The sequence below is a fragment of the Ochotona curzoniae genome, unplaced genomic scaffold (genome assembly GCF_017591425.1).
Source record: "Ochotona curzoniae isolate NIBS_2020 unplaced genomic scaffold, NIBS_Ocur_1.0 contig_605, whole genome shotgun sequence".
In the NCBI taxonomy this organism is placed as follows: domain Eukaryota; kingdom Metazoa; phylum Chordata; class Mammalia; order Lagomorpha; family Ochotonidae; genus Ochotona; species Ochotona curzoniae.
Genome location: NW_024466491.1, coordinates 5,711,697 through 5,843,394, shown reverse-complemented (window position 1 = coordinate 5,843,394; position 131,698 = coordinate 5,711,697). Strand labels below are relative to the sequence as shown.

Here is a 131,698-nt window from a genome sequence, read left to right as displayed (position 1 = left end):
CCTGTGTCCTGACTAGTAAGGTGTGTGTGAGTCCATTAGTAAGGTGTGTGTGAGTCTGATTCCAATTTGTGAGTGTGTGTGAGGGGGCTGGGGGACACATGGACTTTTATTTATTTTTAATAAGGCGTATATACGGAGAGGAACTTCCGATGTCTCCCAGAAGGCAGGTAGGGAGATGGAAGGGAAGCGGATGGGATCCCGGGCGCGCGAGGACCACGCAACCGCGCCGGGCCCAAGTTTTATTTTTTATTGCAAAGGCAGATACACAGAGGAGTGGGAGCTGAGCTGGCCAGGAGCCTCTTCCGGGTCTTCCACGCAGGTGCAGGGTCCCAAGGACCTGGTCCGTCCTCCACTGCTTTCCCAGGCCACAGGAAGGGAGCTTGTTGGGAAGTGGAGCAGCCAGGATACGAACCGGCACCCTTTGGGATCCCGGCGCAGGCTTTAGCCGCTAGACCACGCCGCCGGGCCTTGCAGTCATGGAGGATCTTAACCCCTACGTAGATCTGCCTGCATGGTCTCCACCTGCGCCCAGGAAGGCTGCGGCCGCCCAGCCAAGGCAACCGCTCCCATCCCTGAGGGGTCAGAGGACTGTGTCTGCAAATGGACCCCTGTGGGTCAGAGGCCACCCCTGGAGCACTCGGGGTACAGTCCCCCCTCCACACCCCAGGGCTGAGGTGGGGCTGGCTTGCCCTCCTGGGATGAAAGGAAAGACAGACACAGGAGTAACGGGTGCACTTCACCCCCAGAGCTGTTGAGCCAGGAGCCTCTTCTGGGTCTCCCACGCGGGTGCAGGTCCCAAGGCTCTGGGCCGTCCTCCACTGCTTTCCCAGGCCACAAACTGGCACCCACGTGGGATCTCGGCGCTTGCAGGGGAGGACTCTCCAATGGAGCCCTTTCAGCAGGCCTGAGTTTGGGGCAGGCAGAATAACACAACTCCAGACCCAGCACACAGCTGAGGGAACAACGCAAGGGCCACCCAGACCCGACCTCTCTCTGCCACCCCACACCCTGGCCAACCCCGAGGCGCGGGGGGCCGTGTTCATGTTTTATTGGGGAGGTGCAGAGATCTGCTGTCAGCTGGTCCACTCCGCTGAGCGCCCATCATGCCAGCCTGGGAGCCAGGGCCTCCATCCAGGTCTCCCGAATCCCTGGACCTGCAGACACGGAGTGCCAGCATGTTCATTGCTGTGCCCAGCGGGGGCTTGGGCAGCTTGTATGTGAAGGGCGGGAGACAGAAATGAGCCACCTGCTGCCCCTGGCACCCCTTAACAGGTCGCCTGTCCCGGCTGCCCCTACTGACCTACCTGGAAGGTGGCAGGAGAGAAAGAGAGAGAGACAGGGAGGAAGGGAGAAAGATAGATCAGACCAGGCTGTGGTCCCACTGGCCACTGGGCGGCGCCTGGAGCCCTGAGCCTGGTGCCTGCTCAGTGCCAGCCTTTCCCAGGGGCAGCCAGAGGCCAGGAAAGGCTTTGCGGGGGTCTCCTTCACCCACATCCCCATGACCTTCCAAGGACGAGCCCCTCATCACCCTGCCCCCAGACCCAGCCACCCCAGGCAGCCCGTGCCAGCCTTCCCTGGCCTCATCTGCTAACTGACCACAGACCCTCAGCACGGTAAAGGCCAGAGGCACTCAGCTGCCCCCGCCCCAAACCGTAGCAGGACAGGACACCCCAGGAGGGAAGGATGGTGACCCCACCCCAGCACGCATAGCTGTGCGCACGCGCACACACACACACACACACACACTTGGCGGCAGCGTTTCCCACAGGGCTGGGGGGTCAGAAGCCCACAAATTCCCAGACGTTGAGCTCACCATAGAGGCCCTGTGACTCAGTGGGGGAGGGAGCTGGCAGGGCCCCACCCCCTGCCCTGCCCCCAGAGGGAGTGGGAGGCCTGCCTTGCGGCCAGGCCACTAGGGCCTCATCTCCAAGGCACTGGGAGAAGGTTCCCCACACACAGGCACGCCCCTTTCGCTCTGTGGTCCCAGGACACCACCTGCCTCACTTTCCCCAACTGTGAGATGGGCGTGATGACAGCAGCTGTGAAAAGCCAGTCCCAGGGCTCTCCCCACCACTGGCCCTGGGGACCCCAGCCCCTCCCTCTGGCAGGAGGCACAGGACACCCAGCACCCAGTCCTGTCCATTCTGCCTACTGGGCGGCCTGGGCCTCTCCAGACCTCCACTTCCATGTCTGAGAAATGGGGGTGACACTGTCCCCGAGGCTCACACAGCACCCTGCACCAGCCCGAGCCATGGGTGCACATTGTCATATCTTCCATCTGCATCCTTGCGACGGGTGGGGACAGAGCCAGCGGGCGGGCAGAAGGGGGGCTCCACCCGAATCTCCTGTCATTTACTTATTTGTAAGGTGGAATAACACAAAGACTTTCCATCTGCTGGTTCACTCCCCAAGCCGGAGCTGAGCCAATCTGAAGCCAGGAGCCTCTTCTGGGTCTCCCACGTGGGTGCAGGGTCCCAAAGCTTTGGGCCGTCCTTGACTGCTTTCCCAGGGAGCTGGGGGGTGGGCTGTGAGCATGGGGGGCTCACCGGGCCAGTGTACAGGTCAGGGGAGCCATGACAATAACTTAGAGGTCATGGAAGCAAAAGCCTGGGGCTGCCCTGCTGCGCCCCACCCTGGGTCACCGGCCTGGGGCTGCCCTGCTGCGCCCCACCCTGGGTCACCGGCCTGGGGCTGCCCTGCTGCGCCCCACCCTGGGTCACCGGCCTGGGGCTGCCCTGCTGCGCCCCACCCTGGGTCACTGGTCTAGGGCTGCCCTGCTGCTCCCCACCCTGGGTCACCGGCCTGGGGCTGCCCTGCTGCACCCCGGGTCATGGGGATGGAAGTGAACAGGACATGAGCCAGCCCGTCCCTCTGAGGAACCGACTGGGCACCTGCTGTATACCCCGTCCTGGCGCCTGCTGTATACCCCCGTCCTGGCCAGACATGGTCCCCAGGGAGAGAGAGACAGAAATTAAACATCCGCCATAGCCGGCAAAATAAATAGAAAAAAAAAGGCAGACGGGCAGGCAGGCGGCGCGGGGTTTCCTGAGGACACGGGGTGGGTGGTCCAGCCCGGGCTGAGTCAGAGGAGAAGTGGGGGAGCCGGCGTGTGGGGCTGAGGCAGCGGGGCACTGGCCGCTGAACCCCTACATGCAGAACCACCTCCGGAGAGGCAGGTGTCAGGGTGTGGAAGGTGTCGGGGTGCGGCAGGTGGTGGGGTGCAGCACGTGGTGAGGTGCAGCAGGTCTCGGGGTGCAGCACGTGATGAGGTGCAGGTCCCCGGGTGCAGCACGTGGTGAGGTGCAGCAGGTCTCAGGGTGCAGCACGTGATGAGGTGCAGGTCTCGGGGTGCAGCACGTGGTGAGGTGCAGGTCTCGGGGTGCAGCACGTGGTGAGGTGCAGCAGGTCTCGGGGTGCAGCAGGTCTCGGGGTCATCACGTGATGAGGTGCAGCAGGTCTGGGGTGCAGCAGGTCTCGGGGTGCAGCACGTGGTGAGGTGCAGCAGGTCTCAGGGTGCAGCACGTGATGAGGTGCAGGTCTCGGGGTGCAGCACGTGATGAGGTGCAGCAGGTCTGGGGTGCAGCAGGTCTCAGGGTGCGCAGGCCGCAGGGTGCGGCGACAGCAGGAATGTTCTGAATGAACCTAGGGCCCGCCCCGGATGCGGAGCTCTCCCGCTCTGATTGGCCACACAGCGTCTCTCGCTCAGCCTTTCGACTGGGTGAGCTCGGGAAGACTGACTTCAAAGTCAGCGAATGAGTGAGCAGGACGCTGACCGCGACGGGGAGGGCTGGAGGCGCAGCCAATAGCAGGAGGAGGTTGCAGAAGTCGCCAATGGGGACGGGCGACGGGGGCGGGATGACCCAAGCGGCTTCATTGTTGTGAAGAGTCTTAAAGGGGCCGCATCACCCGGCCGGCCGAGGATGGAGTTGGGGTGCGGCGGGGGTCCCGGGGCGACGGAGCGACCATCCAGGATCCCGGGCGCGGGCGGAGGCAGAGCGGCCACCTGACGGGCTCGAGGCGCTGCTGGGCCTTGGAGCAGATGCCCGGGTGGAGACGGAGGCGACGAACGGAGGAGGCCGACCCCAAACACGCCCTCCTCGCCTCACCCCTGTCCCGCGAGCCCTGGGGTGCAGCCCCACGACCCCCTGCAACCCCGTGACCTCCCAACGCCGTGCTCCCGCCGCCCCCGCGGGGCGCACCCCATCTCCCAGGCCTCGCGCAGCCCATTCCCGCCCCTGGGGCCCCTGCCTTACACCCTACAAACAGTCCGCCCCCCAGGACACCCCATGTCCGCCTGGCCCCTTCAGCCATCGCACGCCTGGCCCTGGGTGCCCACACAGACGCGCCTGCTGCTTTTAGGGGCCCTGCCAGGACACCCCGGGACTAACTTATCATTATTATTATTATTTGTAATACTGTTTACATCGTCGGGAGGGATACACAGCCATGTGGGGCTCTGATCACGGTGAGCTGATCAGGAGTGGAGGAAGGCGGGGGGGACCCACGTTTCAGTCTTATTCTCCTGGAGGGAGAGGGGACCACTCGTTGCTGTCAAAACCACATCCACACCCAGGGATGGGGGACGGGCGTGTGAGGACGCCTTAGAGACCCCGACGTGGGGGAGAGTGTCCCCAGGGTGCTACCTGAGTGGTTGGGGCAGTCGTTTTGGTAGCTCCGGAGTTGAGATCTGTGTGAGGTCTGTGTGTTGACCAAGTCCACCTCCGTGCATCCACAGACCCGGCGCGTGCTGCAAAGCTTGGCCTCCAGGAGAGCGAGCCAACCTGCTCTGCTCGCCCTCCTCCTGTTGTAGCCACTTGGGGAATGAACCAGCAGGTGGAAGATCTTTGTCTCTCCTCTCTGTAACATCTGCCTTTCCAATAAAATTAGCAGCCCTGGAAACACCATGTGGTAGTGCACGTGGGAGGCCAGAGCCCAAGCCATCACCTGCTACCCCCCAGGGCGTGCAGGAGCAGGGCCCCAGGGCCAGGACTCAACCAGGCACGCTGATGCGGCTGGGATGTGGGCATCTTAGGCAGGTAGACCAATTGGCACACACTAGTTGGATATTCTTTAAAACAAAAACATGAGCCTGGCGCGATAGCGTAGTGGTTAAATTCCTCGCCCTGCATGTGCCAGGATCCCATATGGGCGCTGGTTCTATTCCCGGCTGCTCCACTTCCCATCCAGCTCCCTGCCTGTGGCCTGGGAAAGCAGTGGAGGATGGCCCAAAGCCTTGGGACCCTGCATCCGCATGGGAGACCCAGAGGAGGTTCCTGGCTGCTGGCTTTGGACTGGCTCAGCTCTGGTCATTGCAGCTGCTTGGGGGAGTGAACCAGCAGATCTTAAAAAAAAAAAAAAAAAAAACAGAAGCATAAGAGGATTGCCAGGCTGCCCAGCGTGTGTAAGGAGCTCAGACGTGGGACCCTGACGTAGCCATGACCCACGATGTAGCCAGGAGTCAGGGGCGTGTTCTGGGTCTCTCGTGTGCGTGCAGAGGGGCAAGCACTTGGACCATCCTCCACAGCTTTTGCAGGTTCATTAGCAGGGAGCTGGATGGGATGCGATGCAGCCGGGACTTGAACCTGCGCTGGGTAGGGAATGCAGGTGCTCCATGACCCTGCTGTGCCACACCCCTTCACCTCTCTCCCTCCAAAATTCATCCATTTAATTTCCATCCCCATCCGGATAGAACAGGTGATTGGTGGGTGGGGGTCCCTGCCAGGCGCCCCAGCTGGGCCTTGCTGGAGGGGATACAGCCTCATCCCGTGCCCACCAGCCTGCAGACTTGAGCTGAGCAGCCTGGGTCCTGAGGTGGCCAGTCTGTGGAGGTGCAGCACCTCTCCCGTGCGGCCCTCGGCGGCGGCTGCATCCGTGCGTCCTCTGCTGCTGCGCCCACGGGGTGGCGCCGTCTCCGCACCGCAAGCGCCCCGCCGCCCCGTTGAAGCCGGAGCCGCGAGCTGCTGCTGCGGAAGTCGGTGCAGGACCCCGGGGGCGCAGCGCCTAGCAGACTACACCCACCTGGTGCACCGGGAGCAGGGGACCCTTCCACCCACCCGCTCGCCTGGCCACAGACTCCATCAGCACGTGGCCGTGCTGGGCTCACAGGCCAGGCCCTGTGACTGGCTCACGCTATCAGACACCAGTAGGGTTGGAGAAAGGGGCTCTCCAGAGTGGGCCGAGCAGGGAGTGAAGGGTGCACGGCTGAGAAGCAGGTGTAGGCATGATCCACACTCAAGAGGAGGGCTTGAGCAAAGGGTGGTTGCCAGTGTAGATGAGGTTAGGGGGAAGGACCCATGGGCAGGATCGGGGCTTGGGTGTGGAAGGGTGTTGATGGCCTGTGGGAAGCACAAGTGTGTGTGTGTGTGGTCAAGTGGCATGGGGAAGAGGAGCTAAGGGGCTGGGAGCGTTTTGAGAGGGACAAACAGATGAGGGACAGGTGCATGGTGTGAGATGGTGAGAGGATTCAGTGAAATAAACAGATGGGGTGACCGAGTGAGTGGATCATGATGGAGCTGGTGGCATGGGGGCTGAGCGGAGGGAGGGGGGAGAAAGGACAGGGAAATGGACAGATGAGTAGGTGGGAGGGATGGGAAGAAGGAGGAAGGGAGAAGGACAGAGGACAGGATGGATGGGTGGGTGGATGGGTGGGTGGATGGATGGGTGGGTGGATGGGTGAGTGGAGACAGCCTCTCTCCCAGGTCCAGCCTCAGCTTCAGTTTTCCCTCCCTTCTCCGGTGCAGGCACTCTGGACCCACAACTGGCCTGGGGTGCATCGAGGACACCAACAGTTGGCACCTGGCCGAGCAGCAGGTGAAGCAGTTGCTATCAGTCTGGTGCGATGGCTTAGTGGCTGAATCCTTGACTTGCAAGCATCATGATCCCATATGGACACAGGTTCAAGTCCCGACTGTTCCATTTCCCATCCCAGGCTTGTGGCCTGGGAAAGCAGTGAAGGACGGCCCAAATCCCTGGGACCCTGCACCCACGTAGGAGACCTGGAAGGAGCTCCTGGCTCCTGGCCTCAGATCAGCTCAGCTCAGGTTGTTGCAGCCCCTTGGGCTCTGCAAATCGGCTTTTCCAATAAAAATAAATGAAGGAAGGAAAGAAGACAGGAAGGTGTGCATATTGCAGTTCCGGGGCACGTGCGCCCAGCCCTGTGCTGGCAGCTGTGAGGGGAACAGGGTGAGCCTGGCATGCCGGCCCCGCATGTCTTGGCTGTACCCTCAGTGGGCGCCTGCCGGAGTCCAGCTCCAGCTGAGTTCGGAACTCGCGAAGGGTGCATGGATGAGGCGCAAAGAAAGAAAGAGACGGACCACTAGAAACTCTTCATCATCATAATGGACCACGCACAAAAGCTGTCCGCTTTATTTATACAAAATCAGTCAAACTCTGGCTCAGACTTTTTACGTCATGGTCAAGTGGGTGTTTCCAAAGATGACTCTGCCATTTGTTTCATCTAAGGCTAGAATGTTAACCAACTGGTGCCTGGCTAGGAAAAGGTTTTCAACAGATGATGCATATCAGTCAGTAGCACATTCCTACCACAATTGGTCTTGAGATAGTCAAGGGAGGAAGGGGCCTAAAAGATCAAAGAAGAAGGAAAGAATAGATTCCACTACACCTGAAGGCAGAACTCCCTTGATTAGCATAGGATCAAAAGGGGGGTTAGCACCCTTGGTTAGCATATCGCCACAGGATGCAGCCCTAACAGCGATAATAGCTCTTTGGCTAAAAACGGCACTAGCAACATTAGCTTCTAAGTTCCTATTGACGTTTAACAGTAACTCCGCAGAGGCAGGCAATGCCTAAATAGATTACAGAATTCTCAGTGGGGTTGTCTGGTGTCCATGCAAAGGGAGGCAGAGCCGCATTCAGGTGTTGTAGAGACATCCGCCAGGCCTTGCCACACAGCGGGAAGTTCCCTGCAACCTTGCCTGCGAAGGAACTATACTCTTCACACCCTCCTGTCTTCCACACCCATCACGCGGACCCCAACAGGCGCCTTCTGTATACCAGGGCACTGTGGTCTTCAGGGACCCGATGGGTGTGTGCTGTGCTGAGCTCCCCCGTTGCAAAGTCCAGGTGCAGGGCTGCTGGCTGCGGCTGGAGCACCTGGGACAAGCCAGACGTGCGCCCACTGTAATAAGGCAACTCCCTCCAGCGGCCGCAGCCTGCAGCACTCCACCGCAGGCCCCATCACCTGCACCCCCACACACTGACTGTGTATGACCCGTGACATGCCCAGGGGAGGACAGTGCGGCCTGCTTACCGTCTCCTTGCCTCACGGGCCCTCCCTTGACCTTGAATCTCCTGTGTTGCCCGAATCCTCCTGCCTTGTCACCCCCACCCAGCTCAACCCTCACTGACTTCTCCTGTGCCCCCGCCCCCTTGTACATGAGGGGAAAAGACTAAAGTGTTTTATAACTTTTTAAAAATTATTGAAACATATATTGCCTTCTGTCTTCTTTTTCCTCTTTAAAAAAAAAGATTTATTTATTTTTATTGCAAAGTCAAATATAGAGAGAGGAAGAGACAGAGAGGAAGATCTTCTGTCTGATGATTCACTCCCCAAGCGAGCGCAACGGCCGGAGCTGAGTCGATCTGAAACTAGGAGCCAGGAGCTCTTCCGGGTCTCCCATGCAGGTGCAGGGTCCCAAGGCTTTGGGCCGTCCTCCACTGCTTTCCCAGGCCACAGGCAGGGAGCTGGATGGGAAGTGGAGCTGCAAGGATTAGAACTGGTGCCCATATGGGATCCCGGTGCGTTCAAGGCGAGGACTTCAGCTGCTAGGCCACTGCGCTAGGCCCGGAACCCAGCATCTTTCAACATTACACACAGAAGGTGGAGTTCCATGTGACTGGAGGGGGTGCCCGGACTCCCAGGGGCGTGTCCCCCCAGCAGGTGTGTGGAACGGAGGTGGCTGGGTGGAGACTAGCATCTCGGGCTCGGGGTTCAAGGTCAGCTGCCACAGGGCTGGGGCAGACCCAGGCAGGTTAACCGGGTGATGCCCCCCACCCCACACACAGTCACAGGTCACCATGGCAACACAAGCGGGCACCTGCAGAGCACCCAGCTTCGACCTGCCCCCCCACACTAGGGGGGCTCCGTGCTATCTCCCCAATGCTGCAGCTGCAGCCCAGTCCCCACCGACGGCCAGGAAAGGACTTGAGACGGCGCGTGGGGGAGCGCGGACAGGGTAGTGTTTATTCCGAAGGGCCACCCGGGGTTTCGGACACCGATGGCTTCCAGGCACTGGTCTCCCCCGCGGGGTTCCCCACGCAGCCTCGTCCAGCCCACACCCCCTCCTCCAGGGCTAGGAGACGCTGGGGGGCAGGCGCGCGGCCGCTGTCTTCTCCACCACGAAGCCATAGTTGTACTGGTGAGGTGGGAAGGAAGATGGAGAGTCAGCTGTTGGGGGAAGGGTTGGCCCAGGAACTTGGGGCACCAAGGGACTCCCAGCTTTGGAGGAGAACGGGGGTGGCCTGACGGGGGTGGCGGGGAACAGCGTGTCCTCATGTAGGCCCATTCCCCCCCACCCCAGCACCCACCTCCTCTTCGATGTCGGCCAGCGACTTGATGGTCAGGTCTGCAAAGGCCGACAGCACCTGGCGGAGAGCATGGGGCTCAGCCCGGGCCCTCCCAGCCTCCTCATCCCCGGGGTGGAGGGCCTGTACCCCACCCAAGTCTTGGTCCCACCTGCCGGCCAGCCCATCCCCCTGCTCCAGGAGACGCCCCCTTCTCCCTCAGGCGCACCACAGCCCCCAGCTCCCCCCTGCCCACCTCGCTGCTCGCCCCCCATCCCATCGCCTTGGTTCCCACCCCAGGCTCCCTCTCGCCACGTGAGACTCACCAGGGGGCCACAGCCCTTGCCTTCAAACCGGGGGTGCAGGGTGAAAGGCACCCCATCCATAGCTGGGGAGAAAAAAAAAGGTGGGGAGGCAGGGGTTGGGCGATCTGAGTCCCGCACACAAGCTTTCAGTGGCCGCACCCGGTGCACCCGCCTGCGGCACCTGGATGGGGCTCCCGGCTCTGCCGCTTGGGAAAGCGCACCCCCTTCTCAGAGCCGGGGGCCACCTGAGCCCCTCGCCCACGCCACTCCTCACCGGAGATGCCGTACAGGCTGGAGGCCTCGTAGATGGAGTCGTTCCTGCGCAGGGTGGACGCGCGCGAGCCCAGCCGCGACAGGGCGCGCTCAGGGCCCTTGCTGGAGGAGTGGAAGTGGGGGGACAGGTCACCCCGGTGAAGCGCAGCCCACTCCCCTCGGGCCACGCCCCCTCGCAGCCCCCCAGGACTCACCTGGGCTGGCTGGGTGCGTCCAGCGACAGGCCCTGCAGGTCCCGGCTGAGACCCCGGGGCTTGGGCACCGGCTTGGGCACCTTGACTTTCCGGCACCAAATAGCAAAGCCGCCCATATCCCTGCAGCGGGAGTGAGGAAGGACTGAGACGTGGCCGGCCAGGGGCAGGGAGGGACTGAGGGGCACTGGGCCTGGGGGGCTGCAAGCCGGTGCTGGCCCCCCTCCCCTGCCCCCAGGGAGGACGCGGGGCGGGCTGGGGAGAGGTCACCCTACCCGACCCGCAGGTAGCCAGGCACCGTCTTGGTCTTCCCACTCAGCCGCACGTCCACCACGGCCGTGTCCGCGGCCCCCAGTGGCACCAGCTTCATGCACATGCGCTTCTTCTTGGAAACGGAGGCCTCTGGGGGTGCGGGGCAGCACGGGAAGGGGGCAGGGGGTAAGAGAGGGAAGTGGGGCGGGCAGATGGGCAGGTGGGCACGCGGAGCAGCGGTCACAGCACAGAAGGGACGGGCAGAGGAGGGGATCACAGCAGGTAGGGTCACGAAGCAGCCCCCTCCCACACCATGGGGACAGGGCTGACTGTGGGCACACACACTTCCTGCCCCCAGGAAGGGTACATGCCGTGGAAACGCCCACCCCCACCCCCATCCCCAGCCTTGAATCGCAGCTAAGTCAGGCCCGGGCATGATTTCAACAAACTTTAAATACGTTGACACCATCTGGCAGGCAAAGCCAAAACTATGCCGTGGCCAGCTCCTAGCCCTGCACCCTCAGCCACTCGGGAGAGCCACACGGTGGAATGACGGGCGGGGAGCGATGGAGGGGAGCAAGGGCAGGGAGGATGGCACCCGGAGCGGGGAGTGGACGCCTGGGAGAAGACGTGAGACACAAAGGAGCTGCGACAGGGAAGGCAGAGATGGAAAAAAAAAAAGGCGGGCGCTCCAGGCGGAAGATGCAGCGAGGGCAGAGGCCTGGAAACGGAAGAGAGAACTGGGACGGGGTGCTGCTGGGGGCCCCCCACCTCAGCCGCCAGAGGGACCAGGAAGGGGGGCTCTGGGGCTACCGTGACCCAGTGTCCCGGAGAGGGGCAGGGGAGCGCAGGGCAGGCGCAGAGGAAGGGGAGGGTTGCACAGGGCAGGGCATTAGAGGGGAGGGTTGGGGCAGGGAAGGAGAGGGGAGAGCAGAGCAGGGAGGGGAGGGCAGAGCAGGGCAGGGAAGGGGAGGGGAGGGTTGGGGCAGGGCCTGGCAGGTGCAGGACAGATGAGAGTGTAGGGCAGCGCAGGTGCAGGGGAGGGGCAGATGTAGGGCGGAGCAGGTGAAGGGGCCTGGCTGAACAGATGAGGGCCGGGCAGGTGAAGGGGGACAGGCAGGTGCAGGGCCGGGCAGGTGGAGGGCCCGGCAGGTGGAGGGCCGGGCAGGTGCAGGGGAATGACGGGCAGGTGGAGGGCCGGGCAGGTGCAGGGGGACAGGCAGGTGCAGGGCCGGGCAGGTGGAGGGCCCGGCAGGTGCAGGGCAGGGCAGGTGCAGGGGGACAGGCAGGTGGAGGGCCGGGCAGGTGCAGGGCAGGGCAGGTGCAGGGGGATGACGGGCAGGTGCAGGGCAGGGCAGGTGCAGGGCCGGGCAGGTGGAAGGCCGGGCAGGTGGAAGGCCGGGCAGGTGCAGGGGGAGCTCCCGGGCCCAGCCCCGCCCCACCCCGCCCCCCAAGGCTCACTAGAATCCTGGGGGTCGCTGACCGGGGAGAAGCCCGGGGGCACGGAGCTCTTGTCCACCACGATCTGAATGTCCACCACCACGTTGTCCTGTGGGTTCTGCGGAGAGACGGGACACCCCGGCGAGGCTCGGCGGCCGCACCCCCACACGGCCCAGACCCGCGGTGACCCCCCAACGCCGAGCGCCGCTCACCTCCAAGCTGCCCAGGGCGCAGAGGCACAGGAAGTAGCCCGACTTCTGCGCGAAGCTCTTGCCGAAGCTGGCGGGGGTGCCCTCCACGGTGCAGGAGATCTGGGGGCAGCAGACGGGTCAGCCGGGCCGCGGGCCCCCCAGCCCCGAGCGCCCCGACACCGCGTGCAGCCCCCCGACACCGCGTGCAGCCCCCCGCGCACGCCCCGCTCACCGCGCTGAAGCCCCGCGGCGGCGGCGCCGAGGCCGACGACCAGGCCAGGCCGGCCAGCGGCGCCGCGTCGGGCGCAGGCCCCGGCTCCATCCTCCCGGCCCTCGGAGGAAGGCGGGACGCCGCCTCCCCCGCAGCCGGACTACAACTCCCAGAAGGCGCCGCGACGACGACGGACGCCTCCCCGCGTCGCTCCAGAGCGCATGCCCGGAGCGACGACTGACCAATCGCGTGCAGACGTTGAGCCACGTCAGCTTCAGTCGCTCACTGAGCGACGTTTGCGGAAGAAGGTCTGGCAATGTATCACCACCGAGCCACTTCCGCCAGTAAGGGAAGCATCCGGACTACACGGGGGGACTACATTACCCAGAACCCCTTGCAGCACCAGAGCCGGTACCTGGGGAACTAACTCCCCATTCTTGTTATGGAAGTGACCCCCAAAGAAAGCCAGGGCCCGGTGACCCCCAAAGAAAGCCAGGGCCCAGTGACCCCCAAAGAAAGCCAGGGCCCGGCGCGACGGTTCGGCGGGGAAATCCTCGTCCTGCAAGCGCCGGATTCCCATGTCGGTGAAGGTTCAAGTCCCGGCTGCCCCACTTTCCATCCAGCTCCCTGCTGGAAGATCCTTCTCTCCTTCTCTCTGTAAATTTGCCTTTCCATAAGTAAATAAATCTTAAAAAAAAAAAAAAAGACGAGCACTGCAATATTCCACCAGTGGCTTTCTCTTGTTTTAATATTTGTTTATTTTTTATTGCAAAGTCACTTGAGGAGGACAGATAGAGAGGAAGATCTAGCAACTGGTTCATTCCCCAAGTGAGCGCAACAGCCACGGCTGAGCCGATCCAAAGCCAGGAGCCAGGAGCCTCTTCCAGGTTTCCCACACCACTGCAGGGTCCCCAGGCTTTGGGCTGTTCTCCACTGCTTTCCCAGGCCACAGGCAGGGAGCTGGATGGGAAGTGGAACAGCCGGGATTAGAACCTGTGCCCCTATGGGATCCTGGCATGTGCAAGGCGAGGAATTAGCCACTAGGCTACAGCGCTGGGCCCAAGATCCATGCTTAATCCAGCGTGAGGGAAAGGAGTCAAGTGCATACAATGTCGGCCCCTTTCTCAAAATCTATTCTGAGAAAAACAGCTGTCTGGCGGATGTGGCGCGTGTGAGTTCAGGCGCAGGTCGCTGCAGCGAGGCCCACGGGTTCATGGTCAGGAAACAGCTGTGGTGAGAATCTGCGCCGGGGAGCCGTGGGGTGGCACATGGCCCGACCACAGCGTCTGCTGCTCTGCAGTGACGTGCCAGCTCCGCTCTCACACCCTGCCCGCAGAACCTCGCTGATCCTGCCTCGTTTTTAAAGATTTATTTGCTTTTCCTGATCAACTATGTAAACATCATAAAAAAGTAAAGTTAAAAAAAGATTTATTTGTTTTTATTGGAAAGGCAGATTAGATTTACATGGAGAAGGAAAGACAAAGATTTGCACTCCCCAAGTGACCGCAACGGCCAGAGCTGAGCCGATTCCCAAGCCAGGAGCCAGGAGCCTCTTCGTCTGGGTCTCCCGTGCCGGTGCAGGGTCCCCAGGCTGTGGGCCGTCCTCGGCTGCTTTCCCAGGCCACAGGCAGGGAGCTGGATGGGAAGTGGAGCAGCCGGGATTAGAACCAGCGCTGTATGGGATCCTAGCGCCTTTAAGGCGAGTATTTGAGTCGCTATACCACCACGCCAGGCCTGCCTTGCCTCTCATTTGTAATAATACTTTGTGGTGAATGTAACATTGTTTTAGCAGTCAAGTGGATATAACAAAAGACACACGCAGACATACAGAGACACACACCATGCTGGGTCCCTCCCTTAGCCCGGGGCCTCTGGGCGCGTGAGAACCGGACCAAATGCCAGAAAGGTCACGATGGGGCAGGAAGCTGGACGTTAGCGCACGTGTGTCTGAGGGGTCCAGGAATCCCCACCAGAGACCCTCACACCCCCAAGTCCTGCCGTACCCCCACTAACAGCGGCTGCTCCCAGCCTCCGATTGCAGGAATATTGTCTGGCTACCCACGCGGCGACTTCCACGGCCCGCGTCCGCGGGTGTCCTGAGGCCCGATCCTGCCCTCCCTGCCACTGAACTTGGTTCCCACAGGGCATGCTCCCCTCAATTCTTTGTTCATGTACCAAGCCCGCCATTCTCACCTGTCTGGCGCCTCATTCTGAGCTTTGCCATCCGTTCCTACTCAACCCGCTGGGACTCACCTTGCTGGGGTCCATGCAGGGGGTGTGGCGGGCAAGGTGTGAGCAGAGCCCCTCCCCTGCAGGCAAGGCCCACGTCTCTGTGACCAGCTCAAGGCAGTTCCACCCCTCTGCGTGGGCACCCGGCCCACCCCGCTCAGAGTTCCGGAATTCTTTGAGGCACTGTTTGCCCTTGCGGAGTTGGCTTTGATTAGCAATGGGAGCTCGGAAGTTGATGTTGCCCTTAACCGTCTTGCACAGTCCATGGAATCTGTCACGTTTAGGGTTTTCTTTCCTTGATCTTTGGGTTCCTTCTTTGACTCCTTTCTTCCCTTAGCTGATTGAAGTTGTAGAATGAGGCCTGTAGCAGGCATGCTTCCGATTGATACGCACTGTTAATATCCTGCCTGAAAGTGAAGCAGGTGGCAGTCTCGTTAGGGAAGCCCCCTTGGCCATGGTGTGAAGAGTCTGTGCGAATGTTTGTGGCTGCTTCTGTATAAATAGAGGACAGCCTTGGTGCATTGTCTATGATGATTATGAAATTGTAGGGGTCCGTTTCCTCACGCCTATTTCATGCACCCTTCTTTGAGCTCTGAACTCGGCTGCAGCTGGCCTCCGGCACCCTCTACCAGCCCAGGCGCCCACCTCTGACCCAGCTTTGCAGGGACTCAGGCAGTGGATACTGGCCTGAGCCTCGGCCTTCCAGAAACTTCTGCAAGTCCCCAGAGGAGTGCAGTGAAAATTTTTTTTTTTCCTTTTTGGCAGGGGATGTGGGCAGTTTGCAGGAAAGCCTCTTTGGTTGGACACCAGGCAGCACCTGGCTGTCCCTGGACTGTGTTGGCAAGGCCACACTGCCCCCACTTCCTGGCTGTCAGTTAGATCTCAAGGGGACGCAGGGGTGGGAGGTGAGCCGGGGGAGGGAGGGGGAAAAGGCCTGGAACAGGTGCCCCGGGAGGCTTTGCCCCCACTGCCCTCTGGCCCAGTTAGACAAACATTGGAATTGACGGACTCAGGGGCTTCCCAAGAATCACAGGAAAGAAACACGCAACATCCTTCCGGCTGCCTCGCGCAGGAACCCACCCACTTCCCAAAGGAAGCCCCTCCACCAGGGCTCTCCCAGCCCCCCACGGCCCAGGGCACAGCCCTCTCCTAGGAGTGATTGCCCCCTGGACATCCTGGCAAGGCACTTGGGGGGACCCCCATGTCCCCCAAATCAATCCTGGTTGCGGTGAGCCTGTGTCCCCTGTGCCCTGGCAAGTGGCCCGCCTGTCCCATGCGCCCTGGCCGTGGGGGCCCCTGGCAGGTGCTCCCTGCTGTCCTGTGCGCCCTGGCCGTGGGGGCCCCTGGCAGGCGCTCCCTGCTGTCCTGTGCGCCCTGGCACACACGTTGAGCACCTACTGGATACCCTCGCCCTGACCTACAGCTTCTCTCCCTCTTGGAGCCGCTGGTCTGCTCAGCTCCTCCCGCGTTCAACTGGAGGACCAACAGGCTTGAGGAGCGAAGTCCACTCCTTGGTGGCTTTCATGCCCTGCAGGCCACCTAGGGAACTGCAGTCTGGGTCACCAGCGGAGTCCATGCAAATGACCCTCGGTCCCCTTCTTGCAGTCTTCGGGGTGGAGGGGTAGTCGCTAGATGAACCTCTGTGGCTTTGCCATGGTACCCCTGAGCACCGCCCCCCACCCCCATCCCCCCCAAAATAATAAGATCCCGGCTTCTGGAGTCAGATCCAGGTCTGCCCCACCCCCCAGCCAAGCGGGCAGCCTGTTCCCCCAGCGAGGGGCTGGACCCGGGGCAGTGGCCTCTGCCTCTTCAGTTGTAATCCAGCAGAGCTGCAGGGCGCAGGGCGGGCAGCAGGCATTCAGACATGAGAGCAGAGAAGCAGGGGCAGGAGCGTGGGAGGGCCCCGGGGCCCAGGCAGACAAGTCCCACCTCCCACCCCCCAAGGACAGCTGCCTGGAAGACCCAACTCCACTCTGGCCCGGGAAATCGAAACTACAGGACCAGTGCTGGCTGATGGCCACGACGGAGTGTTTCTCCTGCCAGTCAGGAACTTCCTGCAGGTTCTGATTGGTCAGAAAGTCTGTGTATGCATGTGGTGAAGGCGGCCCCCAGGAGAGTCCAGCAGCCTGACCTCACCTGGTGCATCTGAGAGGTGCGTCCTGCATGGCACCCACGTTTTACCACTCGTGGCCTGAGTTCGTGGACATGAAGGAGGAGGAGGAGGAGGAGGCGTGCTGGGGCCGGCGGGTGCTGCTGCTGTTAGTGCTGGCCTTGCTGCTGGTGGCCATCTCTCTGGCCGTGGCTGTGGGCATCTTCGCCAACAAGGCCAACAGCAAGGCCTGTCTGGAAGGGCTGAAAGCAGAGCAGCAGTGTCGCAATGCCACCAGCCTCCTGGAGCACCAGCTCAACGGGATCCAGCACAGGCTGCTGTCCTCGGAGAACCAGGCCAGCACCTGTAACCACACTGTGGTGAGCCACCCGCCATGATGTCTGGGGGCAGGGGACTTGAAACTGTTCCCGCCAAGGGGAGGACTTGAACCCGCCCCTCCGCGGGCCCGGACTTTCCCCCACTGTCCCCCTGGCCAGTTTGGGGAACTTCTGTTGACTGCCCTGTTGAGTCAGCAGGTGCGGGGCTTGAAGCGCTCAAGGGTGGGGTTCACGGGGCGGGGGGCTGGGGATCCCCAATAGGACTGGGAGGAGACACACTCCAGCTCTCGGTGCAGGGACCTTAATGCTCCACCGACACCTGTCTGGGGGGTGAGGTGGTGTGGTGATGGGGGATCCCTAGGAGGAGTTAGATGGGGACTGGAACAGGTCCTGGGTTGAGGGGGCGGACCTAGAAACTTCCATGGCATTACTAACATGGACGGGAGGAAGTCCCACCCCCACACCCCACCCCAAGTCTGGGACGCCTCTTCAGATCTTCAGCGGGTTGCAAAAGTCCTTTTTCTTTTCAGATTTATTTAAAAGATTAGAATCACAGAGAGAGAAGGGGGGACAGAAAGATTTGCATCCACTGGTTCACTCCCCAAGGGGCAGCAACGGCCAGAGCTGAGCCGGCTGATCCAAAGCCAGGAGCCAGGAGCTTCTTTCAGGTCTCCCACGCGGGTGCAGGGTCCCCAGGCCACAAGCAGGGAGCTGGAAGGGAAGTAGGGCTGCCAGGACACAAGCCAGCGCCCATATGGGATGCAGGTGGAGGATTAGCGTGCTACGCCATAAGGCTGGCTCCAATCTGGAAGTTTCTACCAGGATTTGGGCATAGAGAGCCTCTGGATCCCCCACATGGAGGCAGTGGGGGCCCCGAAGCTCCTCTTTTGGGAATTTCACATTGGTCGGTGGCCTTTCTCCTGGGCTGGACGCCGAGGGACGAGAGCTTTCATGAGGACGTGGTGCGGGGTGTTGGGAATAAGTCCCAGCTCTGGCTCCTGGCCCCAGCCCTCTGGATGTGCACCCCGGAAGTGCCTGTAAGGGACCAGGGCGGGGACCGTGATGTCTGACTGTGCTCACTGCCAGGTGAAGTTGACCAAATCCTTGGAAATGGCGAAGGCCGAAACCCTGAGCCAGCAAACGCGGATACAGGAGCTTCAAAGTAAGAAACGGGGAGGGGGCACCCCAGGACTGCAGGGAGGAGGAGGCAGGGTGGGAAGGGGCTGCTGTGGGGGCAGGGCATGGCCCCCCCAAAGTGCGGTCTGAGAAAAGAGGTGGCCACGTGAAGACACACACGCCCCGCTCTGTCCCCCCAACCTCCAGGAGAGAATGAGGCATTGAAGAAGAAGCTACAAGATGCTCGGATGGAGGTGGAGCAACTAAGGTAGGGAACCCCACACTAACCCCAAGATCCCTAGCCCCCAAACCCTTACCTGCCCTGGTGCCCCTTACCCTGGTGCCAGCGATGGAAGGCCTGGTCCCACAGTCAACCGTTCTGTGGGCAGAGGGGGCCTGGCTGCTGCCTTGTTTTCAGCAGGATTGGGGTGGGGTATGCAGGGGGTTGGGGTGCAGAGGGGCCCAGGAGCCGGCACCCCGCTGTCCCCCACAGCTGGCCCCCTCTCTGCTGCAGGGGACAGGCTAGCGCCCACTCGACCGGGTCCAGAGTGTCGGACCAAGTCGTGGAGAAGTTTGCGCTGCTGGGTCTGTGCTGGGCGGCAATGACACTGTACTTCTGAGACCCGGGGGCTGCAGGTGAGCAGGGGGTCCCCAAGGTGACGGAAGGAGGGGGCGTGGTCTGGTGGGAGGCGGGGGGTTGGGAGGAGCTTGTGGGGGTGGGGCCGTTCCGTACACCTGCTTTCTTCAAGTCCGTCTTACTTTTTTCAGCCTTAACACCTGGCCGGCTCCAACGTTGCCTGGAAGTGACACGGCTGGAGGCGACCTCAGGGGCAGAAAGGGCACAAGCGGCAGGGAGGGAGGGTAAAGGGAGAAGCGGGGGGGGGGGGTCTGCGGAGGAGTCATGAAGTAGTCTGGGATGGGCGACGTGGGAGCCAGAGGGGACAGGATACTGCCTCCCCACCCCCACCCCAGAGCTGGAGTGAGTTCCGGGCTTGGACGGGGTAGGGGGCCGGGCACCCACTCTCTACCATCATGGTGTTTGAGGGGGTCACTTTGCTCTGGAATCTTCCAGCTTTAACAAATAAAGGCCTTACTCTCAAGTTCCCAGGCTGTTTTTTTTTCACTGTAAAAGATTTATTGGGGCCAGTGCATTGGCTCAATTGGCTAATCCTGCACCTGTAAATGCTGGCAAGCCATAAAGGACGCTGGTTCATGTCCCAGCAACCCCACTTCCCATCCAGTGCCCTGCTTGTGGCCTAGGACAGCCCACAGCCTTGGGACCCTGCACCCGCGTGGGAGACCTGGAAGAAGCTCTTGGCTCCTGGCTTCAGATTGGCTCAGCTCTGGCTGTTGTGGCCACTTGGGGAGTGAACCAGTGGATGGAAGATCTTTCTGTTTCTCCTTCTCTCTGTAAATCTGCATTAGCAGGGAGCTGGATTGGAAGTGGAGCAGCTGGGACTCAAACCCGTGCCCATACAGGATGCCAGTGTGGCAGATGGAGTCTTAGCCCCTCTGAGGGTCTTTGTGTGGCCCTGGCCCCTTGGGGCTCCCCTGTGCACCCAGGATGGACCACTCTGCACTGTTCCTAGCCATGTAGGCTCCTCCCCACCCCTAGCCCCTTGGAGAGTCCCTCCTTCTGGCACCTCCCCCGCCAGGATCCCCTAGAAAGCTGAGGCTGGGGTGCAGGTGGGGGGCCCAGTAGCCTGGTATCCTGTGAGGTTTTGTCTCCTGCAGTCCAGCTGAGTTAGGGCTCAGCTCAAACCCGGGACCTGCAGACACACGCCAGCCGGCCTGACCCTCACAGTCCGTCCTTGTTCCCCTGCGCCACCCACGCCCAGGAGCCCCTTCTCCAACGGCACCCCCTCCCTGCGCACTTTCCCCCACTGGAATGTCCTCCTCCCAGGCTTGTTGGAATCCAACTATTATTGTCCAGTTTCCTGACCCCGGGGCTAGTGCAAACACAGGGGACCTGGGGCCCATAAAAGGAGGGGAGCGATAAGACCCCTCCTTCCACAGGGGGCTGCACACGTGAGCCCTTCCTGCCACAGCCTGCTCCCTCCTCACCCACCCCCGCTCAGCCCTCTGCACACCCACCTCGCTGCCCAAGGCCTTTTGTCCACGCTCAGCCCACCTGCCACCACGAGCAGCGTTCCTCCAGTGCAGCCCCCGCCCTTGGGCTCAGGGTAGGAACCCCCGTGCACCTCGGAATATTGGAATATCAAGCACACAGACGTTGCGTTGTGACCACGCACCAACCAGTGCCTGGGGACGTCTCTGCGAGTCCCCTCCCTTGGAGCTGTTGAGGATGTCCCCTCCTCAGGGCAGGCTTGCCTCGGTCCTCCTGGCTTCTTGGGGTGCCCATCTGGCTGGAAACGGATGTTGGTCATCTTCAGCTCTGCCTAGACCAAGGTCAAGGGTCCTCCAGGCACCTACACTGCCCCTGGCGGCGGGCACACCATGGCCCCGTTCCACTGCCAGGCAAGCTCCCAGTATCCAGTTAAGAGAGCGACCTCTGGTGGCTGGAAGTGGCACCCCACACTCAGCCGCCTGAAGCCCCCCCCCACACACACACACCCACAACCCCCAACCCTCCGACTATAAACCTCTTGCTGAGGCAGAGCTGCCCAGTGGGTGACCCTGACCTGCAAACTCCCTTGTCGAAGCCCCAGGATAAACTCGTCCCCGCATTCTCCTCTTCCCTCCTTCCAAGGGTCCTTTCAGTGGACTTGGATGCAAAGATGTGTCCCACCCAGGGTTTGGGGGCTCAGTTGTTCTCCAGAGGGCCAGGCCAGCTCTGCGTCCACCCAGCCCCCTCTCTGCCACACCTCAGGGATCAAACCTTGACTGTGTGAGGCAGCAGGTGAACACCCTCCTGGTAAACCATCATCCTATTCAGGAGAGAGCACCCAGTTCAAGTCCCGGCTGCCCCGCTTCCCATCCAGCTCCCTGCCTGTGGCCTGGGAAAGCAGTGGAGGACGGCCCAGAGTCTGGGGACCCTGCACCCGCGTGGGAGACCCGGAAGAGGCCTCTGAAAGAATGAGCCAGCAGGTAGAAAATCTTTCATTTCCCTTTCTCTGTAACTCTCTTTCCAATACATAAAAATGTTTTTAGAAATATTATTTTATTTATTTTAGAGAGAGAGAGCAGAGAAAGCTGTCCCATCTGCTAGTTCATTCCCCAAATGTCCACAACTGACATGGTTGGACCAAACGCAGCCAGAAGCTCCATCCGGGTCTCCCATGCGGGTGCAGGGCCCCAAAACTTAGGCCGTCCTCTGCTGCTTTCCCAGGTGTATAAGCAGGGAGCCGGATCCGAAGAGGAGCAGCCAGGACATGAACCGGTGCCCATATGGGATGCTGGTGCTTGAAGGTGGAGGATGAGCCTGTTGAGCCATGGCTAGCCCTCCTTACTGCCTTTGCCACCGTTCAATTGCCCAAGAGAACGCAGTATCACTCACCCATCAGGGTGTTGGGGGTCTTCTCCCACTGGAGTTCCAGTTGCCCAAGACCCAGAGTTAACTATTACACCTGCCGGCAACCGCCAGGACAATAGGCTTGGGTGTGCTAGCCGCGGTCCAGCCGGGCGAGACGCACTGCATGCCAGCTGCCTGAACTGGTTTTCGCCTTCCTGGAAAGCCATGTCGCAAGGTCATTGTCTTAGTGGGGTCGTGACGTGGGGTCTAGACAGCCCGGCCCCTGTGGCTTTGGGTGGAAGTGTAGGGCAGTGGCCGAAAAGCACAACCGTAAGTCATTCGTCTGGACGTTCCACATCGTTGCTGCCAAGCCCGCGGATAGCTCTGATGCCTTCGCCTAGTGCCGCACGGTCCCCCAGCACCCACAGTCCCTAATCCTTAACCTGGCTTACAGGGAGCAGATCACCACACACCGGACGCTGGGGTCGCTCTTGGCTCCCGCGTCTCGCTGTGCGACAGTCGTAGTTTTGTTGTGAGCTGGTGTGTGCAGCTGGTGGGCAGTACAGACCAATCAGGGGTCTGCTGACCGTGCCCCTCCCAGCTTCCCCCTGTGAAGGACATTCACCAGGGCAAGACCACAGCTGACAGGCACAATGAGATCCCATGGGGGCACTGGTTCAAGTCCCGGCTGCTCCACTTCCCATCCAGCTCCCTGCCTGTGGCCTGGGAAAGCAGTGGAGGACGGCCCAAAGCCTTAGGACCCTGCACCTGCGTGGGAGACCCGGAGGAGGCTCCGGGCTCCTGGCTTTGGATCAGCTCAGCTCCGGCCGTTGCGGCTGCTTGGGGAGTGAATCATCGGATGGAGGGTCTTTCTTGCTGTCTCTCCTGTTTGTGTATCTAACATATATACATAGAAAGGAATGCAATTCAACTCACAGGCGACCTCTCACAGGAATCTCCACAGGCCGGAAGAGAATGAGCGACATTCCAGATTCCAAAAGCAAAACATTGTCGGTCCAGGATAACGTACCCAGGAAACTCTCCTTTGTCTTTGAAAAAGAAATAGAATTCTTCTACAGCAAAGGAAAGTTCAAAGAATATGCCTCTTCCAAACCTGCCCTCCCAATGATCCTTAAAGATGCTCTCTTGCCGGAGAAGCGGAATAGCACCAGCGAGGCAAATGTGAAGAGCATCCCAGTGGAATAACAAGAAGATTAAATCAATGAAGCATGCATTGCTGGAATGGCGGGACAACTTACCACCCGATCGTATTAACCCTGAATGTAAATGACTTCAACTAATCAAACACAATAGATTAGTAGACTGGATTTTAAAAAAAACAAGACATTTATTTTTTGCTTACAGGAGACACATCTCACCAACAAAGATCAGCGGAAACTGCATCTCAAGGGTTTTGATTTTTTTTTTGTTAGTTTCATCTCTTTAAAACACTTTCTCATTAAATTCTTCACTGACTCATAGATCATACAGTAGCATCATTTTCTTCAAGAAGGTTCTTGATTTTCTTTTTCATTTCTTCAGCGACACGTTAGTCACTCAGTAGCATGTTATTTAACTTCACGGCATTGTAAATTTCTATTTTTCTTTCTGTTGTTGATTTTGCATTGTGGCTTTTCATTTAAGGGGATGTGTAGTAACTGTGTCATGGAGACTGTCATATCCAGATGTGAGGATACAATGCAGAGTGCAGCTCTACGTCCAGACAGAGATGGACTTACAATGAAACTGCTTACTATATCTTGACAACAGGATGCTGGACCCTCTGCCATTGTGCATGCCCGCAGTGATGGACATATGACTGTGTATAAAGAACTATAGTATAGTAACAATATAGTGGACCTCAGTGTGGGGGGGGAGAGGGGGTTGGGGAGGGGGGAGGGGAAATCTAGGGTCTATGGAACTATATGATAAATTGATAATAATACTATGTAAAATTTTACAGAGAACAGCGCACGGGTAGGAAGTATTAAGGAAGGGGTGGCTGGAGAGTGGGGACTTGGGAAACAATGGGGCGAGGAGGGAGGGGTGGGTTCTGAATGTGCCCAGTGTCCAGAGCGGGTGTGGAGCGGCTCGCTAAGCCCTTCGCGTGGTGTGGTCGCCCTCTGGTGGCCCCGGGGACAAACGGACCAGGATGCGCGGGCTTGTCCTACCGCCCCTTGGCTGGCTGAGTGGCCAAGGTCTCTGCGTCCACTAAATGGGTCCAATCAAACCCAGCTCCTCCGCGGCTGCAGCGACGCCTCCCACTCAGCCCTGAGGCCACCGCTGTCCCCTACACAGAATGGGGAAACTGAGGCAGGCAGGGCTAGAACCCAGGACCCACACATCCTGCTCTCTCCCCAGTGCCCCTGGAGCGGACCCAACCCCCCTAAACACCACACGCACACACACACACACCCTCTTCTCCACCAGCCACAGCCCCAAGGGGCGGGACCGTGGGTGTCCCTGGAGTCCCCAAGGTGCCAATTAAAGGCTGGTGGCCCGTCTGGGGGCCCAGAGCTGCGGGCGGACGGCGGGCCAAGGCCGAGCCGGGGCCGGAGCCCGGGCGCGCGTGGCGGCTGCTCGCCCTGTGCGGGGCGGCCGTGTTCCTGGCGGCGGCCGCGGCCGGGGGAGCGCTGGTGGCCTGGAACCTGGCCGCCTCGGCCGCCCGGGGGGCTCCTTGCCCCGAAGCAGAGGTGCACAACGCCACGGTACCACCGCCAACTCCACCCAGGGTGCCCGAGGCCGAGGTGCGGGAGCTGCAGCGCAGGCTGGCCGAGGCGGCCGAGCGCGCAGAGAGCCTGAGCGCACAGCTGGTGCGCGCGGAGCGCGGCCGTCGGGGGCTGCAGCAGGCGCTGAAGACCTGCGAGAACCAGCAGGTAGGGGGCCACGGCGGGGGTCGGGGGGGGGAACAGGCGTGGCACCTGCCCATGTCGCAGGATTCCCAGCTCTCCAACTGAGAGCCGCCAGCAGCATCCTGACTCTCATCCCGTGCTAGGCCAGTTCACCTTGCAGTCTGCCTCCTGATCAGAGGGGGTCCCTGAGGGGGGAGAAGCTACCCGCCACATCAACCCGGGGGAGCCCCAAGGGTAACCTGGACCCTGTGCCCGCTCCGGCCCCTCCCCCAGCCGCCTTCGCCCCGGCCAGCAGCCCTGTGCGGACAAGGGACAGTCCTGTCACCTGTAATTAGAAAGCTAAAGTTGGCCTGGGGAGACAGGCAGCGAGCGGAGGGAGGTGCCAGCTAGGCCTGCCCTCTTCCTCCGGATTCTCTTAACCTCTTCTAGTCCCCAACCTCAAAGAGCGGCCACCCTCAGATCCCAACCACCTGCATGTGCTGAGTGACTGCTGTATACTTCTCCCTGCCCAGGAGAGCTTTTTTCTGAAAAACATTCTGTTGGGAAACGGCTGTTTCTTTCCTTTGGAAGGGAGAGAGAGAACTACTCAAATGCAGCTCCCCGAAGGCCATCACACCCAGGCCCAGGCCCAGGAGCATGAGCTGGGAGTGGGATGGGAAGTGGGGCGACCAGGACTTGAACCGGGCACCCTGCTGTGAGGATAGCGCTGGCATCCTGAGCTGCACCACAGCAGCTGCCCAGGGACTCCTGTGACCTCCCAGGGGCCTGGGACAAGCCGGGTGACACGCACCCGCTCTGGGTTCAAGCTCTGCCTCTTCCCCTTGAGGCCCTGCCACATTCTGAGAGAGTCGGACCTGCTTTCTCATAGAATCCTAGGCAGAGCTCAGCCCCACCCACCCCAGAAACCCAGGTGGCTCCTGTGGGTTTGAACCCCCTGCGGTGAGGGATTTTGCCCCTGCTAGTGCTGGCTTGAAGTGGTGCTGGGAGTGTCGAATAGTTGGTCGAGGGCAAGAGACCTCCTCCTGCAGGTGTGGGGGTCAGAGCCTCCAGTTCCCCAAAGGCTGGTGGAAAGCTGGCACGAGCTTCGGAGCACTCAAGGCCGAATTTGCCCACCCCGCAGGGCGGGATCCATTCACACCGTCCTTTGGCCTCCTTCACTGCAGGACCGGCTCCAGACCCAACTCACCACCCTCAAGCTGGAGATGGATGAGGCTAAGGCGCAAGGCACCCAGATGGGGGTCGAGAACGGAGCGCTGGCAGGTGTGTTGTTGCAGTGGGTAGGGAGGGAGGAGGCAAGACGGTGGCTAGATATGCAAATAGCACAGGTGCACCTGCCGAGGAAGCCAGGTACATCCTCGCGCGGCTTGGACGCAGGCATGCATTGAAACAAGCTAACAGTCCATGGGGGTAGGTGAACTTGGGGTCTCCTTCCCGACCTCACTCCCACCCCACGCCTGCGCCCACAGAAGCCCTGGCGCGCTGGGAGGCGGCGGCCACTGAGTCCGCTCGGCTGCTGGAGGAGGCGCAGCGGCAAGTGGGCAGCGCTGTGGCCCAGAGCGAAGCCTGCGCGGCCCGGGAGGTGACGCTGCGGGAACGCGTGTGAGTGAGGGGCGCACCCGGCGGGGTGAGCCAAGGGGCAGAGGTACTGGGAGGTGGGGTGACCTGGAGGGTGAGGACTGAGGCGGGGCCGCGTGGGCTGCACGCCTGCGTCCCTGGGGTTGGACGCAGGTGCGAATTCCCAGGAAGGGTGGGGAGCTGGAGTGAAGGCTATGCAGGGGAGGATGGGTGGGGGTTTCTAGAAGAAGGGGTCCTGGGAATGGCTATGGCTGAAGCTGGGGCACTCCAAGGAGTGGGAGGCCCTGGGCATGAGAGGACGCTCAGACGTGAGGAACCTTCGGGAATGGAAGCCTTAGAAGGGCGCCCAGGTGCTGACCGCGACCCCTCTCCTTTTCCTCCCTGCCCCGCCCCCAGCCACTTCCTGGAGGTCCAGCTCGGTGGTCCCCAGCGCAAAGGCCCGCGCCCCGGAACGCGCTCCAGCACCCGGGTCCGTCCCGGCTCACGCCCTCGCTCTAGGACTCGACCCTGCCGACGCCCCTTGCACCTGGTCAGCGCCAGTGAGCCCCCCGCAGCATGGTAGCTTGGGGACGCACGGCGGGAACCGCCCAGGACGCACGGATCCTGAACGGGAGCTGCACAGGAAGACGCCTGGGCGTGATCGGCTCTCCATCCACTCACCCTCAAACACACACACACACACACACACACACACACACACACACACACAAGGACTGCGGACTCGGGAGGGGTCAGGGGGCCTTTTCGAGCCTCAGTTTACCCGGTCTATACAGTGGGTGCCTGGGATGCTATTTTGGAAGAATTGGTGTTTTTTTAACAGCAGACAGGGAGGAAGATGAGGCCAGAGGGAAACTTGAGACTCAGGGAGTTCGGGGTGCAGGGCGGATGTTCACAAAAAGAACCCCAAGAGATACGTCTGTAATCCAGCCCGACCAGGAGGGCTCCGTCCCCGGTGCTGGGGTTATTTCCAAGGCGGTGAATGTCGTGCTCCCATCCTGAGGGATGCAACGAAACAACGCGTGCGCTCCTTGAACAGCAGCCAGCCCAGCAGAGTCCCCGCGAGGCAGTTAAGATGTCTGAGGAGCAGCAGCCCGCACGGCGCGGCAAGAAAAAGATGTTAAGAGGCACGGATAGAATGCGGGCGAGCGCCTCAAGCGGACGAAAGTGCACGTCCCTGACAAATCAGCCTTTCTTAGTGTTCAGTACGCGTTATTTTCAGTTGCCTGTTACTTTTTTTTTTTTTTTTTGGATAATACTAGTATGTTTTCCATATTGTTACCTTCATGTTTAAAGGGGGTATTAAGGGAGAAGGCCCACCCAATTTCCCACCCTCCCAAGTCCCGGGTGTAGGGCATGCTCTGAGGTTCTTGCTCGAGTGGTTTTGATATTGCAACAGTTATGAATCGCTGTCAATCTTGCCACTCCAAGCACTATGAGGTCTTTGAAAAATCCACTGATTGACATAGTCCATCATAGCTGAGATGGTTGGTTGACCTGTTCTGTCTTCTCTTTTTTCTTCGTTAGGGTTCTGAGTCCAGCATTTAGATTAGGAAGATCTCCAAAGAAACTTCTTGTATGTGCTAACAAGTACAGGGCCAGGCACCGTCCATCGCTCCAATCAGCTGGTGGTTGTAATTGCTGGGTTGGTTCTGTTTTCACTCCCGACTTCCACTGGAACCAATGGGTGTTGCGGTCCAGCCTGGTTCTGCCCCACACATATTTGGTCCTCACCTAAACCAGTAGGAGCTGCAGCCTAGTTGGAGCGACCCACAATAACCCCCACCAGGACCGCCCCTACCCTGGTTTGCCAGTAAGTGTAGCAGTAATCCAGTCTGTCCCACACCCCATTCCACCCCAGCCACTGTTTAGTTTTATGTCCTCCCGTGGAAGTGGTAACCCAAGAGGGATGAGCCCACTATTGCCCTCCCAGGCCTCTCCCACTCCCAGATTCCAGTTACTGCTGCCCAACCAAACCTCGCCCACTTTAATTCTGTTTGCACCAGTAGGAATACTCAGCCCAGCCCAGCTTTTCCCTGATCTAGTCCACATGAGGCACGCAGGTGTGGTAGCTCTGCCTAGTCTGGTCTGCCCCCATCCCAGCCCATGCCCTCCTGCGGAAGTAGCTATCCTGCAAAGGAACCCTCCCTTATTCCCCTGCTGGCTCTGCCTACTTCCTTTCTTGTTCTCAGGCTGGTTGGACGCTGCGGTCCCCCCTGGTACAGGCAACCTCACCTCGGCATTCCATATTGTGCACTAGTCTTTGTTGCGACCGAACCTGGGTCAACCCACACTGGTGCCTGGATTTGCCAGTGGATGACGTGGACAGATTAAGCCTGGTCTTGCCCCCACGTCTGCCAAGTGTATGCCAGTGGGTAGCTTTCCATGGCCTTTTCTGGGCTGTTTCCTATCATGTTTCTTGCGCTGACCTGTCGGGTCTGTGTCCTGCCAGAGGAGTTGCCCAGGCTCCTCCATCAGAACCTCTCCCAATGCCAGGTTACACGCTTACCAGTGGGTCCATGAGCCAACCCTACTCAGTCCACCTCCTGTCATAGCAGGAACTGTGGCTTTTCCTGACTGGCCTTCCACCCAATCTGGTTGTTGCTGTTGGATGTTCCAGCCCAGCCATGGTTTGTCCATACCTACGTATGGCTCACACATGGCTCAGTAGGGGTTTGAGACCTTGCCTAGTCTATCACACATCTGCCCTGGTCCTCCAGAACACCAGGGGGAGTCGGGGTCCAGCCCGGTTCGGTGCATCCAATCCCAGTCCACACTTGTGCCAAGGGAGACTACAACTGTATCCAGATCAGAACGCAGCCCCCCTTCCAGGCCACGCGCCTCTTTGTGGGAACCTCAGCCCAGCTAGGGTTGTCCCCTTTGCTCCCCAACCGAGTCTGTTCCCAGCCATAGATCACTCGCATGCCAGTGGTTGCTCTGACTCAGCTTGGCACAGCTCCTCACCTGTCCCGACCTCTGCTTTAGACGCTGTGGCTTAGCGTCCCTGGCTCATGCAGACCAGTAGGTGCAAGAGCCTAGCTCGCCATGACCTGTGCCCCAGCCTGATTCTGTTCTTGCTGGTGAGCTAAGGTTTGCTCGACCCTGCCCGGTCCACCCCCTTCCCAAACCAACCCGCACATCAGCCAGCCACTGGAGCTACCTTGTCCAGCTTGCCCGACCCCGGGCCTGGACCATGCTACCTTGTCCAGCTTGCCCGACCCCGGGCCTGGACCATGTGGTCATCAGTGAGTGTTGTGACCCACCGGGGAGTTTCCCAAGTTCCCCCACTTGACCCACTCCCGACTCAGATCTCATACATGCGGCGGGTGTTAGGCCAGTGCCCGGCAGTCTGCCCTTGCCTTTGGCCTTATATGAGCTGGCGAACGGTGCAGCCGGCCCACCCCACACCCTGTTTTAGGATGCACATTCGGGTGCTGCTGCCTTGACCAGCCCAGGCTGTTGTTGGTTCCTTTACCTGTGAGTGATGGCAGGCTCCTTGGTCACTGCTAGCTCAGCCCATCAGCACCCCAACTCTTGAGCTAACCAGCGGGACTTGTATTTCCACGGGGTTTGGCCCACACTTCCCCCACAGAATCTACCCAGCCGTAGCTTCCGCATGGACTGGCGTGAGCTGGTCAGCGTTGCTTGGCGGTAGCAAGTTCTGCACAGGACTCGCCAGTGGGCTGGGGTATCCGTCTGTCCCGTGCAGGTCACCCGGTTTGCATGTCCCAACCACCAGGTCCCAGCACCCTCGCTTACCTGCGAGGAAGTGACCTGTCGTAGGGAGTCCCTCCGGATTCATTCCTCACACAGTGGCCTCGACATGGAAGTCCCTAGGCAGGAATTCCACAGCCCAGAGACCCCAGAGCTCGCGGCCGGCAGCCCGCAGGCAGAGCTTGGCACCCGATGGCACACGGGCCGCCTGAGCCCAGCTCACCGTGTGGTCGCGGTGGCTGGAGCCAGGGCCCCAAGCGTGGAGCTGGACCCGGCCTTTCCGCTCGGGTAGAGGGCAGTGGTGTCACCCGCTGCCACTCCCCCTGCTTGGCGATTCCAACGCTTAATCCCGGAGCGACTCTATACCTCCACCTTGTGGGCGGAGGCTGGCAGTGCTACGCAACACTCCACCGGGCAGAGGCAATCACAGTATTTCATATTTGAGAATGAGTTACCTTTTTTTTAAAGATTTATTTATTTTTATTAGAAAGACAGATACACAGAGAGGAGGAGAGACAGAGAGGAAGATCTTCTGTCCACTGGTTCACTCCCTAGCGGCCAAGATGGCCAGAGCTGAGCCAATCCAAAGCCAGGAGCCAGGAGCCTCTTCCAGGTCTCCCACACAGGTGCAGGGTCCCCAGGCTGTGGGCCGTCCTCCACTGCTTTCCCAGGCCACAGGCAGGAAGCTGGGTGGGAAGCAGGGCCACTGGGATTAGAACTGGCGCCCATATGGGATCCCGGTGCGTGCAAGGCAAGGACTTTAGCTGCTGAGCTTTTGCGCTAGGCCCAAACTTTTTTTTTTTTTAAAGCTTTGTTTATTTATGTGAAAGTCGCTTTGGCAAAGCGGGGGTGGGGAGGGCGTTGCACCTGCTGGCTCGCACACCCTCTGCTCCTGCCTAGAACTGGGCCAGGCCTCAGCCAGGAGCCAGGCACTCCATCTGGGTCTCTTCCACGTGGGCTGCAGGGACCCGGGGACCCCAGCCATCCCTGCTGCCTCCCAGCTGACACAACAGCAGGTCGCTGGGCTCACGGTGCGGCCGGGACTTGCAGCCCAGGCACCGGGGCGTGGGATGCGTGTAGGTCCCAGGAGATGCCTTCACTGTGTGCCCCGGCCCCAAAGAACCTTCCAGACCCCACAGAGCGTACTCCCGACACAGTTCAAGCTTTAGCCCCCTGGCCCCGGGCTGGGCTCTCGGGAGAATGAAGTCGTACACCAGCTGTCCCCACTGAGGCCACCTAACCCTCCTGGCCACCTCCCCCGTCCGCTCACCTATCCTGTGGCTTGCCCTTGCACAAGTCCTTTGGAGAGTACGGGCCAGGAGGGGAGGTGACCAAGAAAATGGGCTTCTTCTCATGCCCGGAGGGTAGGCAGCCGCCTGGCTGTCCCAGGGTGCTTGCATGACTTCCAAGGGGAAAAAAGAAGAAAGAGACATTCAACAGATAGAAGTTGTATGTCCCTGCCTTGGGCCCCATTTCCCGCGGTGGGGAAGCCCCGGACGACCCTCCCTCCAACCGCCCCCGTCGGCGATCGGGGAGGAGGAACAGTGGGTGTCTGTGGAATTCCCGGTCCACACCGCCTCTTCAAAGCGCCCCTTGTGGAAGCTGGATGTGCGGCCAAGTTCTCGGGCGCACCCACCTGGGCTCGCCAGCGGCTGAGGGAACAGGGCGAGGTGTGTGCGCGCGCGCGTGTGCGCCCCGCGCGCTGAACGGGCCCATTGATGCCCGTGAGGCCTCGGGAGGCGCAAGGCGGGGCGCCAGGCGGCGGCCACCTAGATTCTTAGAATCACAGGTTGCTTTTTTGGGATGTCCTGGTGGCTGCGGTGGCGGCGGTGGGAGGGGTGTGTGGCGGGGGGAGGCGGCACTTGCAGGACTGCAGGAGGTGCTGAGGAATGTCTGGGGAGACCCTGTGTCCCCCAAGCTGGTATCTCACTGTGGCGTATGTGTTGGGGACTGTGGGGTCAGACGCTGGACGGCCCTGTGGCCGTTCATCTCCCCCGGGTGCACGCCCCAGCGATGTGTGGGTGCCCCACATGGACGAAGTCAGCAGAGGTGAGCAAGGGGCTGCCGCCGGCGGCACAGCGCGTTGAGCCACAGACAGAAAGGCAGCATTCTGTCTCCCGGTGCTGGTTCCCAGTTCTGACCCAGCTCCCTGCCCAGGCACTTGGGACGGCACAAGTGTGTGCCGCCCTGCACCCGCGTGGGAGACCTGGAAGAGGCTCCTGGCTCCTGGCTGTGGATCGGCTCAGCTCTGGGTGTTGCGACCACTTGGGGAGTGAACCAGCAGATGGAAGATCTTACCTACTTCCTTCTCTCTGTGTATCTGACGTTCCAATCAAAATAATTAAATCTTAAAAATAAATAAATAAATCAGAATGGGCCCGGGTGCCCTAGTTATGCCACCGCCTGGGACACCTCACTCCCGGGAGTGGGGACTGTGGACGGGCAGCCCCATCCCGGGGAGTGGGGAGCCACAGCAGGTGGGTGACGATGCTGGTGGGGCGCGGGGACCGGCTAGCTTGCTCCTGGGGGGCAAAGGGGGACGCCTGCCGCCACGTGACGCTCCGTGGGTCTGCGCTGGGTGACGGAGGACACTTTCACATGCGTTCCTGGGTGGGGACGCCCCGTAGCAAAGTGGCCAGGCCACCCGCCGTCATGCCCGCCGCAGGCCTTCGGGTGGCGCGGGGTGGGGGACCGTCCTTCTGCCTGCCGTGGCCTCCCACACTCCTACACAGTGCACCCACGGTGGCAGGCCCCCTTCCGCCCCCTGACTCCCCAGGCCTGCCCCATCTGTGCCCTTCGTGCCCACCCCCCACCCCATGGGTGCTGGAGTCTGCCCTACGCTGCTGAGATTTCCCTGTTGTCCCTGCCAACGCCTTCAGGAATGTATTAAAGGGAGAGAGGGGGAAAAAAAAGTTTCCAATGCAAGCAGGCCTGTTTTATGGCGTTTCGGCCCGGGAATCCGACCACAGAGTGGAAAGGCCACCTCACTGTTGCCGAGCGGCCCTGACGGCCCTGGCCGCCCTCCTGTGTCCTCCACACAGGCGCATGTTCGACGGGATTTTTCCAGCCAAGCCCTCCATCACCACCACTGCGGCTAAGGAGCAGCAATCCGCTGGAAAAACAGATTCAGGAATCGAGCTCGGAGCTGGTGCGTTTTCAGCAGCTTATTCACTCAACAAACTCTGCTTAGGGGCCATCTGCGTGTCCACTTGAGGGCCGCGGGCTGAGGGGGACACAGCATGGGCCCTGGTCCTGCGAGGGTCTGGCTGGGTCACGGGATGCGAGTTAGAGGCCTGGGGTTGGAAGCCACTGGCCAGTCTGGGCAGGAGTGGGGACACGGAGTGAGGGGATTAAGACCCCACGCACAGAGTCCCCGGTGAGAGTGGACGCGGGAACTGTGGACGCATCTGCAGGAGGGGTGAGGTCGTGGTGCAGTGGGTGAGGCTGCACAGGCCCCATCCCACAGCACCGCTGGTTCGAGTCCCGGCTGCTCCACTTCCCAGCCGGCTCTGCGCATGCGCTCAGGTGCCTGGTGTCCCCGCCACGCACGGAGGAGGCCGACGCAGCCTGAGGCCGCTGGCTCCCGCTCGGCCCAGCCCTGCCCGGTTGTTGGGAATATTGGGGAATCAGTCGGGAAGTTCTCTTTGTCTCTCGGTCACTCTGCCTTTCAAGTAAGTTTAAAAAGAGACCCCAGACCCAAAGCAAACCAACAAAACCACATGAAAACTATGCATGCACCTCGGTATTTTGTTTAGATTTCTTTATTTTTATCGAAAAGGCAGATATAGAGAGAGGAGAGACAGAGAGAAGATCTTCCACCCAATGGTTCACTCCCCAAGTGGCCGCAATAGCTGGAGCTGAGCCACGGCAGCCGGGCAGCCGGGACTTGAGCCATGACTTGGGACTTGAACCACGACTGGGGTAAGAGAATTAGCCCATTGAGCTTTTGTGCCGGGGCCCAGGGGAGCCCTCTTAAAGTGACAGCATTTAGAGGGAAGGAGCCCCAGGTTTGCAGCAGGGGAGGTGGAGGCACAGCAGGGCCTAACGGAGCCAGAGGAAGAATTTGAGCTGATTTCTGATGTTGAAACATCCCCTGTGTGGTGCAGAGAGGAGAAAGCTCGACCAGGCAGGGCCGGGGTGGGGGGCCGCAGGAAGGAGCAGCGTGGTCCCCAAAGCTGCTGGGGCCTCAGGTGGGGAGGCTGGGAGCTTTAAGGGCCCTGGAGTGGTGGGGAAGGGGGAGAGGTCGGAGAGGGAGGGGTTGCCGCCAAGGCAGGGGGTGGAGCCAAACCATCACCTCCTCTCTTGCCCCCATCCTTGCCAAGCTTGGGGCAAAGAGATGGGGTGGGGGTGAGCAGGCGGGGGGTCCTGCGTTGGCTCTGTCCTAGACCCTCGGGGTTGAACCAAGTGGAGACACCCCACGTGCCACTGGCCGCAGTCCTGGCAGCATGCGAGGCGTGCAGAGGCCCAGGGGGCCCTTGTGGCTGCCCTGGCTGTGGCCCTGGGTGGAGGGGTGCGGCAGGATGGTTTTAAAGGTTAACATAACAAGCCACCAGCCCCACAGCCAGCCAGGGACCAACAGGCCCCATCAATCCCTCCACTCCAGGCAAGCCAGGACAGAGGCAAAATGCTGGGACCCCATAACTGCCACAGAGGTAGGCGTGTCACTGCCCTTCCGGAAGGGTGCGAGTGGGTGGGGAGCCCCTGCAGCTGCCCCAGGGAGCTCAGTGTCACTCCTTGGGGCTCCAGACTAACAGTGGTCCCCGGGGCGTTGGCTGCTCATCTCTGAATCGGGCATGGCAGGGCCAGGGCTATGCAGCCCACCCCAGGGAGTCCCTGCGACTGTCATGGCAACCCTTCCACCTTCACCCCGTGTCCGACACAGCTCACCATTGCTTTACAGACGTACGGACCAGACACCTTTTAAAATTCTAATTTCTGGGCTCAGTGCGATGGCTCACCTGGCCCACACTGGGGTCTCATACGGGCACCAGTTCGTGTCCTGGCTTATCTCCACTGCCCATCCAGTTCCCTGCGCTTCACCAGGGGATGGCCCGAGAGCTTGGGGCCCTGTCACTCATGTGGGAGACCTGGGCGAAGCTCCTGAGTCCTGGCGTGGGCTGCTGCAGCCGTCCGGGGAGTGAGCCAGCAGACGGAAGTTCTCTTGCAAATAAACTGCGAGAATTGCCAAGCAAGGAGATGGGCCGCGAGTGTGGCCCCCGCAGAAGGGCCTCCCTTCACTGGCTTTTGGCTGCCTCCCAGGCTCCACTGGACCATCACGGTCGGCTGCCCCGTGGTGGCCGGGGGACAAGACACGGTGGACGTCATTTGGTCATCGCACTGGCCTCCAAGCCGGCGGCGGCAGTGACGGAGAAAGGAAACTGCCCCCCGCCAGCGGGCTTGGAAAGAACAGGCTGGCGGCGCTGTCCCCTGCCCAGCCTGCGCGTCAGGAGGCCAGCTACGGGCCACTCGCTCAAAAGTCTGAGCGCCGCTGTGGGAAGAGGGGACCCGCTGACAATGGCTGCGGGAGAAAGGGGCTGGTGCGGCTGGGGGCGGCCTGGGGGGTACGCGACCTGCACCCCTCCACCAGTCCAGGTTTGACCTGGCATGCTTGGCTCCAGCCCCAGCCCTGCCCACAGGCGGGCTCTGTGATTGGCTCAAGGAAGATGATGGGACCTGAGCTGGGCCAATGAGAATGAGCCCTGAGACTAGGGGACTGTTCTTTTTTTTTTTTTTCTTTTGAAGTGGAGATGAGAGGGGCGGTCTTGTCACACCTGTAAGGGGCCACCTGGGCGAGGCTGTGTAGGAGGGGTTGGGCCCTGGTGGGGACCCAGCAGAGTGAAACCGGTTCAGCACAGTAGGCCAATTCTGTTTTTAAAGATTTATTTATTCTTATTGGAAAGTCATGTGTATATATATATATATCTGGAGAGAGAGAGAGAGGAGGTGAGACAGAGAGGAAGATGGCACGCCCCCCAGGTGGCCCCAATGGCTGGAGCTGAGCCAATCTGAAGCCAGGAGCCAGGAGTTTCCTCCTGGTCTCCCACACGGGTGCAGCGTCCCAAGGCTTTGGGCCGTCCTCCACTGCTTTCCCAGGCCGCAGGCAGGGAGCTGGGTGGGAAGTGGAGCTGCCAGGATTCGAACCAGCATTCACATAGGATCCCCGTGTGTTCAAGGCGAGGACTTTGGTCACTAGGCTACCGTGTCGGACTCACAGAAGGCCAGTTCTGAGGGTGCACTGATGCCAGAGGGGGGAGGCATCCCTGGGGGCCATCGGGCAAGGGGCGGGAGTGGCTGCCTAGGAAAGCAGCTGTGGACGGCCCAAAGCCTTGGGACCCTGCACCCACCTGTAGTCTCCTGCACACGCCATGGTCCAGGCACAGCGGAGGCCAGTACACCCCACTCTGATCCAGCTGTCCACTGTCTCTCAGGTGTGCACGACCGGGGTTCAGCGTGGTGGAGGAGGCTGCCACAGAACCCGTGTGACCCAGCTGTATTCAGTCAGCACGCTCAGGGCACCGTGGCTCAGCTGCAATGACGAGAGAGAGAGAGAGAGAGAGCCGGTGAGAGGACAAGTACCCCAGCCCCAGGCCCCGTCCCTGCTCTGCCCGTGGCCCTGTCCTCCCTCCCCTCGGCTCCGGCTTCACCTGCCCTGTCCCTGGTCCTCCCCCGAGGCTTTGGCTGGTGGCAGCCTCCACCTGCTCTCAGCTGTCCTTCTGTGCCCACGCTCAACGCCCCGACCCAACCCCTGCCCTGCAGCTCAGCTGCCCCCTCTCAGAGGCCGTCCACAGCGGGGCTGGAAGCCGTGGGCTCGGTCAAGTTGCCTCAGCCTCCCTGGACGCCGTGCTGGCCCCCCGCAGCCTTCGCCTCTGCGCTGGCCCGTGTCGGGGCCTGGATCCCTGCCCGCCCGCAGCCGGCAGGGTAAACACAGCTCCCTCTGCCTTCCTCACGCCGTCCATCACACGGAACAAGGGCCTCCTGTGATGGAGTCGGGGCCGGGATGGGGCAGCCGGGGCCCCAGGCCATCCCAGCTCCCTTCTGCTTACCACCTTCCCCCTAGGGAGTTTGGGGACCCATGGGGGGGCACCCCGCTTCTTGTGGATGGGCCATGGGCTCTTGAAGGGAGAGGGGAGTGACTGCTCTTTGAGCACTAAGACTTCAACCCGAGGAGAAGCGATACACCTGGCCGGGCCTCAGTCTAGCCACCTGTAAAGTGGAGCTTTCCATGGCTAACACCGGGGGAGGGTGCTGCTCTTTCTTAGGAAAAAAAAAAATTATTTTATTGCAAAGGCAGATTTACAGACAGAAAGGGGGGGGCACAGAAAGGAAGATCTTCTGTCTGCTAGTTCACTCCCCAAGTGGCTGCAACAGCCGGTACTGAGCCGATCCACAGCCAGGAGCCAGGAACCTCCTCCAGGTCTCCCACGCGCAGGTGCAGGGTCCCAAGGCTGTGTGCCGTACTGCTTTCCCAGGCCACAGGGAGGGAGCTGGGTGAGAAGTGGGGCTGCCGGGATTAGAACTGGAGCCTGTATGGGATCCAGGCACCGGCAGAGAGAGTGCTAGCCACCCTTTCTTACTTGTTAGGGCTGTTGTCACACTAACAACACGTGATGCCAGTTCCCAGAGAGACGAGAGACAGGAAGCAAATTAAATAAAACTGAAAACTCGGAGCTGATCCCAGCGGCCTCCGGTCCGGGTCGCCCGGCACCAGGGCGTTTTCCCCTGTGCCTTGCATGGCACTGGTGCTGGGGATGGGCTGGCGGAGCTCAGCGGGTTAATCCTCCACCTGAGTGCCGGTCCCCCCAGGGAGGGGAGGGGAGCAGAGGGCAGGGGTCCCCCCAGGGAGGGGAGGGGAGCAGAGGGCAGGGGTCCCCCTAGGGAGAGAAGCTCAAACTGCTTGACAAGGCAGCTTGCTCTGCAAGTCTCCCCCATGGCTGCCAGAGACAGGCAGTGTACCACTCTGCTGCCCGCCCGCCTGCCTGTGGAGCGTGTACACGTTACCAGGCAGCCCTGCTCGGGGAGGCCCTGATGAATTCCCCAGACCCGGGGCCTGCAGCTGGGCCCTGCCCAGACTCCCTGGGGCGGTGGCAGGGGTGGCTGCTGCCGCTGCTGGAGTTTTTCCCTTCTGGATTCGGCGGGGGTTGGGGAGGAGGGGGCGGGAGGCGGAGGGAGGCAGCAAGCCGGGGGCGCCCACATGTCTCCTGGCCCAGCAGGCGTCTGCCAGGAAGGGTCCCAGGGGCCGCATCACGCAGGCTCCAACATACCACCACCTCCTCCTTCCCTTCTCCAGGCCCTGCTCTGGCCTTGGCCGAGCTCCTGGAACCACTGGGCCTGGCACGGCGGGAAGAGGGGGGGGTGGGTGGCGGTGCTGGCTGGGGCACTAGCCAGAGACAGGGGCCAGGAGATGCTGGGCAAGGGACCCCCATCCCAGGACAGGAGGGTCTCGGGCCAGCAACAGCAGGCTTCCCCTGGACCTGGGGGCGCAGGCAGTAGGGGGTGCAGCCGATCCTGGCAGGCTGTGTGACCTCAGGCTATCTCGTCACCCTCTCTGAGTGAGCAGTACTTCATGTCGCCCTCGGACACCTAGGCTGCACCAGGGCTCAGAGGGGTTTGGCCATTTTGTCAGGCTAACACAGTGGGGGTCCTGGTCAGCTCTGGGACTCCGCGCCCCCCCATCCTTCCCCTGCCCCCCCCAGGCTGACTTGCCTGCAGGGCCCGGGGCTCACAGCAGCAGCATGATGGCAATTCCATGGCTAATCGCACCCCTCTGCAAGGTCCCCTGGGGTCTCCCAGGCCGGGAGTGGGGGATCCAGGAGGCGGGCGGGATGACCCCAGCTGGCCCTCCTCGCTCCACTCACCGCCCCTCCCGCCTCTCTCCAGGCCCTCGGGGACTCAAAACGGGGACACAGCTAACTCCGCCTGTCTGTGCGGTTCCCGACATGTGCCCAGGCGCCCCGCCACGTGGCCCCAGCCCCAGCCCCAGCCCCGTGCCTGGGCTGTGGCTCAGGGACCTGGCGGCCATGTGCGCCCAGCCTGGTTGCGGAAGGGCAGACGCAAGCCCCACACACAGGCCTCGCCTGCCGGGGATGCATGGATTTCCTGAGGATTGCAGCCCGGGAATTTTTTTTGGGGGGGTGGGGTGGGAGGAGAGGATGGCCCACAGGTGTGTGCCAGAGGCCAAGGCAAACAGGAGGTGAGCTCATGGTCCCCCAGACGCCCGGGCAGGGAGGGTGCCCGCCCGCCGGCCCGCCTGCCCAGCTTTGCTGGAAATGGCTGGGCCGGGCCAGCTTTTCTCACCCCTCCCCCAGCCCACCTCACCTTCTGTGCCTCTCTGGTGCCCTTCGGGAGAACTGGCCAGCTGGCAGGGCCAGGACTGCCCCCCTTGCCCCAGCCTCCCCCCACCCCCGCTTCTACCTGAGCCCCCTGGGGTCTCAATTCCTGGACAGAGCCCTGGCCCTCCGGGGTTGGCTGTCCCCTCGTTCGCCCAAAGTCCACCTGCCCCCTGCCCCCCTGCCTGGCACGGGGACCTCACAGACCCCCCACAGGTCCCCACTACCACTCTGATTTTTTTTTTCTTCCTTTGCTTCATGGCCCTCCCCACCTTGCCACCACCTCCAGGAAGCCCTCAGAGGAACGCCCTGCTTTTATAAGTCTTGGGTGGGTAGTGGCCCTCGGCCAGTTGTGCCTCAGTTTCCCTGTGTAGTGACAGGACCTGGGCGGAGAAGGCTGTGTGGCCCACTGTGGCTGGGCTGGGGGGGTCATCTGTGTGTGTGCGACTGGCAGCTCACTGGGCAGTGGCCTGGCATGACGGGACAGGTCGGCCCTGCACACGGGACACCTGATGGGGGAGGGATGCTGTCTACCCCACCCACACCCCGGGGCAGACCGCCACGCCCATTTTTTGATTAGGGAATCTCGGGGACCACAGGGGGTCTCTTTGCACCTGAACAGGTACGCTGGAGGTCCCCACCTCGACCCCGGCATTCCTCAGTCCAAGCGGGGAGGTGGGAATGTTGCGTTTGTGGGGGGCGCGCTCCGCTTGCCCCCCAGCTCCCCTGCGCCTCCCGGGACTCCATCCCCCCACCGCCTCCTAGTTCAGCCCCTCTGGGTGGGACCTTGCACCCGAGCCCAGCGCCGTCTGTTTACTTGCGGCTGGACGCTGGGCAGGGCCCCGTGGGGTGGGCCGGCCCGGCTCTCCCCGCACTCCCGCCCCATCCCCGCCCGCCGGCCCCGCCAACCGGGATAAATAGCACCGGGGCCTCGTGGGCGGCAGAGGAGGGGAACCAACGCCGTCCAGCGCGCCCCCCCGCCTCCGCCATGGCCCCCAACTCCGCCGCCTGCCTTCTCCTGCTCACCCTGGCCGCCCTGCGAGCGTCCGGCCAGGCCCAGATGCCGCTGGGTAAGACCCGGGTGGCCGAGCGCACAGGAGGCCGGCGGCGGGACCCAGCTCGGCGGGACCCAGCTCGTCGGGACCCAGCTCGGCGGGACTCAGCTCGGCCAGCCCGCTGGGGTCCAGGGCGCTCTGCCCTGGCGGCAGCCGCGAGGGGAAGGGGCGTGGGTGGTTGTGGTTGAGAGGAGAGGGGCGTCCCCAGCCCTGCCGCACCGTCAGGGTCTCCTGTGGCCGCAGGTGGAGATCTGGCTCCGCAAATGCTGCGGGAGCTACAAGAGACCAACGCTGCGCTGCAGGAAGTGCGGGAGCTCCTACGGCAGCAGGTGCGGGGCTGAAGCGAGCCAGGCAGGGGCTGCGGGGAGGGGGAGAAACCTGGGGGCTCCCCAGAACCTGCCGACCACTCTACCCTAACGCCCCCCACTCCCCTACCCGCACATGCACACACCAGGTCAAAGAAATCACCTTCCTGAAGAACACGGTGATGGAGTGCGACGCGTGCGGTGAGCGTGCGCCCTGGGGTCCCGGGGTGTGGGTGGGAGGGTCGGGGGATGGAACGGGCTCCGGGGGAGCAGAGAGGCGGAGAGGGCGTGGAGAGGCCGTGGAGCGATGATGTGGGGACGGTGGCCCCGCGCGCCCCTGGCAGGCGGCGTGTCCAGTCCAGCCCGGGCGCAGAGCGCGCGTCCCGCGTGGCATCTCCCCGCCGTGTGTGTGTGCGTGTGGCCCCGCTCCGACCCCCGGGGTCGCCCCCACAGGGATGCAGCCCGTGCACACCCCCGGTCTCGTCGTGCGCCCCCTGCCTCAGTGCGCGCCCGGCTTCTGCTTCCCCGGCGTGGAGTGCACCGAGACGCCCGGCGGCGCGCGCTGCGGACCCTGCCCCGCGGGCTTCACCGGCAACGGCTCGCACTGCACCGACGTCAACGAGGTGAGCCGGCCGCTCCCCCACCCCACCTCCACCCGGAACCCCGACCTCCCCGGCCCGGCCTCCTCCACCGGCCCCACGACCCCGTCCGACCCCGTGGGTGCTCGCCCGCCAGCACACGCCGGGGCGCACGGCCCTGGCACAGCAGCCCCGACCCCGCTGGGGACGCCCGCCCCTAGGACCCTGCCTCTTGCTGCCGCCGTCCACCCCGACGAGTCCCTGGCGCCGCCAGCGGCAGTGGCCACCCCTGCTCAGGACCCTGGGGCGGCTGGGGGGCGTCCGCCCCAAAGACCCTCCCAGCGCCGGGCACGGCCGCCTCGCCGGCCACTGCCCCCTTCCTCCGGGGACGCCCGCGCCCTAAATCGCCTCCCTCGCCCTTGAGGGAGCCTGCACCCCATGGTGGCCCGGGAGCTTCCAGACCCTGACCCGCCTCGGCGACCCCTTCCCCTTCCCCCACAGTGTAACGCCCACCCCTGCTTCCCTCGCGTGCGCTGCATCAACACCAGCCCCGGCTTCCGCTGCGAGGCCTGCCCGCCCGGCTACAGCGGCCCCGGCCACCAGGGCGTGGGGCTGGCCTTCGCCAAGACCAACAAGCAGGTGAGGGTCACCACCAGAATGCGGGGGGTGGGGGGACACGGGGAGCAGGGACGCGGGAGGGTGCGGGATCCCCCAGACCCTGGGGAAGGACACGGGGAGCAGGGACGCGGGAGGGTGCGGGATCCCCCAGACCCCCGGGAAGGACAGACAGGGAGCAGGGACGCGGGAGGGTGAGCTGTGCTGGGACCGGCTGGGTGCTGACCAGTGCTGGCCAGTGCTGACCTCGCCCCGCCCCTAGGTGTGCACCGACATTAACGAATGTGAGACGGGGGAACACAACTGTGTCCCCAACTCCGTGTGCGTCAACACCCGGGTAAGGCCTGGGGCCTGGGGCCTGGGGCCGGGAGTGCGGCCAGGTGAGCCCCCCGCGCGCTGACCACCGCACGGCCCGGCTCCCAGGGCTCCTTCCAGTGCGGGGCCTGCCTGCCCGGCTTCGTGGGCGACCAGGCGTCCGGCTGCCGGCCCCGCGCCCAGCGCTTCTGCCCGGACGGCTCGCCCAGCCCGTGCCACGAGAAGGCCGACTGCGTGCGGGAGCGCGACGGCTCCCACTCCTGCGTGGTGAGCGGGGCCTGAGAAGGGGCCGGGTCGGGGTCGGGGGTGGTGGTCAGGGGGTCGGGGGCGGGGGTCAGGGGGTCGGGGGCGGGGGTCAGGGGGTCGGGAGTCGGGGGTCGGGGGTCAGGGACGGCCACACCGCCTGGCCGGGTCAGGGTCGGGGGCCGGGTCGGGGACGGGGGTCGGGGTCGGGGGCCGGGGTCGGGGGCCGGGTCAGGGGCCGGGGGCCGGGGTCGGGGGCCGGGTCGGAGGCCGGGGCCGGGGTCGGCCGCGGGGAGGGACCCCCACTCACCCTGCGTCCCCCCAAGTGCGCCGTCGGCTGGGCGGGCAACGGGCTCCTGTGCGGCCGCGACACCGACCTGGACGGCTTCCCCGACGAGAAACTTCGCTGCCCGGAGCGCCAGTGCCGCAAGGTGGGCGGGGCGAGGGCGGGGCTGCGGCGATGGGCGGGGCCTGCCGAGGGCGGGGCGTCCCCGTGACCACGCCCCTCGTGCCCACCTGCAGGATAACTGCGTGACGGTGCCCAACTCAGGCCAGGAGGACGTGGACCGGGATGGCATCGGGGACGCCTGCGACCCGGATGCTGACGGCGACGGGGTCCCCAACGAGGGGGTGAGGGGTGAGGGGCCTGGGCGGGAGTGCTGACCCCATGACGGACAGCTCCAGGAGTGCCCTCCGCCCACCCCTCCGCCCACCCCTCTGCCCACCCAGGACAACTGCCCACTGGTGCGGAACCTGGACCAGCGTAACACAGACAGTGACAAGTGGGGCGACGCGTGTGACAACTGCAAGTCCCAGAAGAACGATGACCAAAAGGACACGGACCGGGACGGTCGGGGGGACGCCTGTGACGATGACATGGACGGGGACCGTGAGTGTGGCCGTGGAGGGGCAGGCGGCGGGGCGTGGCCAGCTGGGGGGACGGGCACCTGGGGCTGGGCACCGCGCGTGCTCCACGGGGGGACGGGCACCCGGGGCTGATGTCACCCCCTCCTTGGGGAGGATGCCTCACTCCCCCCCCCCTCCATTGCCACAGGGATCCGCAACACGGCCGACAACTGCCCCAAGGTGCCCAACTCGGACCAGAAGGACAGCGACGGGGACGGCGTAGGGGACGCTTGTGACAACTGCCCGCAGAAGAGCAACTCGGACCAGGTGAGGGCCCCCCGCTGGCTGAGACCCCCACCTCACCCCAGCCCAGCTCCTGGCATGCGTCGGGTGCTCTTGGGGGTCCCCAGAGGTGGCGAATCCCCTTGCCCTCTCTCCCCACCCCCAGAGGGACGTAGATCATGACTTCGTGGGCGACGCCTGTGACAGCGACCAAGACCAGTAAGGGGGCTGCCGGGTGCGTGCGGGGGGACATCTGGACGGCCACCTCCCCCCGTGGGGCCCCATCTCATTGGCCGCCCCATGTGTCCACCACTACAGGGACGGGGACGGCCACCAGGACTCACGGGACAACTGCCCCACGGTGCCCAACAGCGCACAGCAGGACTCCGACCGCGACAGCCAGGGCGACGCCTGTGATGAGGACGATGACAATGACGGGGTCCCCGACAGCCGGGACAACTGCAGGCTGGTGGCCAACCCGGGCCAGGAGGACTCGGACAGTAAGAGGGCATGGCCACTGCAGGCGGGGCTGGCCTGGGCGTGGCAGCAGCTTGAGTGGCAGGGATGGGACCCTGGTGGGAAGTGGCCATAGCTGGGTGCTGTCTGCAGTGGGCGTGGCCTGGCTGGGGTGGTCATCTGTCCCCTCCTCCTCTCAGGGGACGGCGTGGGCGACGCGTGCCAGGATGACTTCGACGCCGACAAGGTGGTGGACAAGATTGACGTGTGCCCCGAGAACGCCGAGGTCACGCTCACCGACTTCCGAGCCTTCCAGACGGTCGTCCTGGACCCCGAGGGCGACGCGCAGATAGACCCCAACTGGGTGGTGCTCAACCAGGTGTGAGTCGGACCCAGGCTGGCCAGGACAAGGTCAGCCCAGGAACCCCGCGGCAGGACCTCACCCTGCTAAAGCCCCTCTCCCTGCGACCCCACAGGGCATGGAGATCGTGCAGACGATGAACAGTGACCCTGGCCTGGCAGTGGGTGAGCCCCCGTGGGCATGGCCTGCTGGAGCGGGGCTGGACAGCGGTGTGACCAGCAGGGGTGGCTGGACAGGGGCGTGTCCAGCAGGGGTGGCTGGACAGGGGCGTGGCCAGCAGGGGTGGCTGGACAGGGGCGTGGCCAGCAGGGGTGGCTGGACAGGGGTGTGGCCTGACACACTGGGCCTGTACCAGGGAAGAGGCTCGGCCTGTACCGGCAGGGCTGAGTCAGGTGTAGGCCTGGGCTCATTGGGGGTGGACACGTCTCGGGGATCTGGTCCACTGGGTGAGCGGGCAGGGGGCTCAGGGCTGTCGGCGGGATGTGGCGGGATGTGGCTGGGTGGGTTCACACCTCTGTCCCCCCCACTGCCCAGGTTACACGGCCTTCAACGGTGTGGACTTTGAGGGCACGTTCCACGTGAACACAGCCACGGATGACGACTATGCCGGCTTCATCTTCGGCTACCAGGACAGCTCGAGCTTCTACGTGGTCATGTGGAAGCAGATGGAGCAGACGTACTGGCAGGCCAACCCCTTCCGGGCCGTGGCCCAGCCGGGCATCCAGCTCAAGGTGCAGGGTCGCCCCAGCCGGGGCCAGCGTTCCTGGGGCGAGCGGGGCAGAGCCGGGCAGGCCAACCCCTTCCGGGCCGTGGCCCAGCCGGGCATGGAAATGAGATGACGTGGGTGCAAAACAAAGGGTTTGGACTAGGAGGGTGTGTCCGCTGGCCCGCTCCCCAGATGGCCACATGGCTGAACCAGGAGCCCTGGGACTCCATCTGGGTCTCCCCCTTGAGGGGTCACAGGGCCCCAAGGGTTCGCGCCATCACCTCGGGGTCCCCAGCCAGGAAGCAGCAGCCGCCCCGTTGCAAACCATGGTTTAACCCGCTGCGCCCCAGCCTACACGGTCCTCCCACATCCTGTGCTCAGCCCCATTTCCCGGAAGCTCTTGGAAGTGCCCCTTTGGGGTGCCCCGGGCAGGAGGGGGACCTGCCGGGTCTCTGGTGCCCCTCCCAGCCCCCTTCTCTGGGTGACCGCAGGCGGTGAAGTCCTCCACGGGCCCCGGGGAGCAGCTTCGAAACGCGCTGTGGCACACCGGGGACACGGGGTCGCAGGTGCGGCTGCTGTGGAAAGACCCCCGCAACGTGGGCTGGAAGGACAAGACATCCTACCGCTGGTTCCTGCAACACCGGCCCCAAGTCGGCTACATCAGGTGGGGGCCCGCTGTGCTGTGTGCCGCCAGCACCCCTGGGTGCAGGGTCACAGGAGAGGGAGGGATGCCAGGGGCCAGGGGCCAGGGGCTGCACCGGGGTCTCCCGTCCTCCACCCTGGGCGCTCCAGCAGGGAGCTGGGTGGCACACCCCGACATGGGCACCCTGGACAGGCGCCCGCCGACCCCCGCTGACCGCCTCCCGCCCGCAGGGTGCGCTTCTACGAGGGCCCCGAGCTGGTGGCCGACAGCAACGTGGTGCTGGACACGACCATGCGCGGCGGCCGGCTGGGCGTCTTCTGCTTCTCGCAGGAAAACATCATCTGGGCCAACCTGCGTTACCGCTGCAACGGTGAGCGGGGCGGGGCCTCGGTGGGCGGGGCCTCCGCGATGGGCGGGGTCACCCCTGTGGGAGGTGGTGCTTGCGTGGGGGCGTGGTCACTGGGTGGGTGGGCGTGGCCTCAACAGGCCCCATCCCATCTCTCTCCCCCTCCATCTCCCTCCTTCCCTCTCCCCCTCCATCTCTCCATCTCTCTCCCCCTCCCTCCTCACTCTCCCTCTCCCCCTCCTCACTCTCCCTCTCCCCTCCCTCTCCCCCTCCTCACTCCCCCTCTTCTCTCTCTCCCCCTCCCCCTCCTCTCCCTCTCCCCCTCCTCACTCTCCCTCTCCCCCTCCTCACTCCCCATCTCCCACAGACACCATTCCCGAAGACTACGAGGTGCAGGCCCAGCGGCTGCGGCTGGCCTAGGCGGGGGCAGGACCCCACCTGTCCTGACCGGGGCTGGCGTGGGGCGGGAGACAAAGGGGGGGCTCGGAGCGGACAAAATAAAGTGTGTGCGTGGTTGGGGAAGTCTGGCCGCGGTCTGTGCTGCAGGGAGAGGGTGGGAAGCGGCCAGGAGACCCCCCCCAGGCACCTGCTGGGGCTGCCCTGCCCATCGGCGCCCCCGCCCCCTTCATCCGAGGCATGCCAGGGGGGAGAGAGGGAGAGGCAGAGACGAAAACCTCGGATTTTTATTTGTATGTTTCATTACAAAGAGTGCAAAGTACAAAGACAAAAGCGTCCCCGCCGGAGGGCAGCCCGGAGCCCCCCGCCCGCCGCCCTGCGCCTGCCCCCTCCCCACGGCGTCCGCAGCAGACCGAGCATGCTGGGGGAGGTGGGGGCGGCGGGCAGAGCTGGCCTGGGACAGCAGGGACGGAACGGGCTGGCAGATTTGCATATATCAGTGGGGCAACCCAGCCCCGAGGGGGGCAGTCTCCTGGGGAGGGTGGGGTGGGGGGCCCGGGCTGCTGAAGCCCCCTACCCCTGCTGTGGACAAGAAGTGCTTGACCCGGTGGGCTCAGTGGGCTCCCCGGAAGCCTGGCAGCTGGGGGCGGCTGCCTCGCCCTGGCACATGCTTGTGCCCCCGCCCCTCTTGGCTCTGGGGGAGGGGACGGGCAGAGGCCCCAAGGCAGGGGTGCCGGAAGCCTGGGCCACCCCGTCTGGCCGCTGCCCTTCTTCCCCCAACGCCAGGGGGAGCCCTGAAGCCTGGGGTGTGGGGAGCAGGCGCCCCCCGCTGCCCCGCCCGAGGAGCCCCAGCATGCAGGCCTTGTGTGGCGGTTGGCAGGGGATGGCACGGGCAGGTAGCCATAGCAGGGGCTGAGCCAGGAATGTTCCGGCCCCCCACTCCTCACTCTGCAGGGACCCCAGAGGCTGTGCGCTTAGAAGACAGAGGACAAGATGGGGGCCTGTGGGGTGGGGTGGGGGAGTCAAGGTGCCAGGACATGCCCTCCAGGAAAGGGGACCCCTCCATCTGCCCACGCCAGGCTCAGCAGCGGCTCCCATCAAAAACAAATGAGAGGGGTTTCTGCTCTGGGGAAGGGGGTGCTGCAGAGGGACCCCTAATACTGCCAGTCCCCCCAACTGAGCCCATCCTTGGAAAGTAGCTCGGGATGGAAGCTGGCCCGCGTGGGCACTGGGCGGAACAGTTGAAGCTGTGTTCTGCCTGCCACCCGACAGGGAGACCTCGGGGGCGCAGGGAAGTGACCCCGGGGCCTGCGCCTGCTCTGCTCCCACCTGCCCGGCATGCACAGCCCCCCCACTCTGACCCTCAAGAGCCCTGAAAGGGAGAAAGCATGAGAGACCCCATGAGACGGGGCAGGGGTTGGGGGCGAGTGGGTGGGCGTGCATCGCACGCCCGGCCTGCTATCCACAGTCAGGCCTGCCCGGGTCCCACAGCTCTGCTCTCCCAGGAACCGGGCTGTCCTCGCTAGAGGGTAAACTGAGGCAGGGCGGGCAGGCGGGGGGCCTGGGGAGAGGTGTGGGGAGTGGAGTGGGGCTTGGCGGCAGCTGGGAGCCCATGGGCAGAGCCGCGGTGGGGTGGGGGCGGTCACAGTACCCCGCGCCCTTCAGCTAGCCTGACTCAGAAATGAATTGGCAAATTCAAGAATATTCAGATGTTCAAAAACAACAACAGAAAAAAACAAAACCAAAATTGGACGATGACGACAACAACGACAGACCGACAAAACAATCCAAAGCCTGTGTGGGAACAGCCGGGGGGCCAGCCCAGGGTCGGGGGTGGGGGGCGCGAGCCCTGCTAGCTGGGGGGACACCCTGGGCTCACAGGGTCCTCCCCCCCCTGCCGCCCTGTCCCCGGAGAGGAGCCGCCCGTGAGGGCCCAGTGCACACCGCGGCACCTGTCACAGCCTCCCCAGGCACAGACGGGAAGTTCCCCAGCTCACATGTGGGCAGGTGGCATCTGTGATAAACTACACACAAGCCTAATGGTGGCCAAACTCTTCTATGTACACAAGGCTTTCTTTAAATAACAACAGTAATAATAATAACAATAATAATAATTAATAAAAAAAAACAAGTTTGTCCCCTTTCTCTGGCCTCTTCCTCTGCCATGCTAACGGGCCCTGCACAGATGGCCACTGCCCCGGGGACCGAGGCCGGTGAGCGAACGGCGTGGCTGGACAGGCCACGGGGGAGAGGATGAGACCAGGCCCACCTGCCCCCGTGACCCCTGCATTTTGGGGGACAGCTTGGGGTGGGGGTGGAGGGGAGCTGAGACCAAGAGGGCCGGGTGCCCGCAGCCACGAGGGGGTCTACCTGCCCACATTTCCACTTAGGGGCAACGTGGGGTTTCTGGACTAGAAAAAAAACAAAGCATGCTCCAGGCAAGCGCTGGCATGAGAGGGCTCAGCGGACACGCGTGTGCGTGGAAACGCAAAGTGGGAGAAATGGAACCCAAGGCAACAGGAGTTGGGGTGGGGGTGGGGAACGAAGGAGCGCCACCTCCATCCCCGGCCACCTGCCAGGCTCCCGCACCCGAGTCACGTGTGTGTCTAAGGATTGCGATCGCGGGAGGGAAAGGCCAAAACCACGACCGGATCCTTCCCTGGCCCCTGGCCGGGAGCGGGCGCAGTGCGTGTGCTGCCAGGATGCGTGCACCTGCGGGTCCCAGCGCCCCGGGGGGTGGGGAGACGGGGCACAGAGACGTGTGTATATAAGACAGCCGCCAAAATAGTGTTGCTTCGCCTCGGCGCCCGCCCGCTCGCTCTCTGGCTCTCCAGCTGACCACGCGTGGGGGGCACGGCCGGCGGCAGACAAAGAAGGCAGTGTGAGCTGAGCAAAAACAGTCGAAGACGCACCTCGGCCTGCGAGCGCCCCCCGCCCGGAGCCCACGCCCTCGGTGCCATCACGCGTGGGTCCCCCTGCGTCGGTGCACAGACGCACGCTTGCACGGATGGCTCGGCACGCGGGGTCGCGCTGCTGGGCTGCACGACCCGTGGGTAGGGACGGGGGCAGGTGGGGGGCGGGGAGGCGCGCTTGGTGGCACTGTAAGCTTGGCCGTCGGCGAGGGGTGGGGACGGAGCGCAGCCGTCCCGGGGTGGGGAAGCCCACTGACCGGCGGTGGTGGCATCGGCGACAGCGGCGCCCGCTCACAGGCGGTCCATCCGGAAGGTGTCCTCTGTGGCCGGGTCGGCCAGGACCATGTCCGGGTCATTGAGCATGTGCAGTCCGTCCAGGGTCAGGGGGTCGATCTTGAGTTCTTCCAAGGGGAACTGGCTGTCGGAGTCGAAGCTCACGTCGCCCACTCCGGCCAGGGAGCTGGTCAGTTCTTTAGAGAGGCTGGGGGGGGACTCTCCCGTCACTGGGGGGGGGACAAAGGCAGAGCTGATTGGGCGGACCCCTCCCCGCCGCTGACCCTGGCCACAAGCCCAGAGTCTGCACGGCACCCCCGGTGGCGGGGCAGAACAGCCCGGCTTACAAGGACCTGGCTCTCTCCTGGGTGGGGCGAGAGGAACCGAGCCGAGGTCAACCGTGCCCAGGGCAGGCTCCAGGTCGCCTGGGTGCTGGGCACTAGGTCCACAACGGCAGGGTGTTCTCATGCCAGCAGCCGCTGGGCACCCTGGCACGGGTGTGGCTACGGCCGGCAGCATCGGCTGGGCCGTGGCGGCGACGGAGGTGGCTGGGGAGGTGTTAGGGCCCCCTGGCAGGTGCGACCCCAGCCCCGGCCTCACCTGTGAGGATGATGTTGGGGATGCCGCTGTGGCTGGAGTAGCCGAGCTGCTGGGGGTCCGGCAGGCTCCCGTGGCTGCCCGTGAGCCCCATCATGGCGGCCTGCGAGTAGTTGAGCGTGGAGCCCGGGCTATAGAGGCCGCTTCTGCTCTCCAGCATGTTGAACTGCTCCAGCTGCAGGGGGACACGGGGGAGCCCACGCCTTGGAACTCTCCCCAGGCCCCCCACACAGCCCAGCCCCCCGCTGGCGCTCGCTGCTGCCACGTCCACGGCCAAGGAGATGCGCGGTCCACAGGGGTTGGGGGGGGAAAGACAGGCAGGACGACAAGGGAGGAGGGGTGTCCCTGGGGTGCCAGGGGACTGGGGGGGCCGAGTGAGGGCCACCTGCTCACCTGGTGGGACAGCGCATTAGCCTGCCTGGCCGCCAGCTGCTGCTCGTAGAAGGCGTCCCCAAACACGCTGCCCAGCGTGGAGGAGTGCTGCGGACGGGAAACAGGGCTGCTGGGCTCCCGCGGCTGCTGGGCTCCCGCGGCTGCTGGGCTCCCGCAGCTCGTCTTCCCCCCACCCCAAAGGCCCTGGGATAACAATTCCTGCCCACTGCCTGCTCCGGTGTGTGTACACGGGGGTGGGGGTCCCTGCACGCTGGCCTGGAGGCTGGTCCCCGTCCTCAACCTCACAGAGCCGGGTGGACCACGGACCGCCAGATGGCGCCGTTGAGCTGAGCGCGGAGCGGTGCGTGCCCTGGCATCCTGGCACCGCGTGTCCGCGGCCACCCGTGGCATCCCACACCAGCCCTGCGTCCACGCTGCAGACCCGGCTGGCGTGCCTGGCTCCCGGCATTAGCTCGGTCCACTTTCTGACACTCTGGCCGTTGCACGGAGAGAATCAGATAGAACATCTGTGTCTCTCCCTTTTGTCTCCAACTCTGCCTTTCCAATAAACACACTTTTTAACGCTCTGCTTGGGCCCTAAAACCCAACAGCTCTCAGCCTGTTCCCTGGCGGAGGAGGAGGAGGCGGGCGAGGCTGGCCGCAAGGCGGGGCTCCTTGTCCCTGTGGCCTTGGACCCACAGAGGCCCAGCATGCACCTGCTTGACTCAGATGGAAGGAGGGCTGTCCCTGGGCCCGGCTGGGATGGACAAGAGGCCAGAGTGGGTATAACGCAGGGACCTGCCTTGCACGGGGCACCCTGGCTGGAACTCAGCGTGGCCACGTGACAAAACCAGGGCTTGCAGGACACAGAGCAGGTGAGTGCTGCCCCCGACCTGCCGCCCAGCACAGCTGTCCACTGGCCCACAGAGCTGGGGGCTGCAGGTGTCCCGGCTCGGGCCTCCTGGGTGGGTGGGGGAAGATGGGATAGGCCAGGGGGCTGGCTTCAGGGCTGGGTGGCTCCAGGGTGCCCTGACGGAGGTGCCCCTTCCCGCCCACGCTGGTGCAGCCTGGGGCCCAGCTCCAGCACCATGGGGAGGCTGTGGGGGATGGCCAGGGCAGGGGGGAAGGCAGGGGGCCCTCACTTACTTGTGGGGAGCTCCCCGGGGAGAAGCCTTGATTGGAAACAGGCGAGGTGGGGGACTGATTGGCCGGGGAGCCGGCACTCGTGCGGTACTGCTGCAGAGCTGGTGCCTGTGGGACAGACAGACGGGTCGGACCCCCACCCTGCAGCGCCTGTCCCCCCAGGTCTACGGCGAGGGGAGCCAGTCTCAGCTCTAGCTCCTGCGCTCCCGGGGTGGCCAGCAGGTGGTGGCTCCAGCATATGGGTGTCCACTGTCCACGTTCCTGGCTCTCCTCAAGTTCTTGTTGTATTTAGGGGTGTGTGGGGGGGCAATTAGAGGCAGCGAATGTCCGTATTCACGTTCACACACACGTTTGTTCATTCTAATCCATCAAGTGGGGCAGCCTGGGGCTGGCGTGATGGCTAGTCCTCCACCTGCAAGCACCACATCCCATGTGGGCGCCGGTTCTAATCCCGGCAGCTCCACTTCCCACTCAGCTCCCTGCCTGTGGCCTGGGAAAGCAGTGGAGGACGGCCCAAAGCCTGGGGACCCTGCACTCGTGTGGGAGATCCAGAAGAGGCTCCTGGCTCCTGGCTTTGGATCGGCTAAGCTCCGACTGTTGCAGTCACTTGGGGAGTGAACCAGTGGACGGAGGATCTTTCTCTCCGTCTCTCCTTTTCTCCGTAAACCTGCCTTTCTAACATGTTTTTAAAACAACATACAGGAGTGCGGGCTGTCTGGATTCAGGCGATTTCGGATGCAGCCAGCACCGCACACGCGTGCCCGCAGCCACAGCCCCGAGCCCGCTGGCTGGCAGGGTGGTGGTCCCGGCCAGGGGCCTGGACATGTGCCTGGCTCCCGGGGTCCGCGCACTCCTAGCAGCGGCACCCCAAGGGTGACTTCTTACGGCCTACTCCCCGGGCCCGGCGCCCTCCCTGCGCTGCGTGCCTGCCGACGGGCCACCCGGGCTGCCTGGCCTGCCCGTTAGGAGGGTCAGAGCCCCCTTCTCAGCCGGCTCAGACACTCGGGGTGGCCGAGACCCCTGTTCTCTGCCCCTGGGTGTTGGGCACTCCCTTTGTAGGGGACCCCTGGGGTGGTCTCCATCTATGTGGCCAGCTGCCCGGGACAAGGCTGACCAGACCCACCGAGGTGAACCCCGCCTTAGGTGCAGTCCATGCCTCAGTTTCCCCCATCTCTCCATGGGGAATGTTGTGGCCTGACCCCGTACCTGCAGACCCCGGGCTCCCCCTGCCCGCGTACAGGCAGACCCCAGGCTCCCGCCCGCCACCTCCCCAGCCCTGCCCCAGCTCGGGCTTACCGACGCCATATCACTCCCCATGGACGGCTGGCCGGGGTTCTCCGGGGGGGACTGGGGAAGAGAGGACGGCACGGTGACCGCGAGCGGGGGAAGCTGCGGCCCCCTGGTTAGGCTGGCGCTGGGCACCAGGGGGCCGCCCGGGGGGAGGCCGACGGGCACCTGTGGGGGTGGTGCGGACGGCTGCTGCGGCTGGGACGCGGGCGGTGGCGGGGGCGGTGGCTGGGGCTGCGGCGGCGGCGGCTGGGAGCCGCCCTGGGTGAAGAAGGCGTAGGGGAGCTGCTGCTCCAGGGCCAGGGCATCCATGGCCACGGCCTGGGGGGGAGAGGGACGGGCGTCAGAGGGTGGGTCGACCCCTCAAGGTCTGACCCGCATGGGGAGAGGACCAGAGAGGCGACAGGCGCGTCTGGGCAGCCAAGCCGGCTGGCTGCACCCTGAGACCCCTGATCTGGTGGGCAGAGGGGGGTGTGGGCGGCAGGTATACACTTGGGAGCGAGGCAGAGGCAGTGGACGGTGTCCAGGTTGGCAATGCCATGTCGCTATGGTAACGGCAAACAGCAAGAACACTTTTCTATCAGCAATAATAATAAGAATTCAAAAAACCCAACAGGCGAAATGGGCAAACTGTTAGAGCAGGAGCGACAGGCACAGCGGACTTCTGATGACACGGGAAGGCAGCTGCGTGGCGGCACAGTGGGTTAAGATGCTGCCCGCGGCACCAGCATCCCACAGGGATGACGGTTCCAGCCCCGGCTGCTCCACTTCCCACCCAGCTCCCTGCCTGTGGCCTGGGAAAGCAGTGGAGGACGGCCCAAGTGGTTGGGTCTCTGCACCCGCGGGGGAGACCCAGCTGGAGCTCCCAACTCCTGGCTGCAGCCGTTTGGGGAGTGTGCCAGCACGTGGCAGAGTCTCACGTGCTCTCCCTGCATTGCAAATGAAGCAGCGGTCCTTCCCGTACTGCGCCAGCAAGCCTGACGTGGCGTGAGGTGAGTGAGGGGGGTGCCTGTGGCGCAAGGCGCAATAAAACCCCAACTCACTGGGTGCTTCATTAGGGAAGACCCCAGAAGATGCTGACGTGGGCGTGACGTGAGTCCGTGGGGTGGCAGCCAAAGGGGGTCAGATCTGCCTCCCTGCGCTCCCAAGGGGTGCGGGTGAAAGCATTGTGGGGGCCCTGGAAGGACCTCCCCACCCCCTGCGCCCTTCCCCACCCACACACCTGAGACAGTGGCGACAGACTGGGCGACATCTGCTGGGGTTGTGGCCGCCTGGACTCGGAGCTCAGGGACAGCGAGCTGACGCCGGCTGGCCTGTGCTGCGGGGAGGAGCCGGGGGTGCCCAGGCCTGCAGGGAGCGGGAGGCGGTGTGAGGGTGCCCCCAGTCCTGCTCCAGGAGTGGGGTGTGTCCTGTGCACCCAGCCGATCCACGCTCGCCCCACCGCTGCAGCGTACAGGTGCCTGGCGCTGCTGGGCACGGCACGTGACCGGGCCGGTCCAGTGAGAGCCTGCCCCGAGAGCTGGGTGGGAAGGGCTGTCCGCAGCGGGGGCTGATGGCCACGCCGGCCCAGCCACTTCCTCTCTCCTTGCAGCCCCCGCACCGGAGGGCCCCTGCTCGGGCGGCCCGAGCCCAGCTCTGGCTTCTTCTAGCTTCTTGCAGTGCCCGCTTCGGCTGCAGCCCCACTGGGCGCGGCACAGAGCAACACGGGCTCTGTGTGCTGTCTCAGGGAGGCAGCCTGTCTCCCCCCCCAGTTTCCTCGAGGGGGAGGGAAGCTGCCCTGGCGGGATCACGGCGAGGCCCTGGGAGGTCACGGGCAGGTTCGGGGCTGCAGTCAAGGCCGGGAGAAGCCGTCTGACTCACCCGGGGAGATCCGGGCCCCTCCCGCCAGGGGCCCCGGGGCAACCTGGTTCTGGCAGATGGCTTGGCAAATGCACGGGCCCACAAGGGCACACCCAGAGCGCGCGTGCGCAGGGCAACGACCGCTGGCCAGTGTGCCCGGGCCGGCCGCTGCAGGGGCGAGCTGGGTCATGCCTGCAGCTCCCCTCAGATGCCCTGGTGGCTCCATGTGGGGTGTGTGTGGGGGGGGGCTGGTCCAGTGCAGTTTCTGGGGCACAGGCACTGGCGTGACCCCCTCCAACAGTGACACTGACAGGAACCCAGGCGGAGCCAGGGGAGCAGTGTGGGAGGCAACAGGGGTGGGTGAGGCTTGAGGCAAAATGCTGGGCTCTGGCCTGTCCCCAAGGGCAGGAGGTCAGCCTGCTGCTGGGCCATCTAATCCTTCCAGAAGGTTCTACCCAGGTCTCCTGCTCTTGAGGCAGTAATTCAGAGAACCACAGGCCACAGGCAGCGCGCCCCTGGGCTGGTGTTGGGTGCTTCCCAACACAAGAGGCTTTAGACTCCTCGGGGTGCGCCGAGGTCACCCGTGGGAGGCGCCTCGCCCGTGAATTCCTTTCAGCCGACTGGCTCACCTGCGGGCACAGGAGTGGGGCCAGCAGGGAGGGGGTGTCTGGGGCAGGCGAGCGCCAGGACGATGGATGGACGGACGGGCCAGGAGCCTGTGCCAGGAGAGGAAGAGGCCCGCCCTGCGTGCTGCCAGGGCCAGGCTCAGGGAGCGTGGGGGGAGTGCCGAGGGCTGGGCACGGATGTCCACCTCCCTCCCCGGGCTGGGGGCTGGCGGCTCTGCCCCGACGGAAGCCACGGGGGCCGCGTTCAGACGCCCCAGCAGCACATGCCAGCAGCCGCCGCTGGCCAGTGCGGGATGGCGTCTGTGCGTGCTGTGCGTTTCCGTTTGTTTAGACGGGGCGCCAGCGGGAGGTGTGTGGCTCCCTCAGTGGGCTGGCGCTGGGGGGCTGCCAAGGAGTCCCCAGGCAGAGGGGCTGCTGGTCTGCTGACTGCAGGGAGGTGGCGGGGGACGGAGTGGTCCCCGGCGGAGGGCCCCACCCATCTGAGGCTCCCCTCAGTCTGGCTTTCGGGGCTTCTGCCTGGCTGTGGAGACCTGGCGGCTCTCGGCCAGGGGCCTGCTCCTTCCCTGCTGCTCTGGTCTGTAAACCGACCCTCTGCAGCCTGGCCATGCCAGCGCCAAAGCCAAGGGCGTCACCGGGCCCTCGTGCTCCTTCTGCCCCCAGGCCGACAATCTGTGGGTCTTCCAAGGGCCGGCCCTGCTCCCGGCCACTCCGTGCCGGGGCTGACCAGAGGGGCTTGGGCCAGGTGGCGCAATGCAGAGGGCAATGCAGAGGGCGGTGCCCGGCTGAAGGCCTGGGGACTTGGCCCAGGGAGGGATGGAGGGTGGAGCTGGGGTTCAGGCAGACAGCCAATCAGGGGAAGCAGTCAGGCCTGACCTTGCCCCTGAGGGAGGGCTGGGGTGGGGCGGGGCAGGGGAGGGAGGAAGTGGGGTGCCCCTGCCTCTCACGTGCCCCCCAAGCCACAGCCCAGGCTGAGCTCAGTGCCGGTCAGCCCTGCAGGCGGAGGGCGGGGCTGGGAGGGGATGCTCCTGGCACGTTCCCACACACGCGTGTGCCCCTGTCGCCTTACCCTGGCCGGCGCCACCGATGCCCAGGTGAGTCAGGTTGGCTGCTAGGTTGCCAGTGCTGCCGGAGCTGCTGAGCGCGGGGAAGGTGGGCTCCTCGGGGTCCAGCGGGGTCGGCAGCGGGGAGGGGAAGTGGATGTTGGTGAGGTCGGGCAGAGAGCCCCCCGTGTTGTGCGTGGCGGGGATCAGCGTGGTGGTGTTCTCCTGGTCGGTGGATGGGAAGATGCTGGGAGCGGGGAGGACAGACAGGGTGGTAAGCACTGGGGCTGCCGGGTGGCTAGTGTCCCCGCCGGGGTGGGTAGCGTACAGCCCCTGGGGTTGCTGGAGGGCGCAGGGCCTGCTGTGGGGAGCCCGGGTGTCCGGGGAGACTTACTTGATGCCGGGGACATCACAGGACTTGGGCCTGGACCCCGTCTGCAAGAGAGGATGTGAGAGCCTGAGCTGGGGCCTCTGCCTGGCAGTGACCGAGGGGCGCCGTGCACCCCGCCTCCCCCGGGGAATGCCAGCCCACCAGCGTTTCCACTCGGCCAGAGCCACCTTCCCGCCCAGGGGTGCAGGCCCGCCTCCTTCACGGACATGGCCACGCTGGGGTCGTGGCTTGGAGCAGCGACCGTGCACGGACCATCTCGCTGACACGGATGGAGTGCCCGCACAGCGCTGGTGGCCAGCCAGGGGCGGTGCCTTCCGCAGCCACCTGCCTTGCCCCGACGTGCTCGGGGTCTCCCCTTTCTTGAGCCACACCCAGCTGAGCTCGGGGAACGCAGTGACCCCACCCCCCCGCTGCTGGACGCTGCAGCGGAGCGGCTCCCGTGGGTCGGGGGCGTCAGAGTCCTGTTCCCGTGGCACGTGTCCGCTCGCGTGGGGCCTCCTGGATATGGAAGTCAGAAGGAGGCACCTTTCCTGCTGAGCTGGGACCCACAAGGGGACGTGAGAGTGGACAACAGAACCAGAGGCCAAGCCTCAGCTGATGGGCAAGATTTCAGAATCAGCAATCCTGAGGGATTTCTCCAAGATCAGGGGAAATGTGTGACGGGGACCTACGTTAGGACCTCAACACTTTCCCAAAAAAATGAACTCATGGGCCTGGAGCAGTAGCCTAGCAGCTAAAGTCCTCACCTTGCACGTGCCAGGATCCTGTATGGGCACCGGTTCGTATCCCAGCTGCCCCACTTCCCACCCAGCTCCCTGCCTGTGGCCTGGGAAGGCAGTGGAGGACGGCCCACAGCCTGGGGACCCTGCACCCACGTGGGATGGGAAGTGGAACAGCCAGGGCGGGCACGGACTGGCGCCCAGAGGGGGTGGCGGCCCCTCAGCTTCTCTTTCTCTTCCACTTTTTCAGACTTTTGGCAGCCCTCTGTTGGGGGGGGGGCAGAGACCACGGGCACACGAGGTGGCGCCGCAGTGCCTGTGTGAGGAGGCAAGGCGGGGATGCCAGCTGTCCGTTCCCACGGGGCCTCTCATGCCTTCCCTCGCCACGCACTAACGCCACCAGGGACCCCAAAGACAAACCCCTAAGGACCCTCTCCTGCAAACACGGGGAGGGCGGGACGGAGCGGGAGGGGCACTTCTGATTCATTCTGGAAGCTCTCCCATCGCCCGGCGGTGCCCGGCGGTGCCCGGCGGTGCCCGGCGACACGGGCAGCGTGGCGGTGTGCGGGACGGTGGCGGGGTGAGGGGGGGCGTTGACGCTGCCCGCTGTGCCAGTTCACCTCTCTTTCCCGGGAAGAGAAGCAGCCGGAAGGACCGGAGGCGCTTCCCGACAGCCCGCACGGGGGTCCTCACCTTCCTGGCGTCCCACCCTTGCTTGGAGAGGCTTTTGTCCGATTCCGATGTGTCCTCCTCCATGCCTGGGACTGTTAACAGCAGGACTGGGGGTGCGGGGAGCGGGGCAGGGAGGAGGAAGGGGTGAGGTTGCAGGGCCCGACGTGGTCGCAGGGGCGGACGGTGTCGGGGCGAACGCTGTCCTGATCCCACCTCCAGAATCAGGACGCTGGTCCTAACAGGGACTTTTAGGGGCACCAAAAACAGGCACCACCCACCACTGTCTTCACACAAGTCAGGCACTTTTGACATGAGCCCTGGGCCAGGCCCATCCAATGGAAGTCGGGGGGCGGGGGGACCAGGCCTCCCGCAGGGCTGCCCTGCACCCGCTTCCGTCCTGGCACAGGGCATGGCATGGGCAGGGGGAGCAGGGGCCGCTGCTCAGCACTGGCCCCAGGCAGGACAGCAGGGAAGGTCTGCTGGGCCCTGTTAGAGAGCCTGGAGCCAGCCGTGCCTGCAGGCCTCGGTCCATGGCAGCAGAGCAGGCGTGCGGCCCGCTGTCTTCCGCCTGCTGGGCCGGGGGAGCACACACTCTCATTTGAACGTGAGCAACTCCCAAAGTACTTTCAGTCAAATTCTCCCATGAAACCAGGCTGGGGGCGGGGTGGGGATGAGAGGCGGTGTGGCCGGGCCAACCCTCGCCCCTGCCCTCCCCAGGGCCGCTCGGAGGGGTGTGGGCACAGGTGGCACAGCCCCTTCCTCCACGTCCCTCCCAGACCGGCTGCACTCTGAGCTGCCAGAGGTCCGGGGACACCGCCTGCCTGCTGTCCGCCCAGGCGGGGAGCTCTGAGCCCCTGCCCGGCCTCGTCTGCCCTGGGCTGGGCCCTGCCCGGCCTCGTCTGCCCTGGGCTGGGGGTGGGGGGTGGCCAGAGGCTTCATGACCATGACCGGGCCACCCCCTTCCGTGTCTCCTAGAGGGCAGGGGCTTGACCATGAGCCAGGGACAGCTGTGTCCTGGCCACAGCGGAAGAGCAGGGCCTGGTGGCAGGGGGTGGGGGGAGGGCTCCTGGACCCAACTGCCCCCTCGCCCATCCCGCCCAGGACCCTGTCACTCACCTCTCTTCTGGTGTGCATCCTGGGAGCCCCCGGTGAAGGAGTCGGGCTGGGTGGGTGCTATCGTGCTCTGGTGCAGGGCGGAGTCTGAATTGGTCCTGTGTGGGCGCGGGAGGGAGAGAGAGACCCAGGACACACCCGCTGGGACAGCTTGGCAGCGCTGGGTGGGCCGTGCTGCCATGCTCCGGGACCCAGGACACGCCCGCCGGGACCCGCCGGCAGCGCTGGGTGGGCCGTGCTGCCATGCTCCGGGACCTAGCAGCCTCTTCACCAAGCTCGTTCCCACCCCTGTCAGGAGCAGGGCACAGGGCTGGGATGCCCCACCAGAGGGCCTGGGTGCCAGTTCCCACTCTGCCCATCCCCACCCTGCATGGGCCGCACTGCTGCTGTCTCCTTCACATCAGCCCCAGAAGCTACGGGGGCCCCGACCCTAGGAGCCCCAGGCCCTCGCGGGGCCCCAGTGTGGACATGGCCTGTACCACCCCCTCCCCACTGGAGTGCACAGCTGAGGGCAGGTAGGGGAAGTCTCCAGGACGGAAAACCAACAACCCAAAGCCAGCTGCCTGAGCTGGGCTGTCAGCCAGGAAATGCGGGGGCTCCGCCTCCTGCCCCGGGGATTGACAACGGGGGAAGGACAGAGTGGCCGCATCCCCGGCTGCCAGCAGCTAGCCGTAGCCAGGACCATGTGCACCCATGGGGGGATGTCCCAGCCACCAAGTGACCTTGGAAGAAAGTTGGTTCCAGGTGGGCCCGGTGTGACAGCTCTACTAGCTAATCTGTCTTCAAGTGCTAGGATCCCATATGGACGCCAGTTCTAATCCCAGCAGCTCTGCTTCCCATCCAGCTCCCTGCCTGTGGCCTGGGAAAGCAGTGGAGGACGGCCCACAGCCTTGGGACCCTGCACCCGCGTGGGAGACCCGGAAGAGGCTTCTGGCTCCTGGCTTTGGATCGGCTCAGCTCTGGCCGTTGCGGCCACTTGGAGAAAATTTTCCTGTCTCTCCTTCTTCTCTGTAAATCTGCCTTTCCAATAAAAATAAATCTAAAGATTCGTTTGCTCAAAGTGCAGAGAGCATGTGCGTGAATTGCTGAGTGTGTTGTTCAGCGCACTGATGCGAGCTGAGCAGGAGGGCCAGGTCCGGGCTGGGCCCGCGGAGGCCAGGAGCCGCAGGTGGGTTTAAGTTCAGCAGCTGGGGCTTGAACCGGCACTCCGACACAGGGTGGTTTAGCTCGCTGTACACGCCGCTTCCTGCCCCCACTTCTCCTCCAACTCCTTGGTGACACCCCGGGAGGCAGCAGGGGGCAGTGCCGGGGTCCCAGCCACCCCCGGGAGACCCCCGATGGAGCGATGGCTCGTCATGGCCTTGGCTGGCCCAGCTGGGCTGCCGTGGGTCCCTGGGCGAGTGGACTCCCCCAGGGAACGCTCTGTCTTCCTGTCGGTCCCACTCTCATCTTTCTAACGGGTAAAGCTTGAGAAACCACAGAGCCAAGTTACCCTGCCCAGCAGGAAGGATTCTGCTTAAAGAAACTTCTGAAACCTGCCAAAGCTGGGGTTCCCTGGCAGGGTGGGGAGCGAGCCAGCTTCCAGAAGCTTCCGGAAGCTTCCCGGCTGTGTCATTTCTAAGCTACTGAGCGTAACCACGAGGAAAGCTGCTGTGTTTCCTTGCAAGGGGAACTGACCTCCTCCAGTTGGTGTCCGCAGGCGGCGACAGGTACACCGTGCCGTAGGGGCAGCTGTCAGCGTGGCGCGGGAGTTAAGGGGACCGTGGGGCAGGCTCAGACCCCACCTGTGCCTCTGGGGGGGGGGGGCAGGAAGCCCCTGCTGCTGGGAGCCTCAGTTCGGGCAGTCCTGGAGGAGCCGCCCCGGCCCCCACCCAGGCCTGCACACAGCTGGGGCACAGGCGGTTTCCTGCGGGCCTCGGGAAAGGCAGGGGCTCCCGAGGGACACTCCTCCTGCAAGGGCACGTGTGGCTGGCGTCCCTTCCGAGAGAGGGCTAGCTCGGGGGTGCGGTGGGGGCAGAGGGCCGAGTTCAGCTGACCCCGGCTCCTGGTGACCCCTCCCCTCCCCCTGCAAACACCGGGCTGGGCTGGGGGCCCCGTTGGCTGAGCTGCTCGGGCCTGCGGAGATGAGACCCAGAGAAGTCCTGAATCGGTACAGCGGGGGGGGGGGGGCGCTCCCCCGGCACCACTTGCAGGTGCCGGGACCAGGGCTGAACACCACGGAGGGGCCAGGGCGGTGGGGAGGGGGAGGGGAAGAGACCTTATGTCCCTGTAATCACCGCCCCAGCCAAGTTCCCTCTCTGTCCACCACCTCCTGCGCCCCCCACTCAGGGGAGTTGCTTCCCCTGCCCTGGTAGCCCCCAAGCCTGGCCCGAGGATCTTCAGCTTATGGGGCCACCTCCTCCAGGCTGTCTCCATGGACTATCCCAGGCTCCCTTTGGGTATAGCTTGGCTCCGCCCCACCAACTTCAAGCTCTACCAAAGCCCCCCCTTGGGTGAGTATTGGGGTGGGGTGCCCAAAGCAGCTGCCAAGCCCCCCACCCACACCATGTCCTCCGGCCTGAAGGATATCTGACGTCCGTGTTTGTCCACCGATAGGGGTCGGCGGTGGGGGGAGCCGAGCCGGCCGCGTTCCCGGTACACTCTGTCCACTAGCCCATGGTGCCGGGTGGTCCGGCTTGTGTCCAGGCCCGAAGACTGGAAGGGCGTCTGGGTGGGAAGAGAGAGAGGTGGGCGGGCAGACACTGGTTACCAGCTGTGGCCCTGCCACGTCACCGCAAGTGCCCCAGGCTGTCACCCTGTGACCAGGACAGGCTCTCCTCCTGCGGCCCCAGCCCCCCAGCCTCTGAGCACAGGGCGGAGTGTGGGGAGGGGGTTGCACGAGCCGGGATGGGGGCGGCGAGGTGTCAGTGCCCAGGAGCCGGGTGGCGACGCACTCTGCTGCTGACATGCACGGGCCAGGCAGGGCGGCACAAGCTTGGGGCCCAGCGCCGGCCGGGGTGCCAGGGGTCGCAGACGGCCGAGCAGCCTTCCTCCGCAGCCTCGCCAGGTGGACAGGCCTCCGCCCACCCTGCCGGGGCCTGGCCGGTCTGCCCTCCCCACCTACGTCATTCCCGGAGGGCCCTGCCAAGAGCCGGCTGGGGGAGGCGGAGAGTGCTTCCAGCCCAGCCCGGGCTGGAAGGGCCCACCTGGCCGAGCCCTCGGCCCCCCACTCCCTGCTCCTGATGGCCTCCCGTGCCCACCCCGACAGACGCCCCGGGAAGCCCAGCCCACAGCTCGGCTGGATTGGACCTCTTTCCAGCACCTTCTGTGGGCTGGCTGGCACAGGTCCTGCTCTCAACCGGGCTCTGTGCCCCGGGGGCTGCTGGGAGCCGTGCTCTGTTCACCCAGGCTCCATGGTGCCTGTCCCTCACTTGACTGGTGCGGGAGCAGCCGCCCTCCCCTCCCTGGCCATCTGGCCCCGTAGTCCCTCTCCCTTCCTCGTGGGCAGTGGGGCACAAGAGCTCCTGGCATGAAACTACAATTCCCCGATTTCAGAGGACAAATGAGCGGCGAGAAGGGCTATGCTTCCCCATGCGCCCCGACGGGGGACTTCCGAGTTGCGAGCTCGGGTACCCAGCAGTCCATCCGTCCGTCTGGGGCACGGGACCCGGACAGGCGGGTTTTATGCATCTATTTCCTCCCAAAGATGGCCCTGGGGCCCAGGGCTGGACCTGAGGTGGCTGAAGCAAGAGCCAGAGGCGGAAGGAAGCTGGGGGCCGCCTGCCGCGCTGGTGCAGGGCGCGTGTTCCGAGGGCTGGCCCATGCAGCATAGGGGGGGCACATGCTGGGGGGACCCCGGCCTAGGAGGTGCAGCAATGATGGCTGCCCCCTCCCCCAGCTAGACCCCAAGTCCCAGGGTGGGCTGCAGGGGGTGGACGGAGGCGCCGATCAACGTGACCGTATGCCCGACCCTAGGGTGGGTACGGGCGGCTCCGTCTCCCCACCCAGAGCTGCCCAGGGTCTGCACACATGGCGGGGTCTGGGGGGGGGGGAGGCTGGCGCTGGGATGCTGTCGCCCCAAGCCTGGGGGCTCATTTACCATAGACACAGGAGCCGCTGCCAGGGCCTCCCCCACAAATCCGCCGGGCTGGAAATGCAAAGAATCGAGACACTGAGCAGTGCGGCTGGGGGGCTTTGGCCAGAGGGGGGCTCCAGGGGACCCCCGCTGCGGGGCTGAGCTAGGGAGGCAGCTCAGAGGGACCGGGACAAGCAGGGACAAGAGTGCCTAAGGACGGCTGTGGCCATGGCACAGCTGCTTTGCCAATGGCTGGGCACATGGCATGTGGAGCCTGGGGGGCACCCAGCAGGGTGGCCGCCTCCAAGGGCCAGCCCGGAGTGGGGACCCTGCCGCGTCCAAGTGTGGTGGGGTGCAGCTGGGGTGACCTGGGTCGTTCTTCCCTGCTGGTGGGGGTGTGCAGGGCGGGTGCCCCCCCAGGCTGGCACGCCCACCCCGCTCCTTCCACCTGCAGACGGGGAGGGCTGGAGGGGACTTATTTATCTCTCGGTGCTTATTCACAATAAGGACGCGTAGTGCGGGCTGTGCGGCCTGCGGGAGCCGCGCTGTGTGGGCGCCTGCCAAGAAACGCGTGTAGACAAGTGGGGTCAGGCGGCCCGGCCTCCTTCTGAGAATTGCTGGCCTCGAGGATTAGCGAGGCAGGCCGGAGCCAAGCCCCCGGGCCCCCCAGCGCATCCTGCGGCCGGCCGCACAGCAGTGGCTGCTGAGCGCGACAGTGGACGGTCACACGCCCCTCAGGGGACACGGGCTGAGTGGGGGCGGGTGGGGGTTGGGGGCCTCCCCGCCGCCTCCTCCTCCGGTCCCCCAGGAGAGAAAAAGGAGCAGGTGATATGCAGTGACAGCACGGGTGGTAGGGAGGACAGGAGGGCTCCAACAACTGCCTGCATCACGCACGCACGCACACGCGCGCACACACGCAAGGCCTGGAGGTGGGCGGCGTGTCCCGGGGGCACAGGGGAGGGCAGGGGGAGGGCAGGGGGAGGGCACGGGGAGGGCAGGGGCTCACCTGGAAGGACAGGTCCATGGAGCCGCTGCCGATCTGGTTCACATTGGGCAGGGAGCCCCCGTAGAACTGGCCGCGGCTTGGGCCCAGCTGCAGGTACTGAGACTTCTGGAGCTGAAGCTGCCGAGAGAGGGGGTGCGGGGGGCGCTGTCTGAACAGGAAGACACACAGCTGGGGGTGGCGGGGCAGGCGCAGCCTGGCTCAGGGAAAGCCGGTGACCGTGACCGTGAACTTGGGCGCCCGGTTGCTGCTGGGTGTATGAATGAGCCAGCGGGCATCGGGCAATCCCAGGGCCTCCGAGGGGGCTCCTGGGAAGTGGGGAGCAGGGGAGGGTTATTCCTCCTCGGGGTACCAGATGAGGGGGCACCCTGTGCCATGCAGGAATCCCCCAGGGAACCCAGCTTCCTGAGCAGGGCATGCACCTGCTGCTTCAAGTGTCTGCTGGGATGTGCTGGCACTGACAGATGTCCCCACCCGGCTCACGACCTCTGACCCTTGGGGACACCCATCCTGCTGCCAGCGAGGGGAAGCGGTGGGCGTGAGGGTGATGTGGCCAAGCTGGGTGTGCACCCAGCGGGGTGGCTGCCGGGGTAGGACGCTGTGTGTGCTTGCCGGGGCCGGCTCGCGTTCCTTCACACGCGGCTCCTGGCAGTGCTGTGCAGGCTGACTGCCTGGCTCGCCTACACTGTCCCCGGTTTCCTAGGGGGTGTCGGGGGGTGGTGGCGAGGGGGAGCGGAGGGGCATGGACACCATGGGGAATTGGAGAACCACCCGGCGCACAGCACCTCGCCCAGAAAACAGCTGTCAGCTGCAAGGAGTGCCCAGCTCATCCTGGAGGGACCCCAGTGCCACCCTCCCAGCTGGGACCACCACGAGTGGTGGGTGCAGGGGACAGCTAACAGGCTGTCACCAGGCGGCCTATGCCCCCCCACACCCTCCTTCTGTGGGAGCTGTGACGGGGGCTGCTGTCTCGTCCGCTTCTCAAGGGGCCCCAGAAGCCACGATGCCCACTGCACCCTGTTACCTCCTTCCCCGGGACATGAGGACAAGGCTGCCTGGTCCAAGTCCGGGGGTGACCCTGGTCAGCAGGACGCTGGTGGCACCCGGCCCCCCCATGCCTCCGAGGAGACTCCCAAAGCTTTGTGGGGAGATAAATAAGTGGAATTGAAACAGGCTACGGGGCCCCGCACTGTAATGCAGCAGGTGAACCACTCGCTGCCTGCGGCACAGGTTCAAGTCCCAGCCGCTCCACTTGCCACCGAGCCCTCTGCCAGTGCCTGGGCCCCCACACCCCCGGGGGAGACGTAAAGGAAGCCCCAGGTCTTGCCCTCGGCCTGGCCCAGCCTGGTGCTGGCAGCCATCTGTGGAGCAGCTGAGTGGCTGGAATACCTCAAGTCCCATCTCCCACTCTCTGTATAACCCTGACTTTCAAATAAATAAATAAGCCCTTAAAAAAAAAGTTTATTCTGGTGAAGTTTATTTTGAAACCCAGACTTAGTTTTTTTTTTTTTCCATAATACACATTTTCTATTATTTATCTGACCGTCCAAGACAGACAGAGCCCCCACCCACTGGCTCACTCCCCGGCGCCTGGGCCAGGCTGCAGCCGGGGCTTCCACCCGGGGCCTCCCACATGGGTGGCAGGGGGGGCCCAGGCCTGGCAGCCGTCACCTGCTGCCTCCTGGGGCGTGCGCCTGCGCAGGGAGACGCCGGGCAGGGAACCCAGGTCTCCTGGCCCACGCGCCCCGTCCGCCTTCTGACTGCTTCCAGCATCTGCATAGAACTTCCCGCACACACACCGAAACCCTTTGAAGCCTGCTTTCCGGGAACTCCGCAGAGCCCTGCGTTTGGCTGCCTCGGCCCCCTCAGCCTCTGGAACCCCCCCGGGATGCCTGGCCAGTTCTGGGTGACACTGCCCGCCTGGCGGGCAGGAGGGGGAACGGTTTCTGTGCTTGCACGCTTGACGGGGGTGAGGACCTCGGCCCACGGGGAGCTCTTCCTCGGGAGGGGGCTGACCGCTGCACTCACCCTCCTGGGCAGCTCGACCCCAGCAGAAGCCGTGGCCAACGCCCGGCAGCACCTCACCCCAGCTGTCCCCATGCTCGCTGCTGCCCCCGGGCCTTCCCTCGCCCCACCTGACCCGTGCCTAGGTCCTCTCTCATTACCCTCGGCTGGTGGCTGTGAGTGTAGTGGCTCTGGGGGGTGAGGGTGGAGGCCCGGGGTCAAGGACAGGTGCCCTCACCCGTAGGTCTGAGGCCAGGGGCTGGGCCCCCAGCGTGCACAGGAGACAGCCTGTGGGCAGCACTGGCATGGTCTCTCAAGTCCCCAATATGGGACGTGGAGCTAACCCCAGGCCTGGGCACGTCAAGATGTCGCCGGATTCTAGAGGCTCAAGCCCAAACCCTCGGTGCCTTGGCCACTGAGCATCCCATAAGAGGCACTGGTTCGAGTCCTGACAGCTCCACTTCCCATCCAGCTCCCTAAAGCAGTGGAGGACGGCCCAAAGCCTTGGGACCCTGCACCTGCGTGGGAGACCTGGAGGAGGCTCCCGGCTCCTGGCTTCTGGCTGGCCCAGCAGCGGCCACTGCGGCCTCTTCGGGGAATGAACCAGGAGAGGAAGCCACGTCTTTCCCTCTCTGCATGTCAGGTCAAGACATCTTATGGGAAAATAAAAAACTAAAAACAAGAAAACCAAGAACTGGCTGCACTGACCAAGGTCAGACAGACTCCTTGTCTTGCTCTGCCCGCTCAACAACGCAGCTGAACCACTGTGCACGCTGCTCCGACACTGCCCCCGTCCGTCGTACCCCGAGGGTCACTCAGCGTCCACAGGAGATGGGGTGCAGCACCCCACGGCACGCTATGCCAGCGGCAGGAGTGCCTGGGGAACATGGAGGGGTGGTGGCAGCCATCACTGGACTCAGAGCCCAACCTAACCTGGGACCCTTGACCGTATATAACCCTTGTGGGATCCCGGGAGGGCGGGGGTGGTCCGTGCACCTCCAACCGGCCCCAAGCCACCCAGTGAGGAAGTGGCCAGCTGTGGTGTGGCCCCCTCACCCTAGAGGACAGCCTCGGTCCTGCCACCCCGTGGAGGTACTAAGCAAGCAGACCCCACAGCATCTACACCCAGCAAGCACCTCACTGTGAGACGCTGCCCCGGCCCTGCACGCCATCCACACATCTGCCGGCTCTGACTCCCTCCGGAGATGGCGGTGGCCTTGGCCAGGCTGGGCAACCCGCGTCCTAAGCACCAACACCCAGACACCCGCACTGGCCGGGGCTGGGTCATCAGATCGGTGGCCCTCCCCCGGCACGGGGCCCCGGTCCAGCCCTGCCCTCGGAGCGGCTCCTTCCACGCGTGTCCGCCTTATGCACACGGGAGGGCACCGCGAGCCAGCGTGGCGAGGGAATGAATGAAAGCTGGCCTGACTCAGCCGGGCCCCGGCCTCCCGGGCCTGCGAAGCGTAAATACAGAGCTGAGTACACAAACAGAGCCGCGCCTCCCTCGGAATGCCTTTAATCACGCTCTCGGGCCGCTGCCAAGTTCCCAGCACCGGCTGAATCAGAGGGGCCGCCAAGCACCACGGGCCCTCGGGCCGCCGCCATGCAGCTGGGCTCCTGGGGGTCTCCGAGGAGGCACCCCGGCCTCGCGGCCTGGCAGGGCGCCCGAGGCAGGGGGAGCCACAGCTGCACCCCCGCCCCCGTTTTCCAAGCGAGGGAATCAAGGCACTGGGGGACTGCTGAGGGTCCCTGCCTGAGGCTGCCTGGCCTCCTCACCCACATCCCACTACGGCTGGCCGGCAGAGCTGGCTCCGGTGCTCCTTGTAGAATGTTCCAAAAGGGGTCCTTCCCCACCCCCACTCCCCTTTCAAAGTCCTGGGGTTTTCCAACCTCACGGCCAAACAGGACCCCTGAATCTACTGCCCTTTCATCTGGAACCTTCCCTGGGGGGGTTCCTGCCAGCCCCACCTCAGGCTCCCATCTCTGTACCTTAGCCTGCTGGGTCGGGGGTGGGCACAGCAAGGAAACCTTCCTGCAGAACTTGGCGGGACAAACACAGATTTCAGAAAGAAGCAGTTTTGGGTGCCAACAAAATTGAAATCCAAGTCCCCTCGCCCCGAATCCGTGTTTGCCACAGACGTTTCTGGAGGCCCCTCCCTGTGTGTGTCTCGGGGGCGGGGCAGTGATCACAAACCTGGAACTTCTTCCCAACGGACTGGGGCCGGCCGACACGGTTCCTGGCCTGTGAGGTCCAGGCGGCTGGCGTGGCGAGGGGTCCCGGAGCTGGGCCGTGGGCACGCGGCAGTGACCGTGGCCGTAGGGCAGGAGCCGGGCTCCCACAGGCGTGGGGAGACATGGTGAGCTGGCAGGAACCCAGGGGACCCATGCGGGCTACACCCCTCTGCTCAGGACCCACATACACTGTCAGCTGGAAGACAGCGAGTTTAGGCGGCAGAATCTTGACATGAGCCAAGGTCCTAAACCCAATGACTGGAACCTTCCTAAGGCGCCACATACCAGGACGAAGCCATGAACACCCAGGCTAGGCAAAGCCAGGAGACAGGCTGAGGCCACCTCCACCTTACTTCAAGTCCCGGCAGCTCCACTACTCACCCAGCTCCCTGCCTGTGGCCTGGGAAAGCAGTGGAGGACGGCCCGAAGCCTTGGGACCCTGCACCCGCGGGGGAGACCTGGAAGAGGCTCCTGGCTCCTGGCTGTGGATCGGCTCAGCTCTGGCCGTTGCGCTCACTTGGGGAGTGAACCAGCAGATGGACGATCTCTCTGTCCTTCGTAAATACAAACACATCTTTAACCACTGCGCCACCGCGCCGGGCCCAATACAAACACATCTTTAAACAACAGCAGCAAGAGTGGACCCTCTGCCCCACCCTCCGGCCGCAGGAGGTGCCCAACGCTCACAGGCCCAGGCTGCAGGCAGGACCCAGCACAGCCCCATCCAGGTCTCCCCCGGGGTGCTCCCCGAAGCTGGAAGGGCCCTTGGGTGCTGTGGCTTGAAGCTGCAGCCCCAGGGTCTGGACACACGGCCTCCCGGGTCCAGGGCGGGTTCTGCCGGCCCCACGGCCCGGGGCTGGCTGCAGGATCCCAGCCACTGCGGGCACATCATGGGATCCCCACGACGCTCAGCTTCCCCCTCCCCCGCATAGATTTTTTTTTTTTAAAGTCTGGAATAAAAAAGAAGAAGAACCTCCCAGTGAACAGAGAGGAGGAGGAGGCTCCCACGCAATTCAGGCTGTAAAATGAAGAGCTGCTGCTTCGGGCTCGGCGAGGGCTGGGTGCAGAGGGAGAGCCCTGCGGTGCCCCCAGCACCCCTCACCCCCAGCCAGTGCTCACCCCAAAACATGTGCCCAGAGGCTTTGGGCAGGCAGTCTTGTCTGGCCGTGCGACCAGGCACAAGGGTAGAAAGTTCACAGACCCAGGCAGGGGGCAGTGTTTGGCTCAGTGGGGCCCGTACCCCCGTCAGAGGGCCTGGGGCCCAGCTCCGGCTGTCCCAGCTAGCTCCCTGCGCGCGCATACAGCCTGTGAGGCAGCAGGTGTTGGCTCAAGTCCTTGGGTCCCGGCCACCCACAAAGGGGAAGACCCAGATGGAGCTCCCGGCTCCCACCTTGGGCCCCGGCTGAGCTCGGCTCGCTGTGGAAACCAGGCAACGGAGTGCCTCTTCCCGCCCCTGCACTTCTCATCAAGTCACAAATGGGCCCAGCACGGTGGCCTAGAATATGCCAGGATCCCATATGGACGGCAGCCCCACTTCCCATCCAGCTCCCTGCCTGTGGCCTGGGAAAGCAGTGGAGGACGGCCCAAAGCCTGGGGACCCTGCACCCGTGTGGGAGACCTGGAGGAGGCTCCTGGCTCCTGGCTTTGGATTGGCTCAACTCCGGCCATTGCGGCTGCTTGAGAAGTGAATCATCAGATGGAAGATCTTCCTCTCTGTCTCTCCTCCTCTCTGTATATCTGACTTTGCAATAAAAAAATAAATAAATCTTAAAAAGAAGAGAAGTCACGCATACACAGAAACCATGGTCCATTTAACCGAGCGACTGCGGAGTGCACAGGGACCCTGACCCAGGGAGGGACTGCATGTGGGCACGGGCCACCGCAGGAAGGGCCAGGAACGGTGTGCTTGCTGGAGGGGGGGGGGGAGTCCTGGGTGCTCTGTGTGAACATGACCTTGGAGGCAGCCAGGGAGGGAAGGGGGTGGCTGCTGTCCAAGGAGCCCCCAGAAGGGGTCCAGGCCGCCAGCACCTGGCTGGCCACGCATGGCCACCCCAGCATGTAGGGTACTTGGGACGGGCAGGCCTGATGTGTGTGTGTTTGTGGACTCCCTGACACTCTGCGCCCGCTAGGCTCCTGACCCAGCCTCGGGACAGACTCAACAAGCAAGCCTGCCTCTTCAGGGGCAAGACCACGAGGAGCTACACAACCCACCAGCCGGGGACGCTGCTGCCACTCCCAACGGGGTTGGGGCGGGGAAGCGGGGGCTGCCTCCCTCCCTCCGGCCAAGTCCACCTCTGCACCAGCGGCCCCTGGGCCCGGGCAGGGAGCCGGAGGCTGGGCGCCGCCCACACTCACGCAGCCGCCCAGGGCCTCCCCGTGCCCGTCTTGAAAATATCAGACCTGGTTTTTGACAGGTGTCTGACCTGGACTCCAGGAAACAAGGCAGATCCCAAATACGGCGGCCACAAGGAGGAGGAGGAGGAAGGGGGGAGGTGCGGCCCTCCTCTGAGCCTCGGGTCAGCCACCCACCCGCCTGCCTGCAGCAACAGCGGTGTTTGCAAACCAGGCCTGGGAGCAACTTGACGGCTGCCCGCCTGCCCGCCTGCCGCCTGCCCGCCTGCCCGCCTGCCCGCCCAGGACGGCAGGGGCTGTGGGAAGATAAGACAGAAGCACCATGCCCTCATTACCAAGGTCCCGATATAGCAGGCATGCTCCATTTTTTTTTTTTTTAAGACCGAGTGTGGCGGTGGTAGTTACGTAAGCTCGCGCAAAGGCGTTCCGTGACCTGGGGTCCCGGGCCAGCCCGGAAAGCTTTTCGTTTTTTTGGAAATAAACTGCAACATCGGAATTCCTGGCTTTCCCAGAAACATGGAGAGTGTCGGCCTGGACTCCAGGTCTACCAGCTGCTCCTGCACCTCCCACCAAGTTCTTCACACCCTAATCCCACCCTCACCCTTCCAAGGACACCCGGTGGGCTACGGGGCCTGGCTTCCACCCTGCCCCTCCTTCCAGGTCGGCAGCTACACATCCCTGACCAAGCCTCTCCCATCCTCCCGCCCTGGGGACCCCAGCCCCCGGCAGCAGGACATCAGGCACAGAGCTGGGACAGTGTGGGGAGCCCATGGAGAGTGTGGGCCTAAGCCTCCCCTGGCCCGACACGCCGCTGCCTGCTGCCACCCCACAGAGGGGAGCCAGCCAGTGCTGCCCAGGCCTGGGGAGAAGGGGGGCAGTGTGGACAGCCCCTGAGCCCCAGCCCCGGCCCGCTCGTGTGAGAAGGACTGGCAGGCCCAGGATCCTGGCACTCCCACACTGCAGCAGCGCCCGGCCCGCGGGCTGGCAGGCTGCAGGGGAGCAGCAGCGAGGCCAAGCCGCCCACGAGGCAGCCTGGAGCCCACAGCAGTCTGACCCCGTGCTGTGCCAGTCTGAGTGCAGTGCTGCAAAGCCACCAGAAGGACCTGAGCCACTGTCCCCTCGGCAGGGTCCCCAGTGGCCATTCCGGGCTGAGGGGCCCAGTGGCATGGGGATGGGCAGCTGAGCCGGGCGCCTGCACATTTGGGACCGGACAGCTAACCTGTGAGTGGAATCACGCTGGCTGGTCCTGCCTGGCCACCCCCTCTGTGTCCTCTGGCACCTGTAGACAGATGACACCTAAAAAGGCATCAAAGCGACCATAGCCTCATCACCCTAGGCATTCACTGGGTCGCTGGCCACACTCCCCACCTGACGGGCTTCCAGCTGCCCCGGGGTTACATTCCGCGCCACTGCTTGCTTCACTGGCACGGGCATGCTACCCCCTGCTTCAAGGTCAAGTCCAGCTCGGGGGCACGGCTGGGCTCCTCGCAGCTCCTTCCACGAAGATGGGGGCCAAGAGGATGGGGGTGCAGGGGGAACAGCGCCTGCAAAGGGAAGCCTTGGTGCTGGGAGCGTGGGAGTGTGCCACCAGGCAGAGGACGAGGGCCAGGTGCCCACGGAGGAGCCCGGATGCCAGCAGGAAAGGAGAAGGCCGGCCCATGCGCTCGGCCCAGGGCCACGGCCTCACCCTGCCATCTTCCCAGGCTCCAGCTCGAGCCACCCGCCCCTCAGACGGGCCGCTGTGCCCTGCTCACCTGTCATTCCTCGTCACCCTCCCTGCCAGCGGGGACCGCCCCGGCCTGCTCTCGTCCTTGTTCCCTCTACCCGCACTGTCCTAGGCCCGGAGACCACCACCTGACGCCCCTTCCTCCCCTGGGCACCCTGCGCGGTCCAGGCTGGCAGCTGCCTCGGCTGGGCAGGTCCTGAGGGCTCCCAGTCCCTGCTCACTCACCTCTGTGTTCAGAATCTTAACCTGGCTCCCCCCACCTGCCCCCCCCCGCTCCTTCCTCCTCCAGGCAGCCCTCCTGGGAGCATCACCTGGGGGTGGTGGCCAGCCTGTCCCATGCCACAGTACAGAGGGGCAATCACAGTTAACAACGGTGGCCTGTTCTCCCTGCGTGGCTGGCAGACGGGCAGGCATGCAGTGCAACGGGGCAAGACGGCATTCAGGCCCCAGCATGTCGCATCAGGGTATGGGTGGGAGTCCCAGCTGCTCCACTTCCCATCCTGCTCCCTGCACATGCTCCTGGGGAAGCAGTGGAGGACGGCTCAAGTTCCTGGGCCGCCCTCTGCTGCCCCCCCAGGCCACAGGCAGGGAGCTGGCTGGGAAGTGGAGCAGCTGGGACTTGAACCGGCACCCCTGTGGGATGCCCACATGGCAAGTGGTGGTTTCATCCACTGCATCATAGCGCTGGCCCTCTGCCTTTCAAATACAGTGAAAATGTCTTAAAAAAAGATACACGAAACAGATAACTAAAGCTATTAAAAAAAAAAGTCCACAAGACTATAAAATGACAACTACATATAACCGAGCGTGTACACTCGGGAGAGAACAGCAAACGTGGCAGCCATCTCTTGGCTCCGACACCGGCAAGCAGAGGGAAAAAAATCTCTATATTGGACTTTGTCGAAATTAGAAACATTTGTGTATCAAAGAACACGAGCGCTGGAGTGCAAAGGACTTCTTTTCCCACGGAGGGGAGAAGCCGTGTGCGAACTGCGCAGCGAGAGGGGCCGTGCGCCAGGAATGCAGAGAGAGAGAGAGGCTCTCTCAACCAACGATGCCGGGCCGGCTGCTGAAGCCCCGCCAGGGACGCCCGCCTCCAGCACCACAGTGCCCGAGTCGGAGTCTTAAGTTTTGCGTGCAAGACAGCGTCCTGTGCACGCGCACAGCCTTGGAGGCGGCAGGGGATGGTGGCTCCAGGCCTTGGGTCTCTGCCGCCCGCCCACGGGAGACCTGGCTGGAGCCCCCGGCAGGCACTGGGGAGGTGAGCGAGTGAACGAGCAAATGAAGATGCCCCCTCCCCTGCCGTCCCCCCCCTTACTGTAACATTTTTATGGAACAGAATGTAGCAAGTGTTGGCCAGGGAGGTTATGGAGAACAATAGGCCAGGCCCTCCAAGGTCCTCTCAGTAACACAGCAGCACAGCACCCTACTCCGCCTGCAGCACCAAGCACCAACATCCCACATGGGCACCGGATCAAGTCCCGGCTGCTCCACTTCTCATCCAGCTCCCCGTGTATGTGCCTGGGAGACCAGCAGAGGACAGCGTAAAGCCCTTGGACCCCCCTGCACCCGCGTGGGAGACCTGGAAGAAGCTCCTGGCTTCAGACCAGCCCTTGCTCATTGCAGCCATCTGCAGAGTGAACCAGCAGATGGAAAATGTTGCTCTGTCTCTCCCTCTCCTTGGTCCAACTCCCAGCTGGGTACGCCATGCTTCTAATCCAGTGCCTGCTGGTGTCGCTGGGAGGCACCAGAGGACAGCTCAGGCACCTGGGCCCCTGCCAGCCACACAGGGAGACCCTGATGGAACATCCACCCATCCTCGTGCCAGCCGAGGTTGGCATCTGGGGACTGAAGCAGCAGACGGAAGCCCTCTCTGTCTCTCTCTCTCTCTCTCTCTCTTTCCCCTTCTCTCTGCCAACTCTCCCCAACACATGAACACATCTTTAACACACAGAACAATCGCCGTGCGTCCCAGCAGTCCCACTTCTGGGTCAATACGCCTGACAGGACTCAACGCGAGGTTGCTAGGACGGCAGACTCCCCCTGTGGGCACCTCGAGGCCACGGTGACTCCTAGGGAAGGCCAGCACCTTAAGGAGGCCCCTGGAGTCATCCCATTCCAAATGGGGGACTCTGGGAGCTGGCGGGGGACGGTGGAGGAGGAGGAGAGCGAGTTCTGGGCACGGACACCGCTGCCCACGGCACTTACTGCCCGAGCTAGCCACAGCTAACCGGTGACTGCCTATTGCCTATATTGTAGCAGGATTCTTGTTCAACAGAGAAATATCTATATAAAACCCAAACGAGAGAGCACTTCATCTGGGTGGCTTTCCCAGCAGAGGCTGCCATCCTCAACTCCAAGGCTGGCAAACAGCCACCGCCAGGGGCTTCTTCCAGGGCACCTGGCCAGAGGGCGGCAAGCAGGCAAGGATCCCAGACGACGAGGGCCACAGAGGAGGGCCGGCAGGGACAAAGGGGGGGTGGAGCGACCAGGTCACACAGCACCAAAACGTCCTCGGGCGCCCAGGCTAGCGGAAGGGTGTTTCCGACACAGCTCGGGGCTGAGCGCCCAGCACGCCGGTCCCAGGGCCTAGGCAGCCGAGGTGGAAAGCCACAGGGTCGCGTTGTGCCATCTCCCTAATGTGTCCCATCTGCCGCTCAGCCTGGCGGGCACGCCTGGCACAGCTGTTGAGGTGTGTGGGGGGGGGCTCCCACATCCTACAACACAGAGTCCGGGGTTCCAGTCCGGCTTCCCAGCAGACTTCCTGCCGGCGGGAGGCAGCAGGCGGCGGCTACCACCCCTGCGGGAAACCCGGATGGCGCTGCTGGCACGGGGTCAGGCGGGCTAGTGGCCAATTGGGGGCTGAGCTTGAGGAGGGAGGATCTCTCTCTCTCTGACTCTGTAACTCTACCTTTAAAATAAATAACACAAACAATAAGTGACCTCCAGAAAGGGTCCACGGTGCAGCTGGCGTCAGCGCGCCCGCCACGGGCAACTCGGCAGGGAGCGGCTGAGGTCCCCAAGGCAGCAGGCATGGGGCAGGAACAGCATGAAGCAACAGAGCCTGGGCTGAGCTCCTCACAGGCACCCTCCCCACTGACCCTCGGGCACGGAGCCCAGGGTACAGCCCTCCACGCTCGGGGGGCCCACACATCGCCCCCAGGGCCACTGCTCTTTTCTGCCTGAGTTACCACGCAGGACCATGCGCGGGACAACAGCAGCCAAGGGGACCCATGAAAAACGCTGCTGGGAACACTGAACTTGACTTCAACATGAAACAGGCTTTTGGGGGGGCAGAGGGAAGAGAGGGTCCCCCCATCCCAGGCCTCCCCTGCCCCACCAGCAGAGAAGGGGGTCAGGATGGCTGGCTTCATGTACACGCCTCCTCCAGGGCCCCAGCGAGAAGGCCTGCTTGGCTCTGCGGAGCCAGCCCCGGGCGGCCTGCCTGGCCCCACGCACACTTCCGCCCTGAGATCTGGCAAGCCGGTCGGCTGGGGACCAGCTGGCAGCACCTGCCCGCCTGCCCGCCTGCCCGCCTGCCCGCCTCCTCTCTGCACCCAGGTGAGCCGTGCCGGGGGGAGGCGAGGGCATCGCTCTTGCTGTTTTCCATTTCCGTGGAAGAGTTGAAACGGAAATCATTTCCTTCCCTCTTAAAAAAAAAGCGTTCATATTTTTTTATTAAGAAAAAAAAAACAAAAGAAGGGGGCGTGGCCCAGGGTGCTCCTCTCCAGCCGGAAGGGGAAGGCTTGTTGGGAAGCAGGGTGGGAATGGGGAGACTTCAGACTCCTGCCCTCCCTGCCAAGGTCCACAGTGGTCTCCAGAATGGGCCGTGCCCTGGGCAGCAAGGCGTGATGGGAATATCTGACAGCCAGTCCACAAGCCAGGCGGCTGGCTGCGTGGTCTGGTGCCCCAGGCTCCCTGGAGGCTGCCATTCCACAGCCCTGCTGTCCTCACGGCCAAGCCCCGGAGTGTCCATCTTGTCTCAGGGGACACCTGCTCCCCGGCTCCCCCGCCTCCAAGCAGCCACGGAGAACACCAAGTTCAAACACCTCCCCAAGATGGGCATCATGGGGGCCAGGCGGGGCTGTGCCAGGCTCTGCCCACCGTCCCTCCCTCCGCCCTAGCTCAAGAGGGAGCCCATGGGGGGCAGGGTCTCCCCAGCTGCTTGGCAAGGCAACCCTGGGGGAGCAGAGACGAACCTGGCATACAGTAAGTGCTCACTAAGGAATGGCCCTTCTGACCCCCAAACCCAGCCACCACGGGGCCAGCAAAAGGCCACCAGGGACCCTTGTACCTCTGGGCCCCGGGGCCTATGGGCTCCAGGCTGGGTTCCCAATTGGCAGCAAGTCCCCTGGGACTTGAGGGAGGAAGCCGGACTGACCAGGCGGGAAAGGCCAGTTTGAGCAGCAGCTCCGAGGGGGGAGGGGGGAATGGGCAGGTGTTTGGGATTACTTGGGTCCAGTCCAAGCTACCCTGCTTCCAGGCCCAGCTTCCTGCCCTCACGGACCCTGGGGGCGCAGGGGAAGGTGTCAGGTGTCAGCTCAAGTCCTGAGGGTCCTTGGCATCTGTGTGCGAGACCCCCGGGTGGAGTTCCTGGCTCCTAGCCCTGGCTGGAAGCTCTCTGGGGAGGGAACGAACCCGCGGGTGAGAGGTCTCCCTTCTGGGTCTCTCACATCAGGATGAAAGTCAACATTTACAATGGAAAAAAGGAAAGAAAAAGGAGGGGGAGGAAAGGAGGTTCATTCTGGAACCTTCTTCTGCAACAAGAAGGTTCCAGAATGAACAGGGGGTAGGGAAGCCTTCAAGGAGGTCAGAGCCCTGAGTGACCCTGGTAGACCCCGCCCCCCTTGAAGCTGGTAGACCTGGGAGCCCTCCCTGCATGCTGGCCCCGCCAATGGTGCCACCTGCCCTGTCCCCCTGCACGCTGTTCCAATGGTGCCACCTGCTCTGTCCCCTGCAAGCTGGCCCTGCCAGTGGTGCCACCTGCCCCGTCCCCCTGCAAGCTGGCCCCGCCAGTGGTGCCACCTGCCCCGTCCCCCTGCACGCTGCCCCAGTGGTGCCACCTGCCCTGTCCCCCTGCACGCTGGCCCCACCAATGGCACCACCTTTCCCGACCCCGTGCATGCTGCCCCAGTGGTGCCACCTGCCCTGTCCTCCTGCACGCTGCTCCAATGGTGCCACCTGCTCTGTCCCCTGCAAGCTGGCCCCGCCAATCGTGCCACCTGCCCCGTCCCCCTGCACGCTGCTCCAATGGTGCCACCTGCCCTGTCCTCCTGCACGCTGCTCCAATGGTGCCACCTGCTCTGTCCCCTGCAAGCTGGCCCCGCCAATGGTGCCACCTGCCCCGTCCCCCTGCACGCTGCCCCAGTGGTGCCACCTGCCCTGTCCTCCTGCACGCTGCTCCAATGGTGCCACCTGCTCTGTCCCCTGCACGCTGGCCCTGCCAGTGGTGCCACCTGCCCCGTCCCCCTGCAAGCTGCTCCAATGGTGCCACCTGCTCTGTCCCCTGCAAGCTGGCCCTGCCAGTGGTGCCACCTGCCCCGTCCCCCTGCACGCTGCCCCAGTGGTGCCACCTGCCCTGTCCTCCTGCACGCTGGCCCCACCAGTGGCACCACCTTTCCCGACCCCGTGCATGCTGCCCCCTCAGTGCCCAGGGAGTGCCTTCAGGCTTCTTGGCACCAACCAGGCAGTGTGTGCCCAAGGTGCAGCTCCTCCTCCCCCCACGCCCAACTCATCCAAGTCTTCTCTCCGCCTGATAGGCTAGGGGCTAAGCGAGACCTCCTGCCACCCGTCCACCCAGCAGGAAGCAGGAGCCAGAGGGCAGACGCAAGCACCAGGCAGGGGACTGGCTGGCAGCATGGCCCAGGCTGAGCTACAGGGGACCCCTATCCTGTGCCCACTGGAAAACCCCAAGGAGGAGGAGGAGGGCCCTGCTTTGTTTCCACTGGGCAAACAATAAATATTGACTCTCTCGTGTCCTTGGCCCTGCGGGCACGCGGTGACTTCCTTGTTTGCGCACCTGGACCCCCATCCGGCCAACACCATGGCCACGCCCGACAGAGGAAGGGGCCCAAGGTGGTAGTGGGGCAGTGGGGGAACTGTTCCCAGGCAGGAAGGAGCCTGCATCCCCTGCACCCCTCACCTCTGGGTGCCCCCGGCAGCCTGACCCTGCCACCCAAGCCCCAAAGCCCCTCCCCACAAGCCGCTGTACACCTCCCCTTCCAGTGGGACAGGGCGGAGGGGGTCCCCGGATCCTGCAGCTTGGGGGGGCGGGGTGAGCACACCAGGAACCCCAGGCAATGCAGGTCCCCCAGCATCAGGCCCTGCCCAAAGGACGCCATGTGACCCCCAGAATAACAGGGGGCCAGCTCCCCAGGATGCTCTCCTGCACCCACTGTGACTCTTATGGCCCTCCCTGAGACAGCCCTCCGAGGCTTCCCATGGCCCATCCCCTCCCATGCACATACGGGGTCCCACCTCGCCCAGCCCAACTGGCAAACTCCAACTGCCGTGTGACACGGGAGGGCCATGCTACAGCCACTCCACAGGTGCCAGGAGGCCCAATGACCCCACGCGTGACAAGCACTGCCAAATCCCTCCAACACAGACACATCCCGCACCCAGAGCTTCCACCTGCTGGCTCAGTCTCCCAAGTACCTACATCAGCCGGGCCTGGGTGGGGCTGAAGCCCGGCTCCCACGTGGGGGCCTGAAGACTTGGGCCATTCCCTGGGTGAACCATGGACAAGGTGCTGGTGTCAAGAATGGAGCCGGGATCTCATATGGGCACCAGTTCTAATCCCAGCTGCCCTGCTTCCCATCCAGCTCCCTGACTGTGGCCTGGGAAAGCAGTGGAGGACGGCCCAAAGCCTTGGGACCCTGCACCTGCGTGGGAGACCTGGAGGAGGCTCCTGGCTCCTGGCTTTGGATTGGCTCAGCTCTGGCCGTTGTGACCACTTGGGGAGTGAACCAGTGGATGGAAGATCTTCCTCTCTGTCTCCCCTCCTCTATATTTGACTTTCCAATAAAAATAAATAAAAATAAATCTTTTTTTAAAAGGAGAAAGAAAAATCTGTCATTTCCTCTCTTTCAAAGAAAAAGTAAGAACGGAGCTGGGATACGGAGCTGGGATGCTCAGGTGCCAGATGCAATGTGGGGGTTCCAGGCTGTGACCTGAGCACCACGCCCCACATTCAGCCGACCCGGGCTTTCTGAGACTTGCTAGGCAATGGGCTCAGGGCACACACCCCCGACGGCCACAGGGCAGTGCCCGGGACAGCCTCTCCCACCCTTCCATCTCCCGGACTCCAGCGACGCACGCTGCATGACCGAATAAACCCGGCCTGGCACAGCCCGGTTCCCAAGGGGCACAGTGGGTACCAGCTGACCTGAGGGAGCCTGCCAGACCCAAAGCCCAAGCTGGCTCCACCACTGCCCAGGAGCCAGGTGTCCAAGTGAAACTCGTGTGGCAGGGTCCCCCAGCTCTCACCCTAGACACAAACAGCTCCGGAAGCGGATAGCTGCCATGGAGCCCACGCTCCCTGCAGACTGCCCACAGTCCAGCAGCATGCCCACCTCACTGCCCGAGGTCAACAGGTCTCACACTTGAGGGTCCAGGGGCCAGCAAACTCCTCTTGACACCAGCTCGCGTCCCGGCTGCTCCTCGGCCCATGTGGCTCCCTGCTAACACGTCTGGGAAGGCTGCATAAGATGAAGCCTAGCGGCTGAGGTCGTACGGCCCAGGCGGGGGACCGGGATGCAGTCCCAAGCTCGTGGCTTCTCCTGCTGGCCCGGCCCCAGGCACTGCAGCCATTTGGGGAATAAATCAACAGGGGGACAGATCTCAAATTCTGCTGACTGTTCAAAAAAAGAAAAAAAGTCAGGGTCCAGTCTAGGTCTTTCTTCATGATTTGACTTGGAAAGCAGGGACAGGGCCACCTCCCACCCTCAGCTTCCACCCCACAGATGCCTCCGGGCACTCTGCAGGGTGAGGGGCGGGGTGGTGGGGGGAAGCCTCGTGCTGTGGACCACACACTGGGCAGCATCAACAGCAGCACTGAGCTCCCCCCCAGCTCCGGGCCGGAAGCCCAAAGCCATGGTGCGCACAGAACCGCTCCCGCCCAGCGCTCCGGGGCTGGCTGTGTCCAAGCAGCGTCCGCCTTCCTCCCCGGCCTCGTCCTAAGGACACCGGGCATGGGCCTGGGCGAGGGATGAGGGTGCGGTTCTGGGCAAGGGGCAGGTGGGAGCCAAGGGGCCATGGGGAGGTAGGTGCCCACCGAGGGTTGAAGCGGCTCCAGGCGGCCACGCTGGGCACCTCAAGGCCCCTGCCGGCTAGTCCAGGCTGCAGAAGCAGCCGGCACACAGGCTGTCGGTGCCAAAGCCACAGAGGGCCAGGACCAGGGGCGGGCTCAGCGCCCAGTGCCCAGCTCACTGGAGCTGTCCCTGTGCCCCGCCTGCAGCCCCAGGGGCACCCCCTTCCACCTGCTTCAGCCCGGGATAGAGCCCCTGTGGGCTGCCGGGCTTAGAAACTTTCCCCCCCGCCCCGACCCCAAGCACTGCAGTCTCCCCGCCTCGGAATCCAGAGTCCCAGGCCAGTCGGTGCCACTCGCTGTCACTTCCTCCCTGCTCTCCACCTGGATGGCCATTCAGCCCACGCACAGTCACCAGAGAATGCAGCCACCCCCACGGCTCGGTGCCCCCCAAGCAACACTGAGGGGGGTCACCCAGCCAGGGGACAGCTCTGGGTACCCGCTGCTGGCCCGGGGAGCGTCCTGGGGCCCTGCATGGCCCTGTGATGACAAGGGAGCCAGAGTTGAGTTACGGAGGCATTCAGAATGGGGAGCCCACGGTTGCCAGGGCCCACTGCTGGGGGTGGCGACGGGGCAGGGACGCAGGGGCCTTCTCTGAAGGAGCTGCAGATGTCCACCAGTGGACAGCAGTGTGCCAGTGGCACAGGTGGCTGCCCTGCCTCCCCTTCCCGCCCTGCTGAAAGACAACAGGGCACCAGGCCACCCGCACTGCCACCCCCAGGGGCAGTGCAGGTGGGCGGGGCCGCCAGGTACACACAGCCCAGGGGGCCTCTAACCGGGCCAGCATCTGACACCCTCTTCCTCCACATCTAACCTCAACTCTCACTGCACCCCAGCGCGCCCTCCTCCCGGCTGCTCCTCCTACACGCGCCAAGTTCCTCCCTGCTCTACACCTGCCCAGCCCAGACCCCAAGCCCTGCTCCCCAACTCTCACAGCCGGTGGGGGGGTCTCTGCCTGTGCCTGAGCTTACGCCCCAGGACTCAGCTTTTCTCCCCTCCCCTGCCAACCTCCGAGAGCACCCACTCTGTTCATCTGCAGGCCATCCCTGCCCCCTCACACCTCCTAAATCCATCCTGGTTCCCCCAGTACATGGCCCTGGGTGCTCAGTCACACCTGACCGGGCCCCCATGTGACACGCTAGGTAACAAACAGGAGCCACCGGGCAGTATGAACAAGCTGCGCCCCAGCCCTGCCCCAGCTTTACAGATCCACACCCAGAGAGGTTGAGAAACTCGTCCCAAGTCACACCGCCTAGACCATCACGGCTCTCCCATGCCCACTCAGGGATCTGAAGTCTCCACAGGTCACGCTCGGCCCGGCCCCTCCCCACACCGTGGCCCATCCCTTAAAAGGATGTGGCCAGAGCGCCAGGGACACACACACACAAGCCAAGCAGGCAGGTGCTATTCCCTGGCACTCCTGGAAGAGGCCCTGGGCCACCCTGGGTCAGGGCTCACCTATGGGCAGTATCTAGCACTGCCATGGTACAAGGGCGAGGGCTAAGCAGGGAGCTATCCTGGCAGCCAGCGAAAGAGAGAGAGAGAGAGGGCAGGAAGGGAATAGGCCCAATGCGACCCACACCTACCAGCAATGACAGGACACCATTCGGGGCAGGGTGCCCACTGCGGCTCTCCTCCATACTGCCCCTTGCCCCTGAGGCTTTCGGGACAACTGGGGCTGGGGAGGCGGTGGACAGGGGACTTGGTGGTCCAGGCCTCTTGGCCATTGCACATGGTCAGGCCAATGCCCCTGACCAGCTCTCAGAAGATGCCAGCCAACAGCAAGGCCCACGTGCACCTCCGCAGCCACCGGGGCTGGCCACATCTCACGGGGGAGCGTGCACAGGTTCAGACCTCAGGTGCAGCCCCAGCAGAGCTCCAGGGTTTGGGCTGCCTGCCCACCCACCCGTGTAGCAGACCTGAGCCAGGCTCCCAGCTCCCGGCTCCTGGCTTCAGCAGGGCTCAGCCCAGACAGGTCCAGGCACTTGGGAAGGCAAGCAGCAGGTACACGGGTACACTCCGCCTCCCCTTCAGAAATGCAAGTGGCCTCTCTCAGAGAATGCTGGCAGCACCGTCTTGTCAGGACAGCGTGGCTGAGAGTCCGGGCTGGGAGTGCGGGCCGTCACTGCCCAGTTCACAAGGCAGCGTCTGTCGAGCACCGCCCGTGCACCCTGAAAGCCTTAAACACCCATGCTGTGACGCACAAGGGGGATTCTCCACTTGCAGTGTCGGCAGCCCATAGAGGCACCGGTTCTAATCCCGGCTGCCCCACTTCCCACCCAGCTCCCTGCCTGTGGCCTGGGAAAGCAGGGGAGGACGGCCCAAAGCCTTGGGACCCTGCATCCGCATGGGAGACCTGGAAGAAGCTCCGGGCTCCTGGCTTCAGATCAGCTCAGTTCTGGATATTGTGGCCAGTTGGGGGAGTGAAGCAGCGGATGGAAGATCTTTCTGTTTCTCCTCACCTCTGTATATCTGACTTTCCAATAAAAATAAATCTTTAATATATATATATATATATTTTTCCCCCAGAATCCATCAAGTAACGCATACATGACAAAGCCATTCAACGGACTGTCACCCGGTCAGAAAAATAGATGAGGCACCAACACCTCCTGCACCATGGCCGGCTCGACGGACGGAGAAAGCCTGACACTGACTGAGACCAGACGGGACACGCCACTTGGCGTGTGTGAGTCCCAACAGAAAGTGCCCAGGGCAGGCACATCCACGGGCACAGGAAGTGGAGGTATGGCTGCAAGGGCTGGGGCAGGGGTTAAGGGAGTGGGACATGGGGGTGTTCTGGAATGTTCTGGAAGAACAAGGCAGCAAGAAAAGTCTGCACAGTAGCATAGCAGGTGAAGCTGCCTCCTGCAGGCACCGGCACTCATACAGACACTGGTTCAAATCCCGGCTGCTCCACTTCCCATCCAGCTCCTGTCTATGGCCTGGGAAAGCAGTGGAGGAGCGTGCAAAGCCTTGGGACCTGCAGGGCTGGCCCCGGAGGAGCTCCTGGCTCCTGGCTGTTCCAGCCATTTGGGGAGCAAACACCAAAGGAAGGCCTCTCTCGAACTCTGCCTTCCAGTAAAGAAATCCTTATCAAGAAGCCACGGAACTGCACGGACAGGCGGACAGCATCTTAATAAAGTTGCTATTTGATGGTTCTAAGTATTTATTGTTATTCTTTTATTTGAAAGGCACAGCGATACACAGAAGGCAAGTGGCCACGTGCTAGTTCATTCCCCTGTGCGTGGTGGCGGCTGGGGGCTGGGCCGGGTTGGAGTCAGGAGCCTGGTGCACCATCTGGGGTGACCCACAGGAACGGCAGCTATCCCCCCGCTACTCCCCCACACCGCAGGAAACCAGAGCAGAAGCAGAGAGCAGGGACCCCACTTCCAGGAAAGGGAGGCTGTGATTCGGGCAGAGGACCCCCAAAAAGTAACAGACGCGCAAAGTCCCACCACAAGTAACTTAGATAGGCAAGGTGCCGTCACACCTACCCCCCCGACAGCTGCCCCAGGACAGCGGTCAGCCCGGGACGACCCCTTTGTCCCCTCGTCGGACTGCGGGCAATTGACAGTAACTGCGTGCCAGCACCCTGCAGCAATGTGCAGGGTCACTCATTCATTCATTCCTGTCCTTCATTCATTCCTCAGGCTCCACCTTAAGGTCACTTCAACAATTCCATCGCAGAACTACGCACACCCATCCCCAGGTCCCACCCGACAAGGCGCAAGGGCTGGGTTGCGTGGCAGGGCACTTTCCTCAGGTCCGGACGTGTGAGGGGTCTCTGCAGCACCCACCCACAGCCTCCACCACCCAGGTGCCTGGGCTCCCCTGGCGCACACACCCAGAAGGCCTCCCAGAGCCGGGGCAGGTGGGTACACAGCGGCTTGGAGAAGCAGGGTTTGCAGCACACCTGTCTGGAGTGCCCCCCCAAAAAAAACACCCTCAAAAATGCCTGAGGTTCACCCAGCTCTCCCAGATCCGGAGCCAGCGTGGGCTGTTGTCCCTCCACAATCCCCGCTGGGACACATCAGCTCCCACTCTGCTGGGACAAGCCCCCACAGCAGGGGTGGAGGAATGCCAACAGGGACACCTGCTTCCCCCCACACACACACAAACACCCCTGCAGCGAGGACACCCCAACTCCCCAGCCCCGCGGCGTGCAAGCCAACAGGCAGCTCGTGCCAGCCCTGCGTCCTCGCCACGCCGCCGCCATGGAGAGCCACCTGTCCCCCACCGCACCCGTACCCCGAGCACCCCCACGCCCCCGGCTCAGGTAACCAGGCGCCGAGGAGGAGGAGGAGGGTCAGGGGAGCGGAAGCCCCCCGTTTGCTCTCTGCACCTCACACCCCTTGCACCCACCGCCCGTCCCCTCCTAAGCTCCATAAACAAGGATGGGGAAAGGACACCTGTCATCTCCAGCCGGACACCCCTCGGGGGTGAGGATGCCCCTGGTCCCGGGAAGGGCTGTCGGGGGGCACCTGTCCTGCACCCGCACCCCCGCACCCCGCACCCCTGCACCCCGGCCAGCCCCGCCCCCGCCGCGCGCGCCCCCGCCGCGTGCGCGCGCGCCGGCCCCGCGCCCCCCTGCTCCTCTCCTCCTGTCTCTCCCTGTTTCCCCTCATCCCTCAGGATGATGGGGTGCCGGGCACCAGCAGCCGCCCCCTGCCCGAGGGGCACCCCCTCGTCAGCCCCGTCCTCGTCACCCCCTTACCCGCGCGGCCCGCGTCAGGCTCAGGTCCTTCATGACCTCCTCGAAGGCCGCCGTCTCCTCCGCCTGCTTCTGGTTGTGCAGGGCGATCTTCTCGCTGAATTTCCGCGGATTGTTCGAAGTCGCCATCTTCTCCTCACCGCCGCCTCCTCCTCCTCCTCCTCCTCCGCCTCCTCGCCCCCCCACACCCGCCGGCGCCACCGCGCACGCGCCGCCCGGGCCCCGCGGGGAGCGCGCAGGGCGCAGGCGCGGCCGCGGGCAGGGCGCAGGGCGCAGGCGCGGCCGGCCGCGGCGGGGAGGGGGCGAGCAGGACGAGCCGCGCAGGCGCAGTGCGCCCCGCTGCTGGACCCCCCCCCACACACACACACCTGGGTGGCACCCTTGCATGCATGCGTGCGTGCATCGATTGCACGCACCTGCTAAGTGTGCAAAGAAGGCGAACGGGGCACGCACTCCGTGCGGTGCACAGCCAGGGCAGGAGGAGGGGACAGCGCAGGGACGCCGCAGGCAACTCACCCAGGAACCAACACGGGCCACACCGGGATGCACGGGAGGTGGGCCCCGGTCCGGGTGCAGCAGCCGCTCCGGACTCGCCCCATCAGGATCCCTGGGTTGAGTCCCTTCGCCATGTGCGTGATGGCCTCCAGGTATTGAAGAGCCCCCTGCGCCTTGCCAAGGGGGTCAGCGTGGACAGTTCCCGTCTCCTGGCTTTGCATGGCTCTGTTTGGGCTGTCTCAGGAGTTAGGGGAGGGAACTGGGGGGCCGAGGACCCTGCTCCCCATACAAAAGCCTGAAGAATGGAAACACCATGGGGCGTGTGTGTGTGTGTGTGTGTGTGTGTGTTCCTGCACCCGGGCTTGTCCAAGGCCTCTGCTTTGCCCAGGGGCGTGCTCACCTCCACAGATCGCACCTCGGTGGGCAGGGTAGAGGTGGAGGAGAACTCACCCACCCATGTCAAAGGTCCCAGGAGCTGGTATTGTGACTGAGCAGGCTAGCTAAGCCATTCCCTACAGTGCTGGCATCTCACAGGGGCACCGGTTCGTGTCCCAGCTGCCCCACTTCCCATCCAGCTCCCTGCCTGTGGCCTGGGAAAACAGTGGAGGACGGCCCAAAGCCTTGGGACCCTGCACCCGTGTGGGAGACCTGGAAGAGAATCCTGGCTCCTGGCTTCGGATCGGCTCAGCTCTGGTTCTTGTGGCCACTTGGGGAGTGAATTGTTGGTCAGATCTCTCTCTCTCTCCCCTCCTCTCTGTATATCTGATTTTCCAATAAAAAAATAAATAAATAAACGAATCCTTAAAAAAAAAGCCTCCCTGATTTTCTCCTGTAGGTTTGAGGTGTGAAGCAGACAGAGGCTAGAAGGTGACAGAGGCTGCATCTGGGCTTACAGGGGGCTCGGGTGGGCCACAGCCTAGCTCCTTGAGGGACGCCCGCAGCGCCCGCTGGCCTGCCAGCCTGCCCGCCCGCCCGCCCGCCCTGGACCAGTTACACCCACCAGGCACCGGGCAAGATCCTACACTCACTGACCTCTAGGGGGCAGTGGCGGCACAAGAGGAAGAGCCGACGTGACCCACTCACCCCACTCCCCAATCGGGGTCCCCAAGTCCATGGTGGCCCATGCAACTAACAGGGGACCCCTCCCTGTGTCCCCAACCTTGCCCGGGGCTTGGCTGTGTGAGCAGTCTGGCTCACCCTGTATGGACAAAACCAGCTCTCTCCAATGCCCAGTGGTGTGGTATGCTGAGCGGCAACCTGCAGTGTTATGGACAACGGTTCGAGTTCCGGCTGCCCCACTTCCCACCCAGCTCCCTGCCTGTGGCCTGGGAAAGTAGTGGAGGACGGCCCACAGCCTTGGGACCCTGCACCCACGTGGGAGACCTGGAAGAAGCTCCTGGCTCCTGGCTTTGGATCGGCATAGCATCAGCTGTTGCACTCACTTGGGGAGTGAATCATCAGACTGAAGATCTTCCTCTCTGTATATCTGACTTTATAATAAAAATAAATAAATCTTTAAAAAAGAAAGGGAGTGGGCTTGGGCGTCCTGGGAGCCCACAGGAGGCTGACTATTCAGCAGTAGTGGTCGCAGAGGCCTCCCCGCCCCAGCACCCCGTTTTCCAGCAGTAGAACCCCACTTCCCCCGAGATGGGGGACAGATTCCGGTCACCTTTATAAATGTGCCAAGCTGGACCCCGAGGGTAACCCTCCCGCAAGCTGCTCTTTGCAGCCACAAGATGGCTGCAGAAGCTCCCGGCATCGAGTCCTCACTGGAAGGGAATGGAGGGCGGGGGGGGGGGGGGGACTACCGGGAGGAGCCCACTGCCTTGTCCAGTAGTGCCCGACCCCCTGGAAACACACGCTGGCCCAAGCTGGGCAGCCTGCCCGGATCGCAAATCACCCCGGCCAAAGGCCCTGCCAAGAACGGCTCAGTTGGATGTTACCTCCAACTCCTGGTGCTGGGTACGCCGCTCTGGCACCAAGTCAGGGTTCTGCCAGGCGGAGAGCAGCAGAGGGCGGCCAGCGTGGCCCAAGGGAGTCCCACCGTGGGTGGGTGTGCACCGCCTGGGCTATCCTGCCCCCAACGCACCCCCAGCCTTTCCACGCAACTGGGTGGAGCGAAACCAGCCAGGCGTCTGTTCCTTCCCTACGCCCCAGCTCTATAAAAGTGGGGTGCAGAGGAGTCTGCGGCACGCTGAAGCCCGTGAGAACACAGGGCTGCAAGCCGGAGGCAGGGGCAGGTTTCCAAATTGGCCAGGTCCGGGGGCCGGATTCCCACCTCATGTGGGTCCCCGGGGGGCTCCCCCACCCCCGCGGCTCCGGCCCCCCGCTGGCTGAGAGGCCCCCAACAAGTCACACTTGGCCGTCCCAGAAGCAGGCATTTTCCCACAACCGGAGTCCAGGTGCGGAGGGAGGGGAGGCAGGCAGGCAGGCAGGCTCCTGCAGGGCGGCGGCGTGGCCCGAGTCCAGCCCTGGGGCCAGGATGCAGCAGCAGCAGAGTCTGGCAGCAGAGGCGAGGTGCAGGGGTCGGCTGGGCGAGGCTTTGGGGTTGTCGGTGGAGTGGGGTTCGCTGTCCAACCGTGCCGGCATGCAGGTGTGCGCGTGCAGGTGCGTGCGGGAGCCCTGTGCGGGGGCGCACGCAGGCATGGCTCCCCCCACCACTCCCACCCTGCCTCCCTCGGAAAGACGCAAATGTTCACAAAGTGAAGAAACTAGCCAGTTCCTGCTAAATTAAAAACAGCTTTTTCGTGTTTAAAGTTTACAATACGAAAAATAATTTTCCTTTCTTCCCCGGGGCGGGGGAGTGTGTGTGTGTGTGTGTGTGTAGGGGGTAAGCAGCAGGCCGAGGGAGGGGTGCACGCGCCAGGCCCGGAGAACATTCCAGGAACCCATGCAGGCACAGGCCCCTCGCGCAGAATGGATCCGGGGAGATCCGGGGGGCGCCCGCCCCCTGCCAGCTCACTGGGGACAAGATGTGTGGAGGTGTGAGGTGATCCGGGGGCCTTGGAGCTGGCAGAGGCTTCCCCCCCGGAAGGGGCCGACCCTGCCTCTGAAGGGGGAGGGGTGTGTGTGTGTGCGCGTGTGTCTGTGGGGGTGCTGGAAGCCCCTTACCGCAGCCATCAGGCTGTCAGGTAACTCCCATCCACAGGCAAGCCTGCAAGCCACACAGGGAGGGAGGGCGGAGGGAGGGGGGTGAGGCATGGCAGCTGGAGGGACTCGGCCAGGCACTCCGGGACTCCCACGGAAGGAGAGGGCATGGTGGCTCCAGAGCTGCCGGCTGCCCAGGATGGCACAGGGGCACACTGCTGTTAGGCCGGGGAGGAGCTGCCCTCCGCCTCCCTCCCCATCTCACACACACACACACACACACAGACACGAGAAACGTGTGGCCGAGCAGGCCGCAGCCGCGCTGGCCTGCGCTGCACCTCCCCACCATAACGTTTTTATTAAATAAAGGGAAATATTAGGAGAAGACCACTGAGGAGGTATGAGGTTAATTCTTTACACGGCCGGGGGTCACGGACACGGCATCTATCGTCCGCCAGAAGCCAAGGAGACAATTTAAGTTGCCCCCAGGGTCCGCCAGAACCCGTTTGGAAAGACCGGCGGTTGCCGGCTTCCTAAATGAAAAAAAAACACACGCCCAAAAAACAAGAAAAAGAAGAGCAGCAACAGGTCTGAGAAATTTAGACATCATCTAAAGACAAGCGTCCCCCACTCCGCCGTCCTCCCGGGGCCGGTGGCTTGAGCGGCGGCCAGGACGGCCAAGGGTGCCGGGCGGGGGACAGGCCATGTGCAGCCGGCCAGCCAGCCCAGCCTCGGGGACAGGGACTAGGCCACACGGTGGCATTCTTCAAGCACAGGAGGGAAGGAGGTGGCCGCGTCCCCCAGGGGGGTCCACCTCGGCACAGCTGGGCCACTTGGGCCCTCTCCTTCCCCAGCACTCCCCCCAGGCGCAGGAGGGGTGTTCCCCCACCTGCAGGCGGCCTCTGGGAGCTGGGGGCTGGCCGCTACCCTGCAGGTGGCTGGCCCAGGACCTGGGAGGTGGACCCCCAGCTGTGGCGGGGTGGGAGGAGGGGGTGCAGGTGCAGCAGCAACCAGTAGCTGGTAGGTTTGGAGGTCCCCGGGGTGCTTCAAAAACCCACAGGCAGGCAAGAGGCTCGGGAGGGGTGGGGGATGCAGCGCCTGCCGGGCACGGGATAGGGGGGCGCGGGATAGGGGACGGGGATCGGGGTTGTCCTGCTCGCCAGGAAACTGGGTGGGGTTCACCTCTGAGTGCTTGAAACTGCAGGGCTCGGAGGCAGAGAGAGATGCGGGACTAAGCCACGCAAAGACTACCAGGAGGCACCCCACGCCCGCCTCCAGCGGCGAGGACCCCTAAGGAAACAGGGCAGGAGAGGAAGGAGCTGGCTTTCTGCTCCCAGCCCGCCTCGCCTGTCCCGTCCTGCCCCGTCCTGCCCCGTCCGTCCTTCGCTTCAGGAAGGAAGTGGGGAGGGACCCCTGAAACCTCAACCTGGAGGGGGTGGAGACAGCCACAGCGATGGTGGCGGTGGGGCAGCTGGGGCAGCTGGGGCAGCTGGGGCAGCTGGGGCAGCTGGGGCAGGGAGCACCTGGGGCAGCTGGGGCAGGGAGCAGCTGGGGCAGCCGGGGCAGGGAGCAGCTGGGGCAGCTGGGGCAGGTGCGGCAGCCGGGGCAGGGAGCAGCTGGGGCAGGGAGCAGCTGGGGCAGGTGGGGCAGCTGGGGCAGGGAGCAGCTGGGGCAGGGAGCAGCTGGGGCAGGTGGGGCAGCTGGGGCAGGGAGCACCTGGGGCAGGTGGGGCACCTGGGGCAGCTGGGGCAGGGAGCAGCTGGGGCAGCCGGGGCAGGGAGCAGCTGGGGCAGCTGGGGCAGGTGCGGCAGCCGGGGCAGGGAGCAGCTGGGGCAGGGAGCACCTGGGGCAGCTGGGGCAGCCGGGGCAGCCGGGGCAGCCGGGGCAGGGAGCAGCTGGGGCAGGTGGGGCAGCTGGGGCAGGGAGCACCTGGGGCAGCTGGGGCAGCTGGGGCAGCTGCGGCAGCTGGGGCAGGGAGCAGCTGGGGCAGGGAGCAGCTGGGGCAGGTGGGGCAGCTGGGGCAGGGAGCAGCTGGGGCAGGGAGCAGCTGGGGCAGCTGGGGCAGGTGGGGCAGGTGGGGCAGGTGCGGCAGCCAGGGCAGGGAGCAGCTGGGGCAGGGAGCAGCTGGGGCAGGGAGCAGCTGGGGCAGGGAGCAGCTGGGGCAGGTGGGGCAGCTGGGGCAGCTGGGGCAGGGAGCAGCTGGGGCAGGGAGCAGCTGGGGCAGCTGGGGCAGCCGGGGCAGGGAGCAGCTGGGGCAGGTGGGGCAGCTGGGGCAGGGAGCAGCCGGGGCAGGGAGCAGCAGCCTGAGACGGGAGGTGCGGGTGGTTCTGGAAGCTACCTCCTGGTCCCAGCCCGGGGCAGCAGCACGGGGGCGCAGGCGATGCCCGCGAACGACTCCGGGAAGTGCAGGTCCCGCTCCCACTCGTCCGTCTCCGTGTTGTACACCTGCACGATGCCCGTGACGTTGTTGAGGCGCCAGTTGTAACCGCCCACGATGTAGATCTTGTGTTCCAGCAGGCAGCAGCCGGCCTCCGACTGGCCGGCCCGCATGGGGCTCACGCTGGTCCACTGGTCCGTCTCGGGCACGTAGTACTCGACGGCCAGCACGTCGAAGCAGCGGTCCACGTGGTCCATGCGGCCGCCCAGCGCGTAGATGCGGCCGCCGGCGCCCACCATGGCGTGCAGCACGCGCGGTTCGCTCATGGGCGCCTTGAACTCCCACTGGTCAGCCGCGGGGTCGTAGCAGTGCAGGGCCTTCTTGTCCTCCACCGAAACGCCGTAGCCCCCCGAGATGTAGAGGCGGCCGCCGGCGGTGGCGCCCGCGTGGCCCCAGGTGCGCCGCTTGAGCGAGCACGCGTAGCCCCACTCGTTGCGGCGCGGGCAGTAGCGCTCCACCGAGGCCAGGCTACCGGCGCGGTTGCGGCCGCCCGTGGCGTACACCAGGCCGCCCAGCACGTTCAGCTGGAACTGGATGCGGCTCTCCTGCATGGCCTGCAGGCGCAGCCAGCGGTTGAGGTAAGGGTCGTAACGATAGCAGGCGTCCACCGCGCCCTCGCCACTGCGGTACTGCAGGTGCTGGCCGCCGGCCACGTACACGAAGTTATCCAGCACGGCCACGCACGTGTGGCTGCAGCCTACCTCCATCTCGGTGAGCTCGCGGAAGTGGCGGGCGCCCGGCTCGGGCAGCTGATAGACCTTGCTGCTGACCGAGCGGTCGCTGTCGGTGTAGGGGGTGCCCCCGAAGGTGACGAGCGAGGGCACGTCGGAGCGCACGGCGGTGCGCGGGGACTGCAGCTCGTGCTGGCGGAAGGGCAGCACCTGGTAGTTGAAGGCCTCCAGCAGGTACTGGCGGCACAGCACGTCCTCCACCATGAGGTCCAGGGTCTGCACGCTGTCCACCAGCTCCGAGGCCTGCATGAGCGGGAAGCGGATGTGGCAGAGCACGTGGCTGGCGCGCGGCCTGCGCGCGGGGTCGTGCTGCAGCCAGCGCACGGCGGCGCGGAACAGCTCGATCTCCGGGCAGCTCTGCAGCTGGTTGCTCTGCAGAAAGAAGACGAGGCGCTCGAGGGGCAGCCGCAGGAAGTCGTCCTCCTGCGCGATCTGCAGGAAGTGGCGGAAGGTGAAGGCGTCCACCGACTCGCGCAGCGAGGCCAGGCTGAAGGTGGTGGCCATCTGGCCGATGTGCAGGCACGTCTCCACGCTCATGGCTGCCTTCAGGAACTCCTCGCACAGCTCCACGACGGGCAGCATCTGCAGGAACACGGCGGCGCCCAGCACGTCCTGCACGCAGCCCAGGTCCAGCGTCACCTCGGCGCTGTACGCGAAGTCGATGATGTGGCGCAGGCCGCGCGCCGACACGCCCTTCAGCTCGATCACGTCCTGGCTCGCCTCCCGCATGCCGCCGGTGAACATGGCCCTGCGGACGGCGTGGGGAAGGGACGGAACACAGCACCGTGGGCCTGGCGGGGTCGGGGGAGGAGGGAACTCCTCGGAAGGGCAGCGCCCAAGAGAGAAGGCAGGTTTTCAAAGCGCTGCCAATGGCCCGGCACGATGGCTCAACTGGCTAAACCTCCACCTGCTAGCTGCAGCATCCCATAGGGGCACCGGTTCGACTCCCGGCTGCACCACTTCCCATCCAGCTCCCTGCCTGTGGCCTGGGAAAGCAGTGGAGGACGGCCCAAAGCCTTGGGACCCTGCACCCGCGTGGGAGACCTGGAGGAGGCTCCTGGCTTCGGATCAGCTCCAGCCATTGTGGCCATTTGGGGAGTGAACCAGCAGAAGGAAGATCTTTCCTCTCTCCTCTCTGTAAATCTGCCTTTCAAATAAAAAACCTTTATGTATTAGAGCTGTGTGGGGCCTTGCCCATGCCAGCCAATCCCTGCTGGCTTGAGAGGGGCGGCCCCGACCAGGAGCCCACGGAACCGGCACGTGGCAGATGTGGCTGTTGAGGAAGCTGAGCCCCAGAGCTCAGCACACACACACTGTCCCCCACCAAGGAAGGGTCTAGTCGCCAGCTGCCCACCCCACAGCCACTCCCCCGCCCAGCTTCCCCATTCCCGGGCCTGGGCAGCCATGACCCAGGGATCAGGGCTCCACCAAGAACGGAGTAGTCACTTAGGGGACTGTGCTAGGGGTCACTGCCCTGTGTCATGTCCAGAGGGAACCCCAGAGGGTCAGAGAAGCACCCCTCGGGGTTTAGCACTGCTGAGTCCCAGGCGAGAGCCAGCCCAGCGCTGTCCCGCTCTGGGAGGGGACACGGTAGGTCTACAGGGGACAGCCCAGCCACTTCTAGCTGTCTGAGACCTACTGTCACGAGGGCTGGCGGATGAGTGAGCCCCCCTCCCATACCCACGGCTGGCAGCCGGGCTCGGAGGGCTGGGGGCTGTGCTGCCAACTGCCTGTCCCCACCGGGGGCTGAGGCGACAGGAGGCAGCTTTTCCTTTTAAGGTTTCCCTGGCTGCAGGGTGGTGCGGGGGAACCCTTTAAAGGGCAATGCTGCCGGGCTGGGCCCACCGGGCCCCAAACCCAGAACAAAAATAGCCATGGCACCCTGGCTGCCTCCTCTGCCCACGGGGCAGTGTAGGGGAGGGCACGGTGCCCGGCCTCCAGGCCTGGGAGAAGACAGGGAGGAAGTGGCTCACACCTGGGCTGGGGTACACCTGGGAGCTGCTCCCCCAACCCTTGGGTGCCCCAGTTCTCCCTCTGGCAGGGTCACTGCCACCGGTGCCCTGCCCAGCACTCCTGGCCGGCCCCTCCCTCTGCCAAGGCGAGCGCTGGGGTGCCCCACTCCCACCCTGGGGCCGGTCTCACCTGAAGTAGTCGCTGCAGGCGGCCAGGACCACCTTGTGCGCGTGGAAGGCCTCTCTGTTAATGGTCAGGACAACGTCCAGGAGCTGGCCCTGGGCGCGGAGGGTGGCCAGGCCCTGCAGGAGGCTGGTGCTGTGGCCGGGCGCCGAGAAGGTGCTCTTCAGGGAGCTGTTCTTATCCGCCATGCTGCGAGGGAGAGTGGAGGAGCGAGTGTGGGAAGGGACACGTAGCCCAGGGGCCTGGGACCTGGCGCACACACACACACACACACACACACACATGGCCTTCTAGAACCACCAGATGGAGTCGATAACCGCCTGACACCGTGGGACAGCACTGAGCCGCGTGCTTTAACGTCATCAGTCTGATGTCATGCGAGTTTTAGTTCAAAACAAAACTAAATACGGGCAAGGGGAGCTTCCCCAGCCGCCCTCCTACCCTCCGCCACCCCGGACACAAGCAGCCCCCCGGGGCTTGGCTCCAGGCCCCACACATACTGCACCAAGTCACCATCTCAGCTCCATAAACTCGTGTTGAACAAACCGAACTGAAGACACGGTCCAGCTCGCACAAGGCAAGGGGAGGGGACCCCAGCTGGCACCCTGGCCCCTCACTGATCGCTCCGCCCACCCTGGCACCTGCTCTGCCACCACCTCAGTCAGGGCCAGGAATGTGGATGCCGAGCAAGCAGGAGGAGACGGGCTGGGGGCTGCCCAGGCCACCCCACAGAGTACACAGCTCAGCCACTGCTCCTCATCCCACAATCTTTGTGGAGGTTGCAGCGAAAGACCAGTCTGTGGAGCTGTGGGGCAGGTGCTCGTGGTGATGGTGGGAGGGGAAAGTGTCCCAGAATGGGGCAGGGACACAGCCTGGGCTGGGGGTGACAGATGTGCCCCGTGGTAGCTGAGCTCAGGCTGGCCTGGGAGGGTGGGCATGGAAGACCCCCAGCTGTGGGAAGGTCCATCTGTAAGGTCACGATGAGGGTCTCATTGGCCCACGAGATGCGTCCACTCCCCTCAGGCCAAGGCTTCTCTCCCCCTGACACCTGCTGGACACCCCGGGGACATCTCACGGATGTCACAGCTTCTCACCGACACCGCCCTGCACATCCTGGGGGTGACCGCAGTCAAGGGCCTGGGCCCCGCTACCCACACCACAGCTCCTTAGTCCTGGCTGCTGGCCACAGATGGGACACGCCTGTGCACGCCTGGGACAGCAGCGACAGGGGCCGCAGGGCGCCCCGGGACACACACGCCCCTGTCCTGCAAGATGTTCTGTGATGCTGGGCAGCCACCCCGAGGTCCCAGAGTTGGCTTCCCAAGTCCAGCACCGACCCCTACGGGGCCGCACGCCTGTGAACGGCAGGACGTAGGAAGACGGGCTGAGCGACAGTCCCGACCTGCTGACCCAGGCCCAACACGGGAGCCAGGAGCACCTTCAGGGTCTCCCATGTGGGCGGCAGGGCCCGCGTGCTGGGCCCACCTGCTGCTGCTTCCTGGGCACTGGTGTGCCCTTCGGCGGGGACGGGTAAGAAGTTCCACACAGACGGGGCAGCTGCTCGGGAGCTGGGAATGACCCCTCAGGCCAGAGGAGAGAGGCAGCAGCCCCAGGCCCACGTGGCAATGACCAAGGAGGCCGTTGGCCACACGTGGCCGCCGGTGCGCGCGCAGAGCAGGCTGAGGGGCTGGTGTAGCGTGGCCTCCGTGGGCGGGGTGTGATGGCGTGGGAATGCGGGTACCTCATTTCCCTGTACCCCTGTGGTCATCCTTAGCGAAGGGTGGGAAGGCCAGGGAGGCGCAAACAAGGCCCACCGAGGACCCCCAGGAAGGGACAGCCCCGTGGATGCCGTGGCGGGCAGGAATCCCTGCAGCCGGCCTCCTGGATCAGGTCTGTTCTGGTCAACCCTGCTGGCCTCCCCAGTGCCCCAGCCCAACACCCCTAGTCACACACCAGGCCTGCTGCTGCCCCTGGGGAACTGCGGGAGGGGCTGGAACCCCCATCCCTGCCCCAGGCACGCCTGCCCAGAGCAGCCAGGAGGCCGGTCCCAGGCGGAGGTGGGCAGGCGTGGGAGGGGCCGAGGATGACTAAGGCCTCTGGGAGCAAGAGGAGGTGAAGGCCCCGTTACTCAGGCCTGCCCCAGACAGGGGGCGGCTGGCGTGGCGGGGCCACGGGGAAGGCGGCGGCCGTGGCCACTCGACTCACCGTCACCCGTCCGTGAGTCATTGCAGCCCTTGCGTCAGCAGCCGCCGTCGGGCCGTCTCCGGAGGCCGCTCGCTGCCCGCCCCGGCTGCACCCTTGGCCTACGTCTGGCTTCTGGGCGGCCCCCACCCCCCACCCGGGGCCTTACTGACCACTGCCGCACCCCCTCCCGACGGCTGTCAGCATCAGACACCGCCTGGCTGGGGAGCGGCTCCAGCATGACCCCCAGGCCCGCCATCAGGACGGGGCCCCTTGGTAGGGACTCCCCCGCACGTATTCCACACGTGGGGGGGTGCACCACCTGCTTGTTGGTGAAGCCTCTAGCATACACTGTCGCTTTCCTCGGCACCTTCATGGGTCTTGCCCTAGGTGGCTTGGGAGGACTCAGGCTGAGGCTCAATAGCCCAAGTTCAGGCAGTCCCCAGATAGCTGGTGTGGGGAGCCCTGGCAGGGCTGGGCAAGGGGAAGCACCTGCTGGGGTGGACGCCCCCCAACCTCCCATCCTACTGGTGATGGCTGCTGGCCCGGTCCCCAATGCCACAGACAGGAAGGCCCCTCGCCAAAAGCCAAGAACAGAAAGAATTCCATGGAAGGGCTCTCTGGGGGTTCCTACTGCTGTCTCCCACTCCGGGGCCAGGGCCGGGATGGAGTCTGCAGTGCAGCCCTGTGTGTGCGGCTGGCGCTGCGGCCCAGGGACCCCGCGGCCCCTCGCATGCTGAGCGCGACCACTTCCAAAGCCAAGGTCGGCTCGCCCAGCAGTGCAGCTGGTTGGCCCGTGTCCCTGGACCGGGAGCATCCACGCCCCGCCCAGGGGTCCCCGCCGGGAAGAGGCATGTGAGGGGTCAGCAGCCAGCCTGGGGGAGCCGGGCGGGGGGGCTTTGCCACCTCCCCAAGACAGAAGATGGGAAGCCAGACAGCATCGCTTTAGGCCAGCCTGGGACACAGCCACACGCATGGGGGGAGAACAGGAGCCTGTGGGGGTGGAGGAGAGAGACTTGGTGGCGGGGCGGGGTCGGGACAAATACTTGCAGGTGCAAGAGGGAGGAACAGAGACCCCTGGGGGACGGGGTTGCAGCAAGACCTGGGCACAGGCCTGAGAGGCAGGCGGCAGAGTCGTGGCAAGGGAAGAGAATGACCCAGTGGACATTTCTTGGGTCCCCTGCCTGCCCGCCCACCCCGACCCCCTTGCCCACCCTTTCCCACACAGGACCACTGAGGGAGCCCTCACCAGGCGGGGGTGGGGTGGGATGCTTTCCAAGGCACAAAGCAAACAGACCCAGTAAGTACGCACGGCCGGGCTGCGGGCAGCTAGCTCTTGGCTCTGCCTCCGGCCCGGCCACCCCCACCCCTGCTGGCTCCCAGCACGCGCCTCCAGGGCAGAGAGGGTGACACACCCCGCCCTGTTGCCCTGACAACCGCACATTTTCCCCCAACTCTGGGCGCCCGCGCTGGCCAGGGCTGTCGCTGCTGGGATCTGGCATCGGCGTTGGCCCGAGGCCCGCAGGCTGCTCTCACGTAAGCCAGTGGTCTCCTGGGACCACCCCCCTCCAAGGCAGTGACTGTTCTGGGGCACAGCCAGGGGTGCAGGGGGCTGGTCATCAGCCCTCCATAGAGGGGGCAGCTCCTTCCTACCAGGGCTGCAGGCCCCGGGTCCCTGGCTCCTCAGGGGGCAGAGGGGAAGATGCATTGGGGTTCCGTGGGGTCCAGAGGTGACCAGCAGGGCAGGCTGCTGACAGACCCCACGGGGGAACAGTCCTAGGACCCCAAGACAAGTGCACACAGTGTTCCAGAGAGACTGGGGGATGGGGGTGGGGGCACCAGAGAACACCACAGGCTTTGGGGCAGGCCCAGGCTCTGCCGGACCTGGACGGCCACCGCCTCTTTCCTCCCTGCTGTCCCACTGCCCGAGTTGTCATCAATGTTCAAGACAGGGCCACCTGGGAGAGCCCAGCCAGGCAGGAGCGCCAGCTCAAGTGGGCGCCAGCTCAAGTCCCGGCTGCGGCACCTACAATCCAGCTGTTTGTTCATGGGAACGCAGTGGAGGACGGGACGGGTCAAGAGCTTGGGCCCCTGCTCCCCAGGGGAAGACCCGGAGGAAGCCTGTGGCTTCAGCCCGGCCCGGCCCTGGCTGCTGTGTGTGGCCACGTGCGGAGGGGAACTAGCAGATCGAAGAGCCCTTTCTGCCATTCCGCCTTGCTAATACATAAAATACAGTGCAGGGGCTCAAGGGCTGCGGGTGCGGGCAACGAGGGCTCAGGGGCTGCGGGTGCGGGCAGACCTGCCAGGCTCACAGCTCCACACTTCCCAGGTCTTGCCCTCCTAGGGGGCTGCCTTCCCCGGCACCCAACTTCAACCTGGCTGTGACCAGCAGGTGGGGACAGCAGCTACAGGAAAGCATGTAACCTGCCCACACGTGGGACTGGCACCTCCGGACCATCTCCAAGTGATGGCCAGGGGGATTACACCACAGCAGGTGGGGCGGGGGGAAGGTCCCAGAAACTCTGCTGGCCAGACAGTCCCTCACCTGGGACCAGGACCACCCGCACCTTTCCCCAGAAGTCACCGCAAGCCCGGTGCGCACGCGCTGGACTACAATCTCCTGCCCCATCATAATGTCCAACTTCTGCTCCTGGGGATTCAGGCCATGGGACGGGATGGGATGGCTCCGACCGAGACCAGTGAGTGAATGGGTGGACAGATAAGAGCGTAAATGAGTGGGCTGACAGGGGTGGACGGGCGGGTGGGCGGTGGAGGCAGGCATGCGTGGATGCACAGGGGGACGGGCGAGTGAGGCAGCAGCTGGAGTCAACCCCCTCCCTCTGCTGGCTGCCCAGTCCCTCCAGGTGACCTCAGGTACCAGCCTGAGTGCTGGGACACTAGCTCTGGAATAGTCAACCAGGAAGTCACAGATCCAAGTCAAACATCTGACCCATCACATGTCCACTCCTGTGGGTCCTGGGGGGGGTCAGCCACGCCCCCACCACCAAGCCCCTCCCTGACCACGCCCCACAGGCCTGTCCCAAGCCCCTCCCTGACCACGCCCCGCAGGCCTGTCCCAAGCCCCTCCCTGACCACGCCCCGCAGGCCTGTCCTAAGCCCCTTCCTGACCAGGTCCATTAGCAGGGAGTTGGATTGGAAGTGGAGCAGCCAGGACTTGAACCTGCGCCGTGTGGGATGCCCGGCATGACGGACAGCTGTACTACAACGCTGGCCAGGACTGTGAATCTGTTCCACAAGACATTGAGTCGTCTTTCTGGCTCTTGCGACCCAAGGGAAACCCTGATATCTCGAGAAACTTCTGGAAACAGCCAAGGCCTTCCCACCTCTGCCTGTCCTGCACCTGGACTTCCTGCAGGGCGGGGAGGAGAGGAAGCTGTGTCCGGGGCCACGGCGGGGCAGGGAGCTGTCTGCACCCAGGGCTAAGGGATGGCACGTTCCGCCGTCCTAAATGTGAATACGCCACGGGCGTGGCAAAGGCCCATGCCACGCTTGCACACGTGTGCCTCCCCACGCCACTGGGACGGAATCTTGGAGAACGAGCTGACTGGAGGTGGGGAGGGGTGGCAGGGCCCAAGTTCACGCACGTGCCCGTGTGGACTGCAGCTAGTCCCAGATCACTGGACATGGATGGAGCCCCGGCCGGGGGGCTGGAGCCCGCGGGGGTCCGTGATGAATTCCTTAGCCGACCCCATCCCCGCTCGCACCACCCCATCCCAGAAAGATTCTAGACTCTGGCTCACTTGTATGGGAAAGGAGGCGAGGCCAGACCCTCGGGCTCCCCAGCCCAGCCTCACTCTTCCCCGCCCGCCCATCCCGAAGCCCGGCTTTGACCTCTGTGGAATTTCACAGTTGTGGCGTCAGAAAACATCTTCATGTCTCCGTCCCTGGCAGCCACCATCCCCACCCCCAGCCATCCGCCAGGGCCCTTAACGTGAGCGGGATGGGGGCAATCCCTGAGCCGCACCCTGCCCCTGCCCTGGTAATCCACTAGGTGCCCCCTCCCCGACCCGCAAGGTGCTGCTTCCTCCTGGCTCGAGGGATGGCCTGGCCCAGCACTGCTCTGCTCGCTGCTGTTCTCAGCGAGGAACCTCAAGTCCGGCTGGCTGGCCGTGCACCAGAACGCGTCCGTTTAGCTCAATTGCTCGCTCGCTCGCTAGGGAAGTGCTTGCTGGTGGGGCGGGGTGGAGGGGGGCTGCCGGGGAGCAGGAAGGGCCCGGAGGCCCGGGGTTAACAAGTGTTAAGAGAGCTCGTCCGTCAGCTGCGGGCGGCTACCAGAGGGCTGAGGCTGGGTCAGCCGGCAGTGGGGACCCAGAGGGCCCGGCCCCCGCTTCCCACTTCAGACAGCTGCAAGTGCGAGAGCCAGGACGGCTGGCTGGGGCTGGCTTCAGCTCCGGCTCTCGCGCAGCGCTGGGACAGCCTCTCCTTAGCTGTGAGAAACGCATCTCGCCACGGCAGCACCGCCCGCTGGCTTCTTACCATGGGGGTTGGGGTGCGACACAGTGTCACTGTAGGGGGAGGGGGGCACACGGGGGGTATTCGCCTGGCAGAGCCAGGGTTGGAGCTTCCACGGGGCCCACGACAACTCCAGTCCTGCCTGCAAACCCCAAGCAAGGAGCAGACAGACTGTTCTGGAAGAGGGGTGGGAGGTGGCCGCCTCTGTGTCCACAGGAGCGCCTGTACGATGCAGTGGCTGGGGCAGGGGGAGCAGGGGTCCCCGGCCTCAGCATCCGCCCAGCCCTCAGACTGGGGAAAGCCCGCGTGGTCAGCAGTGTCCTGGAGCTAGTCCGCCCTGCTCAGTGTCACCCGGGCAGGCTCTGACTGGAGGGGCGGGGCTGGTGAGCGCCCTTATCTGCCACCAACCTGCCCTGGTTCGTCCCCTTCTGGGTCCTCCCTCGTGCAACCCACAGGCTCTGGAGCCTTCCAGGGGCAGCAAGGACCTCTAGCTAGCCTGCCCGGCCTTGGGATGAGGTCATGGCAATTGCACAAGAGACAACAGCTTTCTTTCCACACCCCACGTGAGGCAGTGGGAGGCAGACACGGGGAGAGTGTGTCCAAGTGAGCTGCAAGACCAGGACTCCTGTCCCCAACATTGCTGCCAAGTGCCATCCATGCCAGCTGAGCTGCCCACCGGCCCTTGCTCCTCACAGCAACTGTGGCGGGGTCCCAGGGAGAATGGGGGGTAGGGGGCGCTCACAGCCTCCACTGTAAGGTTCAAGGCCAAGTATGCAACAATTTCTCGGCCAGGATCCCCCACTGGGGAGAAGGTGGGCAGGGCAGCTTCCTCCCTCCAGATGGGCCCCAGGGGACCAGCCGCAAGGCTCCCCTGAGCCCTGCCCCAGGGCCTGGCAGAGCCACGACTGGCCAGAGTCTGTGCCCCTCATGTGGGCACCTGCCTTGCACACCAACAACTCGGACACTGCCACGGGAGCCTGAGCCCAAGGACTGTGGGTTCCTGGCAGTGCCCAGCAGGTGCAGCAGGGCACCAGGTACCTGCTAGAGTTCCACCATAGCTACCCCACCTGGTGGGCTGGCACTTCTGCCCATCCCACAGGCTGGAAGGAGGGAGGGACCAACCCCAGCAGGACCAACCTCCGCCTTCCCTTTCTCTAGCAAGCAGGCAGATGAGGGCCAAAAAGGAGAACCTTCTGGAAGGCCACACCCATCCCAGCATCTTCTTGGCAGGGACCAGGCTGGACCGGACTCTGAGGCCGGCCAGGGGGTGGGGAGTGAGGGGAGCAAGGGGGGGTCCTGGAGGAGACCATGCTGCAGGCAGCCAGCGAGTGCCTGTTGGGAAACGCGCGGTGGCCGCTGCTTCCTACGGAAGCACCTGCATCCCTCACCCGATACCCCCGCCTGGGGCGCCTGGCTGGCCGGGAGTGACTCAGCCGGAACCAGGGTCCGCCCCGGCACCTTTGGGGAGGATGGGCGGCGAGACCACCAAAAGACCCCAGGTGTCAGAGGTTCTGTGGCCAGAATGGTCACCGGGAACTCTGCCTGCTGCAGCCAGTGGTGTGTGTGTGTGTGTGTGTGTGTGTGTGTGTGGCAGGGTGGGGAGGAGAAAGCGGCGTCCCTTGCAGCCGTGGGACATGGTGGGGGGAGCCAGACACCCCTCTGGGCAGCTGTAAGGATGTCTGGCCTGAGAGTTGGAGGAGGAGCGGGCCACACGAAGGGAACAAGTGTCTTTTGTGAGCCTCAGCCTGCGGCCGCCGCCCCCACCGAGGCGGCCACTCGCGGTCCGGCCCCGGGGTTCGGCTGGGTCATGAGCGACTGCGCAGGGCAGCCCGGGTTTCGTGAGTTCCGCTCTTCTTTTTTGCAAACCAGCACCCCCGCCTCCCCGACACACTACTACAACCTGGCTGGTTTCAGGAAAGTTGCAGCAAACAACTTACGTAAGGGTGGGGGCGGGCTGGAGGAGGGCAGCTCTCAGGCAGAGCTGAAGGGAACACCGGAACCGCCCCCAGCCCTGGCCAAAAGAACCTTCTGGAACAGACCAGGCCAGCCCCTCTAGCCAACAGCACCCGCCCAAGTCGCTCCCTGGTGCCCACAGATAACAGGAAGGTACTGCCGCTGCCAGGGCGGGGACCTCCCACCTGGCACACAGCCACCTCCCTCCCGCCAACCCCGACCCCAGCCGTATCTCGGGACACTCACTCCTCCGTGTCCATAGGCGTTGCGAGCAGGCCATGAGGACCCCGCACCCCGGCCATCATTCCGTGCCCGAGACAGCTCCTGGCAACTGGACACCAGCAGGTGATGCCTAACGGCTGAACCTGTTCAGGATGGCCAGGGTCAGAGTCCCACACCCCCGCTCCGGTCTGTAATGCAGATTCGGGGAGGTGGGCGGGGGGGTTGGGCTTCGGGTCGGACGGGTTCAATTCCCCCAGGTTCTGGGACGCGTCCTGGCCATTGCACACATTTGGGGCAGTGAAGGAGCAGGTGGTGCCCGTGTACCTCCGCCAGATCATAAATGGAAGGTGACTTCGCTGTGCCCGCTGGCAGGGGGAGGCACGGAGGGGCTGAGTGCTCCCAGCTGATACAAGAGGCCTCAACGGGGGCCGGCACCTTGGCGCCCTAGCTCCTCACCTCCAAGCACCGCATGTGGGTGCGGCTTCAAGTCCCGGCTGCTCCACTTCCCTCCCTGCCTGCCTGCGGCCTGGGAAAACGGCCTTGGGACACTGCACCCTCAGGCAGCAGGAAGGCCAGGGCACCACCCCACCTCCTGGCATCAGAGTCGTCTCGGATGTGAGCTGGCTCAAGCTCCGTGGCCCCCAGAGACCTACACCACCCGCAGCTGAGCCAGAGAAATTCCAGCCATGCCTCCGGGGTAGGTAACGGGAGCCAGCTATGTGGGCAGCCACCTGCCTGGTTCCAGGCTCTGCTGGAATTCCAGCAGGGATGCTGGAATCTGAAGGCCAGAGCCCAGAACCCAGACTCTCGGATCGGCTGTCTGCTTGTTTACTCCAAGTAGCCACAACAGTCAGAACTGAGCTGATGCAAAGCCAGGAGCCTCTTCCGGGTCTCCCACGCAGGTGCAGGGTCCCAAAGCTTTGGGCCGTCCTCCACTGCTTTCCCAGGCCACAGGCAGGGAGCTGGGAGGGAAGTGGGGCAGCCAGGATTAGAACCAGCACCCATAAGGGATCCCGGCGCATTCAAAGCAAGGACTTTAGTCGCTAGGCCACTGCCTTGGGCCCAGGATTAAAGACCTTAACCACCAGCTTAAACACCTGCTCCCATAAAAAACAGGCAGAAGATTGAAACAAGACATTGTATCATTTAGCAGCTGGAGACAGCCATGGGGGAGGGGGAACATATCCCTGAGGTCATTAGGGACAGAAGACGGCTGCACACACCTGTAAGAACGCCTCAGCCTCGCCAAGCGGGGTGCAGGGTTGGGGAACAGCAGGAATCCTAGTCCTCCAGCCACCCGCGGGAGACAGCCCAGCCCCGTGTGACCATGACTGCCACCTTCGGGGGACAGCCAGCCCCGTGTGACCACCACCTCCTGCAGGGGAACAGCCAGCCCCGTGTGACCATGACTGCCACCTTCGGGGGACAGCCATCCCCGCGTGACCACCACCTCCTGCAGCGGACAGCCATCTCCGCGTGACCACCACCTCCTGCGGGGGACAGCCCAGCCCCATGTGACCGTGACCGCCACCTGCGGGGGACAGCCATCCCCGCGTGACCACCCCCACCTGCAGAGCGAATCCGATGAAACATCCCTACCTGTTTCTCCCCCTGCCTTTCCAATAAGCAAATCTTAAAAAACAACAACAAAAAGGAGGGGTCAGGCACAATGGTTCAACAAGCTAATCCTCTACCCACAGGTGCCAACATCCCACGGGGCACCGGTTCAAATCCTGGCTGCTCCACTTCCCATCCAGCTCCCTGCCTGTGGCCTGGGAAAGCAGTGGAGGACGGCCCACAGCCTCGGGACCCTGCACCCGCGTGGGAGACCTGGAGGAGGCTCCTGGCTCCTGGCTTCAGATCGGCTCAGCTCTGGCCACTGTGGCCACTGCAGGAATAAAACAGTGGTGGGAACATCTTCCTCTGGCTCTCCATTGCGTTTAAAAAAATACTAAAAAAAGCCTCACTGAGCCAAGATGAATGAGTTGTTTTAATTTGTTAATTTGCTTTAATTAATTGCACCTTAGGTTCTTTATGAATGAGCCTCAGGGGGCTCCGTTGCGTGGCTGGCACCCCACACAGGAGCGTTCACTCGGAGCAGGCAGTGCAGGATGGGCCACGGAGGACCCGGATGGAATGCAGCCCCGGGCGCAGCCCTGGCTCTGGGAACACTTAGGGACGTGAACCAACACATGGAAGAACGTTCTCTGCCTTCCAAATGAAAAACAGGTTTTTTGTTTTTTTAAGACTTTATTTATTTACTTTTAAAGATTTACTTTATTTTTATTGGAAACTCAGATATACAAAGAGGAGGAGAGACAAAGATGTTCCATCTGCTGGTTCACCGTCCAGGCGGCCAGAACAGCTGGAGCTGTGCTGGTCTGAAGCCAGGAGCCAGGAGCTTCTTCTGGCTCTCCCACGCGGGTGCAGGGTCCCAAGGCTGTGGGCCGTCCTCCACTGCTTTCCCAGGCCACAGGCAGGGAGCTGGGTGGGAAGTGGGGCCTCAGGGACTTGAACAGGCACCCAAAAGGGATCCCAGCGCATTCAAGGCGAGAACTTCAACTGCTAGGATACCGCACTAGGCCCTCAACCATGCAGGGCGCTGGCTCCTGTGTCGCCACATGTGGCTCATCAGGACTCCTGCTAAAAGTCTCCACCTGCGTCCACCATGATTGCTGTCAGTCACCATGCCCACGCCCCCCTTGCTCCCAGAGGCAGACCATGCACCCTGCCCTACACCCCACTCCCAGAGGGGCGGTGCACAGCACCCTTGCCTGACTGTACCCACACCAGTGCACCCACGGGACTCAGGCCCTTTGCAGGGTACCACTGTGTGCCCTCATGCGCCCAGGCCAGCAGGCTGGTTGTGCCCGCCCCCTGCAGCCTTGGGAAGGTGGGGTCAGGGTCTTTGGAGTCACAGAAGCCTCCCCCTGTGCAAGGGGCAAGCCTTTACCTGAGAGGCACAAACCCCAGTAGCAGCCGCACACCCCAAATGACACCCATCTTCCCAGGTGTGTCCAGCTGCAGACTCCTCCACACTCTGGGCACCCCCAAGCCCCGTACAGCACCCCAGCACAGCCCGGGGACGCAGAGGCAGAGCGTCCAGCCCCTTGTCACCCCTCACCCCTGCTCCAGCCAGCCCGGGCCTCCTCCAGGAGCACATCCAAGGCAGTTGCACACCCGGCTCGGGGACCCTGGCCAGCTGCATACCCAGCTGGGGGGGTGGTCCTGGGGCGGCTGCACACCCAGCTCAGGAGTCTGGGGCAGTTGCACACCCAGCTGGGGGGCCAGGGGCAGCTGCACACTGCACACCCAGCTTAGGGCCCGGGGCAGCTGCACACCCGGCTCGGGGGACTTGGGGTGGTTGCACACCGAGGTCGGGGCCCGGGGCCGCTGCACACCCGGCTCGGGGGACTTGGGGTGGTTGCACACCGAGGTCGGGGGCCCGGGGCCGCTGCACACCCGGCTCGGGGGACTTGGGGTGGTTGTACACCGAGCTCAGGGGCCCGGGGCCGCTGCACACCCGGCTCGGGGGACTTGGGGTGGTTGCACACCCGGCTCGCGGGGCCCGGGACGGTTGCACACCCAGGCGCACACCCGGCTTGCGGGGTCCGGCCTTACCTGCCCGGTCGCTCGGGGCCGCCGCCGCCGCCGGACTCCGCCATCTTTCCGCTGCCGCCGCGCTTTGAGTGACGGGGACCGCGCGCGCCGGAGGGGCCGGGCCTGGACGAGGGCGGGGCTGACCTGCCGAGGGGCGGGGATTACAGGGAGGCGTCCACACACTGCGCTGAGATCTGCATAAAGGGCGGGGCCTGGTCGGAGAGGCGGGACTCTCGGTGGGCGAGGAGGAGCTGCTGAGTCTCTCAGATGGGCGGGGCTAGCCGATGAGCGGGGCCAATGCTAACGAGGGGGCGGGTCCAGGGCAAGAGGGGCGGGGTCGGGTGCAGACAAGGGCGTGACCAGGCGGGAACAGGGCAAAGCTGGGTCTAGGGACAGGTGGCCCTTCTGGAAGGGGTGTGGCCTGTGGGTGGGCGGGGCCGACTGAGAGGGGTGTGGCCTGCGCGTGGGCGTGGTCTGTCTGCCAGGTGAGCTGTGCAAGGTAAGCAAGGGGTGCATGGATCCTGTTAAGTGAAGAGGGTTTGCGTGGGGCTGAAGAAGAGGGCGCCAGGCGTGCAGAGGGGCAGGTGATGGGGGTGCAGGCGGGGTGCTGGGAGGAGGTGAGACCTGGGGACCCCCAAGTATCAGCTGTGAGATGAGGTGAGACAAGGAAGGGGTGAGGGGAGCGAGGGAAGGCTTTTCTCTTTCGATCCTTTTGCCTGCCTGAACTCATAGAGTCCCAGTGCGTCGAAGTTTCCAGAACGAACTCCAGACACCCACTGATTACACCCTGGGACCTGGACGTCAGGTGGAGAGACCAGGGGTGCAGAGCCAGCACCCGGAGGAGCAGGCGGCGGGCCTGGGGCTGGTTGCCTCCGAGAAGTGAATTCAGGGGCCTCTGGCCGGTCAAAGACCAGACCCAGTGGATCTGCCTCCACCACGGTTCGCAGTACATGTTCTGTTTTGTGCAAAACGTCCAGCAAGCTGGCAGATCCCAGCTCCTGAAGGGCCGGCCCTGCACACAGCTGGCACTCAATGTGTGTTCAACACACTCCGAGCCAAGGGGCTGGGGGCCTGGGGAACTCTCACACCCCAGGCCTGCCTGGAGCCGGCCCCCCGCCCTCACCAGCCCTCCCTGCATGGGAGCCCAGCCATATGCAAGCTTCAAAAACGCCCGTCAGCCAAGACCTTCAACTCCCACGGCCGCCGCCGCGGAGCCGGCCCGACACCATGGGCACCAGATGCGCACCGGCTTTGGAAACATCCAGATTTGCCGCACATGTCAGACGCACAGACACGCAGCCCCAAGGTGGCCTTGGATGCACGCCTCTGCACGCTCATGGAGCGACTTTGGGGACATCATGTCACGCCCGGCAGCCTGAGGCAGAGGGCGTCTGCAGCCTGGCTTTGGCAGAAAAAAAAAAAAAAAAAAAAAGAGGAAGAGAGGCAACCTAGTGGTCACCATGGAAACGCGGCTCTGGGTGAAGTCAGAGAGAATGACACAGGCTTTGGAGCTTTGCTGGCTCGATGGGTCAACACACGGCCTCCACTTGTAAGTGCCAGCATCGCGTAGAGGCGCCAGTTCGAGTCCCGGCGGCTCCACTTCCCATCCAGCTCCCTGGGAAAGCATGAGTAATTTGAGTCCAAGTTCAAGCAATTCATAGTTCAAGTCTTGGGATCTGGGGCCCACGCATCCTCATGGGAAACTTGACAGGAGCTCCTGGCTCCTGGCTTGAGATGAGCGCAGCTCCAGCTGTGACGAGCCAGGCGGGGAGTGGACCAGACCATGACAGGCGTCCAAGCATTTGGAACTTTCACTACAGTCTTTCCAGGCGCATTAGCAGGGAGCTGGATCAGAAGTGGAGCGGCTGGAAGTCACACCAGTGCCCGCGTGGTGACACTTAGAGTGGCAGCTTAACTCACTGCATCACAACGCTGCCCCCTGCCTCTCTTTCTCTCTGTCTTCTGAATAAAGAAATAAATCATTTAAAAACAACCCTGCACTTACCCGGGAGAATTAAAAACGGGTGTTGAACAAAATGCATGCACATAGCAACGCTATTAACAGCAGAGAGGAGCGCTGCCAGCGGCCCGAAGTGCTCCAGCTCCAGGGGGTGGCTGGGTAAATACATTGTGGCAGCTCATTCCATGCAGTATCACTCAGCTCCAAGACACATGAGGCCCGGACACCTGCTACAGCAGGATGGCTCTGCGCTTGAATACAGAGCGCTAAGAGAATCTAGACCTACAAACCCACGTTGTGTGAGACAGAAAATTCACAGTCAGCTGGCACAATGGCTCAACTGACTAACCCTCCCCTTGCAAGCACTGACATCCCACAAGGGCCCTGGTTCTAATCCCGGCTGTCCCACTTCCCATCCAGCTCCCTGCCTGTGGCCTGGGAAAGCAGTGGAGGACGGCCCAAAGCCTTGGGACCCTGCACCCGCGGGGGAGACCTGGAGGAGGCTCCTGGCTCTTGGCTTTGCATCAGCTCAGTTCTGGCCATTGTGGCCACTTGGGGAGTGAACCAGCATATGGAATATCTTTGTCTCGCCTTCTCTATGCCAATCTGCCTTTCCAATAAAATAGATAAATATAGATTGACTCCTCAGATGTCCACAGCAGCTGGTAGATCCATGCGGGTCTCCCAGGGACCCGGTCACTGAAACCATGACTGGGTCTACATGCATTGCTCTTTCCATCCAGCTTCCTGCTCATGGGCACCCAGGAGGGAGGCAACCGGATGATGGCTCGGCTGCTTGGGTCCCTGCCATCCCGGGTTGCATTTCAGTCTCCTGGCTTAAGCCCCATGGCATCTCGGCTGTTGTGGAGGTGAGCATTTGGGAAGTGATTCCTAAGATAGAAGGCTTGCTCTTTCCAAATTAAAAGGGAAAGAAAACATTTTAAAGACCAGGAGACAAAATGTCCTAGAATGTTCTGGGACATTCTGGAAGGTTCTAGACTGTTCCAGAACCATTCCAGAACATTCTGGGCAAACATAATATCAAGGGTCCCGGGCCCATTGTTTGGGAAGACATCCTCAAGGAACTGAGCAGACAAGGCAGCCGCCCGGCCTTGGCCTCGGGGAGCGGGAGCAGGCAAGGCGGAGCAAGGAGCCGGAGTGTCGACAAAGATGTATTGCCAGCAGCCCTTTCAGTGTGTGGGACACAGCTGTGACCGGGACGCCGAGCGCATCGCATGTGGCATGGGGAACATTTATTAAACCAATCATCACACAAGCACACAAGTAATCACTCCACTGTCAACATGATAAAGCCTTGAGTTGGGGACACCGGGGGAGGGGCGCTCCCGAGGAAGCAGAGCTGGTGGCGGATAAATGCCGTGGACAGCACAGCCTTCCTAGCTGTGGGGGGACAGGCAGTGGGGGGGGGCACCCCAAGCAGGGCAACAGGAACTCTCACCATAATCCCTAGGGGGGCAGCCAGCCCGCCAGCCCGCCAGCCCGCCAGCCCGCCAGCCCGCCAGCCCTGGACACCCTGGCCTGCCAACAGGCAGCCACCACTCGCCCCAGCAAGTGTTTCTGTTGGCAGTCTCTGACCTTGGCCTCTGCCCGTGCTGGACCCCGTGAAGGGTGGGTGGGGTAGGGACCCCGTTGAACCTGGGCAACTGGTTGTCATGGTAACCCAGACATGTTTGATCTGATAGTGGTCAGCCAGCCATCCCCACCAGGGCCAGGTTTGTGTGCAACATGGGAGAAATGGGCACTATGGAGGAGTTGGGGGGGCGGTTGGGAGGACAGCAGGAGATCAGAGTCAGTCAGCTGCCAGGGGCAGGGGGATGAGGAGGCGACTTGGCCCGTGCCCAGGTGGCAAAGGAGTCAGGGAGCAACGCCAGACAGGCCCAGGAAGGCGTGTCCCTGGCTGAGTGCACAGCCGTGCAAACACCTTGAGGGGTGTAGCCAGGTGCAGCTGCAGGTGGGAAGGGCAAGGGGCAGGTGCTAGGGATGGCGGGGGGCCAGGTGGGCTACTGGATGCTGGGATCCCATATGGGTGCCATTTCTAATCCTGGCTGCTCCACTTCCCACCCAGCTCCCTGCCTGTGGCCTGGGAAAGCAGTGGAGGACGGCCCACAGCCTGGGGACCCTGCACCCGCATGGGAGACCTGGAAGAAGCTCCTGGTTCCTGGCTTAGGATCAGGTCTGCTCTGTCTGTTGCGGCTGCTTGGGGAGTGAATCATCGGACAGAAGATCTTCCTCTCTGTCTCTCCTTGTTTTTGTATATCTGCCTTCCAATAAAAATAAATACATCTGAAAAATGCATATCCTTTTTTTTTTTTTTGCCTCTCAAATCAACAAAGTCAAGATCCTCATATAAAGGAAGGCAGTGACGAAACACACATCATTCATTCTAACAAGAGCGGTAGGAGCCGGGGTTTGGGACCGTTAGCCAGGCTGGGAACTCCTTGGAGAATTGGGGCAGAGCAGGGCAGAGTGGGCAATGCCGCCTGAGTCTCCTCCAAGTCCCAAAGCCCTGAGGTTGAAGGAAATCCTACAGGTGCCACTGTGGGCGGAGCCTACTGGTTAAGTCTGGAACCCCCCAGAGCGGGTGGTACCCAGAAGGAGCGGGGTTTGGAACCCAGAGGGAAGTTAGAGGGGAAACGCGAGGGGCGGGGGCCCTGGGAGGAGGTGGGTGAGGAAGCAGGGGCAGCTTGGACCTTCGGCAGTTGCCATGGCGATGCGTGCGCACGGGCAGGCGGGCGGGCGGTGCAGGGATGCAGATGGAGAGAGAGGGGGATGAGGACGGAGACCATGGGGAGCCGTGGAGGGAGGCGGGGACAGAGCCAGGCCCCCTTAGAAACCAGCAAGGACGGCAGGTTCTCTGCGAAGCCTGTAGGCGTACCTTGAACTTCATCCAAAGGGCACTTGGTTTTCGGAGCGCCAGCCTCTTGTACCAAACAGTGTCGCATTTGCCTGGCGCCCACGCGCCTCCTCCCAACGCCTTCCGGCAAGCGTGTGTGTATGTGAGGTGGGGGTGGGCAGGGAACGGGGGAAGCTATGCAAAACAGAGTCTGCCAAGCAGCAGGTGCACTGCCATGGCCAGGCCTGAGCTAGAGCCAGCATCAGACCCTGGAGTCGGTCGGGAGCTCAATCCCGCTGTCCTGGGTCGTGTGGACCACCTGCTACTCCCAGGACACACAGCATCGGGACATAGGGCGCCTGAGCGACCAGGGTACTCCAAGAGGGGTGGCACGCATCTCAGCCATTTTACCTGCATCTATTTTTCTTTGAGAGGAAGAGAAGAGCTGCCTCTCTCTCCTATCTTTTGATGATTTCTAGATTATTTACAATAGCTCATGTTGGGACGGAAGTTGTGGTGTAGTTAGTTAAGCCATCGACTGAGGTGCCGGTCCCAAAAGAGCGCCAGCTCAAATCCCAGGTGCTCTATTTCCAATCCAGCTCCCTGCTGAGGTGCCTGGGAAGTCAGCAGAAGATGGCCCAAGTGCTTGGGTCTCCAGCAAGCACGCAGAAAATCCAGATGAAGCCCCTAGCTCCCGGCTTGTCTGGCCATCGTGGCAGCCGGCTAGGCGTGGAACCAGCGAATAGAAGATCTCTCTTTTTTCTATCACTCTGCATTTTAAAATAATTAAAAAAAATAAGTATATGCTTAAGTTGCTTCTTGGAACGCCGTAACCCGTAGCTGAGCGTCTGGGTTGAGTCGTGGCTGCTCTGCCTGACGAGGCAGCAGCCTTGGCTGCCTCCCGCTCGTGTGGGACACCCCAAGGGAGCGCTTCCGCTGGCTGTGCCCCGGCTAAGTCAGCCACCGGGTGAGCAAGGGAGGAGCTTGAATCTCTCTGGAGTCTGTTTCTTACTGTCCCTTTATGTTTCAAAGAAAGTGGGGGGAAAAAAAAACCCACAGCATTTCATTAAAAAGAACCAGAGTGGGCGGGGCCAGGGGAACGAATGGGGGTGGGCCACGCTGGCGGGGTAGGGGGCTCAGAGTGGGAGAAGTGGAGAGTGGCTCTGGCGGGGGCAGCTGTGGCCTCAGCTGGGGGAGGCCGGCTGTGGGGACCCTGGAAAAAGCCTTGACTCCCCTCCCCCACCCCTGCCATCTGGTGTCAGGAGAGGTAGGGGAGCCGAGTGCATCCTGGGACATGGGAGAGGGGTGTGGGGAGCCACCTTCAGCTGCCTGCCCCCCACACTTCTCACTAACCTGCCATCCGTGGGCTGCGCGAGGGTGAGGGGTGCTGGAGGGACCGGCACCTGTTACCTCAGGTTGTCACAAACCTCAGCTGAGTCTCTCCCAGACGAGGAGGTTCTACAAGCACCCAGGGCAATCCTAGCACACGTGGCTGCCAGGAGAGCCAAGTTCAACATCTGCTTCCCACAGGCAAGGGTGGGTGAGAGGATCTGTGGCTTGATCAAGCCCTGATGCTCCCGGCCGGGGGGCGTGCTCCGTCCCATACAGAAGGGGGAGTGAGGGTCTGACACAATGGCTCAATTGGCTAGTCCTTCCGTGTCAGGTGCCGGGATCCCATACGGGTGCCAGTTCATGTCCCAGCTGCCCCCACTTCCCATCCAGCTCTCTGCCTGTGGCTTGGGAAAGTCTTGGGACTCTGCACCTGCGTGGGGGACATGGAAGAAGCCCCTGGCTCCTGGCCACTTGGGGAGTGAACCAGGGGATGGAAGCTGCCTCTGTTGCTCTGTTTCCGATACATTGTAGACAGAGACCAGGGCAGACAGAGAACCTCATTTGTACGCATCGTTTATTCTTTCCCACTCCCGCCCCCCATGACACCTCCAGCCCTGGCCGCCCGCCTCTCCCCTCTTTGGGGAGTTGAGCTTCCAGGGGAAAAATGAGAGAGCGAGAGAGGGGAAGGGATGAAGAGGCAAGCCCCAGGTGGAGGTGTGCCCCCACTCCCCGCAAACTCACGTCCCTCCCAGAGAGAGGAGAGGGAAGAAAAAGCAACACAGGACTAGGGCTCAAATATCCAAAAAGCCACGGAACAGCCGACAAAACAAAACAAAACATCACACATGTTCTGGTGGGCGATCGGGGGAGGGGGTGGTCACTGGGACAAGGTTGGACCCTGCCCCGCTCCCCACCTGCCCCCAGCTGGGGCCTCTTGTCTCTAGGCTGGGAGGGGAGGTGGGGGGCCTGGTGAGGGTAGGGAGAGAAGGTTTAGGGGTAGGACGGCTCAAGAGTAGTCCCACCCCAATGGCAGGTGCAGGTGGACAGGACCTCTGCCCTGGGCCATGCTACAGCTTGGTCAGGTCCAACTTGAGCTTGTAGGGCGGGGGGCTGCCCTCATAGGCGTGTGTGGGGGGAGGATACAGGGGCCAGTCTGGTTGCACCACGAAGCCCTTGTGCTGTTCCAAGGTCAGGGGCTGCAGGAAAGGAAGGAAGGGGGCAGGGAGGACCTCTCACCTTGCTGCCCGCCCCCATCTCCCGTTTCATGCAGCAGCTCTAAGATCCTTGTGCCCATGGAAGCCAGGACGAGGAGACGTTGCCCTCTGCCACCCTGTCCCTCCTCTGCCCACCTACCTGGAACTTGAGGTGCTGGCCTGGCGCCGTGACCAGGCTGGAGCAGCTTAGCCACAGCATGACCAACACGGACAAGGAGAGGCAGCAGGCGAGGATCCAGCGAGGCAGCCCCGAGCGCCTGCCACACCCCAACCGGTAGGCAGGCCTGGTCAGGGAGGGACAGAGTACTTACCCCTCTGCCCTGTCCCACCTCCAAGGGCCTGTCACCCACCGGGACATGCAGCTCAGAAAGTCGTTGTCCTGTGGCTCCTCAGCCTCCACCCTGGCCTTGGAACTGGTCTTGACGCGAATCTTGGCCTTCCTCACCTTGTCCAAGGGGCCTACGGGGTCTGGGAGATAGTGAGGTGGTGGTGGATGGGGTGTTTCTCGGCAGCTGAGGGTCATTAAAATCATGGTAGCCAAGGAGAAGAGAACGGAAGCCAGGACTGGGGCAGGGCTAGGGGAGCATGCAATCGTGGGAGGTGGCCGGTGGAACCCTGGGAGATGCTCTGTGGAACCCTGGGAGATGGCCTGTGGAACCCTGGGAGATGGCCCGTGGAACCCTGGGGGATGGCCCGTGGAACCCTGGGGGATGGCCCGTGGAACCCTGGGAGATGGCCCGTGGAACCCTGGGAGATGGCCCGTGGAACCCTGGGAGATGGCCCGTGGAACCCTGGGAGATGGCCCGTGGAACCCTGGGAGATGGCCCGTGGAACCCTGGGAGATGCCCTGTGGAACCCTGGGAGATGGCCCGTGGAACCCTGGGAGATGGCCTGTGGAACCCTGGGAGATGCCCTGTGGAACCCTGGGAGATGCCCTGTGGAACCCTAGGAGATGCCCTGTGGAACCCTGGGAGATGGCTCGTGGAACCCTGGGGGATGGCCCGTGGAACCCTGGGGGATTGCCTGTGGAACCCTGGGAGATGCCCTGTGGAACCCTGGGAGATGCCCTGTGGAACCCTGGGAGATGCCCTGTGGAACCCTGGGGGATGGCCCGTGGAACCCTGGGAGATGCCCTGTGGAACCCTGGGAGATGGGCCAAGGAACCCAGGACTGGGGTGGTGGAGCTCTCAGGAGGAGAGGAGCTTGCCAGGAGGAGTTGTTCTTTGTAGCAGTGAGGCCCTGAGTGGATCTTACCCATGTGCACCTCCAAGGCATCAGGGTGGGACCCCCTCCAGGTCACCTCTACTCGTTGCAAGCGGCTGCCCTGGAAGCCCAAGTTCTCCACCACAGGCTGCGTCTGAGCCAGGAACAAGATGGCAAGGTGCCGATCACTCAGGGGCTACCCCCTAGTCCCTCAAGCCCTGGCAGGAACTTCTCTGCATCCCAGCTGGGACACGGTGCCCCACACCCACGGTCACCCACCTCCCCCTGGGAACAGAGCAGGAGGGCCCCAACTCCCACACTGCGCTGCTTCCATCCTGACTCCCCAAGCAGCCAGGGGAGTCTCTTTCGGTTATAGACCCAATCGACAGAATCAGAGCTTGGTGACTGGCGGGGCACTGGATCCAGCTGTGCCTGAGACTTCCACAGCTGTGCACGTGGTCTCGCAGGAGCCGAGAGCCGACGCATGCCGCTCTCACTCCCACCTCCGGAGCCAGCCAGCCTCTGGGGGGTCTCACCTGGAACAGCACCACCTTCCCATGGTCTGTCTGTAGATAGTAAGTCCACGTGGAAGAGACAAAGCCTTGAGCCGAGTTCATAAAATCATTGCAGAGCGTGGAGAACAGGTCGAAGAGGGAGAGGGCTCCACTGGGGGCCTCCAGGACCTGTCTCTGATGGGGACAGGAGGGGAGAATTCGGGAATTTGGAAGTGATCTGATGGGCTTGGACATAACATGGCTTCCCAAAAGACACACACACACACACACACACACACACACACACACACCCTGGGGCTGCACTGGGTTAGCTGCGTGTCCTTAGGGCACTATCTCTGTTTATTCCCCAAATGGCTACAATGGCTGAGGTTGACCCAAATCAGGAGCCAGGAACCAGGAGCTTCTTTCGGGTCTCCCACGCAGGTGCAGGGTCCCAAGGCTGTGGGCCGTCCTCCACTGCTTTCCCAGGCCACAGGCAGGGAGCTGGATGGGAAGTGGAGCAGCCGGGACTCGAACCAGCACCCATATGGGATGCTGGCACCACAGGCAGAGTGAAGTGGGGAAAATGACATCCCAGCCCGGTAATGGTTGGCTGGAACTTTCCAGGCCTCAGTTTCCCTGCTGGGGCCCTTGGCTCAAAGCCCTTCCTGAACCTGAGCACCCAGGCCCTCCAGGTGACTGTGGCTGCCTAGCGGATGCCGCAGGGCAAGCGACTCAGGCCGGCTGCTCCCAGCATCCTCCAAGACAAGGGAGAGCAGCTTCCTGTCTCTTGGCCAGTGTGACAGCTGCAGGTGCAATGGGGCAGGTGTGTGTGTGCGCGTGTGGGGGGAGACATGGTGCCCAGCACGCCCCAGCAAAAGACTCAGGACGGGAAGGGGCAGAGGGAGGCACCCACCTTCTTCTCCAGCAGGGATCCAGCCTCGGGCTCCATGGGCTGGCCCCGGCAACCTTCCTTGCAGGCCTGCCGCTCTGCGTTCTTCACGTAGGCTTCCGTGCAGGCTAAGGAGGGGAGTGGAGGGAGGGGAGTGGAGGAGTGGAGGAGGGGAGGAGGGGAGGAGGGGAGGAGGGGAGGAGGGCATGGGCGGTCGGGCAGCGACGCAGGTGCGGCCCCCTTCCCCTCTCCAACCTCTCCCCATCTGTGCTCGCATCCTCACCTGCCTCACACTCCAGCAGGGTCGCATTGGGCTTGGAGCTCCGGGCCACGAAGCGGCAGATGGAGAAGAGCCGACAGCCTCGTTCGCAGGCGCTCACCAGGACAGCCTTGTCGCACGGGGACTCCGAGGGGAGCCCCGCCTGGGGTTGGGGAGGTGCGGACACGGGGCTCAGGCAAAAGCGGAAGGGGTGACAGGAGGAGGAGGGAGACGGGACTACCTATGGGTGGGGTGACTGCTCGCCCCTTGGGTGTAAGGGTGGGGGTCCCTAGTTCCCCCAGGAGGCGGGAGGAGTGGACGTGGCTGGGGAGGCGTGGGGGGGGGGGAGCCAAATGGCCCCACGTAGGGGCTCTCTTTAAAAGCAGGGCTGGGCCCTCTTTGGGTCAGGCCTAGGGAAGCGATGCTCAAAGATGGCGATATTGGGAGCCAGGTGCGCGGAGTTCAGTGGTGGGGGCTGGGCAGCGCCGGGAAAGGAAGAGGGCACCCCCAAGATGCCATCGCGAGCCGAAATGCCAGCCCAGCCTCGGTAGGGTCCCCCCCATCACACACACACATACACTATACGAATAGCCCGGACCCCTCCATGCACCATCCCCTCTCCCAGGGCGCGGACCATCCGCCCCTCCCCCGCCGGCGGCCCTCTCCCCGCTTCCCTCCCGAGGGGTTACCCGGCCCGTGTCCTCCCCCAGCAGCCTGCCCCTCGAGCCCCCTCACCTGCGAAGGCCGCGGGCCGGGGTGGTCGCGCTGGCGACAGCGCTGCTGGCAGCTCTGCGCGTCGCCGGGCTGCGCGGCCGAGGCTGCAGGCGGCCATGGCAGGAGCAGAGCTGCCAGCAGCAGCAGCACGGCCACCGCCATCCCCGGGGCCCGGGCCGCGACTCGGACAGCTCCGGGGGCCGGCCGGCGGTGAGGATGCTGCGGCGATGGCGAGGGGGGACCGGGCGCTGACGTCACCTGAGCGAGGCAGACTGGGAAGGGGGTGCGGGGGGCGGCGCTGCGGCACGGACGCCGTGGGGCGGGGCGCGTGGAGCTCGGGGGTCCGCGGGGCGCCTCCCTGCCACCCACGCTGGGATGCCAAGGAAATCCAACGGAATGCCAGGACTGCCTGGGGGTGGGAGGTGCGGAGCAAAGGGAGAGGGTCACGTCTGTTCTCCAGGGATGACCAGGCACCCCCCGCCCCCTGGCCAGGTGCAAGGGAAGAGGAGATGTTGGCCAAGGCCTGGCATCTCCCTTGGGTCAAAAGTGGCCGTGGCTTGCGCGCAGTCGGCTTCTTACGGGAAGCCCTCGGGGGGGGGGGCTTACCCTCCACCCCACCCGGCCACCTGTTACCCCACTTCTCTCTCGTGCGCATACCTGAGGGGTTCTGGCACTCTCACCCCCTCCCCGCCACCTCAACACCGCAGATCTGGGATCCCCGGGGCTCAGAGGAGAGAGAGGACCCGGGGCGCACAAGGAGGTTAGAGACATCGAGTATCGTGGGAATATTGAAAGCGACCAAGAACCAAGTTCCCGTTACCTGCCACGCCCCAGGGGGACAGCTTGGAACCCCGAGAAAGCCGGAGCTCTGGCTAAGGGGGTGTCCCCCACTCCTCCCCAGCCTCTCCTGAGTCCGTAGGGGACCCAGACCCGGCGCACACGGAGGTCGCCTGCGTGTCTAGCGCAGGTGCCTGAGGAGGCCGTTACCGCCGCCCTCGCGGCGCTCCTCCCCCGCAGACGGAACGGCAACCTGGAGGGGTCGGCAGGTCAGAGGGCGCCGCAGGTTCCGGCCCGGGAGGAGGAGGGGGTCGCCGGGCGGGGAGAGGGGGGCCCGACGCGCCCCCTTTCCCCCTGGCCGGCCGCCGCCGCGCTTTCATCTCCGCGGCCCAGGGCCGGCCCCCACGTGGCTTAATCAGGCGCGGCTGTGCCTGGCGGACCCTGAACATCTGGATCCCGGCGCGGCCCCCTCCTCCGCCCCTCCCAGGCCGGCCTGGAAGCTGCGCGGCGATCCAGCGGCGGCGGCGCGAAGTTTGCGGGAAGAATCCAGCCAGCTCGGGGATGGGGGAGGGACACCCCACAACCCACGGCCCGCCGCGCGTCCATCAGTCAGCCATGCGCGCGCAACAGGCCACGTGGCCTGGGAAGCATCCCACGCGTGGGGACCCGTGTGTGTGTGTGTGTGGCGAGGGAGAGGGCGCAGGCTTGGGAACTCCTACCCAGAGCCCCGGACGCAAGCCCACATGCAGCCGTACCCTCTTTCCGGACCCGCGCGCTCACTCACCCCCTGCCCAGCCACTAACTGTCCTCCAGGCGTGCCAAATGCTTCAGAGACACGAGTGTGAGTGCCACAAATTTCCAGCATGGGCACTGGGCGGGGGTCACCGCCCTGTCCCTAGGCAAGGACTTGGAGGCCGAGGACGTGCGCCCGGGGTCTCCAGGGAGAGCGCAACAGCCCCGCGCCCTTCCACACCAAAGGGGAACAGGCTGCAGGAGTTGGGCAGGGAGAGAAGCGATCTCCATCCACCCTCCTCCTTTCCGCTTCCCGAGGCCACTGGGGAAGGGGGAGGGGGCAGCGGAAGGAGGACTTGACCCCGGCCCCCCAGGTGAGCCCCCGCACCCCTCCTGGGCTGCTCCCGAGGGAGTCGGTCCAGGTGAAGGGCGGGCGGGCCGGCGGGCGGCAGGGGTCGGGTTTCAGGAAATCCGCCGACATTCCTCCGGGGCTTAAGAGGGAAAGTTGACTCGGCGCCGCCCCTCGTCTCGGTCTCTCCCCCCCCCATCTCCACTTCCTACCCCCCGGGGCGGCCCGGCGGGGCCGGGGGTGGAGGAGTGGGGTGGGGCCCTGGGCGTGAATCAGCGGCGCGGCTGGCGGGTGGCGTCCGGGAAGCGGCGGGCCACGGACAAATGCCCTTTGTGCCCGACCGCCCTCACCGCGACCCTGCTGACCCCCCAACTCCCAAGCTGGGTTCATGCCGGCGAGGAGGTTAGGACGCCTGGCGCCAGTGCGGGCAACTGGGCTGGACGGAGTCAGCCTGATGGCTGACCCCCACCCAAGGTTTCAGGATGCAGGAGGCCAGGGTGCACCCATGGGCCGCCCTGCCCACCACGCCCAGTCCTGCCTCCAGAGCCTGCAATTGCCAGCTCCCTGAAGGAAGACCCAAGCACCCCCGTTTGCCCGTTCATCCTCCAAGGTGGTTCTAACCACAGAATCCCTTTAAACCCTGAGACCGCCAGCTTCGCAGGGGACCCCCAGGGGTATCCCAAGGAGACAGCCCCTCCCTGGCTCCGGGTCCCCACGCCCATAGGACCCACAGAGGTGCTGTTCCAGGGAGCTGGAGGGCACCCCAACCTGATCCTGGCCTCTTTAGTGCTGCCGCCCCCTCTTCTCTCCATCTGCCTCCCCTTGAGACATTCCCATCTGGCATCAAGCACTTCTGTCAATATTAGCCAAAGTTGTAGGGACGCCTGAGCTGGTGCCAAGCGGGCCTGGGGGGGAAGGGGTTAAGCTGCTAAGAGACCTCAGGTGCACTTCGAGAGGTACGCGTGGGCGCCTGCTGCTCCCCAAACTTAAGGTCAAAGGTTGGGGGTAATAGTTACACAGAGGGCAGAGGTCATATGGCATGGGAATGGCCACCAGGGATTACTAGTCCACAAAGTTTCTTAGCAGGGGAGGATGGGAGAGGGTGGGCCTGGGTCCCCCAGCAAACTAGGGTGTTTGGGGATCTGGGGTTGGGAGGCGGACAGGGACACTGGGCCAGCCTTTGGCTACCCAGAGCCAGCAGTGAACGTCTTTTGCTGGTACACATTGGCAGTGGATAATCCTCCATCTTTTTGGTTTTTGCAAATATCTGTTGGATTCTTCTCCATGGCCGGGGAGTGGAGTCCCAAAAAAGGAAGTGAGACCAGAGCTACGTGTGACCGGGACAGTAAAAGGCCACTCCCAGGATGCGAGGCTTGGCGGCCGGTGTCTACCTGGGCAGGGTGAGTTGGGGCGCGGTGGAAAGGGGCTGAGGGGGACGGGTGGGACCTCCAGGCATAGAGGAGGGGGGTGAGCAGCCAATGGCTCCCTGCTGGTGTTTCTGCCTGGACACTTTCTGCTGTGTTCCAGGCGGGGTAAGAGGAGAGGGTGGTCGAGGGAGTGTGCAGGAAAGATCTGCTTGGCTTCTTTCAGAAGCTACTACTGGGACAAAGGGGTTCTTGGTGGGGCGGAGGGGCTGGGGAGGAAGGGAGGCCCAGGCAGCATCCTTGGGGGGGACTGGTGGGGCCTGGACCCGGATGAGGTGGGGAGGAGGGATCGGCATGGAGTTAGCTGCCTTTTGGAACCCCAGCCAGCAAGCTCCTCTGATGGATTGGAGGCGGGGGAAGAGGGAGAAAGAAGGAAAGAGAGTTGGCCCACCCGCCTGTTTCCAGGTCGTTGGCCCGAGCGCGCACCTGGATGGATGGAGGGTGAGGGGGAGGGCGTCCCCTTCCTCCTGGGCCACCCTGGGGGCTGGGTGAAGAGCAGAGTGGGGCAGCAGGGGAGCTGGGGGTGGGGGCAGACATCTCTCCACCTCTCTACCCTTCAGGGCTGGGTGGAGAGACAAGGAACACCCCCCCCCCAATTCCAAGCCTGGCAGGTGGCAGCGTTCTTTAACACCTCCATCCACCCCCCCACACACACACACACACTCCAGGCCAGGAACGCTGCGCTGGGTGGCGCCCTTGGGTGACAGGCTTGCCACCTTTCAGCTGCCTGGGAACCAAGTAATGCGTTAAAAAGGGGAACTGGGCCCCCTCCGAGATGTCCTCTAAACCCCAGGGCGCCTTTGGCTTAAGTCCCACCCCCGCCCCCACCCGGTGCAGTCCTCTCCCACTCCACCCCCAGCTCTAGTGCATTTTTCCCCCTGGAATTTGAGCATTGGATCTAAGTGCACGAGAGAGGACAGATGGGAGGAGACCCGGTGCAGACGCCGCCCAAGCCGCCCTGGGTCCCTAACTGACCGCCCTCCTATCTCTCCCAGTATCTCCGGGGTCTTTAGGACAACACCAGCGAAGGGCGGGCAGCACGGGCGCAGCCGATGCGGGGGTTACCCCGCGCCACCGGCTTCCCGCAATACCGACGCTGCTCGCATCCTGGTGACCTCCCAAACCCTCAAAAAAAACCCACTTTTTTTCAGTTCCTAGGCGCCCAAATTGGGTCAGGGCAGAGAGGGGAAGGCGGGGGGAAACTCCATCAGGAAGCCCCCGGACCGGTAGGGGTCCCGAAGCCCTGAGCAGAGGCCAAAATTAATAACACGGAAAAAAATCTTTGCGCGCAAAAGGGAAAAAAAAAAAGACCAAATGGAGCGTCGCTCTGAGCAGGCGGTTCTACCTGGAGCTTGCGGGCGGCGGCCGTCGGAACGATTACTCAGCGCGTGGCGCACCCCACCCGCGGGGCCGCTGAGTGGATTTTTCCGTGGGGAAGGGCATGCAGGAGCCGTCTCCCACTCCCGGGGACGGGTTGTGGGGGGACACGGCACTCCTCCCGGGATGCGGAACCCTGTCCCCCCCACCCATTCCCCCACCTCTCCCCCAACCTAGACTCGGCAGCGCAACCCCCAAACCATTGCGCGCGAGGGCACGGCGGCTGGGCCCGGGGCGAGCGCAGAGTTGGTACTTTGTCCTGCCTCTCCTTCTCCTTTCCTTGCGGCGGAGGAGCCCCGGGCCGGCGAGGCTGAGTGCGGAACCCCGAGCCAGAGGCGGGATGAAGTGGGAGGGCCAAGGCCGGTGGGACCCGCGCGCAGCCGAGGCTGTGCGGCTGGGAGCGACTTTTCAGGCCCCTGGGGAAGGAAGCGGGGCTGGAGGTAGAGGGGGTGGGGGAGGCGGGGTTCAGGGACCGCTCGGTGGGGGTATGGGGGCGGAGCCACCGCTGGGGTGGGGGGCCCAGATGGAGGATTGCGGGGGTATAGGGAGTGGGGTGGGGACAGGGAGGAGCCCGGCAGGGTTGGGGGCCCGCAAGGGACACGGAAGGGTGCTGGTTGAGACTGGCTGCTAGGAAAGAGGGTGGCGCACGGGATGGGGGGCGCCCGGTCCTGGATTGGGGGTGGGGTGCCTGGAGCTGGCAGAGTTGGAGAGAGACCTCCCCGGGCCGGGTAAGGGGCTCAGGGCGCGCGCAGTTGGCGCGCGGGGCGGAGGCCGGACGGGCGGGGCGCGCGGTGCCCGCGGGCGGTGGGGAGGCCGGTGCGGGGGCCCGTCGTCCCCCCCACCCCGGGGCCGGGCCGGGGGCGGGGCCGGGCGGGGCCAGCGGCGCATTAGCGCCTTGTCAATTCGGCTGCTCAGACTTGCTGCGGCCTCCGCGTCCGTGCCCAGCGACGTACGGGGCGACCCGGCCCCGCGCCCTCCCGCACCCTCCCGCGCCCCGCGCGGCCGCCCTCCGTGGCCTCTCGCCCTTGCCGCCCGCCGCGCGCCCCCACTCCCGGCAGCGCCGGCCCCATGCCCGCCGGCCGCCCGGGCCCCGCCGCCCAATCCGCGCGGCGGCCGCCGCCGCTGCTGCTGCTGCCCCTACTGTTACTTTGCGTCCTCGGGGCGCCGCGAGCCGGATCCGGAGCCCGTGAGTAACCCTGCGCCCCGCTCCCACCCATCCCGCTTCGGCTCCCACCCGAACCAAGGGCGGGCGCCCTGGGGGACAGCAGCGGGGCGGAGGGGGGTATAGAGAGGGGGCGTAGGCGCCACCTGGACGGCCCCGGGAACAAAGGAAGGCGCCCCGAGGGCCGCGCCCGGGGCGCCCTCACCTGTGGGACGCGCTGTGCCACAGTTTCCCCACTCTCGGGAAGTGGGGTCTCCAGCTTCCACCCCCCCATACCCTTTCCACCTGGGCCGTTCCGGCCTGGGGCGCCCGGCCAGGCCCTCAGGGAGGGGCGGGGGAGGGTCTAGGCACCGCGGCCGGGGAACCCCTCTGCACACCGGGACGCAGCAGGCGCACGGGTTCGCGTCCGCGGAGCCACCGGGCCGCGCGGGTCTCTGCTTCCTGGCGGGGGGCGCACGCGGTTGGTGACGCGCAGGGTGCGGGCCCCAAGTGGGGGCCCCCCCACCTCCTCCTCCCGGGCGGAGGGATGAGCCCCGCGGGGAGGGCGGAGCGGCTGGGGGCCCTCTCTGGCCGCCTGGCGCGCGGCCCGGGGTCCCCGGGGACGTGCCTCTCCGCGGGCCGGCGCCGCCGCCGTCGCCCTCCCCTTCTCCCTACCGCGGGACCCCCGCGCACGGAGAGTCCCCGCCATCATCGGCTCCTCTCAGAACCGTCCCTGGGCCACGGTGCGCCCGCGCTAAGAGAGTCCCGAGCGAGAGAGAAATCTTTGTGAGCGAGTGAGAAGGAGCCGCAGCCCGTGTATTCGAGGGGGCATCACGGGCCCGGGACGTTTTGTGCGGAGGCTCCTGGCAGGGGGCAGTGGAGGGGGAACTGGGAGGGAAGCCCTTGGCTTTTCAGGGAAACTCCAGCCCTCTTGGGCCCCCTGCCCGCAGCACACAAACAGACACACACAGCCCCCTCCCCGGCCTGGAGATTTGGTCTCTCCATTCGGGGACACACACACATACACACACACAAAGGCACACACTGGCTTGTGGCCCATCACCCTCGCCCTCCGACGCGCGCGCACTGCGGCCCAGATGAGCGTTCGCACACCATGGCGGGCGCGCACACACATTCCAGCCCCAACACACACACACACACACACACACACACACACACACACACATCCGTGGTCACACGCTCATTCTGCAAAGGGAGGAGACCCCCGGCGGGGGCGCACACGCACATACGCGCACACACACACGCAGCCTTAGCCTGGACCCGCGAGCAGGCAGCGGCTGGGCACAGCCAACTTGGCCCAGGAAAGTCAAAATGCTGGGGAGGGGGGCGGGAGCCCATCGCTGGGGAAGTCCAGCTGGTCTGAGACCCTTGGGCTGGGGAGAGGCTGAGCTCTTGATTTAAGGGGGTTTTCCCTGAGGGAAGGAGGGGGTCCCTGGCACACCCCAAGCGCCCCCCCCCCTTGGCTTATAACCTTTGTTCCAGTAACCTGGGTTAGGGCAGCCCCCCGCCCCCGTGAAAGTGGGCAAAGCCTGGCTGCTTTCCTTTAAGGAAAGTGAAATCAAATAAAAGATTCTCACACTTAGGCAATCTGTTTCCACTTACATGTGTCTTAGCACCTGAGTGGCTCTGTAAGGTGTCTGCAGGCGGGTGGGGCAGGAGATGGGGGGCCCCCCCGTGGAGACCCCAGGGATGCAGGCTCCCCTTCCCCACCCTCCCAGCCCCGCCCTGCCCGCAGGGAATCTCACACTTTTCCCTTTTAAAACACATGGTGTTGCCTTTTTTTTTTTTTTTTTCATAAAGGCTGTGGCTGGGGATTGGCAAAGACGGAAAAGAAATAAAATTTTAAAGGCCTGGGCTCCGTGGGAAGAAAAGCTGGGTGGTGGTGGGGAGGTGAATGGAGAGTCAGAGGGTACTGGGGGGGTACTCTGAACCCCAAGGCTTCCCAGCGGCTGCTGCTCCACCTGGCCCCGAGGGAGAGCCTGGGGCCCTGTCTCCTACCCCCCAACACGCAGGGCGTGCACACCGCTGTGCTGGGCCTGTTGTTTCCCCTGGGGTGGCAAGGTGGGGTGGGGGCAGAGAACCCCAGACTTGGGAGGGACTGCCCAGTCCCTACCGCCTCCCCCTCCCCCCCCGAACTTATCCATGTCACTTCCTGCACCCGCCCTCTCCAGCAGGTACAAAGGTGGTCCCTCTTTGGGGAGGACTCAGCTATTGGGATTGTAACAGCAGGAGAGGAGGCACACCTGACCTCTCTGCAGCTGACGGGGGCGTGTGGGGTGTGTGTGTGTGGGTGGCTGGCCTGTCCAGGCCCGCCTGGCCTTGCCGCTCCTTCCACCCACCCACCCCTCCCCTCCACCACCCCCGGCCCCTGCTCAGCCCTGCCAGGGCAGCTGCAGCTGCCGGCAAAGTGGGACCGTGCCAGCCCAGGCCGGGCTGGGCCGGGCCGGGTCGGGTGTGGCAGAAGTTGTGGGGCAGTGTCTCGCTGTGTCTCTACCAGTCTGTGAGGAAGAGGGACAGCCCCTCATCCTCTCCGACCTCCTTGGCAGCCGAGGGGCGTGACCCATCCTGGGAGAGTTGAGGGAATATGTGCCTGGGGTCCGGGCAGGCCTGGTGAGGGTGTGTGTGTGGGGGGGACGCCCAGGGAGGAACAGCAGTGGGTGGGCCAGGGCAAAGACTGGCACGCCCCGGTTCATGCCAAAGGAATTTCAAATGAGCGGGCGGCTGGCTGCCTGAGACCTCCAGGGCGGCCCCCCTTGGCCTCGTCTCCCCACCCCCTGCACCCTCCCACCGCACCCCACCCCGCTCCCGGGCTGCCCCCGCCCTCCTGGGCTCTGGCTGCTCTGCCCGCCCTCCGGCTCCTTCGCACGGAGGCCGAGACCTCCAGCCAGCCCTGGGCCAACCCCCAAATGCAGCTCCGCTCCCAGGCTCCAAGAGGACACCGGCCCTCCAGCCAAACTTGCCCCGGAAAATCGTCAAGGGCCGGCCCAAAAAACCCGTGTCCACCCCACCCTGCCCCGCCCCACCCCCAGCCTCCCCAGTCCGGGGCAGGGAGGGTCAGAGGAGGGCGGCTGGCCTGGCCGCTGGCACTGGCGGGGGGAGATGGGGGGAGAGGAAGCAGGCTCCCCCCTTTCCCGGGGCGGGGGGGGGGGACGGCTTGGATCACCCTGTCCTTGGCTGACTCCCTGAAGGCCCCTCTGACGACCGACCGCCTGGGGAGTCCTTCTGCAAAGCAAAGCAAATCTAATCCTGACCCTGACCCCCTCCCAGGGTGGCTCTGCGATCTCGCCTCCCCCCCCCCCCCGTTTCACCTTTTCTGCCCCAGGATCTTTGCACTCACGCACACACACCACGCCATCTGCCTGAGTGGAGCAGTGAATGAATCTGTCTTAGGTGGAAGGGCCTGGAAGCTTGGGGCTCCCTTGTGAGCAGAAAAAGAGGGGGGCGGGGAGCCTGAACCCAGGGCTGCCCTGGCTGGCAGGTCCCACACTACCAACTTCAGCTTCCCGCACATGAACCCCCCCCCCCACGCACACACGCCCACTTCCCAGGTTGGGAAACTGAGGCGACGCAACTTTGTATGTCTGCCGCCCCACTTCATGAAGCGGACTCCCTTTTACATTCGGGTCTCCTGTAATCGAGGAAGCCCAGGGCTGCTGCCCCGCTGGCCAGGAGCCGGGGGGACAGCCGCTAGCTGCAGGCGGTCACTCTGCCCACCACACAACCCAGCTGAAGCGATGCCTGCCCAGTACAGGGGCCTCAAAAACACAGAGGATTGCTCTACCCATTTAACAGAGGGGGAACGTTGAGCCCTTCGGATCCAGAGGCGGCTGCCTCCCCGCCTCACCAAGTGGGACTTCAGAAACCCTCAAGTAGTCAGGCCTCTGCCCCGCCCACTCCACCTGCTCCTTTGATTGGTCAAAGCCAATGTCAGTGGCAATGGAGAAGTTGCAGGCTGAGGCTTAGCCTGGTGCTTCTTGTGAAGATTTATTTATCTTCACGCAAAGGCAAGAGACAAAAATCTTCCATCGGCTGGTTCACTCCCCAAGTGGCTACAGCGGCCATTGCTGAGCTGATCTGAAGCCAGGAGCCAGGAGCTTCTTCCAGGTCTCCCACGCGGGTGCAGGGTCCCAAGGCTGTGGGCCGTCCTCCACTGCTTTCCCAGGCCACAGGCAGGGAGCTGGGTGAGAAGTGGAGCAGCCGGGATTAGAACCAGTGCTCAGATGGGGTTGTGGTGTTGTGAAGTGATGGCTCCCTTTGGCTCCCTTGTCACCTGTGTGTAAATGGGGACAGTGTCGCACGGGGCTCCTTGCAGCTGCCGTGGGCCCTTGCAGGGCCTGGCCTGCTGGGGTGTGTGTGCTGGGGTGGTGCGTGGCTCCGAGGGGCAGCCCCCTCCTCTTGCCCTCAAGGCCTGATCGGGGGTCTCCGTTTTTGACCCCAGACACAGCTGTGATCAGCCCCCAGGACCCCACCCTGCTCATCGGCTCCTCCCTGCAGGCCACGTGCTCCGTGCACGGGGACTCCCCGGGGGCCACGGCCGAGGGCCTGTACTGGACGCTCAACGGACGCCGCCTGCCGCCCGAGCTCTCACGGGTCCTGAACACCTCCACCCTGGCCCTGGCCTTGGCCAACCTCAACGGCTCCAGGCAGCAGTCGGGGGACAACCTGGTGTGTCACGCCCGTGACGGTAGCATCCTGGCTGGCTCCTGCCTCTACGTGGGCCGTAAGTCCAGGGGCCGTGGCTGGTGGGAGCGTGTGCCCTTGTGCCCTTAGCTCCTGCTGGCATCTCAGCCTCCTGTGTCCCGTGTCCTCTCACCTCTCCTCCCAGTGCCTCCCGAGAAACCATTTAACATCAGCTGCTGGTCCAAGAACATGAAAGACTTGACGTGCCGCTGGACGCCCGGTGCCCACGGCGAAACATTCTTGCACACCAACTACTCGCTCAAGTACAAGCTGAGGTGGGCGGCCACGGGGCCCGGCGGGCGGCCGTGGGTGCAGGGTGACCGTCCCGGCCGAAGGAGCCCCCGCCATCCGACCCCGCCCGCCTCTCCGCCGTCCCCCACAGGTGGTACGGCCAGGACAACACGTGTGAGGACTACCACTCGGTGGGGCCCCACTCCTGTTACATCCCCAAGGACCTGGCCCTCTTCACGCCCTACGAGATCTGGGTGGAAGCCACCAACCGCCTGGGCTCGGCCCGCTCCGACGTGCTCACTTTAGATATTCTAGATGTGGGTGAGGCCCGCCCCCACCCCTGCCCGCCCTCACCCCTGCCCGCCCTCACCCCTGCCAGCCCCCACCCCGCCCACCCTCACCCCTGCCAGCCCTCACCCCTGACAGCCCCCACCCTGCCCACCCTCACCCCTGCCAGCCCTCACCCCTGCCCGCCCTCACCCCTGCCCACCCCTACCCCTGCCAGCCCTCACCCTGCCCGTCCCCACCCCTGCCAGCCCTCACCCCTGCCCACCCTCACCCCTGCCAGCCCCCACCCCTGCCCATCCCCACCCCTGCCCGCCCCCACCCCTGCCGCCCTCACCCCTGCCAGCCCCCACCCCTGCCCGCCCCTACCCCTGCCAGCCCTCAAACCTGCCCGCCCTCACCCCTGCCAGCCCTCACCCCTGCCTGCCCCACCCCTGCCCGCCCCCACCCTGCTCGCTCACCCCTACCCCTGCCCGCTCCCACCCTGCCCGCTCGCCCCTACCCCTGCCCGCCCCCACCCCTGCCAGCTCCCACCCCCCTTGGCACATTGGCTGTTCCCTGCGCCCCCAGACACTGCCCAGATGGCCCTCAGGAGTGCCTCCCACTCTGCAGACAATGCCTGTCCCCCCACTCGCCCCCTTGGTGCATGGGCTGTTCCCCCACGCCTCTACCCCGCCCAGGATGGGCGTTAGGGTCCCTGTCTGCCCTCTGCAGAAGGCGCCTGCTCCCGCACCCAGCCGCCCACCTTCCTCCTCCTCCCCTGGGTCTTTCAGGGGTGCTGGGTGGCTGGAGGGGGAGGGGAGCAGCAAAGGGGGTTGCCCACAGGTCGAGGAGGCCCCCCAGGAAACCTGGGCCTGGAGCTGCTCTGTGTGTGTGTGTGTGTGTGTGTGTGTGTGTGTGTGTGTGTGTGTGTGTGTGTGTGTGTGTGTGTGTGTGTGTGTGTGTGTGTGTGTGTGTGTGTGTGTGTGTGTGTGTGTGTGTGTGTGTGTGTGTGTGTGTGTGTGTGTGTGTGTGTGTGTGTGTGTGTGTACGCAGGCAGAGCAGCAGGCAGGAAATAGACTAAGTAAGGCAGAATTAGGCTTAATCTAATTAGGGCGTTTCTTAGCCCCAAGCAGGCCTGGGCTTTAACCCTTTCAGCACCTCCCGCAGGCCTCAGGGGGTGAGAGAGGCCGGCCCAGCTGTGCTGCCCCACAGCCGAGGGGGCCTCCCTGGGCTCCCACCACCACCACCACCCCAGACCCCCACCCCAGCGTTTGCTTCCTCTGCTCTGTGGCCCCCCGAACCCCTCTGGGGGCGTTGCAGGAGGAAGAGGAGGGGCTCTGGAGGAAGGCTGGGGTGTCCCAGGGGTCGGCAGCTGTGGGCGAGGCAGGAGCCCCCGCTAATTCCATTAGCCAGGCAGTATCTGCGACTCTCCCAGCGTCTGAGTGTCACAGATAATAATGTTGATAACAGCTCACAGTAATTGGGTGCTTCCGGAACATTCCAGCAGTGTAATCCACGTGCGTGTGGCGTCGGGGGGCCAGGGAGGTGGGGGCGGCCAGCCACGCGCCCTAGGAACCCCACCTCCACCGTGTGTGTGCGCGCACGCGTGTGCGGGATGGCGAAGTGGGGGATACCTTGAATTCGGGGAGGCCCAGGCTGCCGCAGGTGGGGGGAGGTGACGGCGACCCCCGCCCCACCCCCGCAGTGACCACGGACCCCCCGGCCGATGTGCACGTGAGCCGCGTGGGGGGGCTGGAAGACCAGCTGAGCGTGCGCTGGGTCTCGCCGCCCGCCCTAAAGGACTTCCTCTTCCAAGCCAAGTACCAGATCCGCTACCGCGTGGAAGATAGCGTGGACTGGAAGGTGCGGGGGGCGCCCCCCGACCTGCGCCGCTGGGCTGCGGCCCCACCGCACCTTGACCTTGACCCCTCGCCCCCCACCAGGTGGTCGATGACGTCAGTAACCAGACCTCCTGCCGTCTGGCCGGCCTGAAACCCGGCACTGTGTACTTCGTGCAAGTCCGCTGCAACCCCTTCGGCATTTACGGCTCCAAGAAGGCGGGGCTCTGGAGCGAGTGGAGTCACCCCACGGCCGCCTCCACCCCGCGCACGGGTCAGCACCCCCACGCCGCCCAGCAGCCCCCCGGGGCGGGGAGGGTGGGCTTGGGGAAGGGTCAGTGGCCATCGCCTTGCAGAGACGTTAAACAGCGAGTCTGCATCCCAGCAAACCCCACGCCTCCAGGAAAGTTAGCAAAGCGCGAGGTGTAGGGGTCGCCACCCACGGGCCCTGGGCTGACCCCAGCCCGGGCAGCACCCTTGGGGTGGGAGGGGTTAACCGTCATGGTGACGGGCCCGCTCCAGGCAGGGGTGTGTGTGTGTGTGTGTGTGTGTGTGTGTGGCGCGCGTCCCCGGTCCTCTCAGTGTTTGTGGGGTGCAGGGGATCTGCCCCCTGAGCCCTGCAGGGAAGGGCGCGGAGCCCAGCTCCCAGGCCCGCTCCACAGCCCCCGGCCTAGGCCCCTTGCAAGGTTCTGGGCCGGCCGGGAGCGCGCACGCGGGGTCGGGAGGGGCCCGAGCCTTGGCCCCGACTCGTGCCCAGCACCTGCGATTCTTGCACAAGAGCCAGCAGGCAGGCGTCCGCCGGGGGTGTGGGGGGAGCAGCTGGGGAGGGGGGCCGCTGAGGCCGGCAGGGACAGCCGGGGGCCGGGGGCCGTGCCAGGGCCTGTCAGCGGGTCTCCAGCTTTATTTATAACGTGAAGTCGATGTCCTTATCCGCCGGCCTGTTTGGGGGCTGGCGGGGCCAAGCGGCCTCCCACCTGGTCCTTCCCCCTGTGTGCTGCGGGCAGGCTCCCCGAGCTGCCTGGGGGTCGTTGTGGGGGTGTGTGTAGGGGGGCGGTGGGGAGGGATTC

At 64.0% G+C, this 131,698-nt stretch overlaps 7 protein-coding genes and 1 long non-coding RNA gene across 9 annotated transcripts in view; 4 read left to right on the top strand and 4 right to left on the bottom strand.

Annotated features, from left to right (window-relative positions):
• Window positions 1–9,177: 9,177 nt before the first annotated feature.
• Window positions 9,178–12,521, bottom strand: LOC121163087 (multivesicular body subunit 12A-like). The gene is made up of 9 exons (XM_040990333.1): window positions 12,407–12,521; window positions 12,196–12,294; window positions 12,005–12,101; window positions 10,567–10,693; window positions 10,295–10,414; window positions 10,102–10,202; window positions 9,849–9,910; window positions 9,547–9,603; window positions 9,178–9,374 (listed from the first exon to the last, which is right to left on the bottom strand). The coding sequence occupies exons 1-9, from the start codon at window positions 12,494–12,496 to the stop codon at window positions 9,312–9,314; spliced, it is 816 nt and encodes a 271-aa protein (XP_040846267.1). The 5' UTR covers window positions 12,497–12,521; the 3' UTR covers window positions 9,178–9,311.
• A 4,400-nt stretch (window positions 12,522–16,921) lies between these two features.
• LOC121163432 lies at window positions 16,922–19,255 on the top strand. Its single transcript, XR_005884877.1, has 5 exons — window positions 16,922–17,083; window positions 18,128–18,203; window positions 18,365–18,425; window positions 18,672–18,793; window positions 18,926–19,255. It is a non-coding gene; the product is annotated as an uncharacterized LOC121163432 (long non-coding RNA).
• Window positions 19,256–22,811: 3,556 nt separating this feature from the next.
• On the top strand, window positions 22,812–36,190 carry LOC121163029 (coiled-coil domain-containing protein 194-like). Its single transcript, XM_040990257.1, has 7 exons — window positions 22,812–22,837; window positions 24,085–24,445; window positions 25,585–25,681; window positions 25,888–26,020; window positions 32,749–32,855; window positions 34,967–35,183; window positions 36,136–36,190. The coding sequence occupies exons 1-7, from the start codon at window positions 22,812–22,814 to the stop codon at window positions 36,188–36,190; spliced, it is 996 nt and encodes a 331-aa protein (XP_040846191.1).
• A 3,818-nt stretch (window positions 36,191–40,008) lies between these two features.
• Window positions 40,009–46,239, top strand: LOC121163285 (cartilage oligomeric matrix protein). Its single transcript, XM_040990751.1, has 19 exons — window positions 40,009–40,103; window positions 40,332–40,417; window positions 40,543–40,594; window positions 40,847–41,016; window positions 41,473–41,610; window positions 41,849–41,923; window positions 42,010–42,168; window positions 42,471–42,575; window positions 42,667–42,774; window positions 42,874–43,033; window positions 43,199–43,317; window positions 43,439–43,491; window positions 43,591–43,772; window positions 43,929–44,107; window positions 44,205–44,253; window positions 44,624–44,820; window positions 45,287–45,459; window positions 45,669–45,808; window positions 46,152–46,239. The coding sequence occupies exons 1-19, from the start codon at window positions 40,022–40,024 to the stop codon at window positions 46,202–46,204; spliced, it is 2,280 nt and encodes a 759-aa protein (XP_040846685.1). The 5' UTR covers window positions 40,009–40,021; the 3' UTR covers window positions 46,205–46,239.
• A 2,920-nt stretch (window positions 46,240–49,159) lies between these two features.
• CRTC1 (CREB regulated transcription coactivator 1) lies at window positions 49,160–85,690 on the bottom strand. 2 transcript variants are annotated; one of them, XM_040990778.1, is made up of 15 exons: window positions 85,561–85,690; window positions 64,225–64,341; window positions 63,243–63,290; window positions 61,733–61,870; window positions 60,842–60,903; window positions 59,168–59,262; window positions 58,073–58,158; window positions 56,664–56,704; window positions 56,296–56,516; window positions 53,987–54,111; window positions 52,774–53,085; window positions 51,481–51,585; window positions 50,356–50,442; window positions 49,966–50,137; window positions 49,160–49,595 (listed from the first exon to the last, which is right to left on the bottom strand). In XM_040990778.1, exons 1-15 carry the CDS (start codon window positions 85,684–85,686, stop codon window positions 49,384–49,386), a joined length of 1,947 nt encoding a protein of 648 aa, XP_040846712.1. In that variant the 5' UTR covers window positions 85,687–85,690; the 3' UTR covers window positions 49,160–49,383. The 2 variants fall into 2 exon arrangements, with proteins under 2 accessions (XP_040846712.1, XP_040846713.1); XM_040990779.1 differs by lacking the exon at window positions 63,243–63,290.
• A 5,712-nt stretch (window positions 85,691–91,402) lies between these two features.
• KLHL26 (kelch like family member 26) lies at window positions 91,403–103,784 on the bottom strand. The gene is made up of 3 exons (XM_040990763.1): window positions 103,297–103,784; window positions 94,450–94,632; window positions 91,403–93,055 (listed from the first exon to the last, which is right to left on the bottom strand). The coding sequence occupies exons 1-3, from the start codon at window positions 103,608–103,610 to the stop codon at window positions 91,474–91,476; spliced, it is 2,079 nt and encodes a 692-aa protein (XP_040846697.1). The 5' UTR covers window positions 103,611–103,784; the 3' UTR covers window positions 91,403–91,473.
• Window positions 103,785–114,085: 10,301 nt separating this feature from the next.
• On the bottom strand, window positions 114,086–117,956 carry TMEM59L (transmembrane protein 59 like). Its single transcript, XM_040990256.1, has 8 exons — window positions 117,816–117,956; window positions 117,105–117,243; window positions 116,846–116,949; window positions 115,972–116,124; window positions 115,487–115,589; window positions 114,583–114,700; window positions 114,372–114,489; window positions 114,086–114,214 (listed from the first exon to the last, which is right to left on the bottom strand). The coding sequence occupies exons 1-8, from the start codon at window positions 117,954–117,956 to the stop codon at window positions 114,086–114,088; spliced, it is 1,005 nt and encodes a 334-aa protein (XP_040846190.1).
• Window positions 117,957–123,315: 5,359 nt separating this feature from the next.
• The window catches only part of CRLF1 (cytokine receptor like factor 1), a 9,457-nt gene continuing 1,074 nt past the window's right edge, over window positions 123,316–131,698 (top strand). The window contains exons 1-6 of the mRNA XM_040990854.1: window positions 123,316–123,639; window positions 128,054–128,335; window positions 128,441–128,570; window positions 128,678–128,847; window positions 130,499–130,656; window positions 130,737–130,905. Of these exons, the coding sequence (XP_040846788.1) occupies window positions 123,522–123,639; window positions 128,054–128,335; window positions 128,441–128,570; window positions 128,678–128,847; window positions 130,499–130,656; window positions 130,737–130,905 (1,027 nt within the window). The 5' untranslated portion in view covers window positions 123,316–123,521. The remainder of the gene's footprint in view (window positions 123,640–128,053; window positions 128,336–128,440; window positions 128,571–128,677; window positions 128,848–130,498; window positions 130,657–130,736; window positions 130,906–131,698) is intronic.

Excerpts from the sequence above, each read along its gene's own strand:
- LOC121163087 (XM_040990333.1), bottom strand. The coding sequence starts at position 12,496 with ATGGAGCCGGGGCCTGCGCCCGACGCGGCGCCGCTGGCCGGCCTGGCC. Across the intron at positions 10,203-10,294 it reads GACGCACCCAGCCAGCCCAG|CAAGGGCCCTGAGCGCGCCC; the intron begins GTGAGTCCTGGG and ends CCACTCCTCCAG. Across the intron at positions 9,911-10,101 it reads CAGCCTGTACGGCATCTCCG|CTATGGATGGGGTGCCTTTC; the intron begins GTGAGGAGTGGC and ends TTTTCTCCCCAG.
- LOC121163029 (XM_040990257.1), top strand. The coding sequence starts at position 22,812 with ATGGCGGGACAACTTACCACCCGATC. Across the intron at positions 22,838-24,084 it reads GGACAACTTACCACCCGATC|AGCTGCGGGCGGACGGCGGG; the intron begins GTATTAACCCTG and ends CTGGGGGCCCAG. Across the intron at positions 25,682-25,887 it reads CGAGAACGGAGCGCTGGCAG|AAGCCCTGGCGCGCTGGGAG; the intron begins GTGTGTTGTTGC and ends CTGCGCCCACAG.
- LOC121163285 (XM_040990751.1), top strand. The coding sequence starts at position 40,022 with ATGGCCCCCAACTCCGCCGCCTGCCTTCTCCTGCTCACCCTGGCCGCC. Across the intron at positions 40,104-40,331 it reads CCAGGCCCAGATGCCGCTGG|GTGGAGATCTGGCTCCGCAA; the intron begins GTAAGACCCGGG and ends CTGTGGCCGCAG. Across the intron at positions 42,775-42,873 it reads ACGGGGTCCCCAACGAGGGG|GACAACTGCCCACTGGTGCG; the intron begins GTGAGGGGTGAG and ends CTGCCCACCCAG.
- CRTC1 (XM_040990778.1), bottom strand. The coding sequence starts at position 85,686 with ATGGCGACTTCGAACAATCCGCGGAAATTCAGCGAGAAGATCGCCCTG. Across the intron at positions 64,342-85,560 it reads GCCTGACGCGGGCCGCGCGG|CTTCAGCTCCAGAAGTCTCA; the intron begins GTAAGGGGGTGA and ends CTCTCTCGGCAG. Across the intron at positions 63,291-64,224 it reads CCATGGACCTGTCCTTCCAG|CCCGGCGGATTTGTGGGGGA; the intron begins GTGAGCCCCTGC and ends TTGCATTTCCAG.
- KLHL26 (XM_040990763.1), bottom strand. The coding sequence starts at position 103,610 with ATGATCTGGCGGAGGTACACGGGCACCACCTGCTCCTTCACTGCCCCA. Across the intron at positions 94,633-103,296 it reads ACGCCTATGGACACGGAGGA|CATGGCGGATAAGAACAGCT; the intron begins GTGAGTGTCCCG and ends TCTCCCTCGCAG. Across the intron at positions 93,056-94,449 it reads GCCTGCAGCGACTACTTCAG|GGCCATGTTCACCGGCGGCA; the intron begins GTGAGACCGGCC and ends CGCCGTCCGCAG.
- TMEM59L (XM_040990256.1), bottom strand. The coding sequence starts at position 117,956 with ATGGCGGTGGCCGTGCTGCTGCTGCTGGCAGCTCTGCTCCTGCCATGG. Across the intron at positions 115,590-115,971 it reads GGAAGGTGGTGCTGTTCCAG|ACGCAGCCTGTGGTGGAGAA; the intron begins GTGAGACCCCCC and ends TTCCTGGCTCAG. Across the intron at positions 114,490-114,582 it reads TTTCTGAGCTGCATGTCCCG|GCGCTCGGGGCTGCCTCGCT; the intron begins GTGGGTGACAGG and ends GGGGTGTGGCAG.